Source organism: Rousettus aegyptiacus, unplaced genomic scaffold (genome assembly GCF_014176215.1).
Source record: "Rousettus aegyptiacus isolate mRouAeg1 unplaced genomic scaffold, mRouAeg1.p scaffold_m13_p_10, whole genome shotgun sequence".
Taxonomy (NCBI): Eukaryota; Metazoa; Chordata; class Mammalia; order Chiroptera; family Pteropodidae; genus Rousettus; species Rousettus aegyptiacus.
The window spans coordinates 63307716-63451894 of NW_023416285.1; the positions used below are offsets into that span (position 1 = coordinate 63307716).

A 144179-nucleotide genomic window follows, 5' to 3' on the forward strand; every position below is an offset into this window, starting at 1 on the left:
TCACAGCCGCTGTGTAGGTGCACAAGTAGGTAATGGTAGATACTGCAAAAAGACTCTGCTGGGCCTTAACTTCTGAGTCTTCTTTCAGACCCACATTCCAAACTCCTTTTGCTTAAGAAAAAAGGCTGGTTGTATATGCCCTCACATCGCTATATCCTGTAGTGGCCTCCAGGAGAAGAGGGAAGATACTATTTATCAGTACTTATCAATGCTAGGCTCCGTTGTTGACTTTTAAGATATACATTGTTTAATTTAATCTCTCAACAAAGCTAAGAGGTAGATATATGTAATAGAGTCCTGAACTTGATACCATTTCACGTGGATGGTATAATATATTGAAAAATGCCAGTTCTATAATGTGTTTCTTAAACTTTCATTTGTAGGAATCAGAACAATATTGGCATCAAAATATTATCTTTTATACACAAATTCTATTACTGTATCATATCATAGTTTACTTAATCCAAGAAATATTTGTTCTTTAATCAAAATACTTCTTTGGTAATTCTAGTTAGGAACATTGTGTTTGTGAGTGTGTATGTGCGCGTGTGTGTGTGTGTGTGTGTGTGCGTGCGTGTGTGTGTATACAGGTGAATATGTACAACAAACTGAATGTGTTCCTCCAAATTCATTTGTTGAAAAGCTAACCCCCAATATCATGGCATTAGGATGTGCGGCCTTTGAGAGGTGATTAGATCGTGAAGTGGCGCCTTCATGAATGGGATTAGTACCCTTATAAAAGAGGCCCCAGAGAGCTCCCTCGCTCCTTCTGCCTAGTGAGGACGCAGTGAAAGAATCTGGAAGCAGGTTCTCGTCAGACACTGAGTCTGCTGGTGCCTTGATCTTGGACTTCCCAGCCTCCAGAACTGTGAGAACTAAATGTTCTTTTAAGCCATCTGGTCTATGGTATTCTGTATATCAGCCCAAATGAACTGTGTATATGTATATGTGTGTGTGTATATGTGTATGTGTGCACATACATTTTGATGATTTAGGATAAATTTCAAATGGATGTACTTTGTGAGGTGTTTTTTCATGTCTCCATTTATTTTCTTCTGGTTATGGATATTTCAGATAGTCCCTTAACTATGACTGTTATAAGTTATTAGAGAATACAGCCCTATTTCTGAAAGGAGAAGTGAAGCAGTTTCTTCTTATTGTGACCGCTCTTCCCTGACATTCTAACGTTCACTGATGAGGACTTGCTGAGATACTTGATATTTCAGACTTCAGTTTATCACTAATATTGCAGAATGTGTCACAATAGAAGGCTTCAGTGGTTCACAGTCAGTGCCAGAATCCTCATTAAGAAAGGGTTCTCTGACTCAGCCAGAGATGGAGTGCATTTCTTGCTCGGAATATTCTAGTATCATGTTAAGACATTGGATTTACAGAAGTAATTTCTTTTTTAAAGTGAAAAAGAAAAAGAAATTCTAAAAGTATTCCATAAAAAATATTTTTTTGACAAAATATATACACAAATCTATGTTCAGGGAAGATTTTGTCTTTTCATACAATTTTACAAACATTTAAAAATAGGTTATATAGAAAAGATTTCTATTTTCTTCTGTATGCTACAGAATAACACCAAGAACAAGTTTTTGCTTGTTTTTCTCTATTCAGTCCTATCGAATACCCGATTTACATCCATAAAGAGGTTACTTCAATGTTATAAGATAGTGAAAATAAAGTTATTTCCATAGAATGGTCTCTTTTGTGCATGTTAAAATATATACAGGTGTCTCCAAACAAGATTTTTTCTTATTTTAGAGATAAAGAGATTTCAAATTAGTTAATGGAGAGAAAGTCACATAGCTGATATCTGACTAATAATAGCCAATTCATAATAAACACTAATAGTCATATAGTGCTTACTATGCGCCAGGCGCTGTCCTAAGAGCTTTATAGATGTTAGTTTTAATCTTCTCAACATTCCTATTAGGTAGGTATTGTTGTTATTTAAATTTTTCATGAGTAAACTTTGGCACAAGTTGCCTGTTACTTGCCCAGTGAGTGTCACACTGAGCTGGAGCCAGATTTGAATGCAGTCATTCTTGCTCTCTAGCCTGTACTCTGAACCACTGAGCCATACTGCCTTGTTCCAATTTGACCATGAGTACTTAAAAACTTTCCTGCAAAGTCATAGGCATATTTCTTAGGACATTTTAATTTGTAAATAGAGGTACCATATTTTGTCTCAACCTTTTCCCAATTTCCTGTTCATTTTTAGACCTTTCAATTCCGCCTGTGTTCACAAAGATGCCAGTAGTTCAGCACTAGGAAGGATGCGCTCTTCTCATAATGAGTGCTTAATTAACATCTCTTAAATGAATGAAAATGCAGTCATTAGTCTTAAAGAAAGGCCTTAATTTTTTCTTTCCTATGCTCACACTCCCAAATGGAACCAAGATACTTTAAGGTCAGTATCAAATATACAAAGGCTATCTCTTTTTCTTTGCCTAGAACTCTTTCCTGTTTTAGAAGATAGAAAGAACAATCCATCTTTTCTATGAAAAAGCCGTTCCGAGTGTAGGGATAGGGCTGCTCCCCTGGCTATTTGCTTGACTACAACGCAGGCATGAACACATAACCCTGGCCCAGTCTTCACTAATGAGAGTTCTCCTTCCCCTTATCACAGCTACTGGTTCAGAGTTATGCATGTGATCCAAGCAGAATGGTGCCTAACCTATTGGCCCTTACCTTCAAATCCATACTTCTTTGCCTTGCTTTGTGATCTTGGAGCTGGGCCCCATAAACATTTCTCCTTTGCCGGCTAGCGGAATATTAAACTTTCTCAACAGAGGGCAATGTTGTGACCCTACAAGTCAACAGCAGCAGGAAGATCCTTCCCTTCCAGGTTCTGGTTCTCTGTTATTGTTATTACGGTGAGTGGGGACCTCTCAGCTGCACAGGGAGATTCCAGCTGTGTCGTCAGGGTGTGCTCTCCCCATCAGCAGCCACCCATACCCTCTGGCGAGGGTTGGCTGCTTCTGTAGACCAGTTGCAGCTTGTCCACACCCTCCCACAATAGCAAGCTGTTTCTAAATACTGATCCTGACTGGTGTCCCATGGCAAGCTAGTTAGCAGCCTTCTGGTTCCTGTAGAAGCCATACTCCTTTCAAAGAGACTTGAATTGCATTCTCAAGGGGTAGGGGGCTTCTTTTGTCCTTAGTCTTTTCTTGTTTACTCATCCTTAGTCTCAAGTTAGCAGCTGTTGTTGTATACCTGCTATTTCTGAACCCCTTAGACTCTCTTTTTTGTTTCGTTTTGTTTAATAACTTCTATTTTTAAAAAGAGGGTTAATTTTAAATAAACTGCCTTCTACTCTTCTAGTTAAAAATGGTTTATGTTAAATTTTCCCTGTTTCAATAATCAGTGTGGTTTCTGTCTCCAGACTGGATCCTGACTGACATAAGGTCTATCAATTTCCTCTCTGAAATTTTACATAGAAATTCTAGGAAAAGAAAAATCTTCTCTCTTCTTATTGGATCAACAGCATGAAAGTAGGCTGGAGCTGCTTAAGGCCATTGTCCCCAATCGCAGAGAAGCTATTTTCAGTTAAAAAAAAAAAAAAAAGATGAGATCATGCACAGAGAGAAATAGATGTGAGAGTCAAGTGAAGATGGAGAGAATTCTGATGATATCATTTGACCCCTTAGATTCAGCTATGCCCAGAGACCATTTTCCACTCATATTACCAATAAATTCTTTTTTCTCTTAAGCAAGTTTGAATTGAATTTCTGTCTCTTGAAATTGAAAAAACACTAATTATGATATAATGTAGCTTTGCCACAAAAGAAATAATCACTCTTTTTTACTTTTCATTTTTGGTTTTAATAGTACCTTTAACTTTTCAAAGGATCATTTATTTATTTAACTTTTATTTGTGGTCTCCTCAAGGCGATCTCTGAGGCAGTCTGCTGTCTGCCCTCCTTCACCGACTGGGATTGGGGTGACACACAGCATTGTCTTCCATGTTGCAGTGTCTATCTAACCTAGTCTGAAGAATCAGAAGAGGGCCTCCCTAAGAAAGTGACCACCAAGCTGATGCACAAGGATGTGTTAGAGTTGTCCAACTCCACGAGAGTTAAAGAGGTTTTTTTTTTTTTTTTTTTAGAGATTTATTTACTTATTTGCTTAACATTTACATGTTATACTAACCGGATCATTCACCAAATACTAACTCTTTCCTTATTGTGTCTGAAGTATTGAGTGGGTGCTAGAAGTACAAAACCGAATAAAATCCCCTACTTTTAAGGAGATCGTATTAACCATGTGTTTTATTTTCAGTAGTATGCTGATGCTTTGACATATGGCGCCCTCGATGACTCTGGAGGGACTTCTCCCAAGTTTAGCTAATTCCTAGAGATACTAAACAACTCACCTGTGAGCGCATCTTTCAAATGCAAACCAATCAATCCCCAGCTTACCCCTATTATCTTCCTTATCAGGCTCTCACACTCCAGCCACCTGTCATAACCACCCTAGAGCCAAGTACTAGACTTCTAGGGACAGCCCCTCAGTCCCAGAGCCCACTGATATCATTTAAATTAGCCAATCCTAAACTTGTCTACCCTGCGTTACCCATTCCTTCCCATGGAAACCACAAAAAAGGCTTTGTTCATGATTTCCCCTCTTCCTCAGCCTCCTGACAGACCTCGGTGCTTCCCTGAGTTGTCCTCCATGGCGTGGCATGGCACACTTCCTCTTCTGAAGATCTGTGAATATAACAAACCATCTTTGCAATGGCTACATTCTGTCTCCTGATCTGTGTGGGCCTTACTGAACCTCCAATTTCCTATTCTACACTATAAAATAGAGACTATATTAGGGAAACTTTAAAATATTTGCCTAGTTTCAGCTAATTTAAAGATTCCTGAAAATAGAAGTTACAACTGCTTTATTCACCATTGTATCCTCATTAGTAATTCAGTTACTATTATAATTGTCCCACATAGATTTCTAAGCATTGTTCATCTAATATCACTTACATTCATTCCTTCTTTCTGATTTCTACCAACTCCACTTCACTTTAGGCTCTTATGATACCTACCCAGGCTCACATTTCTGGTCAATCCATTTACGTCCCTTGTTTCAGGTTCAAATGGCACCAGATCCTCACAGCCTCTCCTGACCTTCTCAACTAGGTGTAAGCATTCTATTTCTTCGACTGTCACATTAATTTGTTTCAACGTTTCATTGGATACTCTACCTCTTGTTCTAGTTATCTGTGCCCTTGTTTTATCTATTAGAGTGCAAGCCCCTTGAAAGAAAGAACTGTATTTTATTTTTTATTTTTGAAAGAACTATATTTTAGATATCTCTGTATTTTTATCTCCTAAAACAGTGCCCGATAGGAAGTGCCCCATAACTATTTGTTGAATATATAGAAAAATGGTGGATTATAAACTTGTTGAGGGCATGGACCGTGTTTTACATCTCTTTGTATATCCTGGAATACCTAACACAAGGTCTTGTCCCTAGGTGATATATAAATATTTAGTGAATTGAGTAAGCCTTTAAGATAGGTAGAATAAGTAGTATTAATAATCCCATTTGACAGATTAAGCAACTGAGGCTTCAAGAAGTTAATGCTTTTCCCAAGGTCACCAAATTAGTGTTAGGTAATATAGCTAGATTAGAACCCAAATGTTTTACCACCTATTCCAGAGTACTTCCCATTACCCATCATTGCAATAATAGCTAGTATAACTGAGTGATTCTTATGTGCTGGGAAGATATCACTGAGAAGTTTCTTATGGGGCGAAATCTTATTCTCTATCATATACATTATTGTAGAATGAATGTTTATGTCCCTCCAAAATTCGCGTGTTAAATACTAACCCCCAATGTGATAATACTAGGAGGTGTGGCCTTAGGGAGGTGATTAGATCATGAGGGTAGAATTTTCATGGTGGAATTAGTGCTCTTATAAGAAGAGGCTAGAGAGTTAGCTCACTGTCTTTTCTCAACGTCAGGATACAAAAGGAAGTCAATAGTCTGCAACCCAGAAGAGGGCTCTCCCAAGAACCTGACCATGCTGACACCTTGATCTCAGACTTCAAGCCTCCAAAACTGTGAGAAATAAGCCACTCTGTTTATGGCATTGTGCTAGAGGCCCAAATGAGAAAGATATATGTATTGAAACCCTCTTGATTTTCATAAGATTAGATAAGTATCATGACCTTTATTGACAAGAGATATTTGGCTATATCTCCAGTTTTGATTTAATAAAAGATGAAGATTTAGAATATTACTGCTGCATAAATTGAGGAATTGGAAGGTATGAGGAGTTTAGCATTATTTTATTGAGAATGACACGTTGTAAGTTGATCTGAATCTCTTTGGTTTCCCAGAATTTTTACTGGCTGAGTTTATTCTATAACCTTCCCTCCCCACCTTGGCAATATCTCATGAGCTATTGATAAATTATTAAGCTCTGTTGCAAGCACAGTGCCAGAATTAACCCTAAAATGGTATATTCATCAGGGCCTAGTCAAGAGGCAGAAAACACAATAGTGATTGTGACAGAGGAAATTGAATATGAAGAATTGCTGACTAGGTATAAAGAATTTTTATCTGAAAAGCAAAAGAAGAACTCTATGTCATGGCTGTAGCAACTCCCACTCCTCAGGACTGAGGAAATAAAAGAAAGAGGTCAAAATAATTAAAACTTAGAGACTGAGAGGAGGGACCCTGTGGAGCTGAAATTCAGGTGTCTGAGGAAGGTTACTGTTCAGCTCTTGTCTTGAAAATGTACCTGGGATTGTTAATAATCAGGCATGGTAAACATGCACACTCAGAAATTATTTTCACGAAAGAATAAGTTTATATTCACAGATCTCTAGAAACGAGAGGCACAGCATTTCATGCAGGTCCACATAGGGAAGTACCGGTGTGGGTCAGGGAACAGGAGGAGAAGGAGAAAACATTGGCAGAAGCCTTTATTGTGGTCTTTTGGGGAAAGGCAAGGTAGGGGACGTTAAACAGTTTAGAATTGGTTAGTATGAATAATTTCTGCAGACTCTGGACTGCAGTGGTGGTCCCCAGTTACTTGGCCCTGGAGTGACTGAGAGCAGGGGAAATATTGGCTTGGTGTGTGAAAATTGATAAAGGAGGTGGTAGGGGGTATAGGCTCTGGACTACTTGGTTTGCACATAAAGGCATGCTCACTGGCAAGTTGTTTGCCATCTCCAGGAATTTGCTAACCCTAGGAGTGGCCATTCGTCCTGAGTCTGCAAGGCCTCCAAGATATCACATCATAACATACAGAAAATAAAAACCATGAAATCTACAATTGGGCTGGTGTTTCTGAGTTCTGGGGGCTGCCAGCTGCTTTCCTGAGGTTTTCTTCCCATAAGTTAAACCTCTTCCTTCCTGCAGGATCAGAGGGGGTAGCTAACATCTATCTTTCAAAGGGGAGGGAGTTTCTGGCACTAATCATTGAATTTACAGCAATCCAAAGATTCTACACTATAAGTGATTGCCTAGATATTCTAGATATCCTAGAAAAACATACATATCCATCTCCTCATCTCACTTGAAGGCCTTCTCTTCTGTGTTCTATGTTCATTAATAAACATCAAATATCTGCTGATAGGGGAGATGTTAAACTGATTTTTAAACTGAAGAGAAAAATGGATCTGTGATGAACATTATAGTTACAGTTTACCTCTTCTGTTCCCTTTCCTGTATGTCACCGTCTTTCCATTGCCAGGACTCAGGGGATCTCAGAAAAGAAGGTCCGTGTATGACAATTGCTAACCGAGTTGTGAAAGGATGTTTTTAATTTCTTAAGAGATTTATTTCTCCAAAATTTAATCTTTTATGAAATGATTTGGGTAGAAAACAGACCCAAAACTTTCATGTGAATGTTTTATTGGGGACTGCAATCTCAGGACAGCAGAAGTGAGGTGTGACAAGATCGTGAGGCAGAGAAGGAGGGTGAACCATTACTACACTGGCCACGGCTTCGAAAGAAAACAGTTGGTACCTTGGTCACACAGGATGCCTTCAGATAGGCTGTGTGGAACCACTATGCGTGGAAGCAATTAATTGTGGGAAAGAAATGAAATGAATTCATCTGCTGGTTTCTTCCTGCATCATGACTCTCATTGGTCAAAGTTTGCCCCATTTTTGTTGTTACTTGACCTCTTTGGATAGTGGATGGAAAATCCACATCTCATGCTATGTAGCACAGAGCCTCTGTGGGCTCGTAAGATTTGATTTGGGATTGGAGCTCCCATGCTAGGCCTGCTGGAGGCCATGCTGGCCTCTAGCCTTCCCTCTTGAAAGGAGAAGAGAGGCAATGGTGGCAGTGGCCAGAGTTTTCCACTGAGTAAGTTGCAATTGACAAAGGGATCTGATATGGATGGTAATGGGTAATCAGTAAGTCAGAGACTGGAAATATTTGTAAATACAAATGAAAGTAATTGGAGAAATGGAAAGTTCCATAAGGATATGTCTGAAATATGGGTTTATAGAGGATGGGAGACAGAGGGATCCGGTCAACACATGGAACCAGAATGTGTAGGTGGCAGCCCTGCCTCAAGAGGCAGGAGACCTGGTCCCAATCTTCCCTTAGCTGTGGCATGGTCTCAGATTAGTCTCTTCATCAATCTGAGCCTCCGTTGTCTTATTTTAAAAAGTGGGAGAGAAACAAAGCTGACTTTTTTAGTTCTAAGATATATGTTTCAGAAAGACAATTTTGCAGGAGTAATTTGTACGATCTTTTCAAATTTCCCTATATAAATATGAAGAATTATTATCAGAGCGTCGTCAGATAGAAACTCATTTTGTAACTTAAAATATGCACTAGTGGGTCTGACAAAAAACTACCACACTGGGAAGTCAGCCAATCTGAATTCTAGACCTGACTCTTTCAGCAGACAGCCATATGTAAATCAGTTAACATCTGTCTCTGGGGTTCATCAAAGTACAGGTCTCCAATCACCCTGGCTGGAGTCCTGGTGTTAGCACTGACCAGCTCTGTGACCTTGGGCACATTACTTAACCTCCTTGATTCTTTTTCCTTATCTGACTAGTGGGGCTGCCATAAGCAAATGCATATGAAATAGCTGATATAATTGTACACTCGAATGTTAATTAGTATTTTCTTAATTGTAAAAAGAGGTAGAGCCATTGGTTCCTAGGACACATTTTAGCTTTAACATTCCATGATTCCATACTCTGATTCATTACTTAATTATGACAGATGCTTAGTGAGTATTTAATACACGTGTAGGCCTGTGCTACTTTGCCCTCAGGAAGCACACAAACTGGCTGAGATAGTCACATAAGATTAGAAACCGTATACAGTAATCTACACTGTTGTAATTAGGGGTGATGCCCTAAAAGTATAATAAATCTTATTTAGAGTTCTAAGATTGATGACTTCTCAAGCACATTATTTTGGAAAAAGGTACTTTGTCAGTGTTGGAGGCGATATTTAGGGTCGGTCCTTTCAGATCTTTAAAAAATTATTTTATAGATGCCCATTAGTATATAGCTTCAACTAATAACTAATGGAATATTGTTTGAAGCAGTGGCCACCTAGGATTTTAATCTAAAGTCTGAAGCATGGTAAATTATATATCATTGCTTAGTGTAGCTGCTGTTTATAATGATGTCATTTCTAATGGAAAAAATTAACATTAAAATTAATATTAAACTGGTGACTTGAGTTGAATTGAAGTGGAAATGCTTAAATGGAAATACTTTCTGTTGCCTTAATGGTTACTGTGGTTAAGTTTTTATACTCAGTACAAAATACTCTGCACAAGAAATAAAGGACAGTGTCTTAGTAGCAAAGACTCTCCAATTGTTTAGCGAGCAATGAATGCAGTACTCAAAAATCTTGTTCGGTTTGAATTTTGAGGATAGAGAAGAAAAATTAGGAAAAACATATTACTTTAAAAGTGTGTTTACATTAGAAAAAAGTTTGTTTTTAACAAATAATGTTAGGCAAAATGGAAAGATCTATCGTATTAATAAGTGTTTAATAAAACATGAAGAAAAGTACAAAGGCTTAAGGCACAACTCTCAGAACTTTATTTTAGGATATTCAGGAAGATGTTACTGTAGTAGACAATGTGTTATGGTGAGAAGGTGCTAAACGTTGTGACTTAGAATATGTTGGTTCAACTCAATCTGCCCCTTACTGTTTTGGGTTACCTTGGCCAAGGGTCCTACCCACTTCATGATTTGGTTATTTACGAAATTGAGGGATTTAAAATGATTTCAAATTTATTATGACTATTTGTTTATAGTATTATCAAAATTGTACATCCATAGAATCTAGTAATAAAGTTTTATAAAGCTTGTTCGAAAACAGCATCTCCCCCCCACACACACCATTTTCCCATCTTCAGAGAAAAACACTTCTGAATCTTAGAGCTTTTTTTAGTATATACCTCTGTATCCCTAAGTTATACTCTAAATTGCTAGTTTTAAAATATACATAAGATTTACCATTTAAACCATTTTAAATGTACAGTTAAGTGGAATTATGTACATTCATGCTGTTACGCAATCATCACTGTTTATCATCTCCATAATTTTTCATTATCTGAAACAGAAACCCTGTACCCATTCAATAATAACTCCCTATTACGCCAGACCTTGGTAACCTCTATTCTGCTTTTTGTATTTATAAGTTTGACTACTCTAGGTACTTCATATAAATGGAATCATACAATATTTGTCTTTTTGTGTCTGGCATCTTGCACTTAGCATCATGTCCTCAAGTTTCATCCATGTTGTTCTATGTGTCAGAATTTCTTTCCCTTTTAAGGCTGAATAATATTCCACTGTATGTATATACAACTTTTGTTTGTCCATTCATCCATTGATAGTCATTTGGGTTGCTTCTACCATTTCACTTCTGTATAGAGCGAGTCCCACCTAAGCCCTCACTCTGACAACTCACTGTCCCCCGTAAGTCCCTGGCGCTCCCTGCACAGCCTAACCAGCCCTGGTGCTCAGAGTGAACAGGTCCAACACGCGAAAGTCCCGTAGATGCGACCCCCTTAATAGGCGTCTGCCGCTGTCACAGCCTCTGTCCCACTCAGCTACTTCCGACTGGGCAGCCCCACATCCTCACCCCGTCCTACCTTCTGCCATTCCAGAGTGATTTCTTAGTTTTCTTCTTAGTCGTATGGCTTGTTCATTTAGATCCCAGGAGATTTTTCCTTGCTATTTGCTCCTTGTTTCTGGAGGGACGAATAGAGTCTCTATCGTCTACACTATTTTTTTCTGCCCGAATCTTAATTTCTGCTATTATACATGTAGTTTTCAAGAAATTTTGGTTTCCTAAATGTCCCCAAAAAGAACATCTTATCCTTTTTACAAAAAGATTGCTTTTAAAAAAACTTTATTTTTTAGAGCAGCTTTATGTTAACAAAAAAATTGAGAGGGAGGTACAGAGATTTCCTTTATAATCTAATCCCCACAGATACATAACTTCCCTATTATCAATGCCACTTACCACAATGGCACTTTAAAAAAAAAAAAATCAAGGATGACCTTACATTGACACATCATGATCACCCAAAGTCCATAGTTTACCTTAGGGTTTACTCTTGCTATTGTATGTTCTATGGGTTTGGACAAATGTATAATGACATATTTCCATTATTATAATACAGAGTATTTTCACTGCCCTAAAAATCCTCCATGGTCAGCCTATTCATCTCCCCTCACTTCATCCCTGGTAACTACTAATCTTTTTATTGTCACTACATTTTTACCTCTTCCAGAATGTTATGTAGTTGGAATCATACAGTATGTAGTCTTCTCAGATTAGCTTCTTTCACCTAGTAGTCTGCATTCAAGATTCTCCATGTCTTTTCATGGTTTAAGAGTTTATTTCTTTTTAGTACTGAGTAATAGTCTATTGTCTAGATGTATTACAGTTTATTTATCTATTCACCTACTGAAGGACATTTTGGTTGCTTCCAATTTTTAACAATTATGAATAAAGAAGCCATAAATGCTGTACACAATTTTTTATATGGATGTACATTTTTAACTCCTCTGAATAAATACTAAGGAGCATAATTGCTGGATTGTATGGTAAGAGTATGTTTAGTTTCGTAAGAAACTGTCTTCCAAAGTGCCTACGTCACTTTGCATTTCTACTAGAATATGTGAGTTCCTGTTGCTTCCACATTTTTGTCAGCATTTGGTGTTGTCAGTGTTTGGGATTTTGGCCATTTTAATAGGTACATAGTGGAATCTTATTGTCGTTTAATTTGCATTTCCATGATGACATACGATAAGGCCTTATGTTTCTTTGTGATCTGTATATCCTCTTTGGTCAGGCTAAGGACTTTGGCCCTTTTTTTCCCCCTCTTTAATTTTCTCCCTCCCCCCCCTAAATCCACCCCTGACCTATGGATGTTGCTGTTTCCCCTTAAGTATTGGATCTCTGAAGGCGGGGCATTTCCTCCCACATGCTTGTGGCCTGCACCCAGGATCTGGTACCCCTGGTGCACTCGGGGGTTGGGGGGGGTGGTGGGGCTGGCACACCCAGGGGCCCTGGCCCATAGCTCCACCTGGGGCACAAACCCAGGACCTTCTGCACGTAAAGCAGACGTGCGAACCATTACACTAATGCATAACAGACTGAATTCTGGGAACGAACATGCACAGAAAGTAAATGATGAGTCACTGAGTCCTGTCAATCTTAGTTGTCAATCAAGAAAGCCCACTCCTCCAAGAAAAGTAACCACCCACAGTTAAGTAGGGATAAAAAGCCCCAAAGGCTTTGTTACTAGGCCCTTGAGCCACCTTGTTCTTGCTCAGGCCTCTTTCACATCTGGAAGTGTACTGTTGCTTTACTGTCCTTTCCAATAAAGCTATTCTTTGGCTGCTGTACTTCGGTGTCTCACTCACTTCTTTATTCAAGACATCAAGAGCCTAGACAACGAGTGAAGAGGGGAACAGAACCCCCATTCTCCGGTAACACTAGCTCCTGTCATTCTGGAGCCCATCAAGGAAAGAAATTGGGGAGGGGTAGGGAGTCTTTTCAACATTCGGTATGTAAACATTCTGTTAATATCTCTGGGCTCAGTACAATACTCCTGCCTTCAACCGTGCCTAATGTCCCCTAGTCCAGCAGCTTTGTTTTCTATCTCCAGAGAGCAAACTTGCAGTATTTGGATGGGCTGGTGGTGATATATCTGATCACAGAGTGGAAGAGAGTGATCTGAGGATCTGTTTCTTAAACAGACATTAACTCTATCCTCCAATACCCTATGCTTACCTCTACTTTCAGAGATACCTTGTGCTGCCAATTCCAGATATTTTGGGGATTCTAGTGGAACTAGGTTGTTTCTTAACTCCCCCTCTACAGGCTTAGAATTTAGGTCTAGGTCAGCGGAATCAATTACTATGCATTTACTGTTTTTCACTTTACAATATTTTGTTGCAATGTTTCCTCTCATTCTTTTTACCTTGTTATAAAACTTTTTACTGTCATTTTTGTACAATTTGGAGGGAGTAAAATTAGTTATGTATGTGCTCTATCTTCTCTTTTTTTCTAGAATGCTAATGTATTTTCTAGTTCTAATAGTCTGAGTTTAAGATGGTTGTTAAATTGCAAAAACCTAATCTCAATTATCCAAGGCCTTAGATTTCCCTGACTACTGGAACATCTTATATTAACTATTCACTTGCTTATTCACACTACTGTTATAGTTGATTGGGACAGAAAGTGTGGTGAAATTCCCAAAATGTTGTTTTATAAGTTATCTTTTCTGGGAAAACAGATGCAGGAAAAAAAAAATATATAGGGTCATGGCTAAAAGTGATGGTTGGCTATTTTACATTATGCTCTCTTAGCTCCTAGTTTGTTTCAATATTTTAATATCGCATTAATTCCAACATATAATAAGCAAAGGAGTGTATCATGTAAAAATGCTGTTTGTTCAAAATACTTTCATTACTATTCTATGATTATAGTAATTACATGTAGCATGTTCGGATGAAGAAATGGAGGCATGAAGGATTATCGAATAACCTCCTTAAATACATACGGCTAATAAAGATTTTGGGAGTCAGGAAAATCAAAGTTTTCTTCATCTGTCTCTACTTGGTGCTCATAAGAATGTGCTCACTCTCTTGAGAGGAGTCCAGTGTAGGGAGGAACTTTTGCAGTAGATCTGTTCCATCTGTAAGTACTTACTGAGAACCTAAGTGCCTGGATACATGCAAATGCTTTAAACACATTGTCTCCTAATTTTGACGATCTTCTTTCTTTATAGATAGAAAACCGAGAACTGGAGAAGTTAGAAAACTTGCTAAAGTGCACACAAATTATAACTGCAACAACTAGATTTGGAACCTAGGTCTCTGACTTGAGAGTTCAGGCACTTTCCACATGCAGCTTCTTTTTGGGCATAGGTTAATAGGTTAGTTCAGAGATGAAATAGGGGAAATGCACATTTAACCGTATTGTGATAAGATCTGTGGTGGGGTTATATGTGATGTTATGAGAGACTGTGGGAGGGGAATAAGGATCTCCAGGGAAGAAAGGGCAAAAGAGCATTTAGGCAAGTGATCAAAGAGACATTCCGGTACCTAAGGGAAATCAGAGTATTTAACAAGTGCCACTGGAAAGGAGGCATGTGGCAGGACATGGAGCAGTGGTGGAGGTTAAAAAGGTGAGGTCAAATAAGAAAATATGGAGAGGAGGCCAACTCAGAAAAGCCTTTAAAATATGAGGGAGTTAGAAGTTTATCTTCAGTCCAGTGAGGAACCATTTAAGGGTTTTTAGTAAGAGTTTAGGGTTTAATCATATAAAGGTTCTTTTTACATTTAACATATATAAAATTTGTATTTTATAAAGATCAGTCTGGTAGCTGCAGGAAGAAAGGATTTGAAAGGGGCTGAAATAGGGGAGGAGTCAAGAGTGATTCTCAGATCTGTCTTGGACAAGTGGTGCCATTCACCAAGAAGGGAATGGCCTGAGAATGAAAGGCTGTTACAGTATTTACAGATGAAGAAACTTGGCATCAGAATGTCCATTCTAAAATACTAAATCACTGCTGTGTCCTTGGACACTGCATGCTACTTCATGAAAAAAAAAAAAACAACTGGCGACTTCAGTCTTCATGTTCTTTTAATATAAAGTGCAAAACAATACAACTTTGTGGAGAGGACTGTATTGTCTCTTAAATACATCATTGAGTCTTAACATGTATTTTCAGTTGGAATGAAACTTCTCCAGAGTTGCTTTGAGAAAACAATAATATGGATTAACTTCACATTAAAGGTGCCAATAGCATATGTAATATAGGATATCGCCTTGTAGCTGAATTGAAAACTAATAAAGACCATAGTATATAAAGGAAATTTCTACCATTAAATGTGTGTAGAACTTATAGCGTTTGCAAATTATCTGTCATTTGCATAACTCATTTCCACATTTTCTAATAATCAATTTCTTGTTGAAAGTTTGTTATGGGTGGACAATTTTCCAGTAAGCCAGCATTAAGTATTTACTTCTGATTCTGTTAACCAGGGTGTGGCAATCTGATCAAGGACTCTGTTAACCAGGGTGTGATAATCTGATCAAGGAGATCTGTTAACCAGGGTAATCTGATCAAAGATATACTAATGGCCAATTGTTAACCAGGGTGTGGTGATCTGCTCAGGGATGTGCTGGGGGTTATATAAACTGTCTCTTCTGGGAGCTCAGGGTTGATCTCTTCTAACCCTGTGCGGTAGAGAGTCAGTCACCGGGGCGGCTAATAAAGGCTCATAATTCATCTCAATTGGCTCCGTGGGTCTTGGATTTGATCGCACCACAACAAGTTGATAAAATACAAAGCACTTTTAAGAGCTATGTATTTCACATATGCTTAACAATGCTGGACATTCTAAACAGTCTATACTACTGTTATGGCAAAAGAAAAGCACACAAATTAATATTTTTATCCAGGGCAAAATAAAGTAGGTGAAAAAGTCTATTCAAATAATATTGCCTGATAAAACATACTGTTCTAACATGATCAGTGACTGATCTGAGACAACAGAAAACTACAAATTAAATATTTAATTCTTCGCTATTAAAAAATAAAACTGAAGAAATTCCTTAATCAAGGCAATGTAGTGTTAAGTTTATCAGAGACATTGTCGGAGACATCATATATGGTATAGACTAGAGTCTGTGTGTGAGCTAATAGAAAATACATAGATGTTGGTCTCCACCCCCGGTTTCTGACTGAGTGGAATCCCAGATGGCCCCTAGTCATCAGAAACATCAGCCGTAATTAGAAGCTTGAAATTTTCAGGTCTGACCCCACATCTTCAGATGGTATGGGTGGACAATTTTCCAGTAAGCCAGCATTAAGGATTTACTTCCGATTTTGTTAACCAGGGTGTGGTGATCCACTCAGGGATGTGCTGGTGGCCAGCTTCTGCCATATAAACTGCCTCTTCTGGGAGTTCGAGGCTGATCTCCTCTAACCCTGCGTGGTGGAGAGTTAGTCGCCCGCCGGCTAATAAAGGCTCACAATTCATCTCAATTGGCTCTGTGGGTCTTGGATTTGATCGCACCACAACACAGAGAGGGGAGAGGGGCTGGAAATGGAGTTAATAATTGATCATGTCTAGTGAGGAAACCTCCATAACAATCCCAACAGCATAGGGTTCAGAGAGATAGGGTTCAGAGTGTATCCAGGTGGATACACTCCAGCTAGATAGTGCCAGAATTATGTTAAATTGTAGGGCACCCAGCGTGTCACAGAGAATTGCCTGTTCTGGGGGAAGAAAACCTCCATTTAGGTGACCAGAAGTGAAGTGTTTTGTGTGCGCAGTAAAGGAGAAACATAGGAGAAAGACACAGGAGAATTATAGATTTTTCAAATTCCCTGTTTCTGTTCCAGGACCCTTCACACTCAAGGGTCTTCCAAAACAGAAACTAACTCTTCATAAACCTTTAAACTGTTAATCTCCAAGAAAAAATAAAAAGTTAACCTCCTTCTACATTTGTATTTTCTCCCAACTGTGCAGATTGCCATTGAGATTCCATATACTTCTGGCATAATTCCATTTTGAGGCATTTTTAATGGAACGAACTGTACAAGATCTCTTCATTAAGTGGCCTTGCTTGATGACATTGTAAGTACTTAAAAATAACTAAAGCGTACTTAACTTTGTTTCTCAGGAAATTTAAAGCAAACGAGGCTATTTGTTATTTCCCCCACCAGAACATCAATACGTAATAAATCAGCTTCTTTAAAAGAACTTCCAGGGCTTTTTGAGCCATCATTACCTTTTTACCCTAGAAGCAAAGCAGAGCGTTGACTTTCACCTTCCAGGTCCCTAAAGTTCTCCTAAGTCTTTATATGCCCTTGTCCCCACCCCACTCTTTCCTTTCAGTTTTCTCCCTGAGGCCCAGATATGTCATAAGCTTTCCCGTAAAGGAGTTTGGGAGCAAGGTCGCGGTCCTCTGTTCTCCTGGGCTCGATGGGAGCAGGACCCTCCACGCCAAGCGCAGCACCAGGCTCCTCCTAGCTCCAGACCCGCAGCGCGCAAGGCGTCCAGCGGCAGACATTGGTCTTTAAAACGAAGCAACCGCGTATGTCACAATGCTCCTCACCTGCCCAAGGGCGCCTCCCTGCAGATCGCTATCCGAGGGTCTTCCTCGCCGCCGCCAAATTAATTTTAATGCTATGTATTATTTTAAGAATGAATGTAAATGTTCCATCTACCCTCGCAGCTTGAGTTTATTAGTTCAATATTAAACGTTTAAATTCCTGCACCTCCACGCACGCATTTTCCATTCCAGCTGCAGCGACGGGCTTGCGTCTCCTCCCTATCTCGGGCTCACTACAGGGGCGTGTGTGGGTCCTATTTTGAGGAGCCTGGAAAGGAGGAAACTCACAGGGTCATTCAGTCCGAGAGGCGGGGCCAGGGGCATGTTCTCCCCGGGCCCCGCCCTAGGCAACTCCGCGGAGGGAACGGAGCTTGCGGCGTCTCCCTCCAGCAACTCTGCAGGCTTCGGGTGGGTGGCCGTGGCCCACGTCCCAAGCCCCGAGGGCTCTTCCAGGCCGTGCCAGGCGGGAGCGAGGGGAAGGCTGCGACGCGCGGCCAGGATCCTGGCGCACGTGTGCGGACTGACCCTGCACATGAAAAGGTAACAGTCCCCCCAGCCTGGTGCACAGCGGTCAGGTTCGCGTTCCGCAGGGACTGCACCGAAGTGGTAGTTTCGAAAAGCAGTGGGACCATGGGGCTCCTTCCGTGGGACCCAGGGTGAACCAGCTGAAGCAGCCATCGCAGCGAGGCCTGTTCCCTCCTCGAATTTGCTGTCATTCCTTGGCAGGAAGATCGCAGCCTTCCCTCTCCTGGGAACCGTGTCTAGTCGCCACTGACCCATCCCACCTTCTTTAGTCAGCTGGAAGAAATCAATTTGGTTTCCAAAAGTAGTAGACAGAACTGGAGGAAAAGTCTACATTTTCCGTACTCTCTTCTGCAGAATGTAAGAATTCGGAGAGTTGGCCCCTGAGACTTTGATTTTAAGTATTGCTCCAAGTATGGGGTGTACGTTTGTGGGAATTCTGTTGTTTGAGGAAAACTATGGTTTCGTGATTAGGGGTCACATAACATAGGTGGGAGAGAGGATTTATTTTAATTTTGGTTTTCCTAACAAGAGCTCGATGAAGAATCCATCTATTGAGAGTCTCCCAAAGAAGTAATAACAGCTTATGTTGAGAAACACAGAAAAGCTTGACTGTGAACTTGAGGGAAAATGTCAGATAAAGTGAATGTGTGTATCTAGGCAGTCACCTGCGTATGGAATCTTTAGATTACTCTGTTGGGGCAAAAATTTCACTCTTGGTGTCCAGCCGTGTAGGCCATCTGGATAGCATTTTGAGACACCTGGGGTGGGCACCTCTGAGACACAGTAACAGCAACGACATATAACATTTATAGTATTTATTAAGCATTTACTATGTGCTATGTGTGATTCTAATTACATATACTATTTAATGTAAAGTGCTATTCTGGGTACTTGAATGCATTAATTTGGTTTTGACAAGCATATGAACTAGTTGCTATTATTAGTCCCATTTTACAGGTGAGGAAGTGGAAACAGTATTTCAGGTAATTAGGTGCTCCCATTCTTCAGCTACTATGGGTATAGGCTGCCAACAGCTTATAGCTGTACCTCCTCTCAGGAACAGCCCTTGCAGATGGATGCTGACTGGCCAGGAAATGCCCAGAAGGTTATACCCAAGGACTCCCAGGTGTGGTCTGTGGCTAAAGGATGACTGATATGGAGGTACCTCCCTATCTTAGAGGGCAACACCTTTGCTGTGTAATTATGTTCCACAGCTCCCTGTGGGATCAGGCTGGAGTGGACTGCAGCTGGACCCACATTTTGCCTTGCTTCTTCCCTTCGCTGTCCTGCTCGCCTTATTTCCTCACAGTTTTCATCTGAGGGCCTTAAATCACACAAGAATCTTCATCTCAGGATCTGCTTCTATGAAACTCAAAGAACTTCCCTTCTGTACAGACAAAACTTTTTATTGCACTTTGCTTTTTTGTGCTTCACAGATAAAATGTATTTTACGATCTGAAGGCATGACCCTCCACCAGCAAAAAATTACAGCTTGCTTTATTGCAATACTCACTTTGTTACAGTGGTTTGGAACAGAGTCCACAATATCTCTGAGGTATGCCTGTTTTGCGTTGTGATGTTTTCAGGATTTTATTCTTTATTCACTAGAAATAAACCATCACCACAATCAAAATACTGAAAATATCCATCACTCTCACAAATTTCCTCAGCCCCTTTGTAACACCTCCTATCCCAGCCCCAGGCAACCTATGGTCTTCTTTTTGTTACAGTAACATAAGGTTGGAAAAGACTTCAGAGATCATGAGCTTCCCACACCCAGTAGTTGTGCATGCCTGAGTTCAAGGCATTAAGGGATTTCCATGGGTAAGACCATGAGAGAAGTAACTGGGGCCAGGCTGCCACCTGCTCTTGGGAAATGAGATGGATATAAAGCTGGACTCTGATGACAACTTTGGCACCTAAAGCACAGATTCCAAGGCATGTGGAATTCAAATGAGATTCAGGCATACTTTGGGACTGGGGCAGTTTGGAGTTAAAGGAGGCCTGAGGGAGTGATGCCATCTGTGAAATGCACAATGAAAATAAAAACATACAAGCCAAACTCACCACTAACACCCGGAACTCCAAGGCTATCATAAAAAAGGGATTCTCCTGGTGGGTGGGGCTGCTGATTTCTGTCCTTCAATTTCATCATTACCATGATTCTCTTATTGGTCGCTCCTGACTTTGTGAAGCACACTTTCCCATTTTAATTCTTTGGATCAAGTTTGCTGCCTTGTAGTCCAGCTCAGACCTTGTTAGAATGATGAGAGACACTGCTGAAAGCTGGCAAAAGCAACAGAGTGATAACACAGTGAGAGCCACAGTTCAAGATAATCTGGTACTTAGAACAGTTTCTCATCTTTGGTTTGTGGTCCTGCTCAGCTTCTACATTGTCTCCTGTGTTCTCCTTCATCAACTCCTCAAAGTCCAGCTCAAACCCAGTTCACAGTATTTCCCTCGCTCCTTTCCCTCTCACTTTTTTTCTCCTCTCTGGAGGATTCTTAGGACACAACAACTGATGTTAACTTCATAATCTAACTCTCACTCTCAATGTTTAGACCATTGCTGTCCAGTAGAAATATAATGCAAGCCACAAAAGTGAGCCACATAGAATTTTTACTAGCTACATTGAAAAGGTCGAGGTGGGAAGAAACAGGTGAATTTAATATTTGCAACCTAATATCTTCAAAATATCAGTTCAACAAGTAATCAATATAAAAATTATTAATGAGATATTTTATGTTCTGTTTTCACACTAAGTCTTTGAAACCCAGTGGGTATTTTACACTTACAACACATTTCAATTTTTGTATTAGCTGTGTTCACATATTGGAAAGTACAGGTCTAGATATTGCATCATGGCCTGGATCCAAAATTAAGTGTTTTACAGGGAAAAGAGGAAGAATATAAGGATTATTTGGATACATTTAATTTGAAGTACTAGTAGGCATTCCTGTGGACAGCAATAATAGACTTTGGGAAATGCAATTCTAGAGCATGAAGACAAAATGTTTTCCACCTTCATTTTTTAGAGCAAAACATAACCACCTCCACATTAAGTTGCCAATTTCACATTGTGTTTTGAAACTCCATACCTTGGAGTTTTCCCTCAGAAACTAACTTGAATATTAACCCGTGTATGTTCTAGTACAGTTGATTTATCTTCATGTTAGCTGTTTTTCTTCATATTTTCTCTATCAAGGAAGTACTTATATATTTTTATACATTTATATCATCTCTCCTTCAGGTACATTGAAAAGAGCTGAGCAGAAGAATGGGTGCTCTTATTAGAGCACAAAGAATCCTTCAGTTAATGAACTGTTATTCAGCATGAGTAATTATGCTAAATATAACTTGGTTAGTATTTTTTGTCTGCATCTTAATAGCTATCTAGTTTTAAGGATAGCAAAATCTGTAATATCTTTTGAAATTATTTTTCCTACTTATTAAGTGGTAATAACACCTTGGGAAATGGTTTTTTAAAGTGTGTTTGTGTGTGTTTTTTGTTTTTGTTTTTGTTTTTTTTTACGCCTACAGCACCAAGTACTAACCAGGTCTGACCCTGTAAAATGGTTTTTAAATAGGGTGACAATAACGCAGTGTTTCGAGGACATGGAAAAATGGAAATTTTCATCCATTCATTTATGATGGGAATGTAAATTCCTACAGGGATATTGGAGGGCAATTTGACAATATGTATTAAAATTCAAAATTTACATACCTTTGTATTTGTGATTTCAACTTTAGAAATTTACTCCATTAGAATAATGGTGTATAAGTGCACAAATCTGTACGTCCAAAACGTTTATCCTGCTATTTATAATTATAAAGGAAGCAATTTATATTTCAACAACTACTTATTGGGTGCTACATCTGTTGGGCACTGTAGTAGGTACAGGGCTAGAACAATTAGTCAGGTTTAGTTGGTCCCTGCCTTTATATAACTTACAGTTTAGGAAAGAAGATAGTCAACTAAACATTCATTGAGTGCAGTGCTGATGGTATAGGCTGTGGTTGAAGGAGGTTAAGGGTAGCTGAACCCAGACTTGAGGAGGTGGTAAAGGCTTCTCAAAGGAAGTGATGTGTACACTGGGTGCTGAGGAGTAATTGGACTAAATAGATTATGAAATATCATGTGATGGAGTGTGATGCACCTATTAAAAATGATGTACAAGTGAAAGGACATAAAATTGAAAAAAAATGAGGTCACAAAGCAATAGTGTAATTTTACTTTTGTAAAATTGTTTGTGTATATATGTGTACATATATGTTTGCATATGAATATATGTTCATACACACACAAATAGAGATCCATAACAATGATTATGGTTGGTAGAATTTCAATGGACTTCTATTTTTAAATGTAAATATGTTATTTCATAATCAGAAAAAATTATAGCTATTTTAAAAATTTTGAAATAAATAATACAGGTTAAGTATAGTAAATTTGCAAATAGTAGAAAGATTATAAAGAACAAAATAAAAAAAGAGTAAGAATTGGATCCACAAGATGACAAATGATCAGTTGACACATTTTCATGTATTTCCCTCCATTCTTTAAATGCATACGAATGTATTAGCTCTTTTCATGGTATGTATTTTGCATACTAGTTTGAAGTTTTAGTATATTTAATATTAAAAATAACTTGAGCTTATTTATATATACTATCACTGAATAAAATTTAATTCTGAAAATTAAAGTTCATGTTTGATAGAGTTAAATTCCTATTTATATTTAGAGAATATGTTGACATCAAATAAAACAATTCCTTTTTTGTTTTTAAAAAAATTGGTACAATTAAATTGTTATGTTAATTATGTCAATGATAATCTTGTTGCTGTCATTCATTTGAATAGATTATAGGTTAAAATGGGTAAAAGTGCCATTTTCATGAGTTCATGTGAATAACATTACTAGATCCCATTAGAACAGTGCCAATCATAATGGGAGTGTTAATTTGTTTCACACTGTACAGTGGAGTTCGCATCTGGGCAGGAGGAATGGTGTAGCAAAGTTCCCTGACTTAGGGATTACATGTTGCATCATCTCTGCTGTATTGCTTTGGTAGACTATGGTAGTGCTGTCATTCATTCCTTTTTGACAAATAGTTACTAAAAATCAGAAGAATAAAATCAGCATATTCCCTGCCATTCACAGGCTTTTTAAATAGCCTGGAGAGTCTCTTCCTTAGGTAGGAGCCAAAAAAAAGTAAACTGCTTTCATGAATTAATACTTGTAAAGTGCTTGGAATAATGCCTGATACATATAAATTCTCAATAAATTATTTGTATTATTAAAGAGCAAACAGTTATCAGAATAAGTGTAGGAGTATCTTAGATCTATCCTCATATTTTTGTCATTGGGAATGGGATGTGAGAAGTAAATTCATATTAAGATATAGGGTGGAGATCATACTTTTTCATGTTAATGCCTGAGACCTGGAGTAAAAAGTTAAAGATTCTGTATTGAGATAAATAAACTCAACTAAGCTGAGTTGTATTTCACCTTATAGCATAGGCCTCAGTCTATTTTGAAACTGAATTTCCTAGATAAAAAGAAAACTACTATTTACACTCTTGTATAGGTTCATTGAATCTGGTGAATTTGATCTCTATTTAACTGGGTTGACAAGAAATTGAATTACAACATTTATGGGGTGATTCATACCTATTAATTCAAGAAGTAGCTTTTCATCATGCAAACAACTTCCAATTTGCTATAATGGTCCTGTTATCTTAGTTGTAATCAAACATGTCAGTCTGTAACGTGACCAGTGAATTTCATACTTGCTTCAATTGTTTTAAGTAAATCTGTTTCTTAATTTCAGCAAAATTAATGTATAAAGTTAAAAGTCAATATTTTATAAAAGTAAGACTCAGTGTTCCCAGGCTATAAATTCTGTTCAAATTGTGTCCATGGGGACAGGTAATATACCTTCAAAGTAAATACACTTTGTTTTACAGAGCAAAGATTTTGAAAAACTGAAAACATTGTTGTTCATTCAGCCTAAGCAAAGAAGCCAGGAAAATCTCAGAGAGGTAAATAAGTTTATTTTCTGATATATGATTATTACAATGTAATCAATTATAATTTTCTTCAGGTATTTCAAGCAAATACAGGTTAACACTATAGAAACATCACACCAAATTATTTTTTAAAAATATTTCTACTCTCTTGGTCCTTCTCTTAATTTCAGGGTTTTAGAGAACAAAATGGGATTAAATAAAGATGGTTGGAATATTTATATATTTTTATATGCAAATCTAGTGTAGCTGTTCTTGCATTTATTTCATATGTTCGGTCAAGAAATATTAGTCATTGAGTTCCTACTATGTGTTATGTTTGTTTGAGATATATATTTGAGAGTAATAATTGATTTTGGATATAAATCTATTTAAGCCTATTAAAATGTTTTCTGTAATTTTAATTTACTAATCTTTGAATGAACTTCAACAACTCATTATGTATATATGGATTTCTGTCCCTAAGAGATTAGGTGGATTTTCTCTGTTTCTGTTAAAATTTTAATGTATTTAGGTAAATTGGATTTACATTTGTTGCTTTTTAGCCTCGAATGTCTTGTAAGCCAGCTATAAAATAAAAAGAGGTATTGATTTTTTTAAACATTTTAAGATATAAAGCATTTCAGAGTATCCTAAAAAATAAAGTGTTGTATTACTAAGTAGTCATCACCTTTGACATCAGACATTTCTAAAAGTTAGTGTTTTCTGTGCTTGGGACACTATTCTGAATCCACCTATATCATTTTAGCGCAGGAAGATCCAACACTAGTAAATATCCTAGCCATGTAAGTTCTTGTTACTACGAGCTGAAATTCTTGTGAGGATACAGACAGTCCTCAACGGTGAATTTACAACTTGGAAAAAGTGGCATGAACAAATACAATTAAAGTTAAATTTATCTTCCTCATAGAACCTATTTTATGTAGAGAATTGTATTCCTGAAGGTAAAAAAAATAGACACTATATTTATTCAACTGTTTATGAATCATATGCATACTATGAAATATATGGCTTTCTTGAGTAAACATAAGGCAATTTAGATGACATTAAATTACCAAGCACTTGTAATTTATACCAGAGAAGGTGTTCCAGAGTTGGAAGAAGTGCTGGGAGTAGAGGCTGAGGATTCTGGTGGTACCGTGGTTTTCAGAGTCAAGAGCTAAGGGCAGGGTATCTCATGCACTAAGTAGTACACTGGTTCCTAGGTATTGCCACCCCATAAACCCCATGTTTTGGTAGGTCTTGGTCTCCTAATGAAAGTAATTTATTAATAGTTAATTTATCTCCTTGCTTTTTAAAATCAAAGATATACCTTACTATTAGTCAGCACTTTTGTTCATGCTGAGTTGACATGATTCCAGCTGAAGCAAATAGCTATATGTTATTCTGGGTGACTTTATTACAGGTAAATAGATTTTTAGACTTTTCAACATATCAAAAGTTCAAAAATCCCTGCCTACCCAGTCCCCCCTTTTCTTTCTTCAAGGAGCCCTAGTGGTGACTGATTGGAAATCCCCGTTCTGGATGTTGTCAAAAGAGACTGCAGGGATAAATAGTTTGTACGAAATCAGATGGGAGTAGTCGTCAGTTAAGGGAATAAATTTTTTGCAAGCCAGAGAATTTCCTCTGCATTGCCCTAAAAGTAGATGTTTATTTCAATGCTATATGCATTTTAGGTAAGGAGAAAGCACTAGGCTGAAAGTAACTATGTTCTGTATGCTTTATTAACCTTTCTGCAAAGTGCCAGTTACCACCACCTTCCATTGGCTTCATCTCACCTCAGCCATCCCAAACATCTAAATCATCCACAGGTGCTAACCTTTATCCATGATGTATGGGCTCAGAGGAAAAAAGGATTGAACTGGAGGCCGATTCTGTTTAATCTGCTCCAGAGTCTGCAGCTGGGTGTATTGAAATAAAGCCACCTCACAGGAATAACCAGACAACTTCCTTATTCAAACTCCTGGGAGAGTTTAGTTCGGGAAACTTGGACATTCAAATTGCACAGGTGCATAGTAATAACTGGTTACTGCTGATTCGTATTTTTGACTTCAGTCATCTGGGATTGAGATCCATTCATTTCAAGTTACTGAGTGTGACCTCTGTGTTTAGTGAAGCTCAAAAATTTTAAAACTTTTTATTCTGATAATTTTAGACTTAATAGAAGAGTTACTTCTCTACTTAGCTTTCCCTAATGTTAACATCTTGTATAGCCGTGGTATAAGGATTGAAACTAAGAAATTAAGATTGGTTCAGCAAACACTATTAACTGAACAATAAAATTTTTAGATTACCCTAGTATTTCTACTAGATATATATTTTTTTCTGTTCCATGATTCAAGTCAGAATTCCACACCTCCTTCAGTTGTCATGTCTTCTTAGTCTCCTTTAATCTGTGACAATTCTTCAGATTTCCTTGTCTTTGATTACCTTGGCATTTTTGAAGGGTATTAGTTAGATATTTTGTGTGATTTTCTTCCATTTGGCTTTGTCTTTTTCTCATGATTAGACTGAGGTGTTTTGATTTGGGGTACATGATATCAATATATTTTATTACTTGGCTAAATTGGTGTCTGTCAGGTTTCTCCACTGTAAATTTACCATATGCCCCTTTTTGTGCACTGCCTTTGGAAGTGAGTTACTAAATTCAACCCACTGTAGTTATTAAGATCCATTTCCTGGAGGGAGAGGTATTTAAGAAATTGTAGACATATGTTACAACCACCACAGTTATTAATAAATATTTGATGGGAGATATTTTGAGGCAATGTGGATACCCTGTTTCTCTTTAAAGTTTCATTCACTAATTTAAGCATTTATCAGTGGATTTTGCCTGCAGTAATTATTACTTTGGTACTCTAATGGTTCTATTTTTCTCATTCTTCCTGTATTTATAATTTTCTGTAGGAAAAATTGTCTCTTTTCATTCATTCATTAATTCATTCATTCTATTGGGTATTTATATCAGTGTGGTCTCATGGATATTTATTAATTTACAGATGTTTTATGTATTGGGTTGTAATTAATTATTATCATTGTTCATTATATTGCTCAGATTATTCCAGCTCTGACAATAGGGATCCCTTTGGAGTTGGTTCCTGTGTTCTGAAAAATCCACATATTTTTATCTTTTAAAAAATAATTAAAACAATTTTTTTTAGCACTACCTTAACTTTCTGGGATTATAAGATGCTCCAGGTTTATACTGTATTTTCCATAACCTAGCTCAAGAATCACCCATGTCTTTAAGAAGCATGGATCATTTTATTGGAGAAAGAGATTTTGAAAGCAAAATCTGGCCTATAGTTGTTCTTATTGTAACTGGACAGTCATTGCTTCTAGACCTTCTTAGTGTACAGAACCAGCAGATATTATGTATACTAACCCATGTATTTATATTCAATCCTGTATATATCCATCTGTATATATGTTAAATATTAGTTCATACTGACATCTCCAACTCCTGTCTATACCATAGGGTTTGTTTATTTTAGCATTCCCCCTTTGCTTGTTCGTAGCTTCTTTCTCGCATAGATACAAACCTGGCTGTCATTATCTATATTTACTGTTTTGTTCAACTTAAGTAGTTTCAGAAGTGTTAACTTGGACAGATACATATTTATCAACTAGAGTACAGTGTTTGGTCTTTAGACTTTTGTCTTTAGCCTTACAGTTTCAAAACTCATATACAAACTTATTTACCCATTAAGTCATTGGCAAGACCAACGTCATGAAACTTTCCCCTGTTTTTTCTTCTAGAAGTTTTACAGTTTCAGGTCTTACATTTAAGTCTTTAATCCATTTTGAGTTGATTTTTGTGTATGGTGTAAGGGTCCAATTTCATTCTTCTGTATGTTGTTATCCAGTTTTCCATTTGTTGTAGATACTGTTCTTTCCCTATTGTGTATTCTTGGTATCCTGCTGAAGATCAGTTGACCACGTATATGTGGATTTATTTCCGGGCTCTCTATTCTGTACCATTGGTCCATATGTCTGTCTTTATACCACTACAATACTGTAATAACTATAATGTTATACTATATTTTGAACATAGGAAGTGTGATGCCTCCAACTTTGTTCTTTCTCAAGATGGGTTTGGCTATTCTTGATCTTTTGTGGTTTCATATTAACTTTAAAATTGTTTTTTTCTGTTTCTGTAAAGAATGGCATTGGGATTTTAATAGAGATTACACTGAATCTGTAGATCACTTTGGGTATTATGGACATTTTAATGATATTAAATCTTTCAGTCCATGAACATGAGATGTCTTCCCATTTATTTGTCATCTTCTTTAATTTCTTTCATCAATGTTTTATAGTTTCCAGTGTACAGATCTTTCACTTCCGTAGTTGTTTATTCCTAAGTATTTTATTCTTTTTGATGCTATTGTAAATGGGATGTATTCCATAACAATATTGATCTTGGCAATTACTTCATGGATATGACACCAAAACCACAGGCAACTAAAGTAAAAGTAGGCAAGTGGGACTATATCAAACTAAAAAGCTTCTGCACAGCAAAGGAAACAATCAACAAAATAAAAAGGCAACCTATGGAATGGGAGAAAATATTTGCAAGCCATTTATCTGATAAGGAATTAATATCCAAATATATAAGAAACCTATAACTCAATAGCAAAAAAAAAAAATCATTTAAAAAATGGGCAAAAGAACTGACTAGACATTTCTCAAAAGACATATAAATGGCCAGGAGGTATATGAAAAGATGCTTAATCATCAGAGAAATGCAAATCAAAGCCACAATAAGATATCACTTCACACCTGTTAGGATGACTATTATCAAAAAGCCAAAAGACAATAGGTGTTAGCGAGTATGTGGAGAAATTGGAACCTTTGTAAACTGTTGGTGGGAATGTAAAATAGCGCAACTACTATGGAAAACTGCATGAAGTTTCCTCAAAAAATCAAAATTGGAACTGTCATATGATCCAAATTCTTATGGAATTTATCCAAAAGAATTGAAATCAGGATCTCAATAAGCTATTAGCATTCCCATGTTCATTGTAGTACTATTTATAGAAGTAAGATGTGGAAAAAACCTAAGTATTTATCAGTAGATAAATGGATAAAGAAAATGTGGCACATTTATTAAATGGAATATTACTCAGCCTTCGAAATGAATTTCTGATCCATGTGACAACGTAGATGAAGCTTGAGGACATTATGCTAAGTGAAGCCAGTTAAGTAATAATAGATACTTCATGATTCCATTTATATGACACATACAAAAATAGTCAAATTCATGGAGACAGAGAGTAGAGCAGCGGTTGCCAGGGGTTAGGAAATAAGGGAAAGGAAGAATTATTACTTACTGGCCACAGAGGTTTTTATATGGGGTGATAGAAAAGGTTTGGAAACAGATGGTTGCACAACTGTGTGCATATAATTAATGCTACTCTGCTGTACACTTAAAATGGTTAAAATGGCATAAGATTTTTTGAAAACATATGCGTATAACATGTAGAAGCTTTTACTTAAGCTTTTAAGTACCCTACAATTTCAATATTTTAAATTTGGTAGTCATTTCAGAAAAATGTTATCTAGAAGGTCAGAAATTGAGGCCTTTTAGTTAGGTCAGCAGTCTTATAAATAGTAAATTAAGTCTGCACATTTTAAACACCAAATTTCAAAGAATTAAAATTAAATATTAACATAAAACTATACTCATGTAGGAAGTAAAAGGAATTTTAATTATTTAGTAATGAAAAGGAAAATTTAAAGATAATTCTTATAAATGTCCTTCAATTAATGAGTGGATAAAAAAAATTGATATGCCCATACAATGAAATACAAGTGGACAATAGAAAGGAGCAAACTGCTGATTCTCACGAGACAAGAATGACCTTAAATGCATTTTGCTAAGTCAGAAACAAAAAGCAGTATATAGTCTTATTATATAATATTGTGGAAGGCAATACTGTAGGAAAACTAAGTGATTGCTGGAATGAGGAGTCTGGTAAGGTATTACCTAGGATTGGGATTGCTAGGTAGTGTGATACTTCTATAGCTTTTCAAGTAACTGCCAAATGATTTCACACAACAATGGCACCAGCAATGCCCAACGGTTCTAATTTCTCCAGTTTCTTCTGTCAACTGAAAAATAATATTGACTAGGTGTTTCATCACCAAAAGGATTTGTTCGGGAAAAGAAAAGGTTGCAACCCAATAAATGTAGACATGGTAAACCACGTGCACACTGGTCTACATGCCAAGATGGAGGGTATTTATATTAGGAAAAAATAAGTTAATTGAAAAGGAAGGTAGAATCCTAGAGCTTTATAAACATAGAGTTCTTCCTGTAGGTTCTTGCTGTTACACAGTGAGGAGCCCTAGCTCCTTTTACAACCCTCCCAACTGATTATGTTTGTTTGAAGCTCCAGTTTATTTTTATCATCCCCCACTTTTGATTGAGATCTTTCTCTGACAGCATCACAATCAACAGTCAGGTCTTCAAACCCATCCTTTTGTCCCCCAATGTCAGGAAGGACGTCTTCTGGGTGTCATCTCTTGTCAGAGGGAAAGTATGTGGATTGGGAACTCCTCCTGTCCAGGGTTGACAGGCAACAGGTGCAGAGCTTAATAACAAGAATTCAAAACAGGATTAGAACAGCATAACATCCTAGTCTAGGTGATGAATTTAAACTAGGAGCTCAAACCTGTAGATAATGAAACGGAGACTATTATTTTAGATCAAAGTTCATGATGATAGATTTAATAACCAGAAAAGTTCCCTCTTTTCACAATAGCTTAGGAAATGTACAAGGTCACATCATTCCTTCCAAGGAAAAGAGAAAAATGAACTAAGAATCAATAGTAAGAGTTGTACAAGCCCGGTTCAGTCATTTTGACAGTTCGTTTCCTTCAGGGGTCACCTGCTTTAATTTTTGACAGCTTTAGTTTCAGATCATCAGACTGTGTGCAGTTCTAGGTAGGGTTTGTGCCTTTTTTAGGTGTGACACGTGCATCCAGGAGTACAGTCCCTGGTGTTCAGCAGCATGGGTGTTAGCAGTACCTGGTTAAGGGCTTTTCCAATGAGGGTAGAAGGGCTCTTTTTTGAGGTATCTTTTCCAGTAAACAAAATCTCCAGGTTGTAGAGTATGAATTTTGAGTTTTTAATTTCCCTGAAGTGTACTGTGAAAAGATTGTTCTACCAAAACATATTTATTTTCAATGGAAGCAGTTAAGCCTTTATAATATTGAAGTATGTCTCCTTTTACCAACTGTGGATCAAAAGAAGCAGGAGCTGAATACATGGGGCATTCTGTAATTATCTCAAAAGATGAAAGCTATGAGTCCCCAAAAGGGGTAGACCTGGATTTAAAAAGACAAATAGCAGTGCTTTTGGCCAAAGTATTTGAAGAGTTTCTACTAATTTTGCCAGTTGAATCTTAATAATGCCATTGGTACATTCAACTAATCCTGAAGATTAAGGATAGTAAGCACAGTGAAAATGAAGAACTGGCCAGACTGCAGACTTGTAGCACTTGACCAGTAAAATAGGTGCCTTGATCCCTGTGAAGTTGGAGATGAGCTCCCCAAGTGAGAATAATCTTCTCTAACAGAACAGTAGTCACTGGAGAGGCATTAGCTTGTCTTTAAGGGAAAGCTACAGTCCAGTGAGAAAACACACATATCATGACTAAAACATATTCATATCCATGAGATCGGGGAGCTGTATAAAATCTATTTGCCAAACCTCAAATGGTCTGTTAGGCAGTTAAAAATGTCCAGGGGCAGTGTGGACACGTTTCCCTGGGTAGTACTTTGGATAGGTGGGACACCTAAGGTAGGCACTTTTTTCAGCCTTCTTAGTATCTCCCCACCAGTATTGATTCATGAATACGGTCATTTTGTCAGTGGATCAATGGTTTAATGCATGTACAGTAGTCAAGAGGAAAAATTTTAGAGTTTATGGTGGGAATGGGTTGTGACTTGGTCCAAACCAGACCTTTCTTTTTTTTTTTCAAACCAGCAATTGTTGGATTTCCAATCCTGTTTTTCTCTTTCTGAAGCCAGTTGTTGGGCTTCTCTGGCCAGTTTTATTAAGTCATCAACTGGGGAAACGTCTCTTTGGACCAGGACAGAGGTTTGACTACTGCTGATTCTTTTAAGGGCAGCATTCTTAGCAGAAATGTCAGCAAGGTGATTTCCAATAGCCTCCAGGGAGTCAAGTGTAATTCTGGAACCTTAATAATAGCTAAAGCATCAGGTAAAAGTATAACATCCAATAATTCCTGAACATATGGACCATTTTAAGTTTTATCTCCATTGGAGGTAAGGAAACCACATTGCTTCTATAACATTCCAAAGTCATGAACTACTCCAAAGGCATATCAACTGTCAGTGTAAATGTTGACAGTTTTACACTAAGCTAAAATGTAAGCTTGAGTGAGGGTATATAAAGCAGCTTGCTGGGCTGAGGTAGCCAAAGACAAAGGTGTTGCCTCAACAACTTGAGAAGGGGTTACAATAGCATAACTAGTGCAGTAGTTACCATTTTCATTTTTTAAGTATGAACCATAAGTAACCCATGAGAAATCAGCTTTACCCAGAGGAATCTGTAAATTGTCATGAGTCATGCGGTGCTTCATCAATTTCAGAAGGGAGAAGGAAGAATAGCTGGATTAAGATTATTACAGTGTAGAAGAGTTATATAGGAAGTTGTCTACAAGGAATTGAGAGGAAGTAAGGCAACTAACTGAAAGATCCTGGATGTGATAAGAATTCAGGAGAGCTTCTGCATTAGGAACAAAGATGATTGGAGGGGATCCTGTTGCATTATCTTTGTGGCCTTAGTCAAGAGGGCAGAGGCTGCAGTGGCCTAAGGCAAGGGGTATCGAGTCACAGGGTCCAGTCGCTATCATATGCTTGGGGGTCTGTGTTGATCTCCATGTTTGAGTGTGTACCCGAAGGGCATTCTCTTTTTATGCAAAGAAAAGGAAAAAGAGAACCTGATAGTTAGGATGCCCAAGAGCAGGTGGGTTTATAAAACTCTCCTTAAGGCTCTGTCATTCCTGTTCTTCCCATAAAAGGGTTAAGACTGTCATTCTTTAGTAAGACATATGGAAGTTTTGCCATTAGAGATTTGGGATCCCAATTCAGCAATAACTGGCTAGTCCAAAAAAACTCCTCATAACTGGTACTCAGTTTCGCGTCTTGGGAAACTTAGGACACCATGAAACCTATCTGGATCCAGGTGCAGGCCTTGTTCCAATATCAGATGTCCCAAATATCAAACCTGAGTTTGGACACATTGTAATTTTTTTTAGAGATCTTACATCCCTTTAAGCCCAAAAGTTCTAACATATGGATGCTATCTTCCTGTGAGGAAACCCAAGAAGAGCAAAGAAATAAATCATATACATACTGCAATAATTTAGGAAAAATTATATCACCCAAAACAGTCCTTAGAATTTGCAAAGAATCAGAAGGGCTTTCAGTAAAACCTTGAGGCAGTACTGTCCAGGTAAATTATTTCCCTTCTTAAGTAAAGGCAAAAAGATGTTGTCTAGCTTCATCAACTGGGGGTCAATTGGATATGAATATGTTTTAGTCATGATATGTGTGTTTTCTCACTGGACTATAAATCAATTGCTGTAAAGAATTTACTTCCAGTTGGGGTAGATGCTAGCAGTGCATGAGGGTCAGGAACAATAGGGTGTCGAGGGATAACAATGTGGTTTATTGCTTGGAGTTCATGGACCAACCTCCACACTCGTCCCTTTGGCATTCTCATAGGTAAAATAGGAGTGTTACAGGGACCGATGCCAGGAATAATTAGACTCTGAGTTATGTAATCTTCTATTATGGGTTTTATATCTTGAAAAGCCTCTTATAGGATATTGATTAATTCTGGGAAGAGGTTTTGAAGGATCCATTTGAATCTTAATAGGTGGTACACTGTGGCTTCTGCTAATATAAGTTGAAGATTTTTGCCCATAAAGAAAATGGCAGTTGGTCCAATAGGGACAATTGATTAGTGCTCTCAGATTCAGCTGCTGTACTATCAAAAACAAAACAAATAAAAGATGTTGAAAGGCCATTTAATTCACCTAATTGGCCATTCTTACAGTTACTATCAAACTCTAACTTTATTTCTCTCTTTCGGGAAACAGATACTCCAGCATGACACTTATCTAAGAAGTTTCAGCCTAATAAATGGGTAGGGGCAAAATAACTAGGGAGAAAACAATGTATATCTCTAAAGGGGCCCAAGCAAAAGGAATAGGTTCAGAGATAAGAACCTCTTGAGGTTTCTTTGAAATCCCTAGTCTGAACTGTTTTATTTTATTAGTTTGAGGCAGGAACTATTTTATAACAGTGGGGTTGAGCACCAATGTCAATAATAGAAGTAGTTTCCTTACCAATTTAAAGTTTCTTGAAGCTGATTAAGAGGAAGGATTGGAAAAAGTCCTCATAGTTTCCCAGAGCCCCATCATTGGACATTAGGAGGACCTTGAAAAGGCTGAATAGAAGGCTGAGAGCGTTTGAAATGCTTAAACTTTTGTCAATCCCTTTGCTAGTGTTCTGGCTGTTTGCAATAATAGCAAACGTTTGGAGTCTTAGCATTTCCATTAAAAACAACCTGAAGTCTACTATAATACTCACAAATGGATTCATCAAACTTTTGTGAGCAAGTCTGAATTTTGCTCTGATCAACAGGATTTGGGAAAGCCTTAGGAATTGTTTAGTGTAGTTTTCTACCAAGTTCTCTAGCTTCTTCCTCAAATTAGAGGTTCACTTTTCTAAGTCCCTTTTGGGATGTTCTCATCTGGCAATTCTCATCCAGTGTCATGCCTAGCCTTCACCAACTAACACATGAATTATCTGATATAAATCAGAAAACCCAGGTTGATAGGCCTGAATAATAATATCAAATTCCTCAGGAAACTCGTGGGGATCCTCAGTTACCTTAGGGAATTTCTTTACACTGGCTTGTAACTCAGCTTTAGTCCAGGGAACATTTGAAACCTGGGATCTGTTAGGATTGCCAGAGGGTTTAATTTTAAATGGAAAAATAGTGATGAATTCAGAGGAAGAAAAAGTAGGAAAGGATTCAAGGGAAAATGGCACTGGAGGTGGGACTGAAGGTAAGGAAGGTGGGAGTGGAAGGTAAGACGACATCAAAGGTGGAGCGTGAGGCAGAAGAATGGAAGAAGAAGCGCTGGAGCAAGCTGGAGAAGAAACCTGAGACAAAGTAGCCATAGAATAGGGAGGGCCTGACAATGTTTCCTGAGACAGTGGAGTAGAGGAGCAAGGGCACTGGGTTGCTGCAGAGGAAGAAGACATTGGTTCAGATGCCATTTTCTCTCTCTCTAAATTTTCAGTAGTCTCTCTTAATTTTTAAGACTTTATTTCACTAAGAGCCAACTTCAGATTCTTGGTCTCATTCTGAAGCTTCAAAATAGGCATTCTACTCAGTTCCCCCAATTTTAGCACTATTATTGTCCAATTCATTTGAAAGAAAATGAAGTTTGGGAATCTCAAAAGTCCCTCAGAGTATCTGGTTTTCTGAATAACTATTAGATCTGTCCATTTAGCTAAATATGCGCATAAAAATTGCCCACAGCTTTTAACCACGTTCTCTGCCAGCATTCCTGGTGGGGGAGGGCTGCTCTTGAAATATTTAGATAGCTGAGGAGAGAAAAAAATGGCATAGATAATAGAGGTTTTGTCGATCCCTCTGGTGTCCACATCAAAGTTGTGGTGGAAACAAGGAGCAAACAGCAAGGAAAATCACCTGGGATCTTGATGAACAAGCCATACAACTAGGGAAAAATCCAAGAAATCATCCTGCAAAGCCTGGTCCAGAGTGGCTGAGTGGAATGGAGGCCATAGCAGTGGCAGTGGCAGCTCTAGACGCCTCATAAAGGGGCCATGTCTGTGAGCGGACTTTCATGGTGATGGACCTGCTCGCTCTGAGCACCAGCACCTGTTCGTCTGTTCAGGGGGGCACCAGGGACTTACAGGGGGACAATGAGTTGTCAGAGTGAGGGCTAAGATGAGATTCTTTCTGTACAGAAGTGCTGGTGGTAGCCATTGGTCCTCTCTTGAGCCCTCCCTCCACCCAGGGTGCAGACTCAGTGCCACCATAGCTGAGACATCATCAAACTGGATAATAGAGATCATTCCACCCAGAGGATTCCCTGAAACTCTGCCTCCCCCAACTCATGGCCTCACCCAAGCCCCATCCATGTATATCCTCAGCAAGACAGGTGCTCCTTGCTGAGCAGGACCTAGACTCACATTGGTGGCAGCTGGTCTTGGTTTCTGGTGTGGCCTTTTGAGGCAACTATAAGCACAGCATCTGTGGATTGCTCACTGAATCTTAACAGGTGGCCCCAGAGGGGCAGAGGCTTGGGAGAAATTTGGCCTGCAGCTGAATCACTCTTCAGGCTGTGCCACTGGATACCTACTTCACAAATCCACACTAATAAGACCGGGAGACTTAGGAGCTTTGCTTAGTACATAGAAACAGACACAGAAAGCCAGCCAAATGGGAAGACAAAGAAGCAGAAATCATATGAGAGAAGAGAACAGAGATCCAGAAATAATGGAGTTAAGCAATCTAACAGATGCAGAATTCATAACACTGGCTATAAAGATGCTCAGAGTACTTATGGGAAGTGTAGTTAAATTCAGTGAGAAGTTCAACAAAGAGATAAAAAACATAAAAATGGAAATGGAAATTATGAAAGGGAACCAGTCTGCAATGAAGAATATAGTATCTGAGATGAGAAGTATATTAAATGGAAAAAGTAAGGTGAATGAAGAAGAGGATCAAATGACCCATACAGAGGATGGGAAAGCCAAAGACGGTCGATCAGAATGACAAGAAGAAAAAAGCCAAAACTATGAAAATAATTTAAGGTGCCTATGCGACACTATTAAAGATAAAAATATCGATGTCATAGGCATACCTGAAGATGAAGAACAAGACGTTCAAGAGCTATTTGAAGAAATAATGATGGAGAGCTTCTCTAACCTGGTAAAAGAAATAGATATAAAACCCCAGAAAGCTCAGAGTCCCAAAATCCAGGAACCCAAAGAGGCCCACACCAAGACACATCATAATTAAAATGCCAAAGGTTAAATACAAAGAGAGAATCTTAAGAGCAGCAAGAGAAAAGCAGTTACTCACAAGGGAGCATCTGTAAGACTGGTAGCTGATTTCTCAAAGGAAACCACCCAGGACAGAAGGGCTTGGCACAAAATATCAACGTGATGAAAACCCAGGATCTACAACCAAGGATACTTTATCCAGCAAAGTTATCACTTAGAGTTGAAGGACAGATAAAGATCTTCCCAGACAAAAATAAGCTAAAGGAATTAATCATCACCAAGCCAGTATTACAGGAAATGTTGAAGGGACTTCTTTAAGAAGAAAAAACATGTATCAAAAACAGGAATAAAGAATGGTAATAACTACATTTCTATCAGCAAGTACCTCAAATGGAAAAGAATTAAGTGTTCCAATCAAAAGATAGAGTGGCTGAATGGATAAGAAAACAAGACCCGTACACAGACTGAAAGGAAGGGAACGGAAAAAGATACTGCCTTGATGGACCTAGAGAGTATTGTGTTGAATGAAATGGTTCAGATAGAGAAAGACAAATATCTCATGATGTCACATATATGTGGAATCTGAAGAACAAAATCAACAACAATGACAAAAACAGAAATAAACTCATAGATACAGAGAATATTTAGAGGGATACTAGATTAGGGATGGGAAAAGGCAAAGGGATTAAGAAGTACAAATGGATAGTTGTAGAACAGACATGGAGATATAGAGTGTAGCATGGGGGGATGGTTAATATGTAATAAATATGTAAGGGGGAAGAGGGGTACTGAATTTAATGGGGTAATCGCTTTGTGAGTTCTGTGGATCTCTGATCACTATGCTATAAAAAAAACCTCATTGACTTATACAATGTAAACACAAGCAACCAATTGTCTATTATATTTCAATAAGGATGGGAACAAAATTTAAATAGCTGAGGTCATATTTTTCAGAGACTTTTTTCTAGAATAAAGGGTCCAAGATAATTTACAACAGCTTGAGCAACCTGCAGGTGAAAGACCAGCCAGCCTGACTCTAAACAGAGGACCAGGCAGAAGGCAAAAAGCAAGTTCTAGGAAAATAACCAACTCTCAAGGGATCCAGTTATAGGCCGAGCTGTGTGGCACTCCTCTCTTTGAAACAGCAGTCTAATACTGGGCTAGAGTGACTAATTTCAGTAGAAATAACCTCTGTTTCCAAAGGGATCTCTAGGTGAAAGCCAGTTTTGTCTCAAAGGACAACTTGTTTCTGAAGAAATCAGGCAAACATGCAAAATTGAGTACTCGCTGGCAACGGATAGAAAAACAATAAGGCCTTATTAACACACACGTGCACGCACATGCGTGCAAACACACACACACACGCGCGCGCGCGCGCACACACACACACAGACACTCCCCTAAACAATTCCTAAATAAAGCCTGGAGAGCTTCAAAATACAAAAAACGGAAGATCAATTCCAGATGAAAACTCACCCTAAGCTTCCGAATGGGAGAGCAAGCCGTGAGCCCAAGCAACTACGTGAGGTGCCAGAATCTGGTTGCTCGCTGGTCCCGAAACTGTCAGGGTTGTTCTTCTGTAGAATCCCAGATGATTCCCCAAAATGCCGACTAAAAAATAATCCTTTGGGTGTTTTGTCACCCAAAGGATTGATAAAAGAAAAAGAAAGGGTTGCAACCCATTACGTGTAGACATGGTAAGCCACAGGCACACTCTGGCCTGTATGCCAAGATGGAACCGTGTATATATATATATATATGGAAAAAAGAAGTTAATGGAAGGGGAAGTTAGAACCATAGAATTTTATTATAAGCATAGAGGTCTTCTTGTAAGGTTCTCGGGATTATGCAGAGCATGAGAACCTCCATAAGCCCTAGTTCCTCCCGTAAACCCTCCCAACTGGTTATGTTTGCTTAAAGTTTCAGTTTGTCTTTATCACTTCATATCCTCACCAACACTTATTTTCTATTAAAAATTTTTTTTAATAGTTCTCCTAGTAGGTGTGAAGTGGCATCTCATTGTGGTTTTGATTTGTATTTCCCAAATAACTAAAGATGTTAAGCTTCTTTTTGTGTATTTATTGGCCATGTGTTTATCTTCTTTGAAGAAATGTCTATTTAAGTCCTTTGCCCATTTTTTAATTGGCTTGTTTATCTTTTTGTTGCTGAGTTGTAGTTCTTCATGCAATTTTGGGTATTAAGCCCTTGTCGGGCATATGATTTTCTCTCATTCTATGTGTAGTCATTTCACTCTCTTGATACTATCCTCTGAAGCAAAAAAATTTTAAGTTGGTTGAAGTCCAGTTTATTTTTTCATTTGCTGCTTTTGCTTTTGGTCATATCTAAGAATCTGCTACCAAATCCAGAGTCATGAAGGTTTACCTCTTTATTTTCTGGTTTAGCTCTTTTATTTAGATCATTGATCCATTTCGAGCTAATCTTTGTATGTATATGTTATTGAGGCAAGGATTGTGAGCATATCTTTGTTTTTAGGGCCTTTAAAATGCAAACATTTTAAAGATTTAGTAGCCACATCACAGTTCTTTTTCAAAGATAGCAGGCAGATGCAATATTAATGCATAGCAAGAGCAAATACTTTGGAAAAAGAAAAACAGGCATGTTTGAATTTCTTACCTCTGATGTCTTCCAGTGAAGGGCTCCCAGTTACCATCAGATTTTATTTTTATGGTTCTTGGTTTATCTAACTATTTTGCTGGGCAAACTAGGTTCTGAAAGGTTCCCTACCAACTTTTTCACAGGAGAGGGGCCTATCACGAATGCTAGGAAAGACCATCTCCCCACAGTATCAGTGTTTTCTTCACTTTCATAGAACAATTTTTGTAGGATCATACCAAATTCTCATAAATCTAGATATGGAAGATTTTAATTATCAATATCTACCACATAAAAAATGGCTTGACTTTAGAGAACACATAAAATCTCTTGTTTTGGTTATCAGAAATATTGAAGAGATAAGACTGAATCACACAGCAACATAATAGTTTTCCTTAGCCCTTTTCTAAAATGTTACTTCTTTTTTCTTTTCTTTATTTTTTAAGATTCAACTATGTCTAAAGAAGAATAGAGCATTTCACTGTTTGCCAAATGAAGTACAGCTCCAACTTTGCCAGACTGCAATCTATCAAGAGTAAGTAAGTCTTGGCAGGTCCCTGATTGGTGAATGGGTTTTGGTTAAAGTTCAGAGACAAAAGATGTGTTACAAATTAAATATTGACCAGAAGACCTATATAAGTAATTTGGAGTTTGTACTTTGAACTCTGTAATGTAATAATGAATTTTCAACCCAATCTGAAGGAAACTGGAATTGAAAATAGGATGAAGATCAAAAGTTATTATAAGCAAAATGCCAAAACAATAAAAAATAACTGGATTGCTATAACAGTCCACTTATTCATCTAGAAAGAAGAAAACATGCAAAATATTTTAGGTAAAGTACCTTTTATTTTATGATAAAGATCTGAGGTTGACATTTGCAATTTGGGGTTGCCCAAAATCTCTTGAACAAACTATATTTTTGTAGTACCTCATGATATAAACTCTACCATTTCAGTGAGAATACAAATGAAAGAAAACAACAATGCAAAAACTTACCTTTTCCAGCCTTCCCTTTCTTTTAGGGTATAGATATATGATTTAGATCCTCACAGGTACATCTTTACGACACTTGAATTGATATTAATATATTTGGGAGTAAAGGTAGGACATGGGCCATCCATTTTGCTGGTGCAGGTGTCGACAAAGACCACATGATTTTTTGTTCAGATGTGGTGGTCTCCACAGACTGACTATAGTAAAGACTGTGGTTCTGGGGTCTGCCTAGCATCTTCACCAGAGTTGTTCCTGAAAGTTCGGCTTAGAATGATTTTACTAACCTTCCAAAAGATTCTGTAAGCTATCTTTCTTTCTTAAACCAATCAGAATGGATTCTCTTGTCTGCAGCCCAGAGCCATGTTTAATATAAGATCTATTGTGTATACTAATCCTTCTTGTAAAAAGTTAAATAACATAGCATTAATATGAAGGCTCATTTTAAAAATCATTGATAATTAGAAATTTTAATGGAGAGTTACTTTCATTAAGTACCAGTCCATTCAATGAAGATCAATAGTACTATTTATACATATTTACCCATTTAAATGGAGAATAAAAACTAAAAATGAATCAATCTATCTATAAGTAATTGATAATGTTCATAGGCTCTTCTTAGGGTTCAACATACATATGTAGTGATATGTATATTTTAGGAAGATATTTTAATGACCGAATGTGATAGTTTAAAATCTTTTTCTATTTTTAACAAAAATACTCTGATTTTTGAATTTGTGAGATTGGAGCAGTTGTATCTGTAGGCTTAAAAATAAAGTATTCTTAAGAAAGATGATGATTTTAAGCAAATATTTAGAAGAGTTTCAAGTGCTCCGGAAGTATAAAATTAAATGTTTAAGCAGAAGAAACCTATTCAGTATTGGAATTCTTTCACACCACTCAGGTAAGCTATTGAAGAATCATTCTAGAGTTGCAGTATAATATAAAAGTAGAGTACAGGCCCATGTGAATATTTTATGGCTTATTGTATGGGTGATAATCTTAAATTTTAATGCTGCAGAAGAAATGGGTAGCCCTGGAATCCTTGTGTCAATGAGATGTAGAGGAGGCTGGTGATCCAATTAGTTTAATGGGTATCTGGCAGCCAAATGATGCACTCAAAACCTGGCTGCAAATGACTGGCCCTCATCCACACTTCCATAATATAAAGGAGAGAAAACAGAACGTGGAATCATCCTGCTCTTTCTGTGATGCTTTAAATCTGAGTATTGAATATGAGACTTTTTTCCATTGTAGAGCTTGTCATTTAGATTTTCCTTCTGTAACTTCTCTGTTCCATGTGCCTTCTCCTTCCCTTTTCCATCACATACTTATTATTGGCCTTATTGTCTGATTCCATGGTGGTTCTATTGACTGTTCTCCTATTCTTACTTCATAGAAACCAACCGTTATCTTGAAGATATTTCTGTAATGTAGCAGTTACTTCAGCAATTTTTAATAATTTTTTTAAGTCTACAGAGTTCAAGTAGTGGTTTTAAAAAACTGGTATCTTTTAACAGTGGAAAGGCAGGAATCATCACATTTTAATCTTGTGATTCTCTTCTCTTCCCAAAGGCAGTGAAAATTGTGTTGTTAAATTTCCTTTTTGCATTTTCTTCCTTTGGAATTTGAATCATAATTCTTTAAACAACCATAGAATCTTATTTAAAAATTCTATTTATTTGTATTAATAAGCTCAGTATATCGAGATACAGTCTGCTAAGAGCCTCATGTGTTTCTAGGCATCTTTCTGTATGTGCTAAAATCCTAAGGCTTTGACTATTCTTTAAGCTGGGCCAATTCTCAGGATTGTTCATGCAACTGGAAATCCTGAGAAGGTAATACATTACAATTCTTACACTGTACTTGGTCTCCTTCCAGACAAACAGGTTTGTTTACTGCTTATTGTAAAAGCAGCAGATTCCCTAAGCTCAGACTCCTTCCCTGTGACTCATCCCACTACATATGCAGGCTCCGTTGGGCCTCCACACTGCCCTGCGGACCTGCCCTGCGGGTCTTGGGGACTGGTGCAACTATGTCGCTATTCCTGTTATTCCTTTTGCGGCAACTCAAAGTCTCTGACTCAAGAGTCTCATGTTTTCTCTTATGAGAATGTCCGTGGAACTGTGGCATACTTACTTATTACTTTGTATGGTTATTTTGGCGGCAGTTTTGTTGCTTCTAACTCTCTTTTGCACTGTTAAACTTACTGAAGCTGGGCAAAATCCCAGTATTTATTTAGAATATATCTTCCTTTTGAACAATTTAAATATATTCCATATTTTCTCCTAAAACATTATTATGAAGTATGTAGGTACTGGGTTATTCCCATTTTATAAGTGAAGAATTAAAAGAAGTGATTTTCTCAAGATCATTTAATTAACTCATAGTATATCAAATGCTAGAAGATAGGCTTCTTCACTAATAATACTGAGATAGGAATGTTCTTATAATACTGCCATCTTTTTTCGCTAACATTCTAATGACACTTGTCTAATTTAGAATATAGATATTATAATTGCTATTCTTCTAGTGAAAAAAGAATTCTTTTACTAAATGAAAACCTGAAATTATCCAGTCTTCCCAATATTTCCTAGAACATGTCCTGACCCAGTCTTTATAAAAATTATTCATGTAAGAAAAATAAAATAATATTTGTTCTTAGCTTCAAATACAGTGTTTCTTAAAGTATGGCCCTCATCAAAATAATCTGGAGAGCCTTTTAAGAATCCAGATTTCTGAGCTCTACCCCAAACCTACCAAATCAGAATTTCCAGGGTATAAAAGAATATTTCATTTTTTATTAAATGCTCCAGGTGATTTTTATGTTCATTAAAGTTTACCATTTATTACTACCAGGGATAGGTTGTTTTTATAAACTGGGGGTGGGCAAACTACCACTGTCCTATGGCTTAATACCTACGAATAGGGAAAAGTAGCAGATTTACAAAACTGTTCCTGAATACAGCAGGTCCTCAAATAAGGCTGTTTTGTCTAATGTCAGTTTTTAAAATTTTGTTAAAATTATTGGTTAATAAAATTATATAGATTTCAAGTGTATAATTCTGTAACACATTATCTGTATATTCCAAAATCTATGTTTTCTTATAGTGTTAGTGAGATGCTATAGGAACTTAACTTTTGTTTATATTAATTAGCCTATGGTAAAATTGGTTTTGTTATAAGTCATTTTGCCTAGTTTCAAGAATCTTTTGACTACATTAAGTGAGGACTTACTGTAGTTTAACAGTCTTCTTAAAAGGAATGCAAATCAACACCAAATTTATGTCTCCCAGAAAGCCAAAATTCTTTCCTTACATCAAGAATTCAGCAATAGTGGTTTAAAAAAAAAAAAATGCCTCTAGAGGGAGGGAAAAAAATAAATAAAAAATAAATAAAAATAAAAAAAATGCCTCTACTTTCTGAAATAGCAGAGTTCATCTAAGAAATTCATTTGTATGGAGACCTTCTGTTCTATGGTTGTGAAACACCTCCTTTTGCTTAGTTACAAATCCACTCAATATATATTCAGCAAGTGCCTAGTTACTGAGCCAAGTGCCATTCTAGGCACTGATGTTATAGCAGTGGACAAGTTAGTTATAATCTCTGCCTTCAAGGTCTATACCAGAAGAAGATAATTGCTTCTTAACAAAAAGTAAAATTCTTTACATATTGAAGATGACAGGATATTGTTTGCTGTAAATGACTTTAAACTTGCCATTTTTCAGAAGAAATGTTTTTGGTATTCTTTCTGTCCAGATTTGAAGCTGAAAGTATGCTCCTAAGACAAGGACATGTACTACTTGAATGCTATTTGATTCTTGCTGGACATTTAAAGGTCATGTCAAGTAATACAAGCATGAATAAAAATACCAACTCTGAAATTTTAAGTGAGTTTGAAGAAGGTAACTTCATAGGGGTAAATATCTTAATTTCTCAGTCTATCATTTTTATTTAACAATTTTTAAAAAGTATGTGTTATTGTATTAAAATAACAGTATTCTGTAGCATTGTCCTCAAGTATTAAATATTTCAGTAATTCAAATGCTTAGGAAAAAATATATTTTTCCTTAGCAGTGTAGAGCCAACATATAGCCTAAATATGTAGTTTGTCAGCATATAAGATATACAAGATTCAGAAATGATTGTGATGATCAGTTAAATGAGTGATGATCAGTTAAATGAATGAGTTACAAACCGTGTAGCTTTGGATGCAGGGTGGTATTAAAAAATAAAAGAAAGTATACTGAAACAGTTACTGATTAAAGGATCTCTTTTTGATTCTTTAAAAAATTTCTGTACTTGCAAAAGATTTTATTCAAAAGGGATAAGGTTTAGGGCAGAAAAGCAGCCCGCGTGTAGTATCAAAACTTGCTTTATTTCTATGTTCAGTTGAGGACAGACTGGATTTGGAAATCCTGAAATCCAAAAGTCCCTAAGTGTGAAGATCTTGGGAGATAAGAACAGTTGCTGGTGTTTATTTTGTAAATGTCAACTGAAGTCAGGTGTTGGAGACAATGCTAAAGAGTTTGGACTTAATTCTACAAGTGGTAGAGCTCATTGAAGGTTTGAGCGGATGCTGGACCAAGGCCCTGGCTGTGCGGATATCAAGTACAAGATGCATTAAAGATGTTTTATTGGTAATAAGTCCAATAAGAAAGGCAAAAGAGAAAGATGTATTTTTAACAGTTGTCAATAAAAATCAACCTTATTTTTTCATGGCATTTACATTGTTAAATTAATTATGTATCATCATTGGTGGGTCAACATTTTCTTGATAGGTTGAACACTGGTTAAGAAGTTGGCCATCTTGTGACTGGCTGAACATTCTAGCTGGAGGCACTTCGGAAGCACTCTTAGAATCTTATGACCCTTTGTGGACTCCAAGATCTTCCCCAGGATCAGCACCTTGGAGTTAGATGGAGCTTCAGAGGTCAGCTTAACAAGCCCTTTCACTTTAAACCTTAGTGAGTGGAGAACCAGGGCAGTTAAATGAATTGCTTATCTTGACACAGCTAGTAGCAGAAATGGGAGTAGTATTCTGAATTTAATATTCTGTTCACTACACTGTGCTGCTTCAACTGTGTGCAGATCAAATAGAGCCATTGATTCTTCAACTAAAGGGTAGAAATTTGGAGAACATCTGAACTGGTGTTTCTCAAAAACAAACAAACAAACAAACAAAAAAAACTGTATAAGTCAGTGTTCTCCAGGGAAACAGAACCGAAGGATATATACAGGTTTAGTAGATTTATTGGAGGAATTGGCTCACTCTGTTACAGAGGCAGAGAAATCCCACAGTCTGCTGTTTGCTGTCTGCTTGCCTGTTTGGAGAACCAGGAAAGCCACTGGTGTAATTCAGTCCAAGTCTGAAGGCCTGAAAACCAGGGGGACCAGTAGTGTAAACTTTAGCTGGAGTCCAAAGGCCCAAGAAGTGGTGATGTCCAAGGGCAGGAGAAAACAGATGTCCCAGCTCAAGCAAAGAGATTTTAAAATTGTGTCAGTCTCCCTTTAATAAGATACTCTCACCTTGATTAATTATTGCTACATCTTTTTTGATATTATAATCATAAAGAGTTATAATTTTGTATATGGTTATGCTATCATTATCCCCTCTCCCCTCATTGAGCTTATGGGATCTAGGGCAGCATTTCCACTTTAAGTTTGTCATTTTTAGAATAAAGCACCCTTTTCTCTTAGTAATAAAGTTCTGATGGAGCTAGGATACAGCATTACATATGTTTGCAGATCATACTGCTATTTTAACTTGAAATATTCTAGAATAAAGACTCATTCAACTCTGTTTTTGTACAATAGTTTGTACAAATTGATGCTACTGGGGTTGATAGATTATGTGAAAGTAAGACTAGGCCAGTCCTTTATTTATTCTGTAAGCTCGATATTTATTTTTAAAAAATTATTTGCCTAAAATGATGCATACTTATAACTTCATGTGTTCCCAGAGTTTCGTTATATAATAACATCAGAGCTGAAATAATTTTAGAAGAAATCCATTTGTTTTTATTTTTCAGGAAATCTGCCTATTAACTTATGCCATTCAGCCTACTCTAATGATATTCATTGAAGTGACTAATGCTTTAAGGAGAACTTTTTGGAAAGCCTAAATAAATTTCAAAGCCAAAAATATCTACACTGAGAATGAATATGAAGGAAAAATAAGTGTCTGTATTTAAATAATGTTAGATCTTAATGCTTTGTGCTGATGGACCAGGAGCATTAATTAGATAACAAATCATCACAGATTTAGGGGAGGCAAAATTTTACATCTGCCCTCTTAGGGTGTTTTCACTGGTCCTGGGAATTAAACTGACAAGACAGATGAACAGGATAAAAGCATACAATCTATATAAGTTTTTATGTGATATGGGAGACCTCATAGGAAATGATGACCCAGAGAAGTAGCAAAACCTAAATACTTTTCTAATGGGTTGAACAAAGAGAGGCAATTGTGGAAAAGTAACTAAAATATATGAGGAGGCTAAACAAAGATAAGAATTATTTTAACAAGGTCTGCTTTTACGTAATTCTCTCGGCTTTGACTCTCCGTTGAAGAATGTTGTTTTTCTCCTGGTAGTGGGAGCGCATCTTTCACACGGGAGTTTTTAATCTGTTTTCAGGAAGAAAGGGGGAGATTTGAATGTCCTTCTTGTATGTGCTGTTTTGGGGTGCCTCAGCTCAAAATAATCTTATGCCAAAGTAGCATATTTTGGGGTGGTATGCTCTGCCACCCTTCACAGACCATAAGGAATTTTTACAAGGATTAAATTAGATAATCCACATAAAACTATTAGATTAGTCCCTGACAGAACAACACTCAGTAAATAGTAGTTATTATGTTTGTTGGTACTAATTATGGTAAAAAAATTATGTGCTATTGATGATAGCTACATGCCCTTCAAATAAACATTTTTTAATAAAAACTGTGAATGTCCTTGCTGTGTTGTTTAAGGAAACAGTTGGCTGGTTCATTGCTAGGTTTATGATTTGAAGTTAAAATGCCTGCTCACAGGGATGCGCTGTGATGCTGCTGAAAAAAATATATTTTTTTTGGTTATTGTTAAATTTTTATTTTTCAATTAGAGTTGAACATTGATTCAATATTATTTTACATTAGTTTTAGTGGTTAGACATATAATTTACCCCCCCCCCCCACATACACACAATACCTGGAAATTAGTCTAACATTGTCATTACAATATTATTGACTAGTTCCCTATGCTGTACTTCAAATCCCTATAACTATTTTGTAACTACCAATTTGTATTTCTTCATCCTGTCACCTTTTTCACCCAGCTCCCAACTGCCACCCCTATCTGGCAATCACCAGTTTGTTTTCTGTATCTGAGTCTGTTTTCCTTTTGTTTGGTCATTTTTGTTGTTGTTGTTGTTGTTCTTTAGATTCCACATATAAGTGAGATCACATGGTATTTGTCTTTCTCTGTCCCACTTATTTCACTTAGCACAATACCCTCTAGGTCCATCCATGTTGCAAATGGTAAGATTTCATTTTTTTTGGCCAAGTAATATTCCATTGTATATATGTACCACATTGTCTTTTTCCAGTCATCTGCTGATGGTCACTTAAGTAGCTTCCATTTCTTGACTATTGTAAATAGCGCTATGGTGAATATAGGGATGCACATATCTTTTTATTAGCATTTTGATTTTCTTCAGATACATACTCAGTATTTGAATAGCTGGGTCATAAGGTAGTTCTATTTAAAAATTTTTAAGAGGCCTCTAAATCGTTTTCCGTAGTGGCTGCACCAATTTGCGATTCTACCAACAGTGTTTAATATTTCTTATAGCAGGCTTGGGGATGTACTATAATTCCCTTTTTATGTTAAAAATATTTCTCAGATAAATCTCATGAGGCACGTATCCTTATTTTCAGGGCGATGGTGATATAATAGCAGCTGTGCTGTTTTTTTTTTTTCCTTTTTTTTTTTTTTTTTTTTAACTCAAGACCAATGGCTTTCTAAAGCTATTTAGGCATGTGTTCTTATTCTGCCTTATAAATCTTGATGTGCCAGGTATTGGAGTGATTGCTTAGTTGTTCCCTTGAGAAACCTGAAGTGAAAACATTGATTAGGCTCTTTTGGGCTGAGAGCCCTATTCAGCTATTAGCTGGCAGGAAAGTCTTCTTTTTTTTTCATTAGGGAAACTGATGGCAGCAGAGTCTTGTCTAGAGAAATTTATTATTAGCATTATAAGCGCTGTCTGCTGTCTACTTACAAGCATGACTGTTAAGCCATTTAGAAGGAAAGAAATATGCTTGAATCTGTATTTGTTTAGAATTTAAAACCTTTTCGTATTTAGGAAAAAATAATGTAGCTCACTGCCAGCATTAATTTAACGTCACACGTAGGGATGCTACGTTTTCTAGGATTTCAGTGATCAAGAATTACTATATTTTGTAAATGGAAAGACCACTACTAAAAACAGAATGCTATAAATAGAATGATGTCATTTGTTTCCAAAGACTATTGATATACTAGAGTGATGCGAAAATAATAATAAAAGTGAGATATTTCATGGCAAACTTTTGGGGTTAGGGTTAGGATTGCAACCTGCAAGTTATCTTGGGGTAAATGTTGAAAACCCAAGCGCCTTGGGAGAGTATTCTAGGGGCAAATGAGAAAAGAGTTAAAAATGAATATCTTTGTTACTACTTCAGTAAAGCTCATGAAATGTTCTGTATATTTGCTAGGATAAATCATTCTGTGATATGCTCCTTAAAGTCAGAGTAGAATGTACAGTTATGTGCTTTGAAAATGTCTTGGGAAATTTCTTGAACATTTTAGTATTGATGTCTATCAATTTAATAGACACATGCTGTGTACTTTTTGACTGAACCAGTGATATAGGAACTTGATGCAGTGATTATGGCCACAGTTAAGTGCCATGTACTGAAATGTCCTATGAAAAAAGCATCAGAAATACAATGATATGCAGGATGTGGTTTTCTTTTTAAATATTATATTTGATTTATTATTTATGGGCTAAAGAAAGGTGAGCTCCATTAACCTAGTGACCTTTATTTTTTCCCAAGCAGGATAATTGCATTCTAATGGAAATATAGGAACAGTAGGTATTGTAAATACCAACGCCCTGAATAAGTGAGGCTGCTGGCTTCAGCCTCTGAAAGCATCTGATGCGTTTTAACATAAATTTATAAGCAACTCAAATTCTTTACCAAACCAAATAGAAAAATGCTGCCAATGTGTTAGCATCAGGAAAATCTAGCAATGTTCCTGGTGTTAATCTTATATTTCTTTTAAGCATATTATGCTCTTTTTAAAGATTTAGTCATGAATTTCACTCAAAGCTGAAATTATAGCCTTACAGTTAAGGTGCCGTGGTGTATCTCAAAGATCGCAGTGATGTGTTCATATTTGTGGGTGCACTGTGCATATCGTGTGAAAGTCACGAACTGAGAGTCTTCTACTCTGGCTACCTCTCACAGACCTTCTTTGTTTTTTGAACAGATCACATCTTCTGGTTCTTAAGAGACTTAATTTTGAGAACTTCCTGAGATCCAGCCAGGAGAAGGATGGAGTCTCAATTCTACTTTGGGTCCTTGTTGTGGGATCTCAGGAACTCCACGGAGAGGTTGTCGGTGGTTCTCAGATGCTGGTTTACGCACCACTGATATTCTCTGACTGCTTTTCACCTGTCGGAGGCAAATGAGAAAAATATGGACTATGTACCTTTTCCACAATGCTGAATTTATTCAAAATTTAAAAATAAGACCTACGTTTAGATTATGCTCATGTTTTTTTTGTGTGTGCTTAAAAAAAATTGATGTTTTAATGCTCTTATTTGGCACACACAAACAAAAAGACATGGTCAGCTGTACATCATAATCCTCCACCCCAACGTTTTTTAAAATTTAATTGACCTGGGAAATGAGAAACCCCAAATTTGGAAACTAGTGTACTTTGTCAAACTGTTTTCGTTTTTATAAGGGCTCAGTGTTAGGAAACGCTTCCTCTAAACTATTGGTTTTGATATTACATGTTTCGCATTGTCTATCAAAACAGCATTGCTTAGTCCTTGAGAGCCTGGGCTCTGAACCAGGCAACCACAGTTCAAATTTCAGTGCCACCACAGTGAGCGCTGGGCCACTGATTTAACCTTTCAGAGTCCCAGTTTCCTGTCTGTGTAAATAGCAACAACGAATGACTAATTATGGAAGTGTGGCAAGTAAGTTAATACATCTAAAATGCTTAGAACAGTGGCTGGTATAGAAGACATATATTGACATATATGAATTTTGCAACTGATCATATTTTCCTTCATTGTTTGGTAACAGGACAATGATAGCCTGATTTGCCCATATCAAGCCCAACATCGTCTGGGACATGATTAGATAAAACTCCCTCAGCTGTTTATTTCTACTATTGTTTATGTGCTTAAAAAAAAAAATCCCACCACAATTTGGGATTGGTGTAAGATATAAATAAATTAACATTTTAAAAATCCCATTTTTTGCACCACACCTTCATGTACCACTTTAGGCCAGAGTGACTTCACTGTATTTTGTCTTCAGAGCTGCTTTGATTATACAACTCACTTGGCCATCCACAGCATCCTAGAATATTAGAGCAGGAAATGTAAATGAGGTGGCTGTGACCATGAGGCACTGTGGGCCCTCAGGGTAGTGGCTGCTGGGAACAAGGCCATCAGTAGACCAAGACCTAGTGGGAGAAGATTAGAGGAACTGACTGACACAGCTGTGATTCATAATATTGAATACTACTATTTACTAAACACCTTTTATTGAATAAAGAAAAAATTTGTGCTCAGTATTTTACTTGCAGTATCTCATTTAATCCTCACAATTACTCTATTAGCTACTATTCTTATTTCTCTTTCACAAATTGAAGAAAGCTAAGAGATACTAAATAAGTTGTTTAAGGGCCCAAGACTAGTAAGCAGTAAAACTCACACCTAGAGTACCTGGCTCTAAAGCTTTAACTCTTAACCACTATGGTTCCCTATCTGTTAAGTTATCCCAAGGACGGATGTAATGACAGATATAGGTTTCCCATAAAGTTCCAAAAGATTGCAAGCTCGGGAAGACTTCTAGAATAATTAAAAAGGCCTCTTTATTCATTTGTCCCAAGATTTACAGTATAGTGTCCTATTCTATAATATACTACCAGAACATCTGTTCAAACCCAGCTGTGTGGCATGATTCACTATCTTAATCCCGGACTTGTGTACTCTGTCCTTACCATCTGGTTGAATTGTTTACTTAAGATACTTCAAATTTTCCATAATAAAAGGTGGTGTTGGGTACTGGGAAGCAAGCAGTTGGCACTCCCATGCCACCTGGGGCTTGGCAGCCCCGCTCCTTTCCTGAGCAATAAGGGACACCTGAGCAGTGGAAATTCTCAGGACATTAGTGAGCTTCAGAAGTCTATAACTGCCCTGTGTTTTGGAAAAAAAGTTTCATTCTGGTACATCTAGAGCTGGTGGGTACTCTGTTCTCTCCAGGCAGTGGAGTGGTCTCAGCACTTTTATGGAAAACAAATCCTGCAGCAGAGATGGATTAGCCATTGGAAACTTGAAGTGCTAGTTACAGGTTGTAACTAAAATCGAGTGGATGGTTATCAGCAGTGCTTGATGTGAGTGCTTAAGAAAGTTAAAGTGAACGTTACAATTTCGGTTTTCTCTGACCGGTTTTGTTTTGTTTGTTCATTATTTGCTCAGAAACTTGCCACATCAAAACCATTTCAAGTTTGTGAGATCAGGAGTCCTAGAAAAGGAAATTGTAATCACTGAGAAATATATGTTTCTCTGAGAATGATGATTAAGCCTCTTCAGGAGCATGATGCTGATTGTTCATCTGAGGTCCAGATTTTGCAAAAAACTGTCCCAACAGGTACTCACAAACTGAGTGCTTTTCGGATGTATTTTACCTGTTTATTCATTGTGTACTTACAGTTTCCAGTCTTCCTTTTATTTCAAACTTATTTAGTAGGAACAACTTATTTAATATGAGCACTCTGTTCTCTCAGATTTATGTTTTCCTTAAAGATTTATCCAATCCTTTTTATGGAGCTTTATTCTCTATTTTCTCTTCATCATATATATTTGTTTGAAACTTAGCACTATAGAGTATGTATACATGAGTCACATAGAAGACAAATACAGTGGACTTTCAGATGTCTTTTTTTTTCAAGATGGGTAGTTTTTAAAATAATCTCAGTTTATGTTTATATCAAAGCAAGAACAATTTGTATCTTCACAGCCTTGTACTACAATGAATGGTCCAATTATGTGACTGATCTAGTTTCATAATTCTCTCCAAATATTTTTATTAATAGCTGCTCAAAAGGATGGAAACCATTTGACATAATAGTCAAATGAAACGTTGTCACGTCTCACCAGCTGCTTAATCTTCTAGAAAGAACCTGAAGTTTCTTCTTTCCCCTACCCTTATCTCCTCTTGTTTCTTAAATTTGTATTTATTTTTAAAAACTTCCTTGAGTTCCTAATATCCTGTGTTAGGGTCCACAACAAATAAAATAGATATGGCATCTATTCTTATACAATCTAGTGGGTTTAAGTTGATTTATATAATTGTTTTTTTTGGTTCACATAATCATTTAGAGCTAAATTCACAAGATTTTAAGTGGATCATGCATTCCTACATTTACTTTTTATTTTTTTATTTTCTTGTAACATCAGGGAGTAGAGCCACTTTTAAGGATCTAGCCAACAGACTGCCAAACTGCCCCACAGGGCGGTGCAATTCTTGTTTTCTGGGTCTGATGTTAGATTTGCAGTTCCAGAAGTTTATATGCCAGTCTTCATGAGATGCTGCCTGAGACAAATGGAGAGGACAGACTCATGTTAATTTACAAGAGAATGGTGTAAATCTGAATGTCGATTCATTAATTTTGATGGCAAATATTCCTTTCCAGCTACTAAAATATTAATGTTTATCATTTAATGAATCTTTCCTGTATCAGGGTGCCTGAGAGGCTGAATTCACAGTCAGAGGGGATGCTAAGTGAAGACCAAATTGAAGTAAAGTTATGTAAGTGCACTCGAGGGATCTTTTATCCAGGCCAAGGGGATCCCTGAGATAAATTCAAGCCCCATAGCTGAGAGCACCTCTAGAGTGAACCAGTCACATCTCCCAGATTCTGTGTCTCGCCAGCAATGGGCACTTACTGCCAATGCTTTCCTTTCTCCATTCCCATTTGCTATGTTTCCAGACTGATTACTGTTCTGAGTGACCATTTTCTCATAATATATGCTAATGTCATAAAGATTGTGTTACAGTTGGATTTACTCTTAGTCATTCCATCCCTTTAAAGTGATTTTGCTTATCTCTGATTTCATCCAGGATGGGCTATGATTACTGGCCAAACTCTTATTTAGTGTTCTGGGACTTTAGTTGTGCCTCTGTCTAATCAAATTGTACTCTGCCTCCACCTATCTACTAGTGCATTTTTAAAAAGTGCTGTGCTTCTTTAGAACAGAAACATTATCCTTGAATAATTCATGATTTTTTTATTAGACCTTTCCATTCCTTCATCCATTTAATCTATTTCTACTGTATTTGCCTATTGACTAAATTTTAGGGAAGGGCTTTGAACTGAATTCAAACCTGAGCTTTCAAAGAAAGAACATCTGTTTCTTAATCATGACCTAGACTCCAAGGGTTGGTCTTTATATTTTCAAAATAATGCCTACTTAAACTTCATATTTATATTATATCCCTGATAATTTTATATTATCTTTCCTAGCTGCACAGAATTGAATCCTTTTGTTCATGGATTTCTAACAGCGACTTCATTCCTCTGGACCTCGTCATTCATTTGCCATCATCTGTTGGTAAATGGGAACTATAGAGTTAAACACTTCACACTTTTCTTCCCAATAATTTACTGTTGAGATCACCTTTGTCATCACTTTTGATATTGCTTACTTCAGGGAAATTAATGTTCAGGCAAGTGGGATTTTTACTTCCCATTTGAGGACTTTTGGGTGTGATGTGTTTTCAAAACTCTATCCACTGTGTTAATAATGGACAAGAGATGGCATCATAAAAACACTTGGAGCCTTGAAGATTAAGGTTCCTGAGAGTTCAGAAGAGCAAATTATAGAGTACATTTTATGTCTTGTAAAGGGAGCAGATATGATAATGAATTTTTAAGTCAGCAATTTGTATAGTCTCCTGAGACCCTGGCAGCTTGCTGAGGTTATGGTGGGTAAAAAGCACCTGCAGAGAAGAATTTCTCAGTCAGAACCAACATTTAAAGTAGTGGTGTGTTAATGCTTAAAAAGAAATCCTGCATGCATTTTTTATAACTTCTAGCTATTGCAGCTGGGTCTCACAAATGATGCTCCAAGAGGTTGAGTCAGCTTGCCATTTTCCAGTCTCCAGTTTCCATTATTTATGTCCTTTCCAATAGAGCCTATGGCATATTCTTAAAGATTTAGCTTTGCTAAAAGTACAGCCCAGTACTTGAATGGAGGCATGTAGTAAATGACATTGAATCTCCATTTTCTAAACCCTGCTTTTCTTATTTAGGAATAGTCAGTGATTCAACTTAAAATCAAGTATATTTTCAAGGATTCTGAGTTCATGAAGCTGTTCTTTGAAATCCTAATGTGATTAGTATTTGATTAAATGTTCAAAGAGGACAGTTTCATCACACTGTCAAGTAAGAGATGTGTCATAAAAAAGTAGATCAAATCTCAAAGGGAAATGAGAGATTCCATGAATTTTCATGATATAAATACATAGTAATTTTAGTTTAAAAAAAGAAATCAAGTATTTTGGCAGTGTTCAGTAATAGGCTAAAGACTTTGTTACCTAAATTCAAATGTAGTCCTGTAGACCATAGTTTTCTAAGGGACCAAAAACATGGAAATAAGGAATATTTAATAGACTCCTTAGCAGAGAAGGAGATGCGGACCTATAACCTTGGGCAGGCTAACTTCTGACACCTTGTTTGACAGTGTACGTGTGAGCCCCACATAGCCTCCTCCAGGGTTTCAGTGCAAATGCAACCATATTAACGTTGTTGCCCAAATCACCACATACCCTGGCCACCATTTTATCCCCTCTCTGAAATGTTCTTCCTTATTTCAGACATCCACAAGGTGGTGTCTGCTTGTGTTCAGAAACTTATCCACTCAAACTTTTCCATTCTTGACTCCTCACCAAGCTCTTTCTGCTGCTCTGGGAATGTCTCTGAGCATAGTGCCAATTCTGCACTATGATGTTTTGGTCTGTTGTAGGGTGGGCAGCTTCTCCACTCCCTTCAGTTTCGTGGTTAAACCTTCTTCCCATCATGATTACAAACCAGAGCCTTGAACCGTGAAGGAGACGGTCTCCATCCTACCCCAATAATATCCTTATCTTCCCTCTGCTGGGCACTGCTGCTGGGAAAAAAAAAAATCCTGCTTCTTCAGTCAAAAAATGATCCCCTTCGATCATCAACTCATGCTAATCAATTTCTACAAGGACCACTAAATCACCAGTTCTGCAAACCACAATTTAGTTGGGACATAGGATACCCTGTTATAAATGCAGTTTTACTTGAAAAACAGGAAATGTAAGGAGCTGTGGAAGGGCACTTGTCAGTGTAATAGTGAGTTGTCAGACAAGCTTAAATGGCAAACAGGCTCCATCCAAGAGATGTTAATACCTATTGGCTGACCTTTGAGATTCTTTGTTGGCTATGGTAAATGGAACCTAACTTATTTATCCCTTATTACTCAATGGAACACTGTGAACAAGATACAAGGCCTGCAGAAATTTAAAATACAACACTCACCATTTCTACCTCAAGAAGTAATCCTTAAAAAACGATCTCTTATATATAATTTTCTTTTCCATGTGTGCTCTCTCCCTCTCTGTCTTTCTCTCTCCACACACACACAGACATACACACATTCTTTGTGTGGTGTCATATATTTTCCTTTTTTTCACCTGATACATTATTAGTATGATATTCCTTATTTTTAACCAGGTATATTGTACAGTATATTATGTAGATTATTATCATCTTATCAACTCGCCATTGCCTCATGTACATTTTTATTATGAAATCTGTTCCTATTGTTGGTTCCCTCCATATCTGGCTTAGACTCTCTGTCTGTCATTACAATCACACCCCTGCAAATATCCTTTTCCCTTCCTGTCTTCCTCTCTCTCTCAACCTGAACCTGAACAGCTAAATAATGTGGAGAAAAAAAATACTTACGCCTGTTAGCTAACTTCTCTTTAAATTTGTGGTCACTTCACCATAACTCAATTTCCTGAATATATTAGTTTTCCCCTTTCCTAAAGTGGCTATTTCACTTTTCGTCTTTCCTAAATTCTTCACTTCACTTTCATTGATCTTAAGATCTTGCCTTATATCACGCTTAATAAAGATAAATAATATGGCAGGAGCCCCCTCATCACTCTCTTACCATTCCATCAAACAACTTATAGTCTCCATTTTACTCCTGTTTCTGTGAATGAAGCACTCCTGAGAGCATCGAACCCAAACCTTTCCTTTTGTGCCCTGGTCTTATCCCCTCTCACTTCCTGAGGACAAGCTCCAGCAGCAGTTTAATGACTAAGTACTCAGGTCCTGGTTGATAAAAAAGCCTGAGTGTGAATTTTTGCCACCTCTAGGTGTATGAGCTTGGGAAAATTATGTAACCCCTCTGTGCCTCAGTTGCCCTTCTGTGAAAGGTGAGTGTTGTTGTAATCTATCTCACAGGTTAAAGGCATGAATTCAGTGAAATGCTTAGGACAAGTCAAGGCTCAGAGTGAAGGCTGTGTCTGTGTTAGCTGTGCCTCAAATGCTCAGCCCCTCCCTCTCCTGGATCCTTTCCTGCAGCTTGCAGATATGGTCTAGTACTTTCTTGCCTTTTTTTCATATTTCCCTGGCTCCTCACTACCACTTCATTTCTCTGCTCCTCCAAATAACAAAGCTTCTTGATTCTGTCCACTTCTATTTTCCTTCAATCCTCTTTCTCTGGTCCAAGTCTCTCTTGTCTGGATAGCTGCAATGGTTTTATGATACATTCACTGTCAATCAGATAATGTCACTGAATTCTTTAAAAATCTCTCTCAGGAATAAAAGGCATACTCTTATTCTGACATACAAAGTCCTAGAAGATCAGTATTGGTTAGAGATTGCCACAGCGATACTGAGGAACCAACCACCCTAACAACTCTGGCTTAAAACAACCTTTTTCTTGGATTGTTAGCCAGGGCAGCTCTGCCGATTTCGGCTGGTTTGCTGACATGCGTGCAGGTTGGCTGAGGGCTGCCTGATCTGGGCTATGTGGACTGGCAGCTCTGCTGCGGCTGGGCTCAGGTGCATTCTGCTCCAGGTGTCTCATTCTCCTCTTGGTACCAGTTACTAACTAATAGGCAATGGAGGAACACAAGAGGGTGTACCCAAGCATTCAAGCACAATTCTTGTGTCACATCTGCCGACATCCCATTGAAAAAAGAAAAATTTATGGCAAAGCCAAAGTCCAGGGATGGGGAAATATATTTCTTCTTTCATGAGAGGAATTACGAAGTGAACTGTCAAAAAGTGTTTTGTGTGTGTGTGTGTGTGTGTGTGTGTGTGTGTGTGTGTAAGAGAGAGAGAGAGACAGAGAGAGAGAGAGAGAGAGAGAGAGAGAGAGAGAGGCGCTAGTAATTCAATTTACCATTCCACTCTCTGAAATCTCACACCAGTAATCCCCTCACCCGAGATGCTCTAGTGGTATGGGGCCTTTTCCCTATTCCTTGAATACAACAAATTCCTTCCCACTCTAGAGCTATTTATACGACGTTATACTATGCTGTACATTTACTGGTAGCTTTAGCACTGAACTTTGCTTTCCAGAGTATTCCATTGACATGACAGTTATTCCTTTTTTTTCTTCATTTTTTTAGCCCTTTATTTTTGATCATTAGGACATTCATTGACTTGAGGATAGAGCTAAAAGCCTTTCAGATTCACCATTGAATCAATAAAACACTTTTATTTTCCTCTAATACTGTGAAACCTGCCAAAAGATGACAAACAAATTAATTTGCCCTACATTTACTCAATACGAATAATGGGCAGTGGGAAGAACACTATGAGGAAAAAACAAGTTTAGTGGAACTTTAGAATTTGGGAGTTGTAATGACTTGGATTGTGTGAGCTTCTTAATTTAATAGATGTTATTTTCTAAGCATTTTAAAGCTAATTTTGATTTTCTTTATTCTCATTACAACATATTCAGTGGTAAGTTGGGTGTTCATTTCCCTCATGAATACCGGGCATCTTATGGAGTGTTCGGTGACTCTGCAGGAACAGGGTTTGCAAAGACAGGAGGACCAAATATAAAATGCAGGTTGGCAGTTGGCCAAAGAGGCACTTCAGCCCCAGGTTCATGGTAAAAGGAGCAGTGGAGGGGGAATTCAAGGCTTTGTACTTTTTGCTTCTGAAATAAGGAAATAAGGGGTTTCGGGGCCTAGGGGAGAAGGTATGCATCTTCCTACTCTGCTGGCTTACGGAGAGTGTGCAAAAACTACCTTCTTGGTGAAAGAAAGGGGAGACTTTCCAGCAGAGCTCAGTGGGCCCAGGCCCAAGGGGCAGGGGTGTGTGGCCTTGGGCACAGCTAAAAAGCATAATATCCTCTTAATCATAATTAACATGACTAGCTAACATAATTGGGGGTTTCCTGCATGTCAGGTACTATGATAATGCATTATACCTGAACTCATTTAGCATTAGAAGAATGCTGGGCAGTGGATACTATGATTATCCTTTCCATTTTAAAGACAAGTTAATGAAAGAGCAAAATGGTTTCAGAGGACGTTCAACCGGCAAGTGATAGAATCGTATTTGAGCTTTGGTCTGTGTGACAGCAGCACTATGTGCTTAACCACTGTGCTACACTGCCTAGATTAGAAGGGTGTGGCATCCAGGTGAGAAGCACTGGACCTGCTGTGGCACTCCAGACTCCTCTTAATGCACTCACAGGAAATACAGTGCAGCAACTGGAGCTCCAAGGTGGCGGCAGCCCAGTAGGTTACAAGGGACTCAGTCTACAAGTTGCTACTGTTTGTATTTCAGGCCCTCTGGGAGGGAAAGGCATTGCGACTATGGCGACCAGAGGTGAGGACTTTACTTATGATTGTGACAGAAGCAGTGAGTGTGGTTGACATCTGGGTCAGGAACAATCTGTGAATTATCCTGGGCCCCTGTTGAGGACCAAAGGCCCTAAACCCCTTGAAAGTCCAGGCTGAGTTTTATCAACTAGGAAGCTTGTATACATTGTTACTGGTCACATCATGTTATTTATTAGTGTTTATCCAACCAGGGTTCACCTGAAGCAGGCACTGCCTTCTCATTATGTAATATTTCTCTCACTATCTAGGGACGCAGCTGACCAGTCTTTTTTACCCTGATGGGCCTCCTTATGTCTCACTACAGCCCTGTCCTGTCAGTCATTTTCCCTCTGGCTTCACCTACTTTATTCCTGGGGCTATAAGAGAATACAAGGAATTGGGAGTGTTCCAAAGGTTAGAACTAGGGTGGATGAAGCTGGTGTGCATGAGAACGGTTTGGAAAGGGACTTGGTCTGGCTTGTCCCACCCTTTGCTGCCAATCTGACTGGCTGATCTGAAAGACCAGACATAGCAGAAGCAGTTAACTGATGAGTTAGTTCTACTGGAATGTTCTATGGCATTTCTGTACTCAACCTTCCCTGCGCCTTGCACCCAGAGTTATCAGGATCAAATGAGATGATGAAGATGAACCTATTTTGTAAACTATAGTCCTAGGTGTAGGGTTCTTTAAGAACTTCCAGAAGGCTATTATTTATAAACATTTAGTGTCTCCTTCTGTGGAAGAATTGTTCATTCCACCCTAATGATACCAGGCTTGGCCATGTGACTTGCTTTGGCCAATAACATGTGAGTAGACTTAATGGGCATGTTTCCAGGCATCGGATTGAAGAGCCAGCACATGCTACTCTAGGTTCTCTCTTCCCTGCCTCTGTTTTGGCAGGATGGAGCCTCTGTCAGCTTAGGTTCCCAGTGACTTCAATAAGGAAAGCCCATTGCTGACTAACAATGGATATACACATGAGTGAGAAATAAACGTTGTTTTAAACAACTGAGAGATTTCAGGTGGTTCGATATTGCAAAATAACCTAACCTAGCCCGACTGATACACAGCTAAACTCTAGAAGTCATAGGATGTTTTTGGAAATTAGTGCTCAGTTGTGAAATGTAAATTCTACTGTCAATAACCAAGATTGAAACACTTAGAACCAAGAAAAAAATCCTTGGTTTCAGTTTAAACAGAAGAGAAAGCACATTTTTACTCATCGTTGTATCTTTTATTTTTCTCCATATCTTGCGATTTGGTCTTTAGTAGGAGTTCAGTTTTTAACTGATATATATACATCCTCACTCACAGAAAATGCAATACAGTATATTTATGACCTTTTCTTTGCCTTTAGTGCAGACATTTGGTTTTATATTAGTGTTAGAGGATATGGTCAAACTGACTCTTGCCTTTAAAAATATCATTTTATACATTTGTACTCCCTTATCTTTTTATGCAGTATTATGCAATTTCCTGAAAAATATGCATGAAATAAAATAGCTTGTTTGAAGAGTAGTTAATAATGTTACCACAGTTTATATGGTAAAAATCATGCAATTTAAAAATTAAGAAAAAAATTTTTTAAAAAAGGTTCATTTTGTTTTAACTTAAGTTTCCTGAAACTATTATGCATTTAGTTTTTTTCATTGAAAGTAAAAATGGTTTAAAAATATTAATTCCATTGAAATGTAGTTCATGAAATAAATAAACTTTGTTTACAAATATGATTTTGTAAATCAGAGGCATATGGGATTTAAAAAAATTAATATCATGTGACTTGATCAGGGAAAAATAGAGTGACTTTCCAAGATAGCTTTATATGTGCATGTGTGTAGTCTTTCACATGTGTGTAAATTTTGTGTGTGGGGGGGGTGGGGAGAGAAAAAGATTTATATTTTTTTCTTTGTTTTTAGGATTTTTACTGTATCCTTGCACAGAGACTACAAGAACGATATCAAGAAATATACAGATTTTTAACGTACACATTCTTGCAGTTTTAAAGTCATTGATAGACTTATTTTATATTTTTTTATTTGAAACTCAGGGTAATCTCCTATAAATGTTTACTGTGGTGGAAGGCGGCAGGGTGTGTTCAGAAGTACATGAGCCTTGAAGACATACACACCTGGTCCGAATTCCAGTGATGTCACTTATTAGTTATGTATTTGGGCAAATAAATATACTCCTTCTAGCCTCAGTTTTTTCATCTGTTAAATGGACATAATCGTACATTCTTCCATGCTGTAGATTAAATTGAGAGGAGAGGAGGCATCTGAAAAATGCAAAGGAAAGGGCTTGCATAAATGACCAACTCAGCTGGTTAAAGTACATTCCTGACTGCTCTCTCACCCCCAGGAACTCTCCAGCTAACATGTTTTCCCATAGCTACCTCCACCACCTCAAGGGCTCTCCAGCTCACATCTGTTGATTCATGACTTGCCAACCAACTAATGTTCTTCCTTATCTCTGTAGCTGTGTATGAATAACAAGACTGTATAAAACTGCCTGTTATGTTACAATCGGGGCTCAGCCTTTTGGTAGGAATCTGCTGAGCCGGTGCCGGCATCAATAGGTGCTGCTTCCTGCTTACGGCCTTGTGTCCCGTCTCTCTGTTTAAGAATCCTATAACAGTGCTGATAACACCAAGGTCACTGGTTCTACAAAACAAACAACCCCTAAATAGATAAGACCGGTAGTTTGGAAATTCCTTTCCTCTTGCAGCCCCCCACCCGAAACTCCTCCCATTCTGAGTCATGAGGAGCATGTGAAACCTCAGACAAAGGAATCGCATGCCTCTTGCGTGGACACTGCTGTAAGAAATCTAACCAAGGAGAGCTTCTGCTTTAGTGCTGTTAAGCCCCACAAACTCCACCAGCCAAAAATTCTTTCTCTAACAAAGTTGTCTGAGCATCCAGTTTCCTCTGTCAGGTGTTGCTTCCTGCAACAAAATAAGACAGATTTTTTTTTATCTTTTTTTTTTTAAATCAGAATATCTATAAAAGTGCCTTAGATTTAATACATAGTCAATAAATATTTGTAGAACAAATTAGTGATGCAATGAATGAATAGCATAGGTAAAAATAATAAAACAGTTATATACATTCTATGAGTTTTCATCTATTTCTGGATCCTTTATTCTTTTCTACTCTATTTCTGGAATATCACCAAATTGAGCAGTGTCAAATCTGTTAAAAACTAGTAGCAGGGGAAGAAAACAAACCGATGTAGATGGTAGAGGCTCTGTTTATCCCTCTGGTGACCAAGCAAAGTTATGATGGAAACAAGGAGCAAGGAGCAAGGAAAAATCGCTTGGGATCTTGATGAACAAGCCACACAACTAGGGAGAAATCCAAGAAATCACCCTGCAACGGCAGAAGGTAGGATGGGGTGAGGACACGGGGCTGCCCAGTCTGGAGCATCTGAGTGAAACGGAGGCTGCAGCATCAACAGACGCCTTTTAAAGGAGTTGGGTCAACACGGTGACGGACCTGTTTGCTCTGAGCACCAGTGCTGATTCAGCTGCACGCAGGTGGCACTAAGGACTTACATGGAGACACTGTCAGAGTGAAGGCCGAGGCGAGACTCACTCTGTACAGAAGTCTAGCAGTATCCATTGTTCCCTGTTGAGCCTTTTCTGCTACCAGTGCGGGGGGACAGTGCCACCATAGCCATGACACCATAAAACTGGATAACCGAGGTCTTTCTCCCAGAGGATTCACTGAAACCCGCCTCCCATAACTCGCAGCCACACCCAAGCCACATCCAGGTACATCCTCAGCGAGACAGGTTCTCCTTGCTGAGCAGCACCTAGACTCACACTGGAGGCAGCTGGCCTCAGTTTCTGGTGTGGCCTTTTGAAGCAACTATAAGCACAGCATCTGTTGATTGCTTGCTGAATCTTAACAGGTGGTGCTAGAGGGGTAGAGGCTTGAGTTAAACTTGGCCTGCAGCTGAACCCCTCTCAGGACTGTGCCACTGGACATCTACTTCACAAATTCACATTAATAAGACTGGGAGCTTTGCTGAGTACATAGAAACAGACATGGAAAGGCAGCCAAAATGGGAAGACAAAGAAGCAGAAGCCATATGAGAGAACAGAACAGAGATCCAGATATAATGGAGTCAAGTAATCTAACAGATGCAGAGTTCAAACCACTGATTTTAAAGATGCTCAAAGAACTTATGGGAAGTGTAGATAAATTCAGTGAGAAGTTCAGCAAAGAGATAAAAACATGAAAATGGAAATTATAAAAGGGAACCAGTCTGCAATGAAGAACATGTTATCTGAGATGAGAAGTATATTAAATGTATTAAACAAAGGAATAAACAAAATGAATAAAGAAAAGGATCAACTGCCCTATCTAGAGGATGGGAAAGCCAATGACATGCAATCAGAATGCAAGAGATAAGATGCCAAGACTATAAAAATAAGAAGCATATGGGACACTATTAAGGGTCTAAATATCCATCTGATCAGCATAACTGAAGGAAATCAAGATATTGAACAGATATTTGAAGAAATAATGATGGAAAATTTTCCCCACCTGGTGAAGGAAATGGACATAAAATCCCAGGGAGCTCAGAAAATTCCAAAAATCAGGGATTGAAAGAGGCCCACACCAAGACACATCATAATTAAAATGCCAAAGGCTAAATACAAAGAAAAAATATTAAAAACAGCAAGAGAATAATAGTTACTTATAAAGGAAAACACATTAAGACTGGCAGCTGATTTCTCAGAAGAAACTAGGCAGGACAGAAGGGGTTGGCAAAAAATATTTGATGTGATGAAGACTCAGGATCTACAACCAAGAATAATTTATCCAGCAAAGCTATTATTTAGCATTGAAGGACAGATAAAGAGCTTCACAGACAAGAATAAGCTAAAGGAATTTATCATCACCAAGCCAGTATTACAAGAAATGTTGGAGGGGCTTTTTTAAGAAGGAAAAACATGTATCAAAAACAGGAATAAAAAATGGTAATAACTACATTCCTATCATCAAGTACCTCAAATTAAGTGCTCTAACCAAAAGATAGAGTGGCTGAAAGACCCCTACATATGCTGCCTATAAAAGATTCACTTCAGATTAAAAGACACAGACTAAAAGGAAGGGGGTGGAAAAGCATATTGCTTTGATGGGCTTAGAAGGTATTTAAGTAAGACAGAGAAAGATAAACACTATATGATTTCACTTATATGTGGAATCTAAGCAATAAAAAGAACAAACTAGTCAAAAACACTCAAAAATATAGTGGAAAATTTGGTGATGAACAGAGGGGAGGGGGCATTGTGGACTGGGAGAATGGGATGAAGGGTTAGCTGATGGATGGTCATGGAGATGGGGGCATAGCGCAGGGAATGCAGTTAGTTAGTATTAATTGGCTAGGTGGAGGGTCAGGGGAGGGAGGGAGCAATTGGGGGGATCATTTTACAAACTATATAGATGTCTAACCAATGTACTGTATACTTGAAACTAATTAAAATAAATAAATTAAAAAAACTCAGTAGCATATTGTGTGTATATGTGCATGCATATGTGTGTTCCTTAGAAGACTTTATTTTATGATTTCATAAAATCAGTGGTTTGAACTCTGCATCAAATGGGGGTAATACATCCTCATGCTTTTAATTTACATGTGATTCATGTGTTTACCACAATGGATATCAGACCAGTGATATATTACATTACCTAAGAATAAGTGCATGAATTAAACTGGACTGTAAGGCAAGAAGTGGAAACATTTTTAAATCAAGGATAATAATCATCAAGCAGCTGAGAGCCATATAGCTTAAAAGCAGCTCGATTGATTTTTTTATTTCATTTATTTTGTATTTTGATATAGCTGTGTTCTGATAGCTTGTTTATGTTCCTACCTGGAATAAAGTCTGAGAGAAAGGACAAGAAATATAGGATACTTTTGCTAGTAGGAAGTTTGTTATCTAAAAGGAGAGACAAGTCACAAAAATGTATTTTCCAATTAGTATATCAATGAGGCACTGTATAATGTCTTAAAATGTATAGCATAGACAATGGGGGAATGAGAGTAGGTAATAAAGAACACAGTGTATCTAAGTACACCAAACCAGAAGGCAAAGTGGGAACAATCAAGGTGAATGGGCATTTTCAGGAGAAGCTTCACCTATCAACCTTGAGATAAGGGCATGGTGTACGCAGATCACAGTTTTAATAGCATCCTAGAAGCAAGAAAACCCCTGCTGTGTGTCTTTGCAAGAGACTAACCATACCGTGATATGTAATATTAATTCTACATGACAGGTAAGTGATGTTCTGGGTAGCTGAAATTCTGTTATTGCTTAAAGGGAACAGTGCTATTGTAGCTTGGGAGTTCACTCTCAAAGGTGATACTTTCCATTCCAGGAAGGATCAGAAAATCCTTTGTGGGGAGTTTTGCTTTTGCTGTTTTGGAGCCCAAGTCCTGTGCCCCATATTATCCTGCAAAGAGACTGGAAGTTTGGAGGAGGTACAATAGAAGCAGTGTGGCATGTTAGCAAGGAACTTGACTTTTTAGTCCTGGTGTTACCTCTCATTAGCCCTGCATCTTTGGACAAGTCCCTGAACCTATTTTAGAGCATGTTTGGATGTAAGTGTATTAACCATGTTTCTAGCTTCTTTCCTACGTGCATATGCTATACACACCTTGTTCTAAACGACCCAATAACATGTCTTAGTCACTTTGCCTTATGCTTCCCTCATTGCTTCCCAGCCCAGTCAGGGGACATGCTTTTCTAGTACAAACCAATCAATCCAGAGTCCATCCTCCAACTATCTGCTTTATCAGGTTCTTATACTCTGGACCGTTGTACAACTGCCTTAACGACATCCAGGTCAGGTACCAGACAACTAGTGGCAGCTCCCAGAGTCTGCTTAAATTATTCAAACTAACCAATAATAAATCCATTTATCCTGCGCCACCTGTTCTTTCCTGCAGAAACAACAATAAAGGGCCCTTGCCCAGTGTCCCCTACCTTTTTGCTTTATGAGCAACCTCAGTGCTTCCTATGTGGCCCCTCTTCTTGGAACTGTAACAAAGCGTTTTTCTAATAACAATTGTCTCTTGATCTATTGGCTTGATTTGCTGGCCTCACTATACCTCATATTTTCTGTCAAAATGCTATATTTTAAAACAGTGAAGAGCCGACTCCACTCTGTCCACTTAACTACAGTGGAGATTCACAAGGATGAGATCTGGGAACTGTGGAGAGAGTCTTTCTAGGTTGCAGAGCTTCTTGTCTTTGCTTCGCTCTCAACACCTGCTTCATTCCCCTTTCTGAGGAATGGATGGCTTCCTTCACTGTCTTGGGCATGATTCATTCGAGTTGGTGCCCTTGGCCAACAAGACTTCTAATCCAACATTCGTATTTACTCCCTGGAGCTTTCTCTGTCTCTCTTTGAGATTTCTGTGAGAGAAAAAAAAAATCTGATCAGCTCAGTCTAGCCTTGGGTCAGCCATCCACTTGCCAGTGGATAGCCAGAGGTGGCCGCAGGGCTTACAGGGGGGAGTAGGAGGAACAGGCCATTGCTAGTGTTCAGTACCCAAGGGCAATTCACAGTTTTATTTCCAAAGAGTAATTCAAGGGATTCCATTTTAAAAATCATAAATAATTGAAAATATTACAAATTTTTATTCTTTGAAACCAGTTTGTTTAGTCATATAGCTCATCTGCCACAGGACAAAGGTAAAATCGAGAGGTCCAGAATATTATTAAGTCCAATCTCCTAGTAGGAATTATAAATTGATAACTTCTCAGAGTTATAATGCAAATTCTGAGAAAAAGCCGTAACTACAGCTTACACTAGAAGTAAGGCCTCAAAGTTCTAAGGAAAGCTAAAACTTGGAAATTATTTAACAATAAAGGAGGAATTATTTCAGAAACTAAGTTGAAATATTATGAAAGACTAGAAAACATATGAAAATAAACACCAGGTATGGCTTATTAGAGTAGAAATGGACTATAGGTCAGGGAAAAGGGATTTGGCTAAGCTAAAATATTCAACATTAGAATTTATAATTTTTGAAAAGGAGATACTTTAATTATTTTAGTTTCAAGGGCATTATGCAAATGATAAAGTATAGTGGAGTTCCTTAGTTATTGGTTGAATGTTTATATCCTCTTTGGAAATTCATATATTGAAGCCTTGACACCCGCCGCCCCCCCCCCCCCCCCCGCAGTGTGGCTTTATTTGGACATGGGAAATAATTAAAGTTGAAAGAGGCCATAAGGGCGGGGCCCTTATCTGGCAGGTTTAAATAATTAATTAAAGTTGAAGGAGGCCATAAGGGTGGGGCCCTTATCTGGCAGGTTTAGTGTCCTTATAAGAAAAGACACTGGTTGCTTGTGCATTCTTGCTCTGTGCTCATGTATCGAGGAAAGGCTATGTGAAGACAGTGTGAGAAAGCGGCCATCTGCAAGCCAGAAGGAGAGCCCTGACCAAGAACCAAATTAGCCAACACCTGGATCTCCAGAACTGTGAGGAAGTTAATTTGTTTTTGAAAAGATCCGATCTTTGGTGTTTTGTTATGGCAGTCTGAGCAGATGATGACATCCTTCAAATCTTTTTTTGACATGAAATTTGTTATTCAGATATTATTATTGTGTTCCCTCTAAGTTTTTTCCAGGCCAAAACAAAAACCTATGCTATTTCCCAGAGAACTCTGAGGAAGAACACTAATATATTTCTTTTTAAAATGTGTAAGTGGTGACAAATTATTTCCTAACTCAGTTAGAGGTAAATTGCCCCAGTAGGGTGTATGGATGGGGAAACTTTCTTTGAGGATATGATGGCCAAAATTTGAGTTAAGGTGTGTGTTTTTTGTTTAACTTAAATACGTTTTAAATGTAGCCTACTGATTTATCTGTTTGGAAATGCTGTGCAAATCTCAAGCCCATAAGCCCCACAGCTGCTTTTTCCCAGCTCTGACTGAGGAGTGGTAGAGGTTCTTAGGCGTGGTAAAAGTTATTTGTACTGGAGTGGATTTTAGCCACAGACTGCTCACTTATTCATATTCTATCACCTAGTGAACGACTTTTAATCTGAAGTTGGCCTGTGGGCTGTTTCTGGCCTGTAGGCAGCAGCGATAGCGGCTGCGGCTCCTCCTCCTCCTCCTCCTCCTCCTCCTCCTCCTCCTCCTCCTCCTCCTCCTCCTCCTCCTCCTCCTCCTCCTCTTCTTCTTCTTCTTCTTCTTCTTCTTCTTCTTCTTCTTCTTCTTCTTCTTCTTTACTTAAAGATCTCATATAAGCTCTTTGGCTTCTTTTTAAAAAAATTGAAGAGCTGGCTGAGTCAGAATAAGGTATGTTCCTGAGTACAAGTGAAAAGGCCTGTAGTTCCCCAGCTTCCACCACTCCCTAATGTCTTTTACTTGTCCTGTTCTACCCATTCATAATACTTGTGGGTCGTTTGAGATCAGAGACCTTCTTTTTCTCAAAAGCCATTGTGCAGCTGTATCAGAACAACAGGCTCAAACACTGTGAATTAGTCAACTTTAGTTATTATTCACAAATAAAATTAACAGGCTCTGTTAGACCGGATGTTTATGTATAAAACAAACAAAAACTCCACCTTGGAAAAATGCAAACACATCGCTGGGCAGAAAGATTCAGTCTCTGGAAGAAAACTGAATTTTGCAACTTCGAAAGTAGTATTTGCCTTTCTACTTGAAATTGAGAAACCTCTTAGAGTTCGTTAAAGGTGGCATAAGTAAACAAGCTCCTTAGCCGCTCTGAGGATTCAGTGATACTGACAGGTGGCATGATGAAGGTGTAAACAAAGCAGGAGAGAAGGAGTGAATGGATAGGGAAAGACAAGAGGGGGAGAGAGGAAAAGGATAAAGAACTAAAGGAGAGGGAAAGAAAAGCAGAGATGAGCATCACAGAGGTCCAGTTCTTTCAGAGCCGTATGAAGATTCTTTGTTCTGGACTGTTATCATTAATTAATCCACCAGGTGGTGCTCTGACATACCAAATAAACCTCAGTCCTAAATTTAACAAACATTGCCTGGACCTTCCAGTGTTGACAATCATCAAAACTGGAAAGGATACATGTCTGACTACTCTTTATTTGAAATATATGTGTCATAAAATATTTTTATTAGGGTGAAATTTAGGAGGAAAATTGGAAACATTTAAATTTATTTTCAGTTTTTTTTTAAAAAAGCCTTTATAAAGTATAAACTTTAAAAATCACGAGAATTACAATGAATATTTGTACCAAAAGAAAAAAATCCCTACATGTTTACATATCCTCCTCCAAGTTTATTAGGGCTGAAGCTGGTTCCCTGTTAGAGCCATCTGTTCCCACTGTGTGTATGTGGGATGCTGTGGGATGCAGAGAAAAGTTCACTGGAGGAGTTGAATTTTCTACTTTCAGCCTGGGATCACCAAACACACCCTAGCTCCATCCTCCAGGTTTCATTCTCTGCTTTTGATACACTTCCATCCGTGGACCCCCTAAGAAGCTGAGGTCTCACTTGTTCACCCAGCACCCTGCTTTCCTCTTGGCTGCCTCCAAATGCCATTCATTCCCAGATAGATCTGACTATTTCTTCTCCCATAGCCACTGGAAGTCTCTTAAAAAAAGTCTCTATGACAGAATAGAAGTTAAAGGGCAAAAGATAAATGTCATGAGTTGAAATATGCATTGGTGGCTGTGTTCCCAAAGATTTGACATTAAATCATCAAAATACGACAAATGACAGTATAAATACAGCAACAATATCTTTAGAGTAGGCCTGTCCAAAGTTCAAATTCTGAGTACCTCACATGTTACCTGTGTGGCCATGGCAAAACTAGATCACCCTTTTGAACCATAGTTCTGTCTCCTGTCTAATGAGGATAATAATTCCCCATTAGTTTTGTGTGGTTGTTGTGGCGATTAAATGCAATCATATGCTTATAGCACCTTGGTTAGTAGGCTGCCCATCAATTTTAGTGCCCTTTCCTATCCCTTCCTTACCTTATTCTTGTGCTCTAACTAAAAATGGGTACTCCATTGCCAGTAGCAGAGACACTGCTGTGCTCCCCTAAGCCTTACTCTTGCCTTGATAATCTGCTTCCAGATTTTCCTGCTGCTGACCATTGCCTGGAACTCCACCATCTTGCTGCTTCCAGTTCCTCATTGCCACGTCCTTCATGCTGCTCTGACAACCACTGGATGATGTGGTTTGCTGTGCCTTTCTGTGGCCAGTTGCCTGTCTGCTTTCTGCAGTGCCTACTGTCCCTAACAGCATGCCCTCTGGGTTATGTCCTCTGCTCACCTTTCCCCAGTGAGAGCTCCATGCCAGCTGCTGGATTAACTCCCTAGAGTTGCCTTACTATAAAGGCCTCCTCTAAATTACTGGGCCTGATGCTTTAGGAAAACAGCAGTGCATAGCATGTCTTTGCCACATGAGCACATGAGGAAAGTGGTGATTTTTGAGTTGGGTTTGAGAGATGGTCTTTCTGTCCTAACAGAGACAGCTAGTCTGTGCTATTACAGTGTGAGGATCTGTAAAGCTGACCCCAGGGGTGTTGTACTGTCATGAAATATGGGTCTTTGCAAGGCAAGAGCCACCTTGGGGAACCCCAGGCAGCATTGCCAAGGTTGTAATAGGAAGTCAGAAAGGTGAGGTGACATAATCAATAGAAGACAGAGTGAAGAGCTCAGAAGTTGTGTGTCCTGAGAGAGGGGGTTTCGGGCCCAAGGCCAAATACACTGACAGAGTGAGTTAAGGAGCCTGTGGGACTGTGAAGCTGCCCATTACAAGACATGTTACTGCTACTCTACTGGTTTAGCAGGACATTCCTATTTAAATATGTTTAAAAACCAGACTAAAGTTTTAGAAATAAAATTTTCATTAAGAACGCGATCAAATGCCAATTTCTCCAATATTTCTGTATTTGTGATTAGGAATACTATCTATTCAAAGTAGCAGATTTCCACAGCCATTTCCACCATTAAAAAGGGGGTACATTAACAAAGTCTCTATTAAAATGTGTTATTTTCTCAGAATTTTAAATGCTTGAATTTTAATCATTTAATTTAATGTCAAATCTGATGAGGTTAAATTTTAACAGAATAGTCAATTTTTCATAACAGAATAAACACTTATGGTTATAAAACTTTGAAGAATAAAAAGTAATTCAGATAAATGGATTTTCTAAAGGGCTCTTTTTGGCATAAAAATGGTTTCAGATATATAGTAGGAAGTTATATGCAATAATTATTGATCACTTTTAATGTTAAGTCGTTGGCTTTATTTTAGAGTTTCCTTAATGGGAACTTTAAAAATCAATGTAAAGGATGGATCCTAAGGGCAAGCTTAACAATCCAGTTTCGGAGTTACACTCTGTATGACAAAATGACAGTTTTTAAATGACAAAGTTATAGTAAAAGAGAACGGTCTAGTGGTTGCCTAGGTTAGGGGGTGTAACACAGCAATTTCTGTGTAGTGATGGAACAGTTCTATATCCTGATTGAGGTGATCAAAAAAGAAAAAGAAAAAAGTTTATATGAAATCTGTACCTGAGTTAATATTGAACAACATCAATGTCCTGGTTTTGACGATGTGCTAAGGTGATGTAACATTTTATTATTGGGGGAAGCTATGTCAAAAGTACATGGGAACTCTGTACTATTTATACAATTTTTTGTGAGCCTTAAACTATTTCAAAAAATTATTTTTTAAAATCAATAGAAAGAAGTTATTAGATATATGAAGGGCTTCTTTTTTTTTCCCCCTTTCCCCCCCTAAATGCCAGAATGTAAGTTTTTCAAGTACTTGTACAAGGCAGTGACACTAAGTGCTTTAGGAGAAAAGGAAGGTTTGCAATAATTTATAGAAATTTTCCAATAGCATTTCCTACGTAATGTTTCCTTTTAGTGTTAGTTTCTTCTCTCCCTCCTGTTCATCAAATTTCTGTCACTCTCCAATGTTCCTTTATAATATCTGAAAATTCTCTGCTTCTCTTCTACTATATTTTATTTCTTGTGCATAATATGATCTTATTATCCCCACAAAACCCAAAATCAGGTCAGTCACTTCCATTTATACTTATCATCTGTGTGCATTTTCATATATTTCGGGAGAGAGGATGGGCTGTTGGAAGAATCCTGATGAACAGGGGTAGGCAAAGTAGGAAAGAGAATTTATTTGTATTTATACTTTACTGAGAGTATGAGCCTCAAATTTTAAACCTCTGTATTATTCCTTTGCACGGCAAGTATATTTCTACGTTAAAAATGCAATGAATACAATTACTTCCAGTTGCCCCCAAGTCTCTAGATAGTTCACTTTTAGAAGTGTTTTTAGGAGGCACCTGTGAAGGGACTGGAATAAACAAGAAGCTATGTTAAAAGTACATGGGAACTCTGTACTATTTATACAATTTTTTGTAATATTTTCTGTAACATTAGCCTTGGTCAAAATCAGGTCACACTCAAAATTGCTAATTTTATCATTCCAATGCAAGACCTCTTGGTACTACAGAGGTCAAAGTAGGTTTTCCCAAAGTTATGCTGGGGTTGATATGATACCAAATCTCAAGATAATAATTCTTAGTTGATTTTTATTCTATCCTTAAAAGAAAAAAAATAAGCAGGTCAAAGATTTCTGATTGATAATCAAGAATGATTCTACATTGCTTGATTATAGAAACAAACTTTGGAGATTCTAGGAAATGGCTTGTTAAATTCAATTTTCTTTATAGTTTTGGCCACTCTAAACTCTTCTCCAAAGCTTTTAGAAGTTTTGGGGTCACGGGAAGGCCAGAATAAAAATTGTAATTGCAGCGACATGGAATGGCTATGTGGAATGGAGACTATGACTTCTTTTATTAAATATGACTTAAGAAATAATTATCAAGTGGACCCTGGTATCTACTGTATAATAATAGAGTTTGGTGTTGTGGAGTAGTAGTAGTAGAAGATGAGTCATGACATTTATGAGACATTAATCAGGGCCTTTGTAATGTCATTCAGTGTCTGCAGTCTTCTTTGCCTTTCATTGAATTTCAAACAAAGAAAAAAATTGTCGTATTGAAGCCTTATAATGAATGTAAAATATCTCTGTATGGGTGGAGTTCTTATTGATTTATGATTTGGATTGCATTATCATTTTTTTTCCCCCTCAGGGTCTCTCTAGACATTTTAAAGATGTCTTAAGTGATCCTAAATATCCTGAATGACAATTTGAGAAACCCAATCATGTGTGCACTCCTCGAGTGGAGGGACTTGTTGTGTTCCATGCTATGTATCTGGAGCTAGAACAGTATCTGACACAAGTACTTTTTGTTGAGTTGAGTTGACAATTTGATGTTGGTAAAAGGACTTTGTCTCTGGAGTCAGACCGACCTCAGTCGGGAGCCTGGCTTTGCCATACTGGGTGACCAGGGACAAGCTACTTTACTTCCCAGAGCTTCATTTTTCTCGTGTGTAAGGTTCTTTCTGGACTGACTGAGATAGCATGCACGAAGCATGGAACTTGGGAGGGACTGGTGGCTGCTTAGTAAATGACTGCCCCCTTACTATCTCACAGCAATCTCATCCTTTTTATGTTAGAGCTTTCTCTTTGTTAGAATGCAATTGATTCAAAAGGAAGCATTTTCAGAGAAGACTATCATGATTTTTGAGGGGGGTCTCTGGAAGCAGAATTCCTAGACAGGGGAGCTGACTCCTTCCTGTATTTGTTAGCTTCACTGACCCTACACCGACCAGCCATTTCCACATAGGATCTACGCCAACATAAACATGGAAAACACAACTTTCTAGATTTTCACCAACCTTCACATTCATTATTTTCAGGCAAGAAGAGAAGTTTTGTTCAGTTGTGTTTTTGTTGGTTCTGTTTTCCACTTGTCAAGTAGATTGATATATGGACCTCTTGAATGTTTAAGATGACCCAAGGAGTTAAAAATGCAGAACTTCCTTCTTCCTTCATATATCATTGTTGATATATTAAATTCCTCTGACAGGTGATTTCCATGCATTCTAATCTTTGAGGCTGATTATGAATTCTCATTACCACCCAGTTGTTGTAGTAGACCTTAAATCCTTCGTTTTATCAATATTGTAATCAGTTGTCGATCACTTACTGTGTATCTGTGCTTTCTAGTGCCGTGAAGGATAAGTAATAGTATGAAAGTTAAGGGTATACGCTCTATTCTCAGAGAGGAAATAAATTTAAAAATATATATATAAAATATATTTTATATGTAAGATGTATTTTAAAATAAAATGTATTTAATATAAAAATTTATTTTAAAATAAAAGTATTTTATATATAAAATGTGCTTTAAAATAAAATGTGTTTTATAAATAAAATGGCTCGCATGAATAAAGGTGTTAAACAAGAAATTATTATTTTGGTTACTAGGTTTGTGGTTAAAGTGGAGAGACAATCTTGTATACATTAGACAACTAGGGAAAATTACTTGAGAATATAGGCATATGTGTGACAATGTCATAGAGAATATATATTATTTAAAGTGCAAGAAATACGATAAATTGGGTGCATACACCATAGGCTGTCCAGCAAAGGGGAAGTTACCAACAAGGATCAAAGAAACTAAAGGGTATAAAGAGTGGGTGCCCTCTCAGGAAGGCCAAAGATGAAAATCACCATGTCTGTGAAGAGTGGAAAATTCTGTTCTCATATGGGCCTGCAGTATGTCCCATATCAGACAAGGGAACTGACCCAAGGGAATTGGGATGTGGGCATAGGAACTCTTGGGTAGGAATGGTTCTCTGTGAGGCGAGGGACAGAATTGTAGGTTGAGGAAGTCCTTCTGGGTAAAAGAAGTGTTAGGGTCAGGGTGACTCTGGCTATAAGACATATTGGGAATGTGGAAGAAAGACAGGTAGGATTGAGGCTGGCTAGGCTTGAAACTAGGAGAAATTGGGAAAAAAGGGTTGACACCCCACCTCCCCAACCACCACCACCACCACACACACACACTCACAGAAAGGAGCTGGAAGTCCAAATCACCAGGTCTAAGAAGGAACAGAAGACTCTAATCCAGTATTTCCCTAAATGCCAAAAAGTGCTGGGGATCATCTAGGGCACTTGTTGAAAATGCTGTCAGCCCTTCCCCAGCTGTCCCAAACAAGAACCTTTAAGAGAAAGGCTTGAAATTCTGTCTTTTGAATGAATGCACCTGGTGACTTTTTATGACTGAGTAAGATTGGAAAACATTGCTTTAGTCCAACCCAATATGGTGCCAGAATTCAAGTTCTTTTACCTAAGAGGTAGGACAAGGCTGGGAAGCAGGGCTTTCAGGATTCAGAAGGGGTTGTGTACATAGTATATCAGGAAGGGAACTGAAAGCAAAGTCCAGACTTAAGGTATAAGACTGTTGTGTTCTAGATGCAGGACTTTGGGCTTCAGTGAACTGTTCAAGGCAGGGCTCTAATGTTGTGGAAAACTAGATATGATCCTGAGACAAAATATCATTCAAGCATCCTGGCCATAGATAAATGTGGTGGTGAAACTCCTCCAGCCCTCTTGGAACAAAAGAAAGTCTTTGGCTTGTAGCCAGCTGTGGGGTAAAGTCAAACCTGTGCTAGTAAGCAGCAGGTGGTATCACTCTTGAGAAAGACCTTGTTACTGGATGGCAGCCATTGGGATAAATGGAAGGTTCTCAGGAAACCGGAATTCACCAAGGAGGCTGGACAGGCAGTGAGAGGACTCCAGTTTCACTTAAGGTTTTATTTTTTGGGTCCAGATGTAAAAAGGTCTGGGTGTCTTTGAAGTTTCACCCTCTTAAGTTCATTGGGGTCATGGTAGGTTTAATCATGTGTCAGATCTCCCTAAGGGGAAGGAGAGTCTCAGAGGACTTGACTAGTGCTTTGAGGCCCAGGAGACCCATCTCACAAAAGAGCCTTAGTTTTCTGCAGCCTTGAAGGATGCCCTGGAGGCCAGTAGCACTCTCAGGTGAGGCTAGAGAAGGCAGGTGGAGGTGGACATGAGCACTAAGGGAATGATTACTGGGTTCTATTGGGCCAAGAATAGGGACTGTTAGACTGTGAAGAAGTGCATTTTGACTTTGATTTTTCCTATAGACTAAATGTTTGTGACCCCGCAGAATTCATATATTGAAATCTAATCTTCAATGTGATGGTGTTTAGAGGCCTTTGGGAAGTGATTAGGTTATGATGGCAGAGCCCTCATAATGGGGTGGGTGCCTTATAAAGGACTGAAGAGATCAGAGTCCTATCCTTCAACAGTGTGAGGAGACAGTAGGACATGAACTCTGTGAACCAGGGAGTGGGCTCTCACCGGACACCGAGTCTGCCGGCACCTTGGTCTAGGACTTTATAACCTCCAGAACTTTGAGAAATAAATTTGTTTGTGAGGCATGATATTCTGTTACCACAGCCCAAATGGGCTAAGACAATCATAGAATAAATAGTAGAAATAAAAGCCACTTTAAAAAAAATCAAATAATACCTGGAATATCCTTCTAAATTCTGATAAATTTGTTTTCCTCTTTCAACAGGAATCTCCCATTATTTTTTTCATGGCCAAAAGAAAAGACAGATTTTCTGGTTCACTGTTCTTTACACCGATACTACAGGTTATATTGTTACTTTTTGTATCTTAAGCTTCTCTTTTAGAATAAGTAAATATTGAGTAAAATTTATTAAATAAATTAGAAGATTTGGCTCTCTTCATTTTTCAGAATCGTCTCTGCCAGTCACACTCCCACCTGTTCTTACAATCATGTGAAAATCACCTCTTTCATGAAAACTCACTTGGCTCCTCTATCCATGTGTGACTTCATCCTTTGAAAACCCATAGCATGTTGGTTTATAAGTTCTTTAGGGGACTCGCTATTCCTTTTACTCTTCAACAAGATTTAATTTACTTTTATGTAGTAATTATTTATAACCCTTCTTGCTCCATAAAGGAAGTTTGTAGAAGAAAATATCAAATAAATGAGAAGATGGTAATGAAAGGAAAATAAATAAAGGACTATAAGATTAAGCCAGCTGTCACAAACATTTATTGGGTGCTCTTCACGTCCCACATAATAGACAATCTCTGCTCTCCTGGAATGCACAACGGAGTCTGGGCACAGCTGTGGCTTATTGACCAGTGCAAACCTGAAGCATTCAGAGACCAACTTCGAACCATCACTAGAGGTTTAATATTAATAATTTTGCCCCCCAACTACTGACTCACCCACTTCTTACTACTGTTCATTGCTAGAAATTAGGCAACAGTGTATTATCAACTGTGGTAGTAGTTTACATTAACGGATTTTCTTTCTAACTACGTAAATACCTTGGTAGGGATATTTTGGTAGCTTTTCCTGAGCCTTCTTCAGGGTTTAAGGTCTTCCATGCCCAGACTTTAAGATTACATAATGTATATAATTAAACAACAGGGTATTGCTCAGTTCTTCCAAAGAATTTCCAGGGAATAGTTTGTGTGTACTGAATGTAATAAAATGAATTCCTGGAAGTTTTTTGGTTTTTTTTTAAATTAAGTTATAGCTGCCTCTGTAAAAGAAACCTCATTTATATTTGTTTTCTTTACATTGACTAAATGGCAGCAAATGAGATTAGGAAATGATCATCATTTTCCAAATGTTGTAAGAACAACTGGTGGCACCAACATAGTCATTTGTAGCTCGGGGCAAACGACGAAGGGAATGTTCTGACTTCCAATATGTGAAGTGTAGGTTATTGTCATGGCAATGTAAAAAGCCACAGATTTTTCTCAAATCTCTATCTAATTTTCATATTTTGACCAAAATAATTGGAAAAGAAAGTCCCTTCTAAGCCATTTTTAAAGCAAACCATTTGCATTGGGAACTTTTTAAAAATTATTTATGCTAATTTTGATTTATATCTTTATGTATAAAGAAAAACTATAATTGAAATATAACTTTCATTTCACTTGGCCTTTTAAAATAGTATTTTGTTATAACAACTATCACCTCAGATAATTTCTAGTAATTAGAATTTTCACAGGACTTATTTTTTCAAAAATGCTGAATTTTTGCTGCTCCATTTTCAAATTTTAAGTAAATTGCTAATTTAAGATCATGAGTCTAATTGTTCTTCCGTGAATTAGAGTTTTACTCTCAGGTACTTGCAAGAAATGTTAATTTCCTGTGTCTCCCCCCACCCCATCCCCACCCATTATATAATAAAGTTGGTTGCATTAACCTAGAAAGAGGATGTTAGACTCTGCTCCCCAAAGATCCAGGTGTATACATTTACATATACCAGAAGCTTTGCCATCATTTCTGGGCCTTTTTTTTTTTTTTTCTTTTTTGCAGGAGCAAGATGCATCTGATACAATACAGGGCCAAAGGGCATGCAGGGTCAGTGTGGATAGCTGCATGTAGAGGACAGCCTGTGGTCCAAGGGGGAGGCAGAGTCTAACTTGGAAGGTTATTAGGTGATGCTTGGAGCCAACAAGAGTGATATAAAAAGCCAAAGGGATAAGCCAGGAACCTGAGAGCAACTACAAGTGGGATCCAAATAAATTTGCCAAGGTAACTTTCTTGCTTAGGTCAAATATTTAGTAAATCCCCAGCCATGTTTCTCAAGGTTTTCTGATCTCAACTTAGTAAGAAATAGGTTTTATATTATAGCATAATAAAGGGTGACATGTAGTCATCACTGTCAGAGCTTTAGAAAGATCCCGACCTCAACTTGGGTGAGGCACTCTGATATTTTCAGTTTTCTTAGGTTCTATTCTATTTCATTTAAAGACTTATGAAACTGATTTCATGAGCTGCTAAGTGATAGAAGTCCAAAGCCTCAATGTACTGTCTGGGCGATTGGAAAGATGGGATGAAGAGAGTACAAACAACAACAACAACAACAACAACAAACACAACTGGAAGATTTGTTTTTTTATTTTAAAGATATTGAAATTCCTTGGGAAGTTAGACTATAACATGTAAAACAACAAAATAATACATTTAGAGTAAACAAAAACAAGCAAATTAGCAGGCAAATCAATATTAATAAAAGTTATAGAAGTGTCAACTTGAGATGTGAATAGTTAAGGACAGTAAAGAACTGTTCCCTGGAAAAATAAGGATAAAGCCAGCTTTCGAGAGACATGGATTGATGGAGAGTCCAGAGATGGAAATAGCCCAAATAGTATAACAGCAAGTGTGTGGCTCTCAGAGTGAGGAGTATGTGTGTAGAAGGATAAAGAAATTAATAGGAGAGATGAGGAAGGTGGAAGCTTTCAATACTTTAGATAGTCTCAAAAAACTACCTTTGCCTGTAGAAATGATACAATGACATTGTGTTAAAGGATTATTCTAGTGATCTTGTTGAGAAGATGCATTGCTATCAGATTTATTGGAGGCATAGGAGATTGTTGTTGTAACCTAGAGAGTGTGAAAAACCTGATCTAATGTCACAGAAGTGAAAATATTAGAAGGGAGGATCCAGAAGTCTTGAGGATGCATTGACTCCTATAAATGTTTTGTGATCTATCTTCTTGATATGAGTCAATGCTGGGTGTGACTTGAGAAGTGATGAAAAGGATTGGTTGTTCGCAGTGTCTCCTGTTGGCTCCCCTGAGGCACTGTCTTCTTCCAGTCTGACCCGAAATTACGAGTATTCATCATTATTGGGTTAAATCATAAAAATAAAACTCATTCAAAAGTCTTTGCACCTGGTAAAATAGGATCCTAACTTTTTATCAGCCTCTTTTTGATCTCTGAAAAGCTTTGTGCATTTAGGAAATCTGCCACTTCTATGGGAAAATTGGACCTAAATCCTCCAAGGTAATGAAAGAAAAGAGATTTTTCATGTGTGTGTGTGGGTGGGGGGGGGGGGTGGCTGGATCTGAGAGCCCTGCCTCCTCTTTCTGGAGATTCATCTTTCCTTTGGGGATCTCACTAATTGACACTGTGCCTGTTTCTGCTGGGGTCACCCTTTTCTACCTTGCTTGCCTAGGAAGATCTAGGCTTGGGTGCATTAAGGGAGCTTGGTAGCACATTTAGCTGGCATGGGGTGAACGCTCAGCCTCTCTTGACACTCATGCCCATGCTTCCCCACTGCTTGCTGCTTTGATTAAAGTGCTTGTGTATTCATCTCCCCCACTTACTAGCTGATGAGTCCTCTTTTCAGCTGAGTTAACATCTTATTCATCTTTTTAGTCCCTCACTACTTAACACATAGTACCTTGCATTAATGTTTGTAAATAACAGCACAATGAAAATATACAGCATTGTTGTTATTCCAGCTGTCTCTATAAGGCTGAAGTTAAAATTTATATCTTTCATTTAGAAGAATAACCCTAAATTAGTTTATCGAATTAGTAGAAATTAATTTATCAAGTTAGTTATTTGGCCTTAGACTATCTCCGAGGCTGCAAATGGTGATTATCAAGGAGGAGACCTTAGGAAGGTGCCAAGGAGCCTCAAAGACACCCATAGAAAGGAAATTCTATATAAAAACAGAATTAGAGCACCAAAATCAAGTTTTATCTACTTAATAATCTTATCTCGAATTATTCTGCCTATACCACTGCACATTTACTTAAGTGATATCTCTTCCCACTTTTGTTTATGATGCATTTTCTTAATATCTCCAAATAGAGCACAAATGGAACATATTGTTGCTTTTCAAGCCTAGGCACTATGTCCTATTCTTCCCCCTCAAATCTACAATGTTGGCACATTGATGCTCACGAGTTACTTGTGGGTGGAAAAATATATACAACTCCATACAATTGAGAAATGATTTCTGTCTTACTCATTTGTCTTTAGCCTAGCACACAATAGTCTCAATGAGTATTTTTGTATGAATAAATAATTCTCAGTGGTCTCTGAATTCCACCCCCCACACACCCTTTCTTTCAGGGCTGGAACAACTATTATCTCTGACAACTTAAACTCCTACTTTCTTGTATTCATCACATCTGTAAGTAGACAATAGAAACACTAACTTTTTCAGATAAAATTCTGGCAGGGAGCTATAAATGACTTTCATATTTGTGAGCTCTAGAGCTAGAGGGATATTGAACTTGACCGCATTGCCATGTGACATCAGATGGTTCACTAGACTTGACTCCTTTTTGAAGCTATAAATTAAATAATCTTTATATGTCAATACAGAAGATAATACGTTTAAGAACTCCAAGTTTCTTTCCTGCGCAGTTATTCATCATCTTTTTTCAGGGTTGTTGTTGGGTAATTGCTCACATGAACTATGAGGAAATACCTGTACATTCCTGTGTAATGAAGACAGGTTCTTCTTCTCTGAAAAATTTCCACACTGTTTTTCCACCAGGAGGAACTCTTGATGTAACTGGATTACATTTACAAAGTGAGAATATTTCTGTGTAATAACGTTGCACAAACACTGAAATTAATTTCTCAGTTGCAGTCTACCAATTCTGGGTCTATATCTGCTACATTATATTTAGTTTTGTTAATTACATGAAATATTTTTCAATATACCATAAAAAAGAAAAAATGAGAGTTTCCTTTTGCATTAAATATTCTTCTACAACATCACTTTAAGAAGTGCTTAGTGTTATACCTAATGAATGAGTCATAATGTGAATAAATTTAAATAGAATTTACAACAATAAAATGTTTGTTGTTATTCAAGCATCCACAGATTCTTCCAAGATTTCATTCTCAGCCACTAGGGAAAAAACACTTAACACAAAGAAACCTCCACTCCAGGTAAGAGAAATGGTTAAAATTTGATCTGAATCTTAGGTTTTTTTCTCTCTAAAATATTAAGAATCTTTTCTCCAGGGAGATGCAGAATAAAGATTCAGGAAGATCCTCCTTGTCTTGGCTCTTACCAAGGGAGCACTCAAAATTCTTGTATTCATTTCTGTAAGTTTTAGATGGTACCTAGATGTCAAACTGATCATTTATTCTTTTAGGATGAGAAATCCACTCTTTCTCTATGATAAAGGGTAGTCTGGTAAGTTAGATAAGATGAATAGCAAGATTTTATCAGATCTTCCTTGATTATACTTAATAATGCTATTTTATAAGTATAAATTCACAGCTACTCTTTTCTGGGCACAAACATGAGTAAGACCTAATCTTATAAAAAGAGAGCTTTTAATTTTCATTGGCAAAGTGAATTCATTGTAAATGCTCTGAAGAGTGCAAATTATTTGTAAATAACATTTGTGGGGGTTTTAAAAGTGTAATTCATTATCATATACATGTATGGTACAAATGGTTGGGTCTTTTTCTTACAGAGTATTATACTTCTTTTGTCTTGAAGCTCCATTCCTGGAACTTTGGGTTGCTTCCATATTTGCAAGCATTAGTAATAAATTATAAAAAAGAAATGTTTAATAACTACAGACAGCTGAATTTGATATCTACATTGATAATCATGAGCTTGGCGCCATTCCTTAATGTCTCACAAAAACACATTCTCTTTCAGACAAGGATCTCCCCATTACATTGCCCTTCAGTGGTAAGTTGTCCTGTTAGCTGTTCCTAAGGTTGATGGCTCCCTACTCTGTGAAGGTTTTCTGTCCTCTTGGCAGCATTAGCTACTTCTTTTTTCTTCAACTGAATCATAAAATATTTTTTGAGCTCCTTTTCTATGGTACTGCTGCTCTCTGCTTATGATACCACATATCTTTGGGCCAAGGCATTTCTTTCCTTGCCTTTTTCAAAGTCACAGTTTTGATAATTATTCCAGCACATGTCCTGGATATATAAGAGATTTTCCCCCTGGTACTTGGACTAATCGTAGAGTAAGGTAACTCAGGTTTAATTGAATGTGGTATGTCTTACTTGATGGAACTAAGGAAAATTATAAGCATGAAAAAATTAAATTAATAAGGACAAAGTAATTTCCTAAGTTAATGAACATATCATTTATTAACTGCCATTAAACTCTTGTTAATTAAATATAATGATAAAGTTAAAAGAAAACATGGATGATTTCTTAAAGGAGATGAAATCATGATTTAAGGATCATTCTTAATTGGCTTAACAGACACATTTGGCATTGTAAAATTCAGCCAGAACTTGGAACTACAGATGATTGAAAAACTTCATACAGGTAGAACATTATGGGAGCAGAAAACAGTGAGGATTCTTTCCCAGAGAATGACTATAATCTACTTTTCTCTATTTCAGTAGTTATTAACTTTTTCTGGTTAAGAATTTGATATATTTAAATCAACTAATGTCTACTAAGTAATTCTTATTCACCAGACATTTCGATACAGGAGCTGAGGATTTATTTGAGCAAAAACAGTTCCCTTTGAGAATTTGGTAAAAACTAGGAACTCTTCCAACAGAAAAAATAAAATGTTTACATGCATATTCATACCAGCTTTTGCATATAAACTTTTAGGAGATATATGGACCTCTCAAGTTCATCCATTGCAACCCCTCCATCTGTGGACTTAACATCAGGAATGATGTGTGAGTCTTAGCACTACTTAACCTCCCTAGGCTTCCTTTTTTGTTTGCCTTTTAAATGAAGGCAGTAAATGAAAGTCTTCCATTTCTAAAATATCTATGAGTCCATAAATAGGTGTTTTATATATATTAATGTGTGTGTATGCATGCTTGTTTATTTGTGTCATCTAACTTCCCGTTGTTCATATATATGTGTGGGGATAGAAAACAGTAGCACAAGATAGAGCATAACAAAATAGAATAGGAATGGGAGAATCCTTTGGAATATAGAGATCATATCAACTCCTCCATGAGAAGAGGCAGTGGACACCTAGGCAGTGCCATGGCGAGTGTCAGAGCTAGAACATGCATTTCCCAACCTGCAGCCCATAGCCCTTTCCACAATGCCACAGGATGCACAGAGATTTCTCCCCCACCAATGCCCCCCAAAGTGGCTATGTTAGATTAATAACTTTTTAAAATTGATGTTGAATCTCAGTTGATTGTTTGTTGAATTAGATATTAATCTTTAATTAGAGTTGTTGTTAATGAAACTGTTTTATAAACCTGTCTCCTTGGTACAAAAGATACCTATGAAATTCAAGAACATTTGAGAAATCCAGAAAGTTTTACTAGTGGCAATAACCCTAGTGTTAGGGTTGAATTGTGTTCCTCCAAAATTCATACATTGAAGCCCTAACCCCCATTATATCAGAATGTCACCTTATTTGAAAATAAGGTCATTGCAGGTGTAATTAGTTAAGATAAGGTCATTAGAGTGGGTCTAATTCAATATGATGCTGTCCTGAGAAAAGGGGACATTTGGACACAGCCATATCTACCCAGGGAGAATGCCAAGTGAAGGTGAAGGCAGAAATCAGGGTGATGCTTTTACAAGCCAAGAAACACCATAAATGGTTCATAAACCATGAGAAGTTAGGGGAGAGGCTTGGAACAGTTTCTCTCTCACAGCTCTCAAAAGGACCAATTCTGCTGACACCTTGATTTGGGGCATTTAGCTTCCAGAACTAAGAGACAATACATTTCCATTGTTTAAGCCACCCAAATTGAGGTATTTTGTTCCAACAGGTCTAGCAATCCAGTGAACCTAGGAAGTTTACGAGATCTTTCCAGATTTTGGGTTCTCTCTGTCAAGTGAGGGGTGAACCAGATAGATGATTTTCAGATGATGCTCCGGGACCCTTTCAGGGGCATGCGTATGTGTGCATATGTGTGTGAGCATGAGTGTTTGTGATACGAGAAAGCTGAGTAAAAAAATTACTCATATATATGTATGTTCATTTGGGATTCCCCTCCGCCCTGCCTCCTCTGTACCAGCTGCTTTCCCAGAAACAGCTCCTCTCTGTCTGTTTTCCTGAAAGGGAAGGATCTCTGAGATATCATGCAGAAGAAGCAAAGTACGTAGCACTGCGTGTGGTATGCTTCCTTTTGTGTTAAAGAAGAGAGATAATAAAAAATACGAACAATAACTGTTGGTGAGGAGGTGAAGAAATTGGAATTCATACACATTACTAGTAGGAACGAAACGTGATGCAGCTCCTTTAGAAAGTGGTCTGGCAGTTTCTCAGAAAAGTGAAACAGAGTAACCACGTGGCCCAGCAATTCCTGGGTATATCCCCATGAGAATCAAAAACATGCAAAAAACATATACATGGCTGTTCATAGCAGTATTACTCATAATGGCCAAAAATAAGTAGAAATAACCCAAATGTCTGTCAACTGATGAATACATAAAATGGATTTAAAATTCCATCAATATAACAAATGAATTAATTTAATTAATAAAAAATTTATTTTATATATATAAAATGGAATATTCAACCATAGAAAGTATGAAGTATTGATACATGTTACAACATAGGTGAACCTTGAAAACATTATGCTAAGTGAAAGCCAGTCATGAAATACCACCTACTGTATGATTCCATATAAAAAATGTCCAGAATAGCAAATCTAGAGACAGAAAGTAGATTAATGGTTGTTCAAGGATAGGGGGATGGGGCATTTGGGGAGTGATGAAGAAGTCCTGTAATTAGTGTGATGGTTGTGCAACCTAAAATCTACTAAAACCACTTAATTGTATACTTTAAATGTGAGTTTTATGGTATGTAAATTACATTTCAATTAAAACCCTCTGGGAAGTGAATTAAAATTTTTTTAAGATAAATAATTTATATTTTCTTGATTATGCACAAAGAAATTAGACAAGGAGACCCAGGACACTTGTTAGTGGCTACGTAGATTGGGAGGGGCTTCTGAGAGAGTAGAAACTAAACAGATGGGGGACAAGGGAGAGAGATTTCTGAAAAAAATGCATAGTTTATTATTTAATATTATATATTCCTTTTAAAGTTTTATTTTATATTAAAATTTGGACTATGTGGATATATTATCTTTTCAAAAATTAGATAAGAATAAAATTAATTGAAATTATGTATGGCTTGTTAGAGTTTATTATAATTAGTTTAGTAACATATAAGTTTTAACCCCTGGATATGAGAGATTGAGCACATATGTTTAGCTTTTGCTTTTAGGACATTTGGTTATTTTATTATTAGGAAACATATTTGTTGTAGTCCCTTTGAACCTGGTTTGATTACCCATGCTGGACAATCCTTTCTCCTTTTGATGCAGTTCTTATTTTTCTAAGACTATTTAGCTTACTTGTAGTTTTCCATATTTATTTTTCTCTGCATACATAAAGTATACATATAAGCAGATATGTGATTAGTAAGATAAAATGTCCACCTATAAGAATATTCCTACTTATCAAAACCTCAAAATCAGTACAAATGAACCTTGTCCTCTTCTATTTCAACTGCCTTTTGTAATTATTATCAATGTTTTATAAAATATAGGTTGCAACCGATGGTTGCTCATGAATTAAAAATTTAAAAATTGGTTAAAAAATAGAATAGAAACAGCCAGAGTTTGCCACATATGGTAAGGGTAAGTAATACTTTGTGTAGCATCTCAGATATGTGTGTTTGTGTATGCATGCTTACAGTCATATACATTATATTTCTAACTGTGTACCTTGCTTTAAAAAAGTTTGAAAGTCATTGCTTTCTATTAACTCTTTTTACGTATTGTTATGAACGTGTGGCATTTATAGACTTGGTTTATTTCAAATAACCAAAATAATGAGCAATTATTATTACACTTTAGTAATTATTAATTAATATTAATCATATTACAATTAATAATTATTTCCATTGATACTTAAGTTATGACAAATTGACCTGTGGAAAGTCTTTTAAATTGGTTCCTGTGAGAGTCGTCAGCGTTGTTGTATGTACCAGTATTGTTCTTTTTTATGGTGGAAAATAGAATTTCATTATATCAATATTCTACATTTGTTTCTCTGTTGTCCTTTGATGGATACTTGTGCTATTGCCATTTTGAGGCTATTATTAATAAAACTACTATAAGCATTGTTATGCCATTTTGTGAACATAAGCATTTATTTCTCTTGGTTTTTTAAGTATATAATGGAATTCCTTGATCATAGGGCAGGGAGAGGTTTGCTTAACTTTAAAATAAATTGCCAAGCAGTTTGCCAATGTGGTTGTACAGTTTTATACTCTCACCAGAACATATAAGAATTCCTGTTGCTCCATATGCTTGCAAATATTTGGTATGGTTAATCTTTTAAGTTTAGCTACTCTGATGGGTATGTAGTGGCATCTCATTGAAGTTTTAATTTGCATTGTCCCGATGACTGAAAATGTTGAGCACCTTTTCAAGATGCCTATTAAATAGGTATCATTTTTGTGTGTGTGAAGGGACTGCTTCTGTCTTTTGCTTTTCTTTTAAAAAAGAAGATTTATTATTGATTTGGTCTTTATTTTTTCTGTCAGTCTGTGGCCTGTCACTTTACTTTAATAACAATATCTTTTGATGAATAGATGTTTTTAAATTTAATGAGATCCAATTTATATATTTTTTCTTTTAGAATTAATGTCTTTTCTGTTTAAGAAATTATTTTCTACCCCAGTGTTTTGAATAGTGGGCTACTCTTAAGAGAAACAGAGAAGAGGATGTACCTTTTAAGGTTGTAAATTTGCACTGATTTTTAAAATTTAGTTTATTCTCTCTTATTTCAAGGTTATGTCTCATTTAGCTTATTATTTTCTACTGTTCTCATAGTAACAACCTCTAAGACTTTGGACTGCATTTCATAACATAGCTCTTATTTATTTATTTTTTTAAAAAAGTATTGAAATTTAAAAGGAGATATGTGAAAATCCTCTACCAGATTATATGGTATTTAAAGTCAGTATCATCTTGAAGAGTTTATTTTATGATTTGCTGCATGAGGATAATATAAGCAGAATTGCTCATTAGGGACAAATCCAGGTTTTGTGGGGCTGGAAGCTTTTATAACTTAGGGATCACCTTTTAAAAAGAAGAATTCTGCAGCCATTTTAAGTGGAATTGCCACATTTCAAGTTGTGTCAAATATACCAACATGTGATCTGACGTGTTGAAATGCCCACTAAAACACTCATTGGTGTTGCTGTAAATTTGTATCTTACATTCATAGGAATTGTGAAAAAATTTTTTTGTAGAAGTCCAATAAAAAATACATGCAATATGTTTATAGTTATATATATTTCAACATAGATCTTATTTTCGACAAAATAGAAATACCATTTTGATTAGGAGATGAGATCAAAACTTCAACTTACAATTTTACATATCTGATAATTAGAAGAATTTTCCAAACAGAGCTTCTGGCTCTGTTTCTCCTCATGTTTATAACACAACATAGCCAGTGTCCTTCATCTTCATATTATGATGCCAGTTGAGTCACAGAGTAGGCACTTGAACTATTCATGGAAGAAAGTGTATCCTGGGAAACCAGCAGTAACCTAATAATAGAGAAAAGTGACTAATAACTACATCAGTATGTCCCACTAAATCCAAGCTAAATGTGTCTCCAGCTCAACTTCCCCTTAGCTGGATCTTCAAAATACCCCTGGCCACTCCCGTACCACCCAACGAGATGGAAAATATGATGGAGGGAAAGTAGTAGTGGAAAGAAAAGACTGTCTTAAACAACTTTATGAAAATATCTTACTTTTACAAAATTGACAAAAATATAAGGTCATGTGAATATGTTTCTGGAGCCTCTCCTAGACCTTGGAAGGGGCCTGTGCAAGTGAGACGTGCCCTAAAGCTTAGGATTCATCCTTTCATAGTAAATCTTTCTCTGCCGATTATTATTTACTCCACGGCATAATTTAAATGCATTCAGAAAAAGATTTTTAGAACAAATAAAAATTTTAAAAGCATATTTTTAAAAACATGATTATTGCTATAAATTTTAGAGAATATGCTTAACAATGTTATTAGTTGTATTGAATATTTTAAGTTTGATATTTTTATGGTGATGGGGTAGGCCAAGGCAGAAATTTGGGATTCTGAGAAATAAGTTCTTGAGTAGCTAAATTAGTTTAACTAGCATTTTTAAGTTGATAAAAATATTACTGTTGGGTCTATCTAAAATCCGTCATTGCCCCAGTGGCACTGAGAGGTCCTCTGTTCTTTGTGCTGATGCAGTAAAGAATTATAGATCAGTGAGATTTAGGAAAAGTAAGATTTATTGAAAGTACGTTTCAAGAAAGAAATGAGCTTTGCCAAAGAAGGCTGCAGTGCCACAGAATTCGGGAAGTAAACCTTATATTGTGGCTATAGTGGGTGGTTACAGAGGTGGTTATATAACCCAACGCCTACTGCTCATGCAGTTACCCTGGTTTCAGTCTGTTATAACGAGATTCATGAACTTCCAGGCCTATGTGTGATATCACGGTTACTGGAAGGTAGTGTAGAATTAACTTCTCAAGCACCTGTGGCTGGATGAAACCAGGGACTATTTTATGACTTTTTACTCCTTTTTTGCCTCAAGCTATAAGGGTAATTTCTAAGGTAAAATGGGTGTTTTAGGGAGGTCCTAAAGGAAGTCTTGGGTGGGACCTTCATTCCCTAGTCCCTCATGTCTACCTAACTACCTAACAAAAATATTGCATCTTATTAGCACACTCTAAATGTATATTAATTTTAATATGTGACTCACATTTTATTCTATTTAATTAAATAAAATTATTTATGCAAAGCAACGAGATCATTGCCTGTCACAAAGAAAAATGTTATGTTAGTTACATCCCCTTCTAATTAAATTTGACAAAGATGTCAGTTGCATATTATTGTGCCCAAAGTTAAGCTAGATTGTCTAATTAAGAAAATATATCTTTTTTTGTTTTTATTTAAAATATAAATGCAACCTATGGTTTGAAAAAATTTAAAGAGTAGTAGTCAATCCAACAAATGTAGATTTAGGTTTCAAACTATAACAGGCAGAAATTTTAAAAAATTGACAGTTTCTACCTTTGAAGAATTTATAGTTTTGCTGCCGTAATATGAGAATAAAACTGTGTGTAAATAAGTGTTCTGTTGTCTTAAGTACATGGGACCTGGGTTTAGGGAAGGGTGGTAATGTGACCTGGAGTGGTCAGATAGGATGTGAACTGAATCTTAACAAATGGAAAAGGTTTGAGTAGGAGATGGAGAAAGAGAGAGCTTACTGAGAGAGTAACTGCTTTTTTATTCACAAGCAGAGCAAGTAGTTTTTTAAAAGTATTTTAAAAGTTACTCTACAGATTGTGGGATTTGCAGATACTCTGTTAGGTTGGTTAGAAGACCATCCTTTAAAAGGTGGTTTGCTTAGGTTATATTCAAAATCTCTTTTAGAAATCTAAGGGCTCAGAATAAGGGAAACAATCTTGAAAAAGAAGAACGAAGTTGGCCAAGGTTGAGCTTAAGCCTCCTTAGCCAATTAAATTTTAAACTTTTGCTAAATGTATGCGTGGCTTGGAGATGGCTGTACAGTTTGGGGAGTTTACTGTCTTGTTGTTGTTGAACCTTTCCAGCTGGGAGCTAGTGGCTTGGAAGTTCCTTCTCTGATTGCTCCTCAGAGTTATTGGGGAAATATAATTAAAAACACAATCTTCTTCAACCTGGAGAACTTCTCCACAGAGGTAGTAAAGAAAACAGTTTTATTGCTAAGCGAATATGAAACTAGAATGTGATGAGCATCACAGACAATTCCTTAAGAGATTGCAGAGACAGGAAGAAATCCTCGCCCTTTAATATAGCCAAGCAGACACAACCCATTACATGCATATTTTCAAGATAAACAATAACTAGTCAAGTGAGAGGACTTGACAACACCTGTTGTCACACATGGTTCATGCTAGCTTCACCTGGTAACTGGGGTGACCATCTAAGTTAGCAAATGTGTTTTATCCAGAAGGAAGACAAACCTCTCATCTCTTGACGACAAGAGGCATAGTGTTACAGCTTGTAACAAGGCCCAAAGTTCGGCTCCTACCTTCCCACAAAAACTGGGAGATAGAGATGCTATCTACCTTGAAGATTACATTTCAAAGACATGGCTCCCATGTCTTTGAGAAAGACATTCCTGCTTATAAAGATGAAAAAGGCTCAGCTAGTCTTCAAAAGGATTTATATACATTTCAAGGAGAATGTACTTACAGTAAGTTTTCTAAAGTGAATGACCTGAGAAAAAGGAAAGGTAGGTCATCTCTTCCCTTATTTTTAACAGAGAGAAATAAGCCTATTTCTAATGCTATCTGTCTTTACAGAGAATGAAGCCTTTGGCAGACACAGTTGGTCTCCAGTCAGGAGACCTGCCGGAGAAGACCATGGTGTTGTGGCTAAGCCCGGCTTCCTAAGAGCTGACCTAGTCCTAGTAGCTTATTTTACAGTCACTGTTTGAGCAGAGATTGCATTAAACGAGGCTTCTTCCCTGGGTGGTTTGTTGGGTGTTTGTGAGGTGTGGGAAATGCTTCCAAGTTTGCCCACCATCCTGCTCTGACCCCTGCTGAGTGGGGACAGTCTAGTGTATACACACACACAACCTTCCTGACCCCCAGAATTGACTCTGATCCCAGGACACCTCTTCTTGGCTACCTTGCTCTTGGATTCTATTAAATTTCTGGCCACTCAAGGAGTTAGTTGCCAGCCACCTTTTAATTACTCCCCACTAAGATCTGTATTGGTTTTCAACAGTGCCGTTAGGCATGGAGCTCTTCACTCTGGGTTCCAAATTAAGTCAGTCTCCTCAGGCTGAGATGCAAAGCTTTTCATCTGTACAGCCTACCTTTCTTCCAGGTAGCACCTTGGTACTAATCCATTATTTTGGGTGTGACGCCCACTTTCCCTGGAATGACACCCCTGCTCTATGAGTTTGCACTGAGGTGGGAGGAGGGAAGTGCTGGCAGCCCTCGGTCTCAGCTTGCCCCTCCAGGGGTAGATCCTCCACCCTAAGAGTGAGCTGGGGTGGGGTGTTTGGGGCCCCAGTATTTTTGGCCTTCTGTGCCTGGAAAAGAGCTTCTGCCCTGTGAGTGCGGAACTGGCTGGAGGATGCGAGACCCAATACTCTTAGCCATGCCTGCTTGGAGTAGAAAGGAAACATCAGGAGCCTGTTCTTCCTGGGATGAAGTGTAGCCCCAGCTTGGGAGCGGGGAGTGGTGGTGGTGGGGGAGAGTGGGGAGGTGGGGGGGGGTGAAGCTCCCTTTCTTTTGACCGAAGATGAATAGAGCTTCTCTAATGCAGAACTGGGTCGGGGGTGGGGGGCGGTAGTGGAGTACACTGTGGTTCAAATACTGCTATTTTTACTGATGTTTGGTAAATTTTCTTGAATGAATATTTCTCCATTTGCCAAATGCCCTTAGGACAATTTCCAGAGGCTAAATAAAAATTATTTTTCACCAGTTAAACTGTTTTGCTGGAGAGTCAGCAGAGCTCCTACTACATCATTCCAGAACTCCTTCACTTCTTACTTTCATTTTGATATTTCACTAGTATAGAATTCTGGAATTATGGATTGACATTTTTTTTTGTTGTTTTTTTTTTTAAAGACATTACTCTATCATATTTTAGCTTCATTTCATAATTTCTGACAGTCCATTGTCATTATATTTTTATTCTCTGCATGCAATGCTTTTTTTTTTCTGCCTGTCTTTAAGATTTTTTCTTATCTGTGGTTTTCAGCAGTTTGACTATAATGTGATCAAGTATTATTCCCCCCCCCTCCAACCCACCACATTCGAGGTTCTTTGTGCTTCTTAAATTTGTTTGTTCTCTAATATTAATTTTGGAAAAATTCTCAGCTATTAGCTCTTCAAATATTTCTGTCAACTCATTCTTCCTTCTCTTTCTGGTACTCTAATTATAGCTATATTAGACCGTTTGATACTGTCACCAGAGCTCTCAAATATTCTGGGTTTTTGTTTTTGTTGTTATTTGTTTTGTTTTTCCCCACTCCAATTGTACTTTTTGTTTCAGTTTGGATAATTTCTATTGATTTATCTTCAAGTTCATTGATTCTTTCCTTTGCTATGCCTGATTGCCTAATAAGCCATTAAAAGCATTCTGATACTGTGTTTTTTTATTTCTAGAATTTCTATTTGAGTGTTTTTTCTGTGTTCCATCTCTTTGCTAAAATTCTTTGTCTTTCATCAAGCTGTCTACTGATTCTACTAGTGACTTTAATGTATTAATCATAATTACTTTAAAGTTTCTATCTGATAGTTTTAAATCTGAGGCATCTCTGGTTCTACTTTTGTAGTCTACTTTAACTCCTGCAATGATTTGTTTTTATTTGCTTTACGTGTCTCATAATTGTTTTAATTGAATGCCAGAAATTTATGAAAGAACAGCAGAGACTAAGGTAAAAGGTAATTATGCCTGGAAATGGACATGCTCCTTTTTTGGTCAGGTTAGCTGGTGGTTTCACTAGGCTTATTATTGCTGACTTACCTTTAGTACAACACAGACTTCATCCGTGGGTTACTGATACCTGTACCTAGTGCGAAATCTGGATTGAAAAAGGGACTTTCTTCGTTTTCCTGCTCTACCCTCAGTTTTTAGTGGACCCTGCATACTTGTGCCACAAATAAGCTCTCTCTTGTCTTCTCCCCCATACCTCCCACTCCCAGTGGTATACTGTTATTGCTTGTTACTTGAAATAGTAATTATGGCGGGAACATGGGGTTTCTCGGTTAACCTGCTCTGTTTTCAATGATAGATAAGCCCTGTGTGCCTGGGCCTCAGTGCTAAGTCTTGCTCAGCCTTTCTGCCCACTGGCAATGAACTTTGTGTGGTATTTGTGATAGATCTTTGGTGGGAGCAACTTTCTTGTCTCACTTCCAATAGTTGCAGAACTTTGCTTTGTATCGGTGTAGGATCCTGGGCCTAAACAGATTTTCTTTCCCTCTTCTAGGGCAGATAGCTTTTGTTTCTACCTGTTCTTTGGTGGCATCAGGGAGTTGGGGTGGGGGTGGTATGGAGGATTTCCTACTCCTCCAATAGTGGCAGCAGGTCTTTGTCTGGGACCATGAGGTAGAAGGGTTTTCTTTTCTTCCCCTGGAAGCTAATTGTTTTTGCTTTTTATGGGATAAGGGTCTTTGAAGCAGATATGTTTTCATGTTAATGTATTACTGGGTGGGGGGCTTTCTCTCAATTCTCCTATCCTGACCCCAATTCTTTTGGTGAGCACCCAGTGAATGCCGACAGAAACAGCTGGTGAGAATGTTTAGTCTCCCTTTGTTTGGTCGGTTCCTAGAGATTCCAATGTGTTGCAATAGCCCACACTCAACCTATAAGAATTCTTTGAAATTTTGGCTCGTTACTTTTTATCTGCTTTGGGGGCAGCTACCTCTTCCTCACATACTCTGTCAGCTCATCTCTCTTTGGTAGGGCTTATCCTTTGGAATTCAGTGTACCTGGTTGCCTTGTTACCTCATCTCTAATAGTGCTGTGTCAGTCTATTGCAATCATTACCCGTTTGGTGCTTAATTGTATAATTTTTTAAAAAGCAGTTTGGTGCTGTCATGTTGGTTCCTGTGCCTTGCAGGATGACCTAGTAATCTTTAAGCGTATCCCTTTTTTCTGACAAAACAAGATATTCCAGTCTTGTCTTGTGTGTTTTCTGCTCTAGACTTAGAATTAGACATTTCTTCAAGTAGATGTGGTTCTTTTTAGTGAGGAATAATATTTAGAAGCTATAACCCCATATTGACCCAAGTACAGGCATTAAGGTGTGTGACTTCTAGGCTTTTACAGTGTACAGAGTTAGACAATGTATGCTTTTCTTTAAGAGAAAAAATTCTCACAGTTTATACTGATATTTCTAGTTCAAATCTAAGATTACTTAATGTGTTTGATTTTATACTTGTAAGATTTTATGTTACAGTTAAAATCTTGGTTCCTAATGATATTAACAAGATATTTATTTTCATGATCCTACAATATATATGGAATACTTCCAAAATAATGATACTGCTGTTATTACTGACAATATGATTCTTGAATGCAGTTTAAGATTTCTTTGCAATTCTCATTGTCATTAGGATATACGCCAGTGAAGTATGAGGATCCAACTCAAAATCCAGTTTCTCTGTGAGGTCTGTGTAGATCCACGCTACCCCCTATTCCACCCTCCCCCTTAACTTTTATAATTCCAATCTTAAATCTCACACTCTGCACCAGACTGAGATGGTCTTGTCTTGTCTTTTACTTATTTAAGTATAAAACTTGAGTATAATACAATGAGATCAATCTTCCTGAGAGGCCTGTGGAGTCAGTCTAATTTATTATTGCCACAGTAAACTCTAAAGGGCAGGTGCATTTCTTCTTATATACCTGAAGGAAATAGTCTCCCTTATTAAATAATTAAAGTTTAATTAGATTCTTTTGAGACCTTGTCTCAGAATGGCACAGACTACACAGGTTGACTGTCTCCCAGGATCAGGAAATAGGGTGGGTCCCTAAGGTCCAAATGACAGGTGGGACCTGGATCAGAAAAAAAGCTAGGTAAGAGATTTGAGGATCTGTGCCAGTCCACTGAGGCACATAATATGAGATGGATGGATCTTGTGTTCAGAACCTATACTTTGGAAATCTGTTTTTCATTTCATATTTAGTGAATTTCTCCTTTAAAAATATTTGCTCATCTCAGAGAAGTACAGGAGTATTTCTTTGTTCATATGGAGACCACCCATACTTCAGGGTCTGGACAGGATGGGAGTCATGAAAATCAAAGCAAGAAAACCCCAGGAGGGTGCCATCTCCTGGAAGGCAGAGTGAGAAATGGGTCACAGTCACCTCTTGCATGCCTTCCAGAGCTTGGCCAGCTTGTGTTTTGTTTGAATGAGTAGCTATTCTCTCCCATGTTCTCCACTGAAGCAGAGTGGCAAGAGGGAGAACAAAGTGACCTTGAGCTGAAAGTCAGAAGGTCCTAGTTCTGACCCTATTGCTTATGCAGCATTGGAATAATCTCGAAAGCCCAGCATAATCTGACAGCTGCCTCCCTTGCCAACTTGAGCTCATTTCATTCCCCATTCACTTGGCCCACTCACAATGCTCAATGGCCAGCTTGTTCCTGCGTCCTAACTGACCTCTGTACTCTTCGCTCTCCCTGAATGCTCTTCCCCTACACTTTTCTCTGGCAGACCCTTTCTCATTGTTCCCGTCTCAGGTTCACATGCCACCTCTTCAGAGAAGCCCTCCCATCAAAATGATTTCTTTTCACCCAGTCTTCCTCACATGTCTTTATCAAACTTTGCAGAGTGCTTATTACTTTTTGAAATTACTTGTATATATGTTCATCTTCTTGCTTATTATCTATCTTTCTCCCTCTAGATTATCAGCTCCACAAGACCAGGGACCTTGTATGTCTTGTTAGCTCCTGTTTTACTCACACTAGGGCCTGTCAGTTGGTAGACACTCAATTAATATTTGTTGAATAAATTGAATGAATGAGGGTAAATTGAAAGACAAAAATAGTTATCTATATGAGTACGAATGTGTATGTGTGCTTGATTTATTTCACAAAAGGTAGCTTATAAGAAGCATCAGACCTAGAATCTAGGAATTAGTTTTTCATTTTATTTTATTTATTTATTTTTTAAAAATGCCTATAGCACCTGATATTCCTCAGTTGTCTCCAATTCAAGTACTAACCAGGCCCAACCCTGCTCAGCTTCCGAGATCAGACGAGATCAGGCACATTCAGGGTGACATGGCTGTAGACAGTTTTTTATTTTATTGACACTTATGCCATTTTCAATATGATCTGCTTATTCAACTGCAGTAAAGGACATAGATTTTACTTTTGGTCTTCCTTCATTGACTATATAAAATGGATGCTTCTTTTTTTCCTGTCTGTCATACTATTATTAACCTATTGCAATGATTGCTAATTATTTATCAAATTAGCCACCAACTAAAAACAAACTATATACTTTATCAGCAACAACAACAAAAAAAATCAGTGCATTTTTTTCAAATGTGAGAGTTGTCAGTATTTTTTGTTTTTGTTGTTATTATTCACCTACCAGTCTTATTTTCATAATATGTGAAATTTTAATAAATTCGCATCCCTGCAAATGACCAGTGAAGACATGTAAAAAGAGAGGTCAGACTAAAATTTTTAAATGACATAATTATAACGCACAGTACCAGATCCCAAATTGCCTGCTGCACCTGCAAGAGTTCTTTTTGCTAATCAGGCTGTAGAAAAGGGGTATCTAATTGGTTTGTTTCTTGTATATAATTGGTATATGGAGGGACAGCAATCCATTGTTACAGGAATTAAAAGGAGTGAGACTATCATTTGAAGTAGAGTTCAGGGAAACCTCATTCATGTGATTTTGGATAATTGCTTATTTTTTTTTCCTTAATTTTTGCTGCCTGTTACCTCATTTGTAATTTTAGAGAGCTAGACCCTTAATCATAAATTTCTAGCTCTGAAATTCCAGGATTTATTGAGATGTCTGCCTTCTTTCCTCCATCTCCTTTGGTTATATTTCACAGGACACCAATAGGCATCCTCAAACTAATTTAAATTTCCTAAAATGCTCTGTCGTGGGTTTAGGGAGAGCAGAAGAGTAGTTTCCAACAGCAGAGTTGATGGGCAGCACTCCTGCCTGCTGGGTATCTCTGTGGGTTCATGTCACAGTTGTAGGCATCCTGGACCGCCAGTCTGACCTGTGGATCACGGTTAACTTGTTGGAGATCTTGTTCAAAGGATAAATAATACATGATAGGAATTTACCTTTTAATATTAAAAAGAATCTTTTAATCAGAATTACCATTTATCACCTCTATCTGGACATTCTAACTATATATAGATGAGACAGGTTGCTTTTAGTTATTTGTAATACAGTTTTATCTGTGAACCTCAAGCATAAGAATCCCACCCCCTTTGTGTGTGTGGCTAAAATGCGAATTCCTTGACCTCACTCCAGATCTATTAAATCAGAATTTGGTGGAAGGAGATGATGCCCAGGGCCTGCAAGGTTTATAAATTCTCCTAGTGATTCTCTGAACTCAGATTTGAAAACCACCATGCTATTGAGTTGGAAATAATTCCTCTTTAACTACTACCCTGCTGAAAGCGTAGAATCAAGGTAGATCTACACAACTGAGTAGGGTGATCCTGCATCATTATACTGAAAAGAAAATGAGTTTCACCTACATAGCGGGTTGATTTGCCTTATAGTATAATCCATAAAGTAACTTTATTTGAATATCTTCTTCCTTGATTTCCATTCTTGGATTTATTTTTGAGTGATTGTGAAAACACAGAGGATTTGTGGTATTTCTGCTTATTTTAAGCTGTTGTTTAATTAAAAGTAATAGGTAAAATCATTTGATTCCTTTCTTAATGTTCCAGAAGTATAGACCTGCTTAGTTTACTTTAGTGTCAAGTGGAGATTTAGCATGTAATAATTTCTTTGACTATAAATCACTACCTTCCCCCACCAAAAAACGAAAAAAGAGAAGAAACCTCTCACACTGTAAATGATTAAAACTAAGTCTTCTATTTGATGATCATTTTTCATAAATCTCTTTAATGCATTTTTAATCTATGAAATCATCAATGTATTTTTTAATTGTAGTAAATACATATAACATAAAACTACCATCTTAATCATTTTAAAGTGTACAGTTCAGTAGTGTTAAATATATTCACATTGTCGAGCAACCAATCTCCAAAACTTTTTCATCTTCCCAAACTGAAACTCGGTCCCCATTAAACAATCCATTTGTTCCACCCACCCCCCATGACATGGCAACCACCATTCTACTTTCTGTTTCTATGAATTTGGCTACTTAGAGACCTCATGTAAATGGATTCATACAGTATTTTTCTTTTTGCAACTGGCTTATTTCACTTATCATAATGTCCTCAAGGTTTTTCATGTATTAGAATTACCTCTTCTATAAGAAATTGAATATACTCCATTATATGTATGTAATACATACCACATTTTGTTTTTCTATTCATCTGTTGATGGACACTTTGCTTCTACCTTTGGCAATTGTAAATAATGCTGCTATAAATGTGGCTTTACAAATATCTTCACAACACCCTACTTTCAGTTTTTTTGGATGTATACCCAGAAGTAGAATTGTCGGATCATATGGTAATTCTATTTTTAGTTTTTCGAGGAACCGCCATTCTGTGTTCCATAGCAGCTGCATCAGTTTACAATCCCACCAACATTGCACAGGGGTTCCAGTTTCTCCATATCCATACCAACACTTGTTATTTTCAAATCTCACCAATATTTTTATTTATTCTTTTTTAGGGACTTTCGCCAGCAACATGTTTTGTTGAGCTAAGAGTTCTGAAATAAGGTGAAATTTTTGTAAGTTTCCTTAGTTTATTGTTATAATTAATTTCTAATTTAAAAATATTTTAAATTTCATAGGTTTATTTATTTAAATAAATACATAGTTACATAGAATTCACATTTATCTATCACACATGGTCTATATTATAGCCAATCATGACTTATATTGAACTAAAAATAAAAGCAAACATTTATATAGTGATTTATATAGTGATATGCAGTTTATAGTGGCTCTTTATATGTTTTTTTATAATAAGCTCACATTGAATTCTACAGCTGTAGTCTCTCTCAAATGCAAATCTGATCATTTTACTCTAGCTTATGAATTGTTAACAATTTCCTAGTGCCCATAGAATAAAATTAGACCTCAGCATGTCAAACCATCCTCTCTAGCCTCATCTCTTGTTGCATCTTCCTCTCACCCTACATTTCAGCAAACTCAAACTGCATATAGTTTGCTGACTAAGCACACTGTGTCACAGCTTTGAGTATTTATTTATGTGGTTCCCTCTGGCTGGAATACCTTTCCCAACATCAATCACATCCCAGATTCAGTGGGAAAAATTACTCGTACTTTACCAAGAGTTAGCTCAACTGTCACCTTTTTTTGGATACCTATCTCTCCAATGGTGTCCATGAGATGTCCATCCCCTCTCATCAAGGAGAAGTGACCTCTCCTTTCTGCCCACTGTGGCCAGGTCAGGTTTTCTTTACAATACCCACCACATTTTACTACATTGCTTTATATTCATTTCTGTATCTCCTTCTAAACTGCGGGCTCCTTGAGGGCAGAATCTGAGTCTAGTTTAGTTCTAACATGTTTCTAGTGACTGGCACTTTGTGGGTGTTTAATAAATGTATCTTGAATGGGTAATTGAATAAATGTATGGCTGAGTGAGTAGATGGATGCATAGGTGGGTAGATGGGAAGGTGGATGAGTATAGATGGCTGGAGGGAATAGAATAGATATTAATGCTCCTGCAAAATTAAAAGCGATTAAATGAACGGCCCAAGGTCATACCACAGTAATTTAAGGCTAAAATTCAAATTCAGATCTTTTAACCTGATGTTTTTTCCTCTTTACATGTTGCCTTCTAAATTAAAAATCCCAACATTAAAAATATTGTATAAGATGACAAATATACATTTATTTGAATTGTTGAGACTTTTTTAAATAGGTAGATAAAACTAATCTGGTTCCTTCAATACATTTAGTTGAATTTTTGTTTCCTGATTCTCCCACTTCAAGTCATTTATAAAAGAGTTCATTAAAATTTGGTCAATGCTCCATATCATTTTGTTAATAAAGTCTTGATATTAATATCATCCATATGCAAGCAGTTATAAACTTCTGCTAATTTTTCTTTCAAAGCATATTTCACAATGATTTCTTTTCCTGTGATTTCTCTATGGCCATCCCTACAGTAGAATGAAATGAAATGAAAATAACATGGACATTGGACCCAGAGATGTTGGCCTGCATTGGATTCTGGGGATTGTCACTCCTTAGTTATGAGACCTATCCAGGTTACTTCACCTATATGAGCCTCAGTATCCTCATGTACGAAATGAGAAGAATTATATCTATTTCATGGCATTGGTGTGAGGATTAAGTGAGATAATATATGCCCAGTGCTTGGCTCATATTTCATATGCAGAACATGTCAATTCCCTTTTACATGGATTGTTCATTAAAAAAATAGATTCTAGGTTTTTTTTTTTTTCAGAATGCAATTAGATCAATTCAAAGAGCAAGTCGTGTCTTCCAAAGCAGACTGAGATTTCTTGAAGGCAAAGATCACATGTCATTCACATTTCTCACAGCCTCTCACACATCCTAAATAAATATTTCCTGATTGCTAATCATTTTCATCAGTCATGCATATTTATAAAATACTTTCAGCAACTTTCATGGATTATCATTTACTTTGTACCTTAAAAGAAGAAATGCCTTTTTCAAAACTTCAGGGGATCCCAAGTGAAGGAAGATGACTGATTATGGCCTTCACATGTTGTCACTGCACTAAGTCTTTATGACTGGGGCTCAAATGGAGAATCAAATACAAAGTTCATTTGGCCTCACGTTATCTGGCTTTTTACACTGACTCCATTCTTAATGAGCTCTGGAGAAATGAGACTTAAGATTAAATTACTGTCTTCTCAGAGCCTGCCATTAAAAGTGTAATATGTACTACATTTAATTTTTAGTTTGCATATATGTTATTAAAACAATCACTTTCAAATGAGTATTTACATGTTCCCTTATAGTCTAGACAACTATTAATTTTCAGACTGAGGATGTCTGTGCTATCTTAGACAAAAGGAAAAGTCTCCATTTATTGAGTACCTGATACAAGGACACTGCACTAGAAATTTCAAGTATGTTTTCTTATTTGATTCTTAGAACAACTCTGTGATTATTGTCCCCATTTTACAAATTCAAAGAAACAAAACAAAACTGGGCTGTACTAAGTTAAGTATTTGGCCCAGGATCCCTTAGGTAATAAGTCGTAGGATTGAAAGTGAGGTCAATCTCTCTGATTCCAAAACTCCTACTCTTGTAACAATACCAGTATTTTCCAATGAAAGGACAAAAGCTAAGAATACTGTATGGAAACAAATAAGCTAGAATGATACATATAACCTTAGAACAGGGTTCATCATAGACACAGGCAGTATAAACATCACTAAACAAATTCAAATATATGTTCCAGAAAAATGGAATATGCGGAAGAGATTTAAAAATTTTTCTTATTGGCAGAACCTGTATTTGGTCAGAAGAATATTTTTAAATGGTTTATGAAGAAAGCCAAAATATTTTAATTAGTGATAACTACATTAGACTAACCAAACTGTCATATAATGACATACACTCACATTTATTAAAGGTTCTATTTTCCCTCCACAAAATTTGCTTCAGAGATATCAAGGAAACCTGGTTTTGGGGTGCTGGCTGCTCAAACTGTCTTTCAGTTGTCTACTTATTTTAGGTGTTTATTTTCTGTGTAGAAGTGAAAGCTCATTGTTGGTCAGATGTTTACCAATAAAAATGTTGATTTCTGGGTTCCATAACTTAAGAGAAATGAGTGAAAATTTGTTTCACGAGTTAAGGAATGAGAATAATGCATGCATGGAGTGGTAAATAAGACTCATGTATATTGGTTACTGAGGAGATGGAAATTACTTTAGATCATCTGCTCTTCTGAACAAAAACTATTCTGTCCTACGAGTCGGAGCTCAAGTCTCAATATTCCCCCAAATAATTTTTCCATCAGGAAGAATTTCTGAAAGCTTAACCAAAATACATTCTCTGCCTTGAACATGTTAAATTTTAATTGGTGGTGTGGCTCACTCCTTATGAATATATGATTCTAAGCTTTATATGACCTTTACAGTCCTGCGAACATGATTAAGATTCCCATTTTATTTGACTTCAGAATAACCAGGTATAGATCCAGTAGAATTAATCAAAAACCATGTCTCTGATTTGACTCTTCTTGTCACTTGCTTAATTTAATTAATAAGGAGGTACCTTCGGTTTGGAGCAACTTGGGTTCTCTTTCAATTTTAGGGCTTAGCAGAAACACTGGATAATTCATGTGATTTTCCTTTGAGCCTGGTAAGAGCATACCCTTTTTCCAAAGTGGTCTCTTAATCTTAGAAAAGGTATATGCTTTGTTCATTTGGTCAGCACACATGAGCTCACAGTTAAACACCAGCAGCATTCCAAAATGTCAGAATCCAAAGAGGAACCCAGAAATCAACATTTTTATTGGTAAACATCTGACCAACAATGAGCTTTCACTTCTACACCTCATGAGAATCAGAAACTTCAGGTTCAGAATTATTGCAACAACTTAAATAGAATTAAAAATTTTTAAAATTTGCCTTGGAATTTTATTTGGTCTTACTGCTTATTTTTCAAGGTTGCCTTTTTTTTCCATCTCCATTTGACATATCATAAACATTCAAAATGTATCCCATGCTAACTGAAACCTTAAAAAGACTCAGGATTTTCTCCCACTTTTCGAGATTGACAAAAGTTTTCAAACAGTATAGAGTTTTTATTCAAGGAAGTTTTGAAACTTACATAACCAGAGCCTTGCCTGTAGAATCTATACAGAATTACCCTGCAGAGCTATTCTCTATAAGGCCCATCTCTGCCTTCTAGAGCAGGCAGTTGCAGTGGAAGGATTTGTGTTGGAACAGAGGAACAAAGCCACTTAAATAAGAGACTGCATTCCAGGCATACCTGACCTGGAATATTCTCTCTGCCTCTCTTAAAATCTTAGAGGATTCTAATTCATTCCCACTCTGCTACAGAAAATATTTAAGAGGTCCTAGTGTCTTGATACATTGGCAGTGGGCTATAACAGTTTTAAAAAGAATACAAATTGCAAATCCAAAACAAATAACTCTGCTGAACCTTGGGAGAGACAGAAATTTTGAATAATTGGAGAATGAAATCTAATATGAGAAAGTGATCAGTTTCTTGTTCATGACTCTATCCCTGGCACATAGGGACCCATCTAGAGCATAGAAATGTACAATAGAGGTCAGAGGCATAGAACCTGACCCAGTAGAAGTTGAGTAAGTTTTAGACTAGGACCAGAACAGAGGCACAGAACACTGTGTCCTACTGAGGGGGATGAACAGTTAACATCAGACCCATACTACATGCTACCTGAAAATTGCTATGTAATTACCTATCTTATATACAAACTGTGCATAGCTTGTCCATTTGGGGTTCATATTTTTCTTAACTAATCCTTTTATAGTCCTTATGCAGAATCCCTTAAGGTATTGCTAGGGAGGGATGTCAGGATCACACGGACACAAATGACTTTTACAGTTGCCATCCTGGTTCCGGATCAGGTAGATCAGTCAGCAGCTCCTTCTATACAGCACTTCCGTATTGATTCATAAGGCCCTTGAGTGGGGTTGAGGGGGCATGTTAACTCTTTCAAATCCATGTTTGACCCTCAACTACATTTCCTTTGTGAATTAAACAAAGGAACATTCCTGCATTTATTCTCTCTTCTAGATTAGTAAAGGAGTGGAATGTATTTTTATTCCCAAAAAGCTGTTTCTAGCAGAATTCAGAATTCAGCACCAAATTCAGAACTGCTTTAGAGTGGGTGTGTGCCTACCCTGCGGAGGAGGCTGTTAGGGCGTACCTGGTCAAGGAACAAATGTGGAATGAGTACAGGCTAGACACTGGGTTCAGCTGCCGAAGATAGGATGCAGACCAACTGGCTCAGCTCATTTTTATTTTTAATGAAAACTCTTAAAAGAGATTGAAACACACATTTGGAAGGTTATTTCAGTATGCAATTAGAAATGCCTCCGTAGGGGCCAGGGCAGGAGGTTAATTTAATGTTGATTAAGTAAATCATGCCATACCCTAACATGCTCCAAGCCCCAACTGGTAACTAACTTCCTCATACTTGAAAGCATAATTGAAACTTGATAAGATATATTGTTCTTTGTCATTGAAAGATAAATATTTGAGTGAATTAGTAAAGTGGTATCACTTCACACTGGAAATTGTTCTCAATCTATTTGTTAGTAATGAAAACAGCCTAAGAACTATGACTAATATGATTTTGATACAAGTGTATATACATTTTTATGGCATAGTCAATGACATGAAATTTTAAAAATGGTAACCTGTGAATGATCTAGTTTTTGGTGTTTTATAATTTTCTTTTTGGGGTATTTTTGCCTATTTGAAAAATATTTTAATAACAGAGATTACTTTTTCAATTTGAAAAAAAGTCCTAATTCAAGTTCTGCCTAGGTTAATGTTTCTGTGAGATGAACTTTGCATATTTGTAAGGCTACCACAGTAAATAAAGAGGGGAGAGCTCCTAAGGAGAGCTGTATGTTATGTGAAACCTGTATTTCACCTGGAAAAGTTTAAAATGGTTCTATTATGAGATACTTTAGCAGATACATATTTGTGCAGTCGCCTCACATACCCCAACCCACCTCCAATTTCAGCTATGTTAGCTCTGTCCGGCATGTTGACAGCATCACACATCCAGTGCCCACTCTGGAATTGGGATTTGTGGATAAATGCCTCGGCCTCCCAATCTTTGGTGGAAGGTTTCTGAAGTGTATTCAACACAATTCCTTGTGTTAGTTACCTGTAGTTTGGTAACAAATTACATCAAACTTGTGGTTGAAAATAGCACATTTCTTGTTTCACAGTTTCTGTAGATCAGGAATCAGGGAGCAGTTTAGCTTGGTTGTTCTGGCCCAGAGTCTCCTACAAGGTTGCAATCAATGTGTTAGCCAAGGCTGCAGTCATGTGAGGCATGACTGGGTCTAAACGACCCAGTCAGTTGGCTATTGGCGGGAGACTTCACCTCACCACACAGACCCCTTTCTAAAGCTCCTCAACATCTGGCTTCCCCTAGAGTGAGTGGTCTAAAAGAGAGATGCCTGTGCCCAAAATGGAAACTGTAGTCTTTTTTATGACCTAATCTCAAAAGTGACATACTATCACATCTGCTATCTTAGTCACAAAGACCAACCCTGGTAGAGCATGGGAGGACACTACACACGGGTATGACTACAAAGAGGCAGGGATCTGCCACAGGACCCCAGCGGGACGGAGTCCAAGGTGTCTACAGTGAAAAATCAATCAAGAGTGCATTTCTGTGTTGTCTTTTTTTTCTTTCCTGTGTCACTCCTCTCATTTCCTTACTTCTGCTTCCTGAGATCACCCTCCTCCTACTGGAACCCTGCCAAAAATAAATAAATAAATAAACAAAACCTGACCTAAACCTAAGACTGACTCAGGTTCTCATTTCAGAGGGATCTCAAATAAAAAAAAAAAAGACACCTTGCCTATTATGCAAAATATCAGTCAGGGTCATCTTTGAACTTTGTTGAGAAAAAAATAGCCCCATTTAAAAATTTTAACTTTTTATTTGGAAACAATTTAAAACTTAAAGTTATAATAATAGTATAAAGAGCTCCCATATATCTTTACCCAGATTCACTAATTTTTAATGTTTGCCACATTTACTTTTTCATTCTTAAAAGCCTAAATTCTGAACTTTATTAAAAAATCAAGTGTCATTCGTTCTTTGCTTTTATTCTATATTCACAGTATGATTTAATTTGATTTCATTTTCATTTAATTTGTGTTTATCTTTGGAGACATTCGTTAATCTCTTTACATTTGTTTTTCTCATCTGAAATGTGAAGATAATAATGTTTATGGTTTAGGGGTATAAAGATTAAGTGAATCATGCTTATAAGGCAGTTAGTACAGGACCTGGCACACAGTAAGTGCTTAATAAATGTTAGGCTTTCATTTATTTATTCTTGTTCTTAGTACATGTATTTGATGACTGACAAATAATTCCAGGAGGTAAGTACTGCTAATAATAGTAAAAATGGTCATACACAGACATATATGAAATAAAATATCTGAGTTTTACTTCAAAATAATTTGCAGGGATAATAAGTAGGGGTGTAAATAAAACAAGATTTTTTAAAAAAATTCTATATTATTTTATATTAGTTTCAGGTATTCAACATAGTGGTTAGACATTTATGTAATTTACAAAGTGATCCCCCTAGTGTACACCTGGTACTATATATAGTTATTACAATATTATTAACTATATTCCCTATGCTGTACTTCATATTCCTGTGACTATTTTGTAACTACTAATTTGTACTTCTTAATCCCTTCACCTTTTTCTCCACTCTCCTAACCCACTCGCATCTGGTAATCATCATTTGTTCTCTGTACCTATGAGTCTATTTCTGTTTTGTTTGTTTAGATTCTACATATAAGTGAGATCATATGCTATTTATCTTTCTCTGTCTGACTTATTTCACTTAGCATAATGCCCTCTAGCTCCATCCATGTTGTTACAAAGGGTATGATTTCATTTTTTATGGTTGAGTAATATTCCACTGTACATATGTGTCACATCTTCTCTATCTAATCATCTATCATTAAGGACTTGGGTTGCATCCATATCTTGGCTATTGTATATATAGCACTGTAGTGAACATAAGGGTGCGTACCTTTTCAAATTAGTGTTTTGGATTTCTTTGGATAAATACTCAGAAGTACAATTGCTGAGTCATAAGATAGTTCTATCTTTAATTTTTTGGGAAACCACCATACTGTTTACTACAGTGGTTGCACAGATTTGCAATCCTACCAACAGTGCACAAGGGTTCCCTTTTCTCCACATCCTTGCCAACACCTGTTGTTTGTTGACTCACTTATGATAGCCATTCTCACAGGTGTAAGGTGATTTCCTCATTGTGTTTTAATTTGCATGTCTCTGGTAATTAGTGCCATTGAGGATCTTTTCATATGTCTATTGGCCATCTGTATATCCTGTTTGGAGAAATGCCTATTTAGGTCCTCTGCTCATTTTTTAATTAAATTGTTTTTTTTTCTTTTGTATTTAGTTGTATGGGTTCTTTATAAATTTTGGATATTAACCCTTTATCAGATGTATCATTGACAAATATCTTCTCCCATTCAGTAGGTTGTCTTTTAATTTTGTTGATGGTTTCCTTTGCTATGCAAAAACTTTTTAGTTTGATGTCATCCCATTTGTTTATTTTCATTTGTTTGTTTCCCTTGCCCAAGAAAATATATAAGAAAAAAATATTACTAAATGCAATGTCAGAGAATTTACTGCCTATGTTTTCTTCTAGGAATTTTATGCCAGATGAAACAAGATTGTTGAAGTTTCATTGTACTTTCCCTTTTTTGTATATGTTTGAAGTTTTCCATAATACAAAGTTAAAAAAAGTACAAAGACACACATACCAAATTAACCACTCTCAAATGCCTAGTAAATCTCACATTTCTTCAGTCAGCTCATTTAATTGGTTTGAAAAATAATAGAATGAGATGATGAATGTTAAGATTTTGATGGTCACAGAAATTGTCTTTTTGTACTTTCACCATTAATTTGACATCCACTTTTTCACATTTTCTTAGTATTGAGCCTTGGCTTAAATTGTGTACAGGTATTTATCCATTGACTATGAAGTCATACAAATAGTAAATTGTTTGTTTATATCATGCTTATTCTATTATATAGGTTTTCATAAAATTACATTTTTTTAAATGTCATTTTCAAATCTACTCATCAATTTAGGCCTTAATTGGTAGGAACCCAAACATTTTCAATGAAGCCAGTATAGTTTAAATTTGTATTATGATTAACTATATTCAGAGAGCTAAATAGCAAAACTTTTTTTTTTTTAATGTGAGGCAACCCTTGGTTGACCTCACAGATTGCAAGGACCTTGTCAGCTTACAATCTCTTATTTTTTGACTTTTTATACCTATAGCACCTGTTCTTCCTATGTGGTCTCCCATCCAAGTACCAACCAGGCCCAACCCTGCTTAGCTTCTTAGATCAGACGGGATTGGGCTTGTTCAGGGTGGTATGGCCACAGACACAAAAATTCTTTAAATTATTATTTTACTTTTAAATTATTATGTTACTTTGATATGAAAATATATACATAACTGAGCTTTTATAGTGGCCTTCTGGAACTCATTCTTAAAATGGCTTTTCAGGTGAATGAGCATTTGTTTCCACCTCTCCCACCTTTTCCATAATCTTGCTGCCTTAATTATCTTCTCCTGCATTTGTATCTTCAGTCTCTCTCCATGTTCTTACTTTTTCTGCTCTTGTGGACTAGTCTGATCTAATGTCCTTTACCTTTAAAAAACCCACAAAACTCTTTCCAGGCATAAAACTCTTGCAGATGTACAAGAAGAGGACAAGAGTGCATGCTCTAGGTGTTAAGACAGTGTGGACAGAGAAAGCAGTGACTGCTGAGTGTCCTAAGGGCAGAGGCTGTGAACTGTGGCATTACTTTGCCCTAGAGCTGTTTTGTCCATGGTTGTCTCTGGGCAGCATGTTCCAGGGTGAATAAGAGCAGAAATGTATTTAATAATAATAGATGAGTCTCCAAGCAACTTTGAATAGACCAGCAAGTAAAGAATAAAATAAGAAATGGCACAGAGAAATATCGGCAAAGCATTCATTTTGTCCTCTTACAGCCCAGAATCAGCTCTGGCCTGTTCCTTCATGATCCATTCTGGCTCTACAAGGAGCTACAAGTCTGACTTCATTCTTCCATTGAGGTACATGGTTTTAGAATGCAAAAGTTAAATTTTTAAAAGCACTGGATTCTAAGTGGAGGCTTTTACTGCTGGTGAGATGTTGGAAAAGGGGATTAGAATTTTTCTCATTTCTGGTCTTACGTATTTGAACTCTTTGGAAGGACTTAGTAGAAACAGATTTAACTGGGCTTAAAATTGTGTACTTAATGCTTATTAAGAAATGTTAGACTGAATCTCTGGAATGGTTACTGATTTTAGTTCTCACAGTTGCTTTCCACAAGATGTTAACTTAATTCTCTCTCTCTCTCAGTCTCTGCTTATAATAGTTATGGCTTACCAAAGTAATTTTAATAGTCATAGTCAATTATATATATTTAGTGAAATTAGATATGACTGCAGTGTGGATGAAAACCTGGTCCAGAATGCCATACATTTTCATTTTCTCTTTCTTTTTCTGTCTTAGAGTGCTAAGTAGATTTGCTCCATTTAATCACTAGCTCTTAGAATTGAAAGATGCCCTAAGCATCAGTGCAGAAACTGATTCAGTACTGTGTCCTCTGCACCTAGCCCTGGAACATAGTATGTGCTAAGCAAATATTTGCAGTTTAGTTTTATCTGGTTCAATTTTTCCACCCAGTGCAGGAACATTTTCAATCATTTTCCTGAAAGATGGTCCTTCATATCTTCTGCTTGAATCTTTCCAGTTCCAGAAACTCTCTTCCTTTCTCCTTCCGTCTCTCCTTCCCTCCCCTCCTTCCCTCAGTAGATATATGTTGAGTTCTTACTATGAGGCTCTCTGATATTTTGAATAAAAATATATTCCTTGCCCTCATGGAATTCAAAGATTAGTAGAGGAGACGGACATCACTTGAAGGGTCAAAAAAGAAAAGTGAAGGCCAGACTCTGATAAGTGCACGGAGGGCAAAATGGCCCTTTTCAGGAAGTCAGGGAGAATTCTGTGAATAGGGGAATACTGAGATCTGAAGGGTGAGTAGGAGTTGGTTTGGTATAGAGAAGAAGAAAGACCACCAGGAAGAAGAACCTGCACGTTCAACATCAGTAGGCTGGAAGGAATCTATTCTACCAGGGACTGGAAGGTCAGTATAGCTGCAGCCAGCGGAGTAAGAGGGGATTGGGTACAAGCTGGGGCTGGGCACTAATGAAAGGGCCAGCCCATAAAGGGCCTTGTAAACTCTGCTCAGGAACTTGGGTTTATTATAAGAGCACTGGGAAACTTTTCAGTGGTTTTTATAAGGGGGCGACATGATCAAATTTACAATCTACTCACTGCTGTATGTATGCGTGCATGCCATGTACGCGCGCGCGCGCGTGTGTGTGTGTGTGTGTTTAAGTCCTTCCTTCTACTGATGGAAAACCTGCCTCCATATGACTTTTTCTTGCTGGTCTTGGTTTTGTCTTTCTTTGGGAGCTCTAAAGAAAGGTCTTCTTAATGAGAGCTTTTCAAAGTCCAGTTATGTTTCAACTTCTTATTATCCTAATCATACCCTTCTGTACGTTATATATTATATATTTGCTTGAAAAACGTTCTATGTGGCTCATAGAGTTGAGTACAATCCTCCAGAAAGTTTTGGAGACCAAAATTATTTTTTTCTGTCATCTGTTTTAGATATTCTGCATAAAATATATTTATATAAAATATAAATTTATATATATTTAAAACATATTTATTATGTTTTAAAATAACTTTGTAGTCTATTAAACAATCCACCCACCAACATTTTCAGGTGCTAATAAATAAGGAGGTCTCTTTCATTTTGATTTTGCTCTATTGAGTTTTCTTTTTATTAAACACAAAACAGCTGGGCATCCTCCCTGACGCTGCCACCAACTTGCTACATAATCCTGGAAAAGTCATATAGTCTCTCTGGGCCTCCGTGCTTTACAGAGGGGAAAACCTCTTTCCCCATCCCTGGTGTTTCCTTCTTTGTGGCAGGAACCCCATTGCTAAACCGGTCTTGGGCCTCTTCATTCCTCTTACACCGTCTTCCTAGAGGAGTAATTTAATCTGATCGGTGAGTTTGGAAGGGGAAAATGGACATCTATAGCTCAATGCCTTTCTCTCTCTTTCTAGGGGAGCAAGCTGGCACACAGAAAGCATGTGCTCTAGCCTGCTCTCCCTGTGCTGTAAGTTTTGCAAGGGGTTTGAGCCCCCAGGGAGGCCTGCAATAGTTTCTTTTTTTTTATTTTATTTTTAAGTCTCTCTCTCTCTCTCTCCTTCTCTCTCATTCTTTCTTTTTCTTTTATTACATTTATTGGGGTGATATTGATTAATAAAATTATATATATATATATATATATAGGTTTCAAGTGTGCAATGTGATAATACATCATCTGTATATTGCATTATGTGTTCACCACACAAAGTCAAATATTCTTCTGTCACCATATATTTGGCACCTTTAATCTTTACCTATCTCACCCACTCCTCCCCCCTTTCCCTCTGTCTGCGTCTATGAGATTTGTTTGTCTTATTTGTTTGTTGCTTTCAGTTTTATATCCCACATATAAGTGAAATCATATGATTCTCAACTTTTCCTGGCTAAGCCGGTTTCCTCATTATCAACTTTATCAGTAATAAGATGACAATTTTGTCTCCAACTGCTTTGTGTCATTATCTCATTTCTGAATTGGTTCAGCATACAGTGCTATTTCTTGGGCTTTCCCAAATAATGAGAGGATAACCAGTGTTCATTTTCTAAAATACTTTGTCTTCAGGAATATGGCTTTACATTTATCCCATTAAAGGTCTTTAAGTTTGTGTCGGTACATTCTTCATTATAGCCCAAATTAGTACTGATTGGTACCCAGTGGTCTGGAGGAGTTAACTCATGTCTTTAACTAATTAGCTAATTCCCAAGAAGTGATGTTGGTCCTGGAATCCATTTTAGAAACAGAATGCAGTATGCTGGAATGTTACCCCATTACTATTCTCAATGTTATTTTATTATGCTATATTATGCTATTCTCAATGCCATATTACAATGATATGGAAGTTCCCATTAGTAAAATGCCATTTCTTAGAAAGGCTCATAATCAGATCTACTCTGTATTTAATTTCAACCTATTATAACTAATGTCACAGCAAGGTTATATGTGGCACATTTGACTTGGCTTTTGAAAAGTATGTTCATGGTGTTATGTAACAAATGCAGAAGTAAATCATACACATTTATGATGGTGATGTATCAAACCATTAATAATAATATTTTATATTTGCTAAGTGCCTCATGTGCTTCAAAGGACTTTTTAAACATTTAGGTATCATTATATTGGACCCATTTATTTAAGAGAGTTGGAAATATCAAATTAAATAACTGTTCAAATGCTTATTTTGGTTGAAATAATACAATTACAGTTAATTTGTCAACTGTTTCAAAGGTGAACTTTAACTTTTGCTCATGAATATACTAAATATTCATTTTAATCAAATGCAATACCTATGTGCTTTGATACGAGCATCTATTATTATTTTAATTGCTGTCAATATTGTTAGTAAAGCATCATTTAAGTAATTCTGTCCAGTGGGGAAAAGATCATCTTAATTTAACCAAAGATACTTTCAAGCGCCCAGAATGATAGTAAGGTAAAAGACTTTGGAGACATTTAGTAAGTGGAGTAGAAATTACTGAAACTTTCCAAATCGTTATGGTTCAAAAGTATATTTATAAATCAAAGCTTTGCAACTTGGTCACTTTCCCCCAAATAAATAGCTTCAGAAGTGGAATTTAAAATGAAATTCATAATTCTGGATTACACAGCATATTTAAATCATAATGTGATGTGCCCAAAATCATACTAATAGGACTCATTCCAATTCTGGTTCTGGGAACAAAAATGAGATGCAGAAGTAAAGAGGGCGAGTAAAGGTGTCTTCTCTCTCTTATCTGAACAACGAAGTGCAAAGTTCTTTCTCCTGCTTCCTAATGCGTCTCCTCTTTGGTCCCACGATGTTCTCCTCCTGCTCCCACTAAAAGGTCTGAGCTGAAGTGCCTGCCCTTCACAGTCATCTGAAGAAAACTAATCTGACTTTAACAATCCTTGCAATATTTGAAATTTTTAACAGGATATTTGTGAACCCAAAGGAACTGCTAATTCGTAGAATTTCTAGTTAGACGGCAAAGCAAAATTTAAAGATCCAGGTATGAGGGAGAAAGTTTAAGATTTTATAAACTATCGTATTGGCAGTCCCTCACCCTGTCGCTGCTTGTTGCTGCTCCTTGTTTTTCTTCACTTCCAACCCTATAGTTTTTCTAATATCTCTAAGATTATTTCCACTGGCTCTTTGGTAACCACAGAAGAGACGTTTGGGTGAGGAGCAGAGTGTGGATCATAATAATATGGCTCCTTGTTTGCAGTGGAAGTCGGCTGTGTCATATTTTTGTGGACTTTAGTGCTTTTTAAAGGCTCAAAACTGCTATCTTTAGAATAATTTCTTTTTTTTTTTTTGCAGTCTGATTTATAACTTTAATTTACCTAGTTTGCCTTCGTTCACTTTTTCCTTCCTTCCTTTCTTCTTCCTCTCCCCTCCCTCGCTCCCTCCCTTCCTTCTTTCCTTCCCTAATAGGTGGTGCCAAGTTAAATTGTACCCAGCAATTACTTTAATGACAAATTCCGAATCAGTCTAAAATAATGAATAATTACAAAACACGGGCAAGTTGAATGTAATTCATAATTTGCAATTTCTTAGGTGCTGCACTTAAAAAAAAAAAGGAGTAGTAAGAAACCGAGTTTGAGTATGGGGATGGGCAAATGTGCCCACACTTCCTCATGCTGTTCTCTTTCTCTTCCATTATGTCACCATAATCTCTCTGAATTGGAAAGCCACTGGGTTTTGTTGAAAGGTCTCTCACACGCATCTCCTCTTCTGCACTCCCACTGCCCGAATCAGTCCTGAATGTGCACAATAGCCTTCAGCTTCTGGCTCGCTTTTCTCCCATCTAGCCTCCCACATTACATTAGAGTGATCCTTCTAAAACAGAGATCTTACCATGGCATCTATCCACTTAAAACCCTCGATGGTTTATCATCACCCTGTGAATAAAGCCCAGACATCTTAGCACAATAAACAAAGTCCCTTTACAATCTCTCTGAGCCCAGCTTTCCAGATTTGCCTCCATTCATTCTCCCCAATAGATTTCTCACCATCGTTTACCTGGACGATTTAAATTAAGCAGAAAAGGCAGAAATAGCCATCTAGAAAAACTCGACTACAATTTTATTGAATTAGAACTGCTTATAGCACATACATAAAACATCTTTCTCATGTCTTCTAATTAAAGGCCACATTTTGTCTTGTGGCTGCCAATTTTGAAGTTTCTGTCTTATGTTACTCTCAACTTGCATTTTCGTCACTTTGACAAAGAAAATTCCTCAGAGAAATTTTAAGAATCTAAAATAAAAATAATTAAATAAAACAATTAGAAATTCAGGAAATTAGAGAACACATCGATTTGTGTATGAAGACTCCATAATAGAAAATAACATTTTATAATGTTTTACACCAATAAAAATGATAAAACTAGTATTTGCATTATTGCTATTCACCATGGCATTTCTTAATATGACATAGCATTAATTTATATCAACTACTGTTGAGCATCCGCTATGCAGTGAGACCGGGGTTGGCATTGCCATGCAAAAGAAAATGAATGACCTGTCTTTGCCCTTGGGGAGCCTTTATCAGGCCCTCACATAGATGACATTCACAGTATTAGAACTGCTATGCACTCAAAAATATCGCTTCTAGTAAAAAGACACTTATCATGACACAGACCCTTATCCTTTTAGTCATATTGTCTCTTTTTGAAAGGAATATCTGAATGATCTAATGTGTAAGGTACTGATCCCTTCTACAGGAGTATCAGGATCCTAGTCCTGAATGCGAAATAGTTATTGTTTTCTAGTTTGTGGTACTGAAAGTCCAAGAAATATTTTTAAATCTATTTGAAGAAAGTTTTCTCTGTACAGGCATGTATATCACATTCTTCTGTCTAACAAACCTCCACTGAGCACCTACCTACTTTGCACAAGACAGAGTATTGGGAGCTCTAGAGAGAGAAGAGTGGACCCAGTTCTTGCTGTGCAGATGATAATATGATGAGCCTGCCAGATATAATCGCTGTAAGAGGCACAACACATGCTTTGGGGGAACAAGGCAATTGAGGGCTGAGTAAAGTCTTCGGAGTAGGGGGTAAGGTTTATGCTGGGCTTGAAAAGTCTGGGTTCTTCATACAGTACTGACCCTTTTTGCCTGTGTGTTTTGAGAGAGTTTTATTTTTTATATATTTTTCTACATTTACCACCAATGTGGCTAATATGTCCAGTTTGAAGGTGTGGAGGCCATCTGGGTGGGGGTTGATCTCATAGACTGGCTTTGAGATCAAAGCCATAGACTGGATTTTCTTCCAACTCCCTAATCTGGCTTTTAGCTGTGTGATCCAGGCATTTCACTTACCCGACCTACCAAAGAAGTCACATGACCCAAGTGATCTGACAAACTAGCAATGCTTACCAATTCATTTATGATGGGGGCTGTTCTTTTACAGTAGCATGTTTACATCTGCCTTCTAGGAAGCTCTTCTGGGTTTCAAGATACCTTAAAGCCAGTGTGGACATAAATAATTGGTTTCTCTATAAGCACCAATGTAGACCACCCTCTCATATTGCAACTTTATTAAGAGATATTAATGTCAAATAAATTATCTTTGTTTTGGGGCAAGAACCCTTTTTAAAAAAACTAGGCTACCTTTTGCATATGTTTTGATTTCCTTCAATCAAGTCTTTTCTTACCCCCTTTCTCTACCTACATTGTGCTGTCCATGTAGACATGGCTTGCTCTGAATGGGGTAAATAAGACAGCACCATGCAAGAAGTTATTTTTAAAACTTGTATTTTACTTACTAAACTAGCTGTAAAATCACTGCTGGAGAAGATTAAAGAAATAACATAGAATTGTTATTCCCCATATACCATTATCATAGATTGCAGTCATTTATGTTTTGCTCCTATATTGGTTTGTTCTTTATAAGACTACCTCGTGAAAACCCAGAAGAGATTTTTAGACCACAAGCACAGTTGCGTCAGATGACTGTTCAAGTTCTTAATACCTTTTTGCCTTTGGGGTGTACTCTCCCAGATCATATCTGCTGACTCCCTTATTAACTTGATCTTTAAATGTCATTATATCTATTTGCCTATATCCATGACTAAAGGCCACACTTTCTATTTGTAGGTCGTGCTCATTTGTTTTGACCAAAACTTTTTTTAAAATGTCATAGTTTATAGTGGATAGTTACCTAGTCTTTGAAGTTATAACCTCATCTATAATGCAAACATAAGAGCAGTACCAATTAATATTAGATTTTATCCACTGGTTCAGTCTCATATTATTTTCAGGCATCCAACCATCTATATTCTTTAGTTACAAAGATAGGGAATTTGTGTTGCATTCTAGCAGTTAAGAAGCTCTACTATCAAGTGAGAATGACTGGAAACCTCCCAAAATTCCAACTCACATTCCTCCTCCACGACCCTGAGGAGTTTCATAGTGGCATTGTAGCAGATGCTGTCAGCACTTCACCCAGATTCCTCTCCCTACCACCTCAGCACCCTGTAGTCCACTTCTATACCTGTTTGCCTGAGGGCTTTTCCAGAGCCATGTTCTCTGCTTGGATACAAAGGGGGGAGGCCAGAGGGAAAGAATGGAGAACTTATATTCCTGAGTACTCTCAGCTTAAGACTGATGGACGTGGTGCACAAATGCCGCACAACCTTTCCTCTAGGGTGAATAACTTTGAGGTGTGTATTATACTGGTTCTCCAAGTTCCTGGCATCACTAAGCTTCATTTGCTCACAGTGATAGCCAGCTTGATAACACACCTTTTATTGCTTCCTTTCTTTCCTTGGCTCACCTCATCCCCTACCAGTGTTTCCTGCACCTCACAAGTAATCTACTTGCACTTGAATCTCAGGGTTTGCTTCTGACTCCAAACTAAGGCATGGTATAATAGAGAAGAGGAGCCTTCCTAGCTGTAGGACCAATCAACTTGATATCCAGAAGTTATGACTGATGAACTGTAATGGATATAGTGCCTGGAACATAATAATGTTTTATGAAAGCTTTTTCAATCATTGTTACTTGTGTTTTGGTCTCTCAAAGAGTGAAAATCCAGTGGGGGAAGTTGGATTTCAATGCACTGTAGTTAGTGCTATAAGGGAGGTGTGAGAAACTTCCTGCGGGAGAGCAGAGGTGAGCCAGCAGTTTATTGGGATGGGACTGGGGGTGAAGGATGGGTTTCAGGGAAAGTTTTATTGATGGGGTGACTTTAGGTAGAGAAATTAGAAAAGGGCATTTCAAGGAAGAGCATGGAGAGAAAGAGAGATAAATTTGAACAAGCCGTGAATACTGCCATGGTGAGGGGAACAATAGTCAGAAGCATAGGGTGTTGGAGGAGCAATGACTGAGATGAGAAGGTGAGAGGTCTAAAATGCCATGCTGAGGAGAGTGGGCCTCATCCTGCAAGTGATAGTGAGACATCAAAAGCAAAGGAGTAACACGATCAGCTATTAAAAAATCTTGTTTCCAGAGATATATATGTGTGTGTGTGTGTGTGTGTGTATGTGTGTGTGTGTGTATGTATATATATATCCAGATATGTGTGTATGTGTGTATATATGTATATACACATACACACACGTGTGTGTGTGTGTGTGTGTGTGTATTAGAGAGAGAGAAACTATGGGATACTTAAGCTTGTTTTTGTAGCTCAGTTTACATAGGTGGAACAGTAGAAGGTAAGTGGTTAAGCATGTGGAATGCCTTTTTTTGAATCCCAGCCCTGCTATTTACTGATAAAAATAACTAACATTTTGTCAAGTACTAGATTATTAAATTTTTTTTCTTCAGAGTCCTCATCTATACAATGGAGATAACATTTTATGTTAATAAAATATTAATTTATGACTTTTATGCAGCTGCCTTGCAGAATAATCATATAATTACATTTGTTTGTGTAAACTTCTTAGAACTGTGCCTTAGAACATAGCAGGCAGCTATTATTTTTATTGTTTTATTATTTTATCCCTCTCTGCTCTCAGAAGAGCTCATATAAAAGGGGAATCTAAGGTTTTGTTAAGTACTGCTACATCTGAGTTTGGAAATTACTTCACATCATCCCTGGAAGTCACCTGCTCCAGTTGAAAGAGAGGCAGGAGACTGATATGGTGTGATATCACATAGCTTTACTTCCCTATGTAGATCTAACAATTTTTTGTCCACTGAAAAAGTTCAATTCAACCTAGAACAGAGCCTATGCAGAGCTGTCCTTTAGTGGAGGTGCTGAAGGAGTTAGGGTAAGTTGCCAAGGCAACTTGGTCTTAGAATCTAGAAGAAAAAAGAAGCATAAAACTGGCAGTGAGTTCTGGGATCAGAATTTGGAGCAGTGTCTGTCTGGTGTGTTTGACTCCAAGGAGCTTCTGCCCTGCTGTGTATGGAGCTGTCCGTGGAGCCTCCAATGAGCAACCAGGAAGTGGCTCAGCAGAGGGAGAAGAGTCACATGGCTTTAATTGTCTGTAAATAGGGCTGCTGAGTTTCTTTCTGGAACAACCTTACCCCTGAAGCTTCAAGTTCTGGCTGTGAATGTCCCATTTGAATCAGACATGACATCTTAAGGTACACTGGAGGCTGTGGAGTAAAAAGTTACTAAGCTTTTTATCCAGACATCTTATGAAACTGCAGATTCAGAATTATGAACAAGAGTTCTAGGCACCCATGACAATTTTAGATTAGAACTCGAATTTCAGATTTCTAGAAACAAATGAAGTATGGAAAGAGAGAGGTGCACTGATACTGTGATTTAATTTTTATATTCATAGTTGGAACCAATGGTAACTTTTTCAAAAAAGCAATGCATGATCACACTGCTTGCTTCTATATATCCTTCTTGAAATTTGCGCCTTTCACAGACTCTTCCACCTTGAGGCAAGCAGAAGAGCTGGAACTCAACTTTCTCAATAAAACATGATGAATTGGAGTCTTAATATGTTTCATGTTCACAAGGAAATGCTGGGCCAATTTCTGGTTTCTCTAGAACACTGGAAGAAGACTACATTTTTTGTGTCCATATGTAACGATTGACAATCTCAGTACATATCTTTGTCTCTTTCATGCATGTCTATGTATGTGTGTGTGAGTGTAATAGTGACATCATATTATATATGCTGGTTGGAAACCAGTTTGTTTTTTTGAATAATACATATTAAAAAATACCTTTGACATGTACCTAACTCTTAAATTTAAAAAGGAAATATATGAGATATCATTTTGAAACTTATATTCCCTTCTGCCATGTAGATAGTAAGTGGCATTTTTAATCTACATGCTGTAGTCTTACTTTTTTTTACTCTGACTTTTTAAATTCAAACCTAAGCATCTTTTAAAAATAATATATTTATAACACTTTTTTTGGTTTGTTTTCCTTATAAGTGTAATAAAAGAGAATTCACTTGTGTTTATAGCCTAGAAATTAAATTATTGTTCTTTTCAACCCATTTGGTTAACATTTTTATTCTTTTAGGTAAAATCTGAAACATTAAACCAGTTAATATTAGCTAAGGAAATAGTATTAGCAACTATTATCAGTGAGGTGAAAAACATAGTTTAGAATTCTTCGTGCTAAATATATCAGTGATACCAAATTACAAAAATAAAAAAGATTCAAACTCTCACCACACAGCATCAGAAACCATCTGACTCTTTTTTATTCATTCGAGGAGCAATTCTAAGTGCGACAAATAATTGGATAGGAGTAGCCTCATAGATTTCTAGAATAAAATGCTTGTTACAAAATCTACTTAACAAGAGGTGAGTGTATGAATTTAAAAACATGTATTTATGTATCCTATGGTCTTTCTACTCAAAGTGTGGGTATTACCTGGGAGTTTGTTAGAAGTATAGAATCTAGGGTCATACTCTAGATCTTCTGAATCTGAATCTGCATTTTAACATGATCCCTGATTGATTTATATGCACATTGAAGTTTGAAAGGCATTGCATTAGGGAGATAAAAAATATACCAAAGGAAGATTTTTTCAAGGCTGCTCCTATCTAATTGTTTTCAGGTCTTAGAAATGCTCCACAGATGGGCAAAAGAGAGTGTCAAGTAGTCTCTTCTCTTTATCATATTGATTCTCCATACAGTGAGGCCTACTGTCCCATGTAGAGGTATCAGACCTCCTTGGTTTAGTACCTGTCTTTACCATTTGTATAACCTCATTATAACCTCAGTTTTGCCACCTGTGTAAAAGGACTAACAATAGTATCTCAAACAGTTGTGAAGATTAAATAAATTAAAATTTTAAAGTGCTTAGAACAGTGCTTAGTACATAGTAAATGCTTCAAAATCATTAACTTGCATCATTATCAAGGTCTGAGTTTTGTAAGCCATTATCTTAAAATCTCAAGTCTTCCTCTAAGGCTGTTGGTGGCAGAATGTTCCAGAGACAAGGCTGGTCAGCTCAGAGAAGCCGGTATGAACAGATTGGTCTGCTGCCTTTTTAGGGCAGGTTTAGGCCTGGCATAGGACACAGTAGCGTAGTGTTCTAGTATAATGACCATGGGACATTAATTACTGACCACTTTTCTTAAATTCCATTAATTAAAAGTGACAGAAGGTTTTTAGCCAATTCCCTGAAACCTTATTATCTCTACTTTGTAAGAAAACTAGCCTCTTGAGTATAGTGAAAACCCACTATTCATATATCTCTATATTACATAAATTAATGTCATTGGTGAAATAAATTCTGGCATTTCTCCATTCCCCTCTTTACCTTCTGCAAATAACTGTGAGTAGAATTAAGATGATAGACTGAATGAAAGGGAAGTGGTGGGAACATGATTTCATCCTTCACAATTTCCAAGAGAGAAATGTGCCAGGCCAAGGAATACTCATCAACTGGAGATTTGGTCTCTAACCCCAACATCGAGTCCTGGCATACAAGCAGGAATCCTGTTGCCCAGGTCACTGCTTCTGCCACTTTAGTACACAAACAAATTGCCGAAATATCTTGTTAAAATGCAGATTCTGAGTCAATGTATTTGGGTAAGGCCTGAGATTCTGCATTTCTAAGAAGCTCCCAGGTGAAGTCAATGCTGCTGGTGCACACATCACATTTTGAGTAAGGCTGAGGCTGTAACCAGTCTAAGTCAGTCAAAAGGATTCTTCTATACCTACCTACCTGAGCCCTTACCTGAATCTTGGCCCTCTTCATTAGTGGCCCTCAGCCCTAGTTGCATATTACAATCACCTAGGATCCTGGTCCCCACCTCTACATGTTCTGATTTAATTGATTTGGGATTCATAGGTGGGAGAGAACCAAAAAAGAAAGATCAAAACCATGATTCTGGGGGCGCTTGCTATTTTCAGACCTTTGCATTAGCAATGAAATTCTTCCTCAGCACTGTAATCCAATAAAATAACCTTGCCCCTGATCCAGGTTTGGAGTAGAGAGGCAACAACAGGGAAAATCTTTGAGCTTTCCGTAGAGATGAATAATAACTGCTGTAGTCAACATGGACATCAAACCATTTTTATAGAGCAGTTCCAGAGTACTTTTCAAAATGTAATACTGAAACCTGTTCTTGGGAGAAAACTAGGTTCAGAGATCAGGAATGCTGATTTGCTCTGACACTGGCCAAGGGACAACCAAGGACACATTCATTTTGGGGAAAACTGTATAAATATATGATCTTTTTCTTTGAGGACTTTATGCTCTGTTTGTTTCAGAAGATAAAACTAATGAATATATGTATTGGTAAAAGGTTAACTCTGCAGGCCTGGGCTACTCAAACCCTGTACATTCCAAATAAAACCTGTCTTTACAGAACTGGCCCTTGGCTGGCTGGCTCCTGGGAGATAACTTCTGAGCCTTTAGAAAGTCTTACCTGATAAGAGTGTTGTTTTGTATGCCTGAGGCTATGGACCATAATGTATGAGTTTCACTCCTGGGGAGGTAGATGACTCTGCCACTGACTCGCAGTGATAATCCTGGATGCCAAGGCTCCAGTGAGGTTCCCACGCTGGCAATACTTCATATAGGTTGTTATATATCATAGCATGAAGAATTAAGTGCATCCTCATGCAACATCATTAGGAGAGAACATCTAAAAGCTTATGTCTTTCTCTCAGACTTTTTCCAATTCATCTTTCCTATTTGCTGATTTTAAATTTGTATCCTTTCATTGAAATAAACTGTAACCATGAGAACAACATTTTTCTGAGTTCTGTGAGTCCTTCTTGCAAATCATCAAGCCTGAGTACCATCTTAGGAACCCCTGACAAAACATCTAACAAGCAAGACTAATCCTGGGTCTCCCCATGTGGAAATTTATTTGAGAGGTGATCCAGGGCACAAAGGAGAAAGAAAGATATAAAGGAAGTTATTAAGCTGATCATTATTGTGAGTACCAGTGGCATAATGCCCTGGGACATTCTGAGGAGCTAAAAATATCTCTCAGAACTGTCTTGGGGAAGGGAGATGGGAGCATTTTCAATTGTAAACTCCTGAGTATGTCTCACACTGAGGCATCTGAGCAGGAAGTAGTTGGCAGAGCCTCAGTAAAGTGTCATTAGAGCTGTGCAAAGTTGGTTGTCATTGTAATGGTTGGAATAAACGGTGGGCTGAGAGCTTATGAGGCTGAATTTAGAGATGTTCATTACAGTCTGTTCCTTGCATCATGAGATCCACTTGTGTCCTGCATTAAGTCCAATCCAGAGCACTCAAGATGGTGTCTGGCCATAGTCTCTACAAAAGACTCAATGAAGGAAGGTTAATGGAACAAGTTACAGTCTCTATTGCCACAAATGGTCTCAAAGCTATAGTTGATATTTATTATCTACCTCCTCTATCATCCATTCTAGATTCCCCTCACCCTAGGCCTGCAACTCAGACCAGCAAAGTGTGAGTTATAAGAAGTGAGCATCCAGGACATGTAAAAGGAAATATATGAAATGTGTTAGATGATGATTAAAATTCAAACTGATACACTCTCTGGTTCTGTTGGACCCTACGCATGGCCACAGTTGGTGATTGTACAAATAATTTATTTTGTGAACCGCTGTTATCGAAGAGAATATACTATAACTCCTATGTGTTTTGAGGGAGAAAAGAAGGTTGACAACTACTGATCTAGAAAACAACTAACATTTGAAAATTTGTTTTAAATTTAAATTTTTCTAGTGAACAAAGAAATATCTTTGTTAAATATGTACAACTGATCATCCATAATGTATGTGACAGAGAAACATTCTTTATGCTTGTGTGAGAATTATACCCTGTCATTTTCTTACTATCTGCTGGAATCCTGTTTCATAACACTGGTCACTAAGGCCCTTTATTTATTTCAGTGGTCTAATTATATTAAGACAACTAAATAAAAATTTAATACCATCCTTTTTTAAATAAAATCACCTGAGAGACTTAGATTTAAGAAAAATTTAGAAAAAAGACACACAGTAGCATTTTTTATTTCTGATTTGAATTAATTTCTTACTTAAGATGTTTGATAGTCTAATGTCAGTTCTACAATTGACCAAAAGTCTTCATGCAGTCAAGAGTTTAGTCACGTTTTTTCCTCCCTCTAAATAGATAATTGGGGAAAACATATTTAAAGAAGTTAGAAAGTATTCACATTAAGATGACAAACACAACAAAAATATACATGAAATTATTTTGTAAAAAACAAAGATGAGAAAAAACTAGACAACTCAAGTTTTACTATCATTGTTGATGTTATTCTTATTCAGGTCTATGATTTCTTGTCAAAAACATTTGGAGCTAGATATAAATCAGAGTTCAGAATTTTTGGAACAAAATATGTGTTTGTTTTGTTGCTTCAAATACAACATCTCTTAATCACTTATTGGAAATACACTTTATTCTTTACATGAAGCTGAATCTTATCTTGGGTGTGACACATCATGAGAAACATCCAAATGTGAAAATAAAATATGAGGTTTAGCTTGGACTTTGGTATCATGAAAGTGCTTTTGAAGGCTGCTACTTGGCAAAAGAAAAAAAAAGGTGGAAAGTTAAAGTAGTAGTTTATATCTAGTAACTCAATAATTTGAACATGAAATTTCCCCAAGAGATTGAGGGAAAATAATACATAATTTCTAGATAATGGGTACCAAAGCAAGGGAACTTTAAATAATTAAATTTTCAGAAAGTTCATTTATAAAACAAACTTTTATAATATAGCTTTAAATTTATACTTTTAAGTTCCTTGTACTCCTGTATAAAGAAAGGTACTTGGAAATAGACATTCCACTGATGGTAATATAATGCATGATGGGTGTATAATTTTTAAGTACTTCTATAATGTTTAAGAATCCTTCACTTGAAAAAACACAGGATTGGGGGACTGTCTAGAGCCATTTACATTTACCATAATCACTTACATTCCAACTGAGCTTAAGTATATAATTAATGAGTCTAGAATTGTGCAGGATAAAGTTAAATAATTCAGGGTGCGTGCTGTATATCATTTTTTGGCGTATAAGATTCAAAAGTGAGTCAAATGAATCTTGAGATTTCACAATAACACAAAAAGTAGCCCTTCAATTCTATTTCAGGCTTAGGGAATTAAAAGGACTCTCATGAAATCATATCACAGAGTAAAAAGTCACAGAATTAAGTCATCAATCAAACCTTGGGAAGAAAAGAGACATTATCCACTTGATATCTTTATAAGTTTAAATGAGTACTATGTGAGCTTGGAAATGAAACTCTGGCTGTCAAAGCTACTGACGGACAATGAGAGTCTTCTCATTTCTGCCTCAAGAGAATGTTAATAATTCTTAGGGATGATATATAAAATGAACTGTTTCTCTGAACTATCCTTTGACATAATAATGATCAGTTATCTTATGTGACTGGGTCTAGACAGTGTTCTTTTTCGGGACAGTCTTACTATTGTTTAAAAAATGACAACCATTATAGATGAGAATGCTAATGTTTGGCAGTTTTGACATCATTAGTAAATATGAAAACTAATTTCTAACAAGTAAGAGCAAAAATAATATATTAGAAGTCTATATCAAAAGATAATCTTTTTTGTTTTGCATCTATTATCTGGGCAAGTTATTTTGTCTCAAGATATTAAAAATAAAGCTAACAAAATTTGATTACAATGACTTTAAGTAGTTTTCCATGCTTTTGGGGTAATCAAGGTGCTCAGAGGGGGGAAAAAAGTTATTTATGAATTCTATTTTCTCTCCAATAGAGTCTCCATTTTGCTTAGATGGTACAACTGAAACTATCAGGATTTCACAAGAATTAGTCTGTGTCAGAATTATCTGTGTTAGTCAGAAAAGCTCAAAATGGTAACATATCCTCTTTTTTAAAGACTCATTTCTCTCTGAAGTAATCAAATCATGGGACAGAAAGGCTGTTATAGTACTTAATGTAATGCAGGAAGGGCAGTTTTTAAGGAGAAATTGTGTGTAAGGCATTATTACTTTTCAGTACTGAGGCACTTCCTTGCTAATTAATACCTAAGGAACAGATTCTAGATGTTTCAGAATGAAATATTATGTCTGGTTCAACAGTTTAAATACCTATATTTATTCTATTAAGTGTATACATATATTTTTTCAACTTTTAATTTTTAAAAGATTTTAATGAGTATTTCAAATACCTAGGATTAGAGAGAAAATTTCAATGAACACCCAGGCATTCAAGAATTTCCAGGAAAGGCAAATGTGCGAAAACAGAAGATAGATTAGCAGTTGCCTGGATTGGGTATGGAAATGGTGATTAATTGAAAATGAGCATAAAGGACCTTACTGGGGTGATGAAAATATTCTAAAACTATTATATGATGGTTGCACATCTTGATAAACTTACTAAAAGTCATTCAGTCATCACTTAGAATGGATGAATTTAGTGATATAAAATGATATGTAAGAGAAGCCAGACATAAAAGTGTATATTAGCGTATAATTACTTTTTGATGAGATCCAAGAATAGGCAAAATTGATCCATAGCACTAGAAATCAGAAATTGTTGCCCAGAGTTAAAAGTGAGGGATTATTGACTGAAAAGGAACAGAAGAAAACTTTTTGGAGTCATGGAAATGTTCTATATCTACAGCTACATTTATATCTTGTTTTGGGTGATGGTTACCCAGATTGTTGAAGGGGATACAATTTTTAAAACTTGTCATTAAGACAAGATTTGAGCATTTAAGATATGTGCATTTTATTGTGAACAAATTATACATTCATTAAAAACACAATAACTTATTAATATTATCAAATATCTAGTCCTGAATCACCTAATTGTTTATTCATACATTACTGATTTGTCTGAATTAGTATCTAAACAAATTCCACATATTGCCCTTAATTGTTATATCTCTCTTTTTATTTCTTCAAGAAAGAAATAAAAATTTATAGGTATTTCATTTACTCTATATTTTTAGTAATTTATTGAGAAATATTTTACAGAATAAAATGCAAAGTTGTTCAGTGTATAGCTTAAAGATATTTTAAATATGTATGTGTGTTTGTAGTTCTAATTCAAAAAGTAATTTAACCACATTGTAAAACATGTAAATCAGTAAAAATAAAATAAAAACAACCATTTTGATGTATTTTTTCTTTTTTTTTGCAACAGCCTCTTCTTCAATGAAATATATGTACAGTATTTATTATTATTATTATTATCATTATTATTATTATTATTATTCCACAGGCCTATATTACTTAGGGAGTGGTCAAATTTGTAGCTATAGATCTGAGTAAGACCACCATATTGAATTTTGAAGCCCTAAGATGCTATCTGATGCTACTCCTATCATGTCCATATCTAAGTAATAATTAGGAAGAAGATACATGTGTGCAGCAGCATTATGTACACTTACCTGTAATCTGATGGATTGATTTCTTTTCTAAGGTGTATACAAACCTGCTCACATTTTCCAAGAATTCTAAAAGTCTTTTTGTTGGATTCAGGGGAAAAGATACTGATTTATTCCATCCACATATCCATAATCACTTTCTAAGGCAGTTTTTCAGTTGACAGAAGGATCACGTAGGTCTTTCCTTTGATGTTTTCAAGTTCTAAACTGAGTATGCTTTCTTAAAAGTGAAGTTAGGTTCCATCATATGTTTTGATCTACACTTACAGTAAACTGACTTACTCCATACACTGGCTTTTTGAAAACAATTTTCCATATAACACTTGAAGCATTGATTTTTCTGTGATCTCATTAACTCCCATGTAAACGCCAGGTTTTGTTGAGGAAGAAGAAACTATGTTAAATGGCAAAAACCTTAGGGTTTGGGTATTAATTTTATAAGCAGAATTTTTTTCTGGTCTGGAAAAGGTCACAGCATTTCTAAGAGTGTGCTCTTTTGATGGGGCTGCTGTTCTTTTTTTCTGAGATATAATGAGATGCAATTGATCTGTCAACAAAAATGGCTTTCTGAGGCTGCAAATGCAGTAAAATCAAATAAACACAAACAAGATTATTCTAAAGTGACTTTGGAGATAAAAGTAGTTATCCTACTTTCTGAACAGCTTTGAAAATAATACTGAAAGGATGAAAACACAATCAAAAACAACTGAATGTTTTTAAAAGTATGAGAACCTTTTCAAATAATGGTGCTGGAGCAATTGGACATCTACAGGCAAACCTTGACTTGAATCTTACACCTTATGTAAAAATTAACTTAAAATTAATCACAGACTTAAATATAAAACTATAAAACTTTTAGGAAAAATCATAGGAGAAAATCTTCAGAACCCAGGGCTAGATTCGGACATGACACTGAAAACATGATCCATAAAAGGAATAACTTAATAAATTGGGTCTCATCAAAATTAAAGTTTTTGCTCCGTGAAAGATCTTGTGAAGATGAAAAGCCAAGCTACAAACTGGAAGAAAATATTTGTGAATCACACAGTCAACATAAGACCTTGTATTTAGAATATATAGAGAACTCTCAAAACTCAACAGTTAAAAAAAAGATCTAATTAGAAAATGGGCAAAAGACATTAACATACATGTTTTGAAGAAGACATACAGATATCATATAAGCAAATGAAAAGATGTCCAACATCGATAGCTATTTTGAAAAATGTACATTACAACCACAAGTTGGTACCACTAAATACTCATCACAATGGTTAAAATAAAGCATAATGATAACACCAAATGCTGGAAAGGATACAGAGAAACTGGATCACTCACTACTGATGGGAATGCAATGTGGTATAGCCACTTCGGAAAATAGTTTACCAATCTTCTATGAAATTAACTAACTACTAACCATATGAGCCAGCAATTTCACTCTTGGGCATTTATCTTAGAGAAGTGAAAGCTTATGTCAACACAAAAATCTATACACAAATGTTCATAGCAGCGTTATTCATAATGAAAAACTGGATGCCCGTCATCAACAAGTGAATGGTTAAATGGAATATTATAAACAGTAACAAACAATTGAATCACACAACTTGGATGGATCTCAAGGGACTTATGCTGAGTGTGGGAAAAAAGCCATTCTCCAAAGGTAACAATATATGATTCTATTTATATAACATTCTTAAAATAACAAAATAATAAGAATGAATAGGACTAATAGGGATGAGGAAATCGGGGTAGGTATGGCTATAAGAGAATAGTGATGGAATTGTTCTATGTCTTGATTGTGGTGCTGGTTACAAGAATTAGGTATCAGATAAAATTGCATAGAAACACATGTGCACACACATGAGTATATGTACAACTGGTGAAATCTAATAAGCTTTATGTATTGTACCAATGTTACTTCCCTGATTTTGACATTATACTATATAGTTACCTTTGGGGGAAACTAAGCAAAGGACTCATAGGACCCCTTTGGATACTTTTTGGATAACTTGTGAATTTATAATTATTTCAAAATAAAAAGTTTAAAAAGTTTGAGAGCTTGTGTTATGTTTACTGAGAATTCTGAATGGTAAAAGGCCATGGTAGTAATTTGTCCTGTCTCTTCTTTCTGCCTTCCTGAAGAATTGGTGGATCTAGGACTTAAAATATTTATGGAATAAAATTAACTCTCCTTTTTTATGTGTTTTTTCTATTCTAGACCTTGCCATGCCTCTTTACGAAATATAAAAATATAATAATGTAAAACTTTAAAAGTTTGTAAAACCCTCTCTTCTACTTGAAGACTTCCTTTCCTCCTCCATTTTCTTATCATCACCAACATAGTAAAACTTATTGTGCATTTATTTTGTGCCCGTCACTGTTGCAAATTTCAGAAACCCAACTTAAAAAATGAAAATAGAATATTTGATTTACCCAACTCCGATCTCTAAAGGAAGGACCTACCTGGCTTCAGGTGAGGCTGAATGTCAGCATGCATAATGATTTCACTCTCTTCTCTACATTTCTCATCACTGCTTGGTGTCATTCTAAGACAGTCTCTCTTCGTGTAACTCTTATGTGTCAGTTTCACAGGGGCGGGGGAAGGGGGGAGGAACAGAGAGAGAAGAGAGAGAGAGAGAGAGAGAGAGAGAGAGAGAGACCCTTCACCATAGCCTCCATATAAATCTGGGGATTGATTGTTGAATTGTGTGAAATTCTCACAGAAAAGGGAAAGGTTGTTTTTCAAAGGAAGGGATGTTGCATAGGCAAAAAATCTATACACTCTTATTTTATAAACAATAAAAATTGGACCTTTCAAAGGTCAATTATTATCCCAAGGTCTTCCAGCTAGTAAGGTGGTGTTGCTATGCCCAGGTTGTCCGGCTCCATTGCTCAAGTTTTCAATCAGGTGGTCATAATGCCTCTAAGAATTCTTACTCTCTTAGTTAGATAATCCCATTTGCTAACGATATTTCTATATTTATTTTTATTTTTTACCATATACTTATTGACTCTTTCTTGATCAATTTCAAGGTTCTGAAGTCTCTTAAACTGAGTACACAGAATAGAATATAGAACTCAGGAAGATTCTAAGCAATGCTTTATATATTGAAGATCATTTCATCCTTCCCGTATAATTTAAAGGTGTATCACCGTTTATACAGTGGATATATGCTTAAAGGTTGTATAAGATTATAAATAAAAGTTTTAGAAATCAGATTATTTATTTCTCTTGTTCACTTATATATATTTTTAGTTTCTATTACATACCAAGTACTCTTAACAACACCAAGAACTTGAGATTCTAGAATATAAAAGTGAATGTAAATAAGTGTTTTTAAAATGATAGGCAAGATTTAAAAACCTGACTAGGAGTTTTCTTCCTAGCAAAGGGAGACAGATAATAAAAAAACCAACAACTATATAGATAGAGATAACTAATGTGGCATATCAAGCTGTAATAAGTGCTAAGGAGAAAAAATAAAGCAGTATAAAAGAGATAGAAAGTGCTAAAAGCTATTACCAAGTGATTAGGGAAGGAAGATGCCCTCAATAAGGCAACATATTATCTGCCTGGAATGCTCTGACCAATAGAGAATTAACTCTTGAAGGCATCTGTTAGAAGTTGATTATGATGTGGTGGGACAACATAGGAGCTGGAGGCAATTCTTTGATATATTTTTATAGAGAAGATAAGTACAAGAGGATAGAAAGGTAAGAAAAAGAAGTTCAAATGGATTTTGACTGATCAATTACAACTGCTAGAAATCAATTGTTGGCAGTTGAACAAATAGACGTTAAACAAATGGATGTCATGATACCAGGGGTGATTTGCTCAGAAACCTACTAAATTGCCTTAACTTTTTTTTCAGTTTTCTCTAAGAAGTAAATATATTAACCTGTCTGTCTCTGTTTTTTTTCCTTCTAAACCATTTAAAAACTCTTAAATTAGGGTTGAAACTCAGTAGGATTAAAAGTAGCATATGGCTGAAATCATACTAATGGGTAGAAACAAAGAAAAGAGACCTTAATTTTTGAGAAAAGGTGTTTGATTACCTCACAGATGAGCAAAGACTACATTGATAATTTTATTATTCTCAGAAATTTCTTAAATTTCTTAAAATAATATCAAGTAGTATTTAATTTAGAGCGCTATGATATATGTATACACAACTTTCAACATTTCATATCTGTATGGTCCACTTAAAAACTTAGTGCTAAAATTATTTGAGACACTAGAGATAAAACCTGTAGTGATTACTTCTTTTACAATACTAACTGAAATATCACTTATATTTAAATTCAGAAACTCCAGGTCTTTCTAGATTATTTTAGCCTTCTTTTTTTTTAAAAGATTAAATTATACCAATTTTTTCTCTCAATTCCTTTGACCAAATGCAATAAAAATTTTGATTTGAACATGCCTATGGAAGGTAATTATGTGTTTTTTCATAAATACCAGATGTCTTTAGAAAATATAATGTTTTAACTCATTTTTAAATAGATTAAAAACCAGTCTAACTATAAAAAATGGTTATACAATTTACCTTGTAGAAATAATAACATTTATTTGATCATCCTTATATTTTTATAGTTATCATTTAATTTTAGGTTCCACTTTAATAAAACTGCATATGTCTGAAAGTATCTATTTTTCTGCCAGCTTTGCCCTGACACAATTCATAAATATGTCAAGAAAATCTAATAAGTCTTTCATAAGTATGTATTAATATTTTAATTGCACTTTAAGGAACAAAGAAAAGATTCAACAGATAAAATTTTTTTTTAATATCATGTTTCCAATTAACATTGATAGAGCTGTTTTCTATAATGGCCTTACCCTCAGAACATCTATCATGTGAAAATCTAGTCTTATGAGCACCAAAGTTACTGCAAAAAGTTATTGACTTGTTTTTTAAAAAATTACTTCTCTTGAAAGGAATTTATCTCTAAAGGTTCTCTGAGATAAACCTGTGCTGTTTCAGGCTGCATGACAACCTTCCTTGGTCTGTGCTTAAGAGAATTCAGCAACATATCTCCCCCCCCTCCGCAGTACCTCCTGACCTCCAGAGATTGAAGAGAGGAAACCCAGCTCCTTTTACCAAAAAAGAATTTCTCTTGGACATACAAATCTTTTATTCACCATCAGTCCGCATCACAGTCACTATGCACACTGGATGAATCTGAAAACCTCAAGGGGAATAATGTTACTTATTATTCCTGTAAACCATTTAAATAATTTTATCCACTCATTAGAATAAGAAAAGCATCTCTCTCCTGTAAAGGGTGTTGTATCTCTTAGGATTACATGAGCTGCTGTGTCATTCTCAGGGCAAAGTTAATTATCCTACAATAGGAAGTCATAAGAAATATAGCCATATTTTGTTTGTGGTCCTCTATTTCTTGTATTCATTGTTCTTTTGTCTTTTAGAAGAATGTTTCTCCTGGGGTGATTGCTCAGTACAATGTAGTTCATTTGAAAGTCCTTTCCTTTTGCTGGAAGCAGAGAGATTGATATCTATATAGTCTGTAGAGATAGATGGGACAAGGAATAATTAGGATTATTGTAGTTACTATAAAACTTATGAAATATTAATATTTAAAGCAAACAAAGTTATAAAATGAGAATTTCGTCTAGACGCCAAAGATGTTGTGGAGAGAGCTGAAAGGTACCCTTGTAACTAAATAGATGCCCATCTTCTGAACCAAATAGACGCCAGTCATTTGGTCATTTTCCCATAATTGTCAGAAATGACCATCTCTTCTTGAGCCTCAGCTCTGTAACTCCACAATTGGCTTCTTGAATTCTCCTTAGAGCCCACAGGCAAAACTGGGTCTTTAAAGTAGTTGGCTTTTAACTTCCATAACTTCAGTAGAACTTTTCCTTTTCAGTATTAAGTACCCTTGAGCAAAAACTTTTTCCTACATTTAAAATTTGAAATGAGGTAGTATTTCTAAATGGTTCATCCTGCATGAGCGAGGCAGCAAATAAAAGGAAATTGGGAAGATGTATGACAGGGTGCATGTGATCTTAGAGAAGATAAAACAAGACAGATAAATGCTTAATAAATGCTCACTGAATGAATGAATGACTCAGCATCCTATAAACATTGCAGTATAACATTATTTCACAAGTAGTATCCACTTTCCCCTTTTTAGATAATAATGTTATTCATAGCTAACAGTTATATCAAAGTGACAACAAAAACTAATGTTCTCTGAGTTTCATGAAGTATTTTCTGCCCTGAAAACATTAAAGCTAGTGACGATAGCGTAGTTGCTGAGGCAGACACATGTCTTAGGTGAACACCTTCACAAGTGGGAGAGGAGGATCTTATAGTTACCAAGAACATCCAGGGATTAAACAGCAAAATTTGGATATTTCGTGCCAAAACAGACAATCTTTTCTTGTGCTAAATTGCGGATTTCTACCATCCAATTCAACAGGTTATCATCGTTGTATCTGCCCTGGACTTCTTTTTCTAAAATTGGAATTTAATTTACGTATCATAAAATTCATCTTTTTACAGTATAGAATTTGCTGGGTTTTGGTATAGTCACAAGATTGTGTGCAACCATCACCAGTGTCTAATGCTAGGACATTTTTATCACCCCAAAAGGAATCCCTGTGCTTATTAGCAGTCACTCCTCTTTCTTCCCAGCCCCTAGAAACCACTAATCTATTTTCTTTTTCTGATGGAGTTGTCTGTTTGGAAAATTTTGTATACATGTGCTGATATAATATGCAGCCGCTTGTGTCTAGCTTCTTTCATTTAGCATAATATTTTCAAGGTTCCTCCACGTTGAAGCATATATCATATCAGTACTTTACTCCTTTTCATGGCTTCAGGGTGGACTTCCGCAATGTCCTCTCACCTAGTCTCTGATTCTACTAGGGTCCCCCAGAGCCTGCTCACCACTAAAGCCCAAGTAATATTTTTCAAGTGTAAATCAGGTTATCTTATACCGTTAAAGGCTTCCCATTTTACTTCAGAGAAAAATGTGAACTCCTTGCCATGGCCTCAAGGACCCTTCAATGATCAGAACCCTGTCCTGTGTACTTCTCTGACCTCAGATCCCCACAGCCCACTCACTCACCCTGCGCCAGTTACACTGGCTTTCTTCTGCTCCTTGAAGGGTTGAGCTTGTTTGTACTTGATGCTCCCTTTACCTGGGGTTCTTTTTCACAGTTCTTCTCAGAACTGTTTTCTTCTCATCTCTCAGCCCTCCTACATCTTCTCAGAGAGGCAAGCCTAGATAACCCTATCTCAAGTATCTTTCCCCCAACTACCAGTCACCTTCTATTATTTTATTACCCTGTTTTAATTTCTTTATAGCATTTACTACTATCTGAAGTTGTTTTGTTTTGTTTACTTGTTATTATCAGTCTCTCCTTGAAAATTGGCCAACTCCACGAAGGCAGAGACTTTGACTTGGTCAATGCTATAAACCTAGAAAGTTCATATTTGAAGGAATGCATGACTCTCTTGCCTAGAACTCCTAAATCTTCCAGATCTTGCCCCTATTCTCAATTCCTAAAACTGGATCTTGTTTTCCTATTACTGGAGCTTGCTATTGCCAACTACTGCCTGACTGTATTTCTGTCTATTGCTGACTCTTCCATGCTCCTGACATTCAACCTTCCTCCTCTTCCTAATACTTTCTATGATGACTTTTCTGGACATTCCTACCACAAGCTATCAGGTCTTGTAATCCACAGGTATATGACCTAACGAAGCCTTCATTCTTATAGGTGGTAAGCAGAAAGCAAAGTCCAGTTGCCATTGTGTGGTCAAGAATGTAAGAGACAATAGGTGAAGGAGCCAGCATGGTACCTAGAATCAAACTTTTGGCTTGGAACAGAGTAAGTGGGAATGCTTTAGATCCTGCACTACATCTGGTGGTATATACTGATATACGAGCTCAATTTAAATGAATGTGAACTTCTAGGTACACATTGGAATGTTTGTAATTAAATCGTTGAGCCTTCACTGCAGAGATCTGGGATCTAGCATCTCGGAAATATTTGGACAAAAAGAGACTTTCAGAATCAGCTTCCTTCTACTTGGTCATTTGTGGAATCCCCGACTTTTGCTACAGGTAAGTAAAGTGCCCAGCTGCCCTCACTCCCCTGTCCATCTTTTATTATCCAAGTTACACAGTGACATCACCATTAGTCTGCAAGTCTGCTCTTAAGCATTCTTTCAAAAATAAAAACTCATATACATAGAGTTAAGAAAGAGCCATAACTAGGGAGTAGATACTTGCCACACTTTAACCAATAAAATTTCCAGACTACATAGGCGTTCCTATAATGGGTAAGAAAAACAACAACAACTAACAATCCAATGGGGGAAAATAGGCAAAAGATAAATTGATATTTCACTGAAGAGAAAACCATAATGGCCAATAAATTTGCGAAAAGATACTCCGTCTCATTAGCACTGGGAATTGCAAATTAAATCCACAATGAGATGCTGCGTCCACCAGATTAGCAAAGATTTTTTCAAAGATGTGCAGCAATGGAAACTTCATGTACTGCAGATGGAGTATACATGGGTACAACACACTGGAAAACAAACTAGAGCAGTTTAACTAGATTTGACCTAATATTTCTACATCTAGGTATATATACCTCAAAAACTCTTGCATATGTGCACTAAGTGACATGTTTTATTCACCTGCTGGGGGTATAAAAATCATTGAGCCCACTATTTTCAGACTGTTCTCACTGACATCTCACCCCAAGAAGGCTGCTGAGAGTAGGGATTTTTCAGTGTACCTCCAGGAGACATGAGGAAGGCAAGGTAGAACCAGAGCATCTCTACCTACCTATATCTTTTTTTCATTTACATCATTTGCACTATTGTTTTACTACTCTGAGAATAAATCAAAGTACAAGCAATCTTGAATCAAATCTATTCTCATCCATCCTTGAACCTGGACTAGATTTTATAACCTGGCCTTGCTCATGTTTCGTGTATATAAAGAATTTAAAAATGGCACTCATTATTTTTTTCGCCTTTTCTGTCAGGGTTTTACTCCTGCTCTCTCTGTATTTCTGACAGAGCACTATCCCAATTTGCCTTGTCAAACAGCTTTTTGAGTATGGGCTTGTGGTCCTTTACCCAATTGTAACTTCCTGTCGGAAAGGTCCTACTGTTACTAAATGTATCCTTAAGGGCAGGCCTTGCCTAAAGTGGGTTGCACAATGCATGCCTGATACATTAAAAACCCTGATTTAGGGGAGAAGCATCTTTGGAGAGTAAAATAGACAGTGGCTCTCTCACATGCTAATATCCTTGACCAGATTGTATGACTCTCTCCAAGCAGCATCACATAAGAATCATAATGCTCTAACATCACAGAGATGCAATGAATATTAAATGAAATAGCATGGGAAAGTGCCTGACTTAAAGAGGCCCCTTAAGAAATGTTATTGTACTTCCTTTCTACCCTTTTCTCAACCTTCCTTTCAAAAGGAGGTCCAATAAGATCAGTCTTCCCTCTTTCTGTAGAAGGAAATTAAACCTTATCAGCCAGTGTCCTAGACGAGGCTCTCCGTGGACTGTTCCACTAAGGAAGAAAAGTATAGAGTGGAAGTCATGTCACCCTAGAAATCAGGATGCAACAGCCAAGGGGTGACAGCAGCAGAAATGCACAGAAAATAGGAGTTACCTGAGGCTTGGAAATCCATAGGACAGCCCTCAGAGACCTTCTAGACCTGTTAGAAATTTATGTGTGGTCAAGCCCCCAGCAGTCCTTTCTTCTTGACCTTCATTAACAGACAATTGCATTGCCTAAATGGTCTTAAAACCTTGCAGGAGTTCGGGGAACATCAACATCGCCATTGAACTAGAACTGCTTTAATATGCACCGGGCATTGTGCTAGGAGTCGTGAACAGCACAGAGGTGCTTTTCCAGAAGTGGCTTCTGGAGCTCAGGGAGAGGAGGCACCGCACAGTCTGGTGGTGCAGAGAAGGCTTTCCCGGGAGAGTGAGGAAGAGGGAGCGTCCCAGGCAGACTAAAGAAACGAGAGAGCACCACCACATCCAAGTTAAAAACCTGATCCCAGCCTCCTCGGCTCCTTCCAAAGAAGGGAATGGATGTTCATTGTTTTAATTCCCTTCTCCCCTATCCCAGAGCTACTAGGGCGGGGACAGAGAAAATACGTGGTAGCTTGAGTCAGAAACTCAGCCCAAGGGGCGCCGGTCCCATTGCAGGGTGGAGCGGGGGCGGGCAGCGGCTCCGAAGTGACGCGGGGGACCTTGGTGCGAGGCGGCGAGGTGACTAGCCCGGAGCCCGCACCGCCTCAGCCCACGTGTCCGCGAGATTTAAAAGTTCGCGGCGTGCTGGGCTGTCAGTTCCGCGGCCGAGCCCAGCGAGCGCGCACCAGGGACGCAGAGACACCGCCAGGACACTGCGAGGGACAGCGCAGGGTCCGGAGCCCCGAGCCGCCCGCAGGCGCAGAGATGCCGCCAGTAGCGACCCGCCGCCCGCAGCGGTCCCCGGGACCAGCGGCTGCGGCGTCCCGGCTCCTGGCGCTGCTGCTGCTGCTCTCCTGCTGCGCGCGCGCCTGCCGAGGTAAGCCTTCCCCGAGCCCTCTTCCCACCCACTGTGGCTTCTGGAGACGAGGCTCTCCAGGTTGTCGCCCGTGATGACAGGCGACGAGCAGCCAGCGGTGCAGGTGCCAATGACCTGGGAGGAGCGCATTCCCCGGCCGGCTGAAATTCCCAGGCCCGGCGCGCTGTCTCCCAGCAGGCAGGCGACAGCCTGGGGTTGATGGAAACTTGCAGGGCTCCCTCAGACTAGGGATGTTTAGCCCCCGTGGCCCATGGGTAACGTGAGTTAAAATAGTGAAAATTAAAACGCTTTCCCTTTGATTGCAATTACTGTTGGGATTGATGGTAGAAGCAAAACTAGAGTGAGTTTGATACTTCACTGCTGATGCGAGATAAAGTTAAGGAGTGCTCAGCTTCTCTGGTGAGTGAGTTTCTGTTAGGTTCAGACAATCCTGAGCAGTGAAACAGGCCCCATTCGAGCTGTTTAGAAGGGCTCTGTGCCTTATAGGTTTTCAGGCAGCAGATCAGGGATAGAGACTTCATCATACAGAGTTGGAGAGGCAAGTATGCAAGCCTGGCTTTCAGTCGGTGTTTCAGCTAAAGTCAGGGAAGGCAGCTGTGATTTGATAACAATAGAGACTTCATGAGCCTGGATTAAGAAAAAGAGTGGGAATAGCAAAAGCAAGGTCAAGGAATAAGGTCTGAAGCTTGGGAGACAAGGTAAAACAGAGCAGACCTCATTCTACTGGGGGAATCACTTACCAGTTTCCTCAAGGATACCTTTCCAGGTACCTTGAGCGGACCATCCTTCATCTCCCACCTTTGAGCCAGGGCCTCTCCAGGGCCAGACACTGTCTGTTAAGACCACAAATTTTTTTAGCTTCCCAGCGGGTTCCTAGCTTCCCTTTTCTCTCCTGTCAGTGAGGCAAAAGTGGGCAAACCGTTTTATCGTTGTTCAGAATGTTGAATACTTGCAACCACAAATGCTGGGAACTTTCAGACCATGTAGCTCAGCCCTCGATTAGAGGTGGGGAAACTGAAGCTGTGTTTCTTGTCCTAATATATTTATTTTTATTGCTTTTTTTCATTGTTTTGGTTTTCTCCTTTCCGTGAGGCTTGGAGTGGATCGGAGGAGGCTAGCCAGCATTGGTAGAACCTGATTTATGCAAAATACTCTTTTTTTTTCCAATTTGTTATTGGCAAAATTAGGATGGCAATCTTTATCTAGTTTATCGAGGAAGCAGATAATCATAGTTTCAAAAGTTTTTTTTTTTTTCCTCTGTAAAGCAAATGTTACATGTTATGCTTGCAGTGATTTTTTTCATCAGTGGGAAATAACTGCTTTTTGGGAGGTGGGGGAATTTTCAGACTTACAGATTGAGCAGAAACGATGGAAAGCGGCAGCTGGTTTCTAAAAAAACACAAATCTTGGGTTTTATTTGCAAAACAGCATATTTGCTGTTTGACTAATCATCTCACAAATTTCCCTAATATTTCTTAAACTAAGGGATGAAACATCTGTCACTACACAGAAACCTCCTAGACTGTCTTCTTTCCTTTCCAGACCTTTTCTTGATATTAAACAACAAATTTTATCTCTCCAAAAATGTGATGGGGAGTGTTGAGGGTGAATATACAATGTGATCTGCCCTAGTGCTGAATCTCTAAAGATGTCACCGAAGGGGAAGCATGACATACATAAGCAAAACTGGGAGATAATCTACCAAGATTAATTGTTATGAATGATGCATATATCTAAAAACAACAAAAATGTCACAAAGTCAGAGGAAAATAAAAGTGTTGATAAGTGCAGCATCCTTGGCAAAAATCAGTTAGCAGAGCATACAATAGCAATGAGAAGATAAAGAACCAGTTACAGATTCTGTGGATGGAAATAGTTTTACCATTCAGAGAATGATATTAAAGTCAAGAAGGAAATTTCCTAAAAAGAGGGTCATATTTTGGATGTCTGCAACAGTCACTTTGACAGTAAGTGATCAAATGCCCAAGACTAAATTAAGAAATGTCTTTTTCTACTCAGGTCCTTACTCCTTAAACAATTCTTAAAATTCATTTCTACCACCAGCTCCAGGCAACCACTAATATTTTTATCACTATAGATTTTCCTTTTCTGGACATTCCATATAAATAGAATTATAACAATATTTTGCATCTTTTGCATCTGGTTCATTTGATTTAGCATAATATGTCTGAAGTTCATCTGCATTGTAGCATATATCAGAACAGATGGTCCCCAACTTAACCATGGCTTGACTTATGATTTTTCAACTTCACAAATGTTGTGAAAGTGATGGTCATTCAACTGAAACCATACTTTGAATTTTGAATTTCGATCTTTTCTCAGGGTGGAGAGATGCAGTAAAATACTCTCTCAAATGCTGGACAGTGGCAGTGAGCCACAGCTCCCAGTCAGCCACATGATCACGAGAGTAAACAACTGATACTCTACAGTGTGCTGTAGCCAGTGTTTTTGGATATTGTCTTTTGTGGTTTTGCACCCCATCATGTTTACAGAAACACCCATTTGTGTCTCCTGCTTCTGGTAAGAAGAAAAGGAAGTCAATTACTTTTGAGATGGAACTCAAGATAGTTGCCTAATTGTAGGCTAATGTAAGTGTTCTAAGCATGTTTAAGGTAGGCTAGGCTAAGCTGTGATGTTCAGTAGTTTAGGTATATTAAATCCATTTTTGACTTAATGATATTTTCAACTTATGATGGGTTTATCAGAATGTAAACCCATTGTAAGTCAAGGAGCATCTATAGTTCATTCTTTTTTATGACCAATAGCATTTCAGAGTGGATGTACAACATTTTGTTGATGATGGAAATTTGTATTGTTTCTACTTTTGGGCTATTGCAAATAATGCTTCTATGCACATTCATGTACAAGTTTTCATGTAGTGATATGAGTAATTCATTTTTGAGAGTAATGTCCTTGTTATGTTATTAAGGTTAATGTAGTATATCTCATACTAAGTCAAATGCTGGAATATCTAGTTCAAGTCAGAGGGTAAGGATGTACAGTGAAAAATGAAAAATATTATCCAAGAATGAACTACATTGGATCATGTATACCATGGTGGTCCCATAAAATTATAATGGAGCTGAAAAATTTGTATCATCTGATGACATCATAGCCATCATAACATCATAGCACAATGCCCACATGTTTGTGGTGATGCTAGGATAAACAAATCTACCATGCTGCCAATCATATAAATGTATAGCACATACAATTATGCACAGTACATAATGCTTGATAATGATAAAAAATGACTATGTTACTGGTTTATGCATTTACTATACTATACTTTTTATCATTATTTTAGATTGTATCATTTCTACTTATAAAAAATGTTTGAGGTACGACTGTACACATTGTTACCCTGGCAGCAGCCTCATACATCTCATATTTCCTGTGTCTCTTGACTGCATCGTTTTCTCTTGTGCTTGCTTTAATCTTGCATTGTTCTGTCCATCATGATCCCTAAATGTACAAAACCCACTGTGAATCTCACCAGTAAGAGGCCACATATAGTGATTAACCTGGAAACAAAATTAATAGTGGTTAAGGACTATGAAGATGGAAATCAGTCATGGTTATTGCTTGCCAGTCAAGCATGTTCTATTCCACCATAGCTACAATCTTGAGGAACAAGGACAAAGTGACAGAAGATGCTAAAGGATCTGCTTCATTGCAGGTGATGAGACTAACAAAATTCAAGAAAGGCCTATAACAGACATAGAGAAACATCTAATGACCTCGATTGAAAGCCAGACACAGCATCTGAAGATCACGGCCAATGCAAAAAGTTCAATTGCCAATATTGAATGAATAGCTGGACCTGGCTGGGTGGTTTAAACAATTCAAGACTTGCTATTCATTACATAATGTGAAAGTGAGTGGTGAGTGTGTGAGTGCTCATGTGAAGGTAGCTGAAGAATTTTTAGAAACTCTAGATAAGTCGATTGTGGGGGAAAAATTATTGCCAGAGCAAATATTCAATATGGATGAAGCCTCCTTATTTTGGAGATGGCTGAAAGGATTTACATGATCCATAAGGAGGAGGCCCAGTCAATGCCGGGTTTCAAGACTTTAAAGGACAGGGTAATTGTCTTGCTTGGAGCCAATGTTGCAGGCCACAGATTGAAACTCTTCATGATCTGGAATAGTGAGAACTAAAGGGCCTTCAAGCATATCAGTAAATACATAATGCCAGTGTAGTATAGGAACAATAAGAAGTCATGGATGACCCACCTCTTCTTCCGAGGTGTCCTCCTAAATTTCTGTGCCAGCGAATTGGAGAAATACTGTTTGGAGAATAACATAACTTTTAAGATTTTGTTTATTGTTGACAATGTTCTTGGATATCTTTTATCAGTGATCTTCATCCTAATATCAAAGTGGCATTTCTTGCTTCAAACACCACCTCTTTGATCCAACCAATAGATCAAGGAGTTATAACATTTTATAAGCCCTACTACCTGAGAAGATCTTTATCTGGGCTACTGCTGCAACTGAGGAAGACACTGAGAAAACACTGATAGAATTCTGGAAAGATGACAACATCTCTGATTGCATCAGGAATCTTGTGTGGGTTTGGGGCAATAACACTAAAGAGTATATGAATGACGTCTGGAAGAAGACACTGATGAGGTTCATCTGGAAGAAGATACTTATGACTTCAAAGGATTTGCCAGTGATGAGGAAGTTGAAAAAATTAACGAGGCTATGGTTAAGATGGCAAACAATTTTGACCTGGGTGTAGATAAGGATAAAATTGAGGAGCTCTTAGAGCTGGTGGCTGAGGAATAGACTAATGAGAAATTATTGGGACTTGAACAGGAACACATAGCCAAAGAAGAGACAAGAGAAAAAGAACCTGCAGGAGAATAAAAAGAATAGGAATCCCCAAGAAAATTTGGAGTTAAGGGTTGGTTTAGCAGAAGCAAGTGCAGACCTCAATAAGCTCCTTAAAAAGTTGGAAAACATGGACCCAACATTGAAAGGTTTTCATTAATAGAGAATGTTCATGATGCATTATTTGTTTTCAAGTAAATCTATGGTGAAAACAAACAAACAAACAAATCAAGCAAATCATCATAGGCATATCTTTGAAAAGAGTGACATATCCTCAAGAAGAACCTTAAGCAGGTTTTTCAGGAGGTATTCCAGAAGAAGGCATTGTTATTATAGGAGATAACAGCTCTATGCATGTTATTGCCCCTGACGACCTTCCAGTGGGACAGGACGTGGACATGGAAGACAGTGATAGTGATGCTCCTGACCCCTCTGCAGACCTAGGTTAATGTGTGTGTGTGTCTCAGTTTTTAACAAAAATATTTTAAATAGTAAAAATTTACAATGAAATTTTAAAAATACAAAAAAGCTTATAGAATAAACTTATAGAATAAGGTTATA

The 144179-nt window shown here is 37.2% G+C and overlaps 2 protein-coding genes and 2 pseudogenes across 2 annotated transcripts in view; 2 read left to right on the forward strand and 2 right to left on the reverse strand.

Annotated features, from left to right (window-relative positions):
• Nucleotides 1-18222: 18222 nt before the first annotated feature.
• Nucleotides 18223-105353, forward strand: LOC107509632. Its single transcript, XM_036226540.1, is given in 16 exon segments — nucleotides 18223-19682; nucleotides 21378-21487; nucleotides 24095-24169; nucleotides 40297-40385; nucleotides 44603-44762; nucleotides 59745-59994; nucleotides 60257-60441; nucleotides 61905-61969; nucleotides 77486-77563; nucleotides 81830-81890; nucleotides 82148-82295; nucleotides 82584-82660; nucleotides 100066-100125; nucleotides 103682-103729; nucleotides 105155-105205; nucleotides 105207-105353. Coding segments are annotated over 15 exon segments (1518 nt in total). The 5' UTR covers nucleotides 18223-19682; nucleotides 21378-21460; the 3' UTR covers nucleotides 105351-105353.
• LOC118608963 lies at nucleotides 97384-97502 on the reverse strand (annotated as a pseudogene).
• Nucleotides 105354-109446: 4093 nt separating the features above from the next.
• On the reverse strand, nucleotides 109447-109565 carry LOC118608891 (annotated as a pseudogene).
• Nucleotides 109566-142790: 33225 nt separating this feature from the next.
• Nucleotides 142791-144179, forward strand: part of LOC107509634 — a 70150-nt gene continuing 68761 nt past the window's right edge. The window contains exons 1-2 of the mRNA XM_016142310.2: nucleotides 142791-142929; nucleotides 143922-144062. Coding sequence (XP_015997796.2) covers nucleotides 142791-142929; nucleotides 143922-144062 — 280 coding nt within the window. The remainder of the gene's footprint in view (nucleotides 142930-143921; nucleotides 144063-144179) is intronic.